Here is a 144,179-nt window from a genome sequence, read left to right as displayed (position 1 = left end):
CCTAGAACCCAGACAAGGATTTGGGTTAATTTCCTTTCTTATCAGAGGTGCTATAGAACTCTTTTCCCAGCCATTTTGGATCAAAGAAAGTACTATTCCCAGATAGTACTTTCCTACGCTCGGCAATCGTCCTCCTAGACATCTCCATTCTGGCTCTGCCATCTTGCTATTTGTACTATTTTGGCCTGTGGACCTCTAGGGGGATGGGGACAAGGGGAAAGATACCTCATTCAGATAACAATCTTGGGCCCACTGTCCCTGGCAGCCCTGTGGAAATAGCCTCACTAGGGCAAAATCCTCGGGAAGCAAACAGCTTTCCTCCAACATCAGCTGCTTTCAGTCTTTTTGCAAGATCTGGTTTTCCAGTCATGGTCTCAGTTCCCTCTAGACATTTTTGTGATCAGTAAATGTTGAGTGAAAAGCTTGGGTCAGAGGGGCAATTTAGAGGTCAACTCTCTATGAGCAGGAAGGGCAAGCCACGACAGTTACGCCAGTTAGCCCAATTCTGATTAAAGGAGCTAGGCTGGTACATTTCAGGGAAACTGTGCAGTCTGCAGGAACTCATGGGACAAGAGAACAAAACAAGGAGAAAACCCAGGCAGTTCAGTGGTGGGTTGGTGAAGAGGACCAACGTGGTGGGCAGAAGGAATGTTGAAGTTGCCCTAGGCAGGCTCCCTCATGGCGGTCCCAGCAACGGGCCCTGCCTCATACTGGGGCTTTGGAAGGGAAGACCACAGGTGAAGGAAACACATGGTCTTCAAAACCATGGCCACCAGTGGTCCCCCTAAGTCCCTTTGGGGAAGGTCGGGGGAGATGATGAAGGGAGGGCTTTGTACCATAGAAATGCATGGTTGTTGCAAAGGGGCAACTTTGCGTGGAGTGGAACCTTAACAGGGTTATTTGGCCCTGGGGTGGCCCTGGGGTGGCCCTGGCAGGGTGGAGAGAGCCCCCATGTGGATGCTGACTTCTCACTCCTACTTTGAATCACATAATAATAAAGCCAGAGATACATCTGCATTATTTCATGTGTTCTCGTTGTCATCGCTGCTGACACAAAACAAGCATCTAAAGAGGGAATGCTCACCTTCCTGGGGCTGCGGGGCAAGCCAGGCAGCCTCCCTCCCCATCGGGGTTGGGCCAGCTCAGCGCGTGGAGCAGTCCTGAGTCGGTGATATGACCTTTTTGCTTTATTATTAGTCACCAAACACTGACTTCCGTAAAGTCACTTTGTTGATTTCAGTTGCTAATAAAAGGCTACTATCAACTCCTGCTAGTTAAATGAGTTAATGTTTGTGAAGAGCTCAGTACTGTACCTGGCACTTAGCTATTACTTAAAAAATAATTATTATTGCAGCTGGGGTGTTTCACCTTCTGAATGCTCATGGCCTGTGTCGACAAACACTTCTCAGGGTTCCTTGAGGGGGATCAGGGCAGTGCCGACTGGTTCGGTTTGCCTGCCGGCTGGGTTTCACCGGCACAGAGGAGAGAAGGTTGAAGCGTGTGCAGATCTGTGCTCTGACCTATGTCATCTGGCACTGGTGTCTTCTGTAAATGCAATGCTCTCCAGCCTCGTATCTCTCTTTAGCAGTGGCTTCCATGCACATGCGTGTGCTCTAGGATGTGTGTGAGCTGCACCTCTTGTCAGTGAAGCCGGAACCTACTGGTTTGCAATGGTGGAGTACACACCAGGGCAGTGTTTATGGGGGTCGGCGCCCGCTTAGGAGAGCCGTCTACCTCCTGGCCCCACCAACAGGGGTCCCATTTAATTCCACTTGGACTTATTTTATTAGTATTATTTTTAAAGATTTTGTCAGAGAAAGAGAGAGAGAGCAAGCAGGGGGAGCGGCAGGCAGAGACAGAGGGAGAAGCAGGCTTCCCGCTGAGCAGGGAGCCAATGCAGGACTCGATCCCAGGACCCTGGGATCATGACCTGAGCTGAAGGAAGTCACTTAACTGCCTGAGCCACCCAGGAGTCCCTTCCATTTGGTTAAAGACTGTACTGATAAGCCTTCACCCCCAGGCCTGCATCCTGGACCGGGAGGGAAGTCCAGGAGTGATTCTCAACCACTGGCTTACTGGCAAGAGGGTTGCAAGCCAAGGTCCCTGGGGCTGAGCTCCTTTAAGCTAGGTTGCCTGCCCCTGAACCAGGTAGACTGTAAGGCTCCATGCACTCACTCACTGCTGGTATCCTTGCTCCTTTGCTGTTTGCCCCTAGTTTGCTCTAAGAGTCCCATCCCAACATGCCCCTTGACCTCCTGCTTCTCTAAATAGTTTCCTTCTCCTGTTTGTACAATCACCTCCACCTGCAGATAATGCAAGGCGGCTCTCCTGACCACGGCCCTTAACCCCTCATCCTGACCACTGCGCACCTCCTCACTGGGGTGCACGGTCTCGGCTGCATGCTGTTCTGGGAAAACGCCCATCCTGATTGAACAGCAGCTTGCACGGGCCCTCTGAGGGGATTCTGGGAAGCAGGGCCCCAGGTGGGGGACTTGACTGGCCCTCCTTAATTTGAGGAATATCAATCAATCAGACTTCTATTGAAAGCAGAGACCCAGATGTGTGCTAAACAGGCTTCTTCTGCAGCCTACCAATGGAAAGGGCAGGTTCTCCCCTGGGATCCTGGGCAAATGCCAGAGTGTCCTTCAGATTAGTTCAACCTTTGATGAAGGCTGTTGGTAGCAATAGACGGACAGTGATGACTGTTAGAAAATGTGCCTTCTCTCTTCCTTCTCCTCTTTTATGTAACTCAGGAGGGCCTCCTCCCACGCCAGTGTGCTTTAGTACAGCATAGTGGCCCCAGTTTTCCATAGTGGTGTTAATATACTGCTTCTGAAATAAACATTCAACCACCTTAACCAACTTCCTCGATAGGAAAAACAGTATCACATCTCTTTACATGAACTAACCACATAAACCCTTTCTGAAAAATGTAGAGTAAATTTCTGGGGCAGGGAGTTTCATGCTAATAAGCCAAGAGGGCTCCCCTTGTCCATTCCCAGCAGAATGCATTGACCCTCAGTGAACATCCTGGGAAGCCCTCGTGAGCCAGAGATAGAAATAGTGTGAAGACAGAGAAGAGCATGTAAAAGAGGGAAGTGTGTGCAGAGCATCTGATGTTGCTTCAGGACAAGAGAGGGAGGTCTTGCTTTTGTTTCCAAAAGCAGGTACTTTGTACTGGTATACCTAAATTATGAACCAGCCTATCCTCTTCCAAAACTAGAGATACTTGGTGTTACTAGAGTTGTTATTTCTTGACTTCAAAATATCTTAATTTTATTGGGGGCATAAATTTATTTTGTTGGGGTGTATATCTAGTACATTTTTCCTTTTTTCTACAACCTGTCATGTCTTCTCCAAATCTGCCATGCTCTTTTTATATCTCAGGGTGCCTTTGCTCATGCTGTTCCCACTGCCTGGAACACCACCTTCTCCTCAGTGCCCCTCTTACTCTAAGTAACCAAATTCCTACTAATTCTTCAAGATTCAAATCTACTTTCTCTGGGGAGCCTTTCCTGTCTCCCTTGCCTCGCCCAACCCCAACCCTAAGACTCCTCTGTACTGATCTCAGATACTCCCACGCATATATTTCCTTCTTCTTACCCATATTTTAATTAAAATTTCAGTTAATGTGTCTCTCTTCCCTTCTAGACAGTAAGCTTTTTGGGAACAATGGATGCGGTTTAGTTATGGTTGCATTCCTACCAGTGGTCACAAGCCCTGATACATACAGGATGCTTAAATTCTGTTGTTTACCCCTGCACTCACCTCTTTACTTTGCCTTACTCTAGATACTTTCCTTTTTTGAGAAGAAACTACATGTCTGGGGGCACACCTGCCATAAAATGTTCTTATTTTTAGAATGGCTAATGCATAGGGTTGCTCAACAGATTGAGTCTGTATCAAAAATCTATAAACTTTCTGGTTTCAGAACCCCTTTATTATCTTAAAATTATTGAGGACACCAAAGAGCTTTTGTTTATGTGGGTTATATCTATTGATAGTTATCATATTATAAATTAAAACTGTAAAATAAAAAAACCCTATTAACTCACTTAAAAATAACAATAATAAACACATTACATGTTAACAAATGTTTGTGAAGCAAAAGACTTAGAACAGTGGTATCAGTTTCTCAACCTTGGCACTATTGAAATCTTGGACCAGGTAATTCTTTATGGTAGGATGCATTATAGGGTGTTTAGGAGCATCTCCGGCCTCCACCCACTGATTGTTAGCTTCACCCCCTCCTCCTAGTTATGATGACGCAAAAATGTCTTGATGTCCCCTTGTCCCCTTGGGGCTGCGGGTGGAGGGGGGTGGGGGGTGGGCGGACAACATCACCCTGGTTGAGAACCACTGTTTTATATTTCTGCAAATCTTTTTAATGCTTTGATTTATAGAAGAGAGCTGGATTCTTATATCTGCTTCTGCATTCAGTCCACTACAATATGTTGTTTTGGTTGAAGTATATGGTTAAATTTCAGCCTTACCCAGATATGTAGCTGGAAAAGGGATAAATATTTTAATAGCTTTTAAAATAAGTGTGCATAGTCTTCTTTGATACTATGCCAAAACTCCACAAGTGGCAATTTCTTGAAGGTTAGTTATAATGTGGAATCTGAAACCATATTAATGAACTTTTCCTACTCTGTTACATTAAAATATATTAGTTTACCTTAAACTTTAAATGCCTCTCTTACACATGTGAGATTTTATAACATTATACATTATTTGGATAATGTTTATGCAGTTCTTTTAAATGTTGACACATCTCATTGCACAGTATAAAAGAAATTACATTTGTAAATATTAATCTCATTAGTAAAGTTTTAAGTACTGGGATGTTATGAAGGTCACAGTGACAGGTGCAAGTTTTCCAAAATTCTAATTTCCTCTTGAAAGCTCAAATTTCGTCACTGGCAAAAAATAGTATTAACTGTTTTCCTTGAAGTGACTGGCTTCCTTATTTTTGAAAAACAAAATGGCTACCAAATACCAAAGTCTACATATTCAGACTATAAGTTGTTCGTTCAAAAACTAAAAATGATGTTTCCAGTAAGAAATGGCTAGTTTAGCTTGCAACTCAATCGCACGTGTGCCTTTCCTCAAGACAACCATTCTCACTCTGATATGCAACCCAACTGTTTTATGTGTACTTACTTCCCTTATTGTCACAGAGAATATTTTAGAGATTGTACTCAGGAGCTGAGGTTTCACTGAATTGTTTACTGCTTCATCAAGGACATTCCTAAGCGAAACTATTGTTTTCTTTAGTTGTGCAGGCCCCTCGCTGTGAAGGACTCGGGGACCAGCTCTGCCTTGACTGTGCTAAGGCACAGTTTACTCCCCCACAGCTTTTGCACCATTAGCACAAGCATCAACACAGTGACAAAGGCAAATAACATCTTAGTTTTATTATGAAAATAATTTTGATCTCACTGACCCTGAGTGTTGGGACCCAGAGGTGAACAGGCCACATTGCTGGTCTACACCAATGTTGTTTTAATTTGATCGTGAAATGAAACTACTCCAAGAGCCAGTCTTGAGAGAAGAGGAGCTCTACTTATATGATTAGCTCATGAATTGCCAAGGAAATAGTCATGGGTTTGAAGTTTCAGGCTGGAAGGGCCCTTGGAGGTGGTCTAATCTAGCCCCTTCAGTTTACAGACCAGCATAATTATTAGGCCCAGAGAGGGGAAGTAACTCACCCAAAAGCCCACAACTTATCCTAGTTGTGACAGAACCAGACCTAGAACCCAGGTCTTCTGATTCCCAGTCCAGTGCTCTTTCAACCACACCCCACTGTTAAGCAGTCTTATGTGGTGTCTAACACAAACCCACCTGCAAAAAGATCCTTGTGATGATAGGCTGAACAATGTTTTATTACTATTGGCATATTTACTGCTGTTTTATAAGTTTGTTTTTACCCAGCCAACATCTAGGAGGCTGCCTGTTTTCTCCAGTTGCTTGACCTACAGTTATTCTAATTGGCTACCAGGTGTACAGAGGTGCTTAGTTATGCCTTTGTGCTCTAACAGTCAGAACCCCTACAGAGTTGGTTAACCAAGAGACCGTGTGTGGATTTTTCCACTCAATAAGGTCACCTCACAATATGATTACTTAAGCACTCCATGTTTCCACTTTCCACCCGCACCATGGCTCACTTAAGGGAAGCCTCTGGAACATTTTCCATGGGAATTGCCTTAACTGGGTTGCTCTGAGGTTGCTAATTTCCTTATCCCAGTCATCACGTTGATCTAGGGTGCCTTGTGGCATTTCACGAGAAAACTGTGGCCATTTTTCTCTGTCTGGCAGCTGGGGAGTGGAGAAAATCTCTTCTCCACATAAAGAAGCTGCAGAACACAAGTCCAAATTGTTAATGATAGTTAAGATGCAAACCTCTTCCCAGTGACCTGCAATTTTCTGTAAGAAGAAAGTGCTGAGTCTGCGTGGCTTTCAGACAGTTGAGCTGAGAAAATGGTAACCCTTTCCTCTTGGTTTCATTCACACACCATGAAGAGTTCACACACTTACTGGCAAATTTTAGAAGAAGAGTTTGAACAACTTGAAAAATAACTTGAAAGTTATTTCTGGCCATTCTGTTTCTCATTTTCCCCACCAGATAGATAAGAGCTAATATCCTGAGTGCTTCCCTGGGCTGGGTTTCCCCTGTCCAGGGCCAGAGGCTGGGCAAGGTGGGCCTTTTGGTCACTCTTATTCTTCCACTGGTACTAAGGGCCTACATCCAAGGATTGTAATGTGAAGGGCAGTGGTGTGGCCTGGTAACTCCTTGTTTCTCAAACAACTCCCTCCAGTGGTCTCCCAGATGCCTCAGGCTTAGGAACTGGGTCTGCTGTCTTCTAGGAGTCTTCCCAGGACTCCTGCCTCCCTGGGCTGGGCTTCCTGAGCCAGGTCTCTCAGGATAGTGAAGCCTCCTGGATTGCAAAACTGGCTGATCTTGGGGACCCCAAAGGGTAGAGGAGAGTTCGTGCCATAGACTTGGTCACTTTGTGGGAGTGCTGGCTCCTCTGGAGGCTGCTGTAGAATTACCTAAAGACCTGAGAAGTAAGCATCTTGGGGGGGTGGGGGGGAGGGAGGCCAGAAATGCCAATCAGAGGATTGTTCAGCAAGTCCCATATATCAATAGGCAGAATGTCAGTTTTGCCAGCATTTCAAAGAAAATGAAACCAAGTAACATCAAATAAATAAATAAACCCATACCTGCCTGTTCAGCATTTACAGCCTGATAGGGGAGAGAAGTATAAACTCCTGGATGGGATCATATATTAATATGGTCAAAGATCATCTCTAGGACTCTGGAGGCCTCATCCCTCAGTGGTTGTTTTATTGAGCTCCCACTGGGTGGTGGGCCGAGTGCCAGGTCCTGAAGGGTGGTGGTTCTCACAAGCCAGTAAGATGTTGGAATAAGCAGGTAAGGGTATGTGTTGGAAATACAGACTCCAGGCAAACCCTTGCAAAACCTGAGTGTTTAGGATGCCACAGCTGCTGGGGCTGTGAAGAGGTAGGACACATGGAAAGACCTTGCTTTCCAGGGGGAGATTCCAGAGGCTACACTCTATGTGCCAACATGACCTTGAAGTAGGGTTGGGGATGCTGTGTCTGGGTAAAGACCTGTGGGGGGCGGGGGCACTGAGGAAAGGGACATCCTTAGAAGATGGACTCCACTCTTCCACAGTCGGGGAGGACTGGGCTGAAACCAGCTCATTCAGAGTGTTCCATGCCTTGTTCTGACTGGTCCAGGAGCTGAGTTGGGTGTTGGTTGGGGTTTGGCCACACTGGCTTGCCTCCCTGTCCATCCCACCCACACGTGTCATATCAGGCCCCCTGTGATTGGAGTCCTGATGTGGCCCAACTATTGGTATCCCGGTCCATGTATTTTCCATTTTTCAGGCCCAAGGCCAAAGCCTGGGCTTTCAGCGCCTGCCCCGTGCCTGCAAAGGGGTCTCATTCTAATCTCTAGTGGAGCATTGTCTGGAGTGCTCAACATGTGTTGTCTCATGTGTTTCTCACAGAAAATTTGCAACAGGCTCTTTCAGGTATCAAGAAGCAGTGATAGACTCAGGACACCTCAGGTAATGGGGGATTATTGTAAGGATACATAAGGAAATAAGCCAACTCAGCCAACAGTCTAGCTCTTAGCCTCATAGAGACCTGGACTGTCCTGGGGCCCCAGGGCAAACACCAACTCTAACCAGGAGTTTGTTTCTAGCCCTGGCTGGCTCTTTAATCTCCTATGGCTGAATGCCTGCCGCCCCCAGGGTGCCTTTTGGCTTCTATTTTGATCTCTTGTCAGTATCTCTAAGTTTCTTTGAACTCCTTTAGGGAGAGGACATGACGAGGCCCTGGGGCCAGGTCCCCAGCAAGGCCACCTCAGGGGCCGCTGTTAGTCTCAAGGTGGCTATTGTCAGCTCAGGCACTAATCCCATATCCAAACATCTGTGGTCAGGGTGGTGGTGTCACAGGGTACAAAGCATGGTGACCCGTGTGGAAGAACAGGCTGCTTTCTTCACATCCAGGTGTGTACATGAGAGGGAACGGAGGCTTTAAGAAAAGCCTGCCCAGGGGCACGTGAGAGAGCTGAGAACTTGGGCCCAAGCCACACCGGGGGTCAAGGGCTGGGTCAGTGTTCAGACGCTGTCAGAAGCTCTTTCTAGCTGTGCTAGCCAAGTCCTGAGACACAGCTGTGCACACGTCTCTGCCGTATGTCGGAAAGCTTTGTGGGTATCTCCCCACATTATCAGAGGTCTTCAGTAGGTGCCACCAAAGGCTCATAACAGACTTCTAAAGGTCGGGGCTGGAAAGGATTGTCGGGGTCTCTGGGTCCAGCAACCTACGCCATGCCTCACAGTCCCCAGTTCAGGATGCTCTCAGCTTCCTGGGCCCACAGGCCAAGCATCAAGTCCCCTCCCCCCGTCTGGTTCCTGCTTCAGCTCTGGGCTCACTTACCAAGGCTTCTCCCCTTGCTTTTCAAGGCCTTATATGGGGAAAGACTGGAGGCCACCGGAACCAGATAGAGGCGGGGCTGTCACCGCATGGCTCCCTTCAAAGTCAGAATTACTCATTTCAGAGGGGAATATTTAAAGTTTGATGGGAAATGAATCACTGCTCTTAATGAAAGACCACATTCTGTGAAAGCACTTTAGAGGAGGGGCGAGGGGGCCTGAAAGGAAGGGAAGCCCACCACAAAAGAAGTCATTCAGGCTGATCTTTGAGGGAGGGGAAGGAGAAGGGGCCAGGGAGGGAAGAGGCTGGGGAGAGCTGCCCATTTTGACATTTTGCAAGTGGGAGATTACGTTCGAGTGGATGAATGGCTCCCAGGCCCTCACAAAAACATTATGATGAACTAACTCACCCTTTGTGGCTGGTAGGTTGGTCGTGGAGGATGGGGGTTGGGGAGGTGCCTCCCAGCCTGCAGGGAGAGGGGCACAGACAGGAGGGGATGAGGGACCCTCAGACAGGACAGAAGGAGGGGTGAGCTGGCTGAGAGGTGGGCACTTGCCTGCCTTCTGCTTCTGCCTCCTCCGCCCCAAATTGGATCGACTCTTCAGGGTCTCCTCTGCCCTTGCCACCCTGAACGAAAACACTGCCATTCACTTAGCCACGAGGAGGCTTTCACACGGCCGTGTGAGGGCTGTTCAGCGGGAGCCTTAGTACAGCAGTCCCCCCTCGCCATTCCGTGCTCCTCATCCGGGTCTGAACTGCCGCTCCACTTCACAGAGAGGTGCTAGTGGCATAACCCGCTCTCTGGGCTCTGGGCTTCCTGAGGCTGGACCTGCCCAGTGGTAGCAGGTGGGGAGGGATGGTGGAGTTGAGCCTGCTAAACTGAATATGGCTGGGTCCTCCCGCCTCCCTTGGTTGCTCCTTGACAAACAGCCAGACAGGTGGAGAGGGAAGAAGGGCAGACTAAATTTCCATTTTTGCAGTTAAGGGAACCTGAATCTCCAAGAGGTTAGGTGACATGGCTGTGCCCTCTCTCCACCCTGTCAGGGACACAAGAGATGAGACTGAGCTGTAACGTGTAGTAAAATAGAGCACAGATCTTTGACCACGCAGCCCTAGTTTTGAATCCAGTTCTGTCTCTTGCTAGCTGTGTGACATAGGGGAAGTTCCTTAACTTCTCTGAGCCTGTTTCCTCATCTGTAAAATGAGGATAATAAGTCCTACCTCGCAAAGCAAGTGTGAAGACAAAGAAAATGTATACAAACGGTTTAGCCTGGCTCCTGGCCATGCTCAATAAATGTTACTTTCCTTCCTTCTTTGAGCCACATTTCCCAATGACCACATCAAAGTATATGCTAGGCTGCCACACCCCACACCACCCCTTTGACTGCCCTTCCTCTGGCTTCACCATCCTCTATGGCCCAAGCTACAGTTTCTGCTGGGATAATTACTTTCTGTATAACCTAGGGGACAGAGTCATTAGATAAATGTTCTCGACATTTTCCTGGAGCAAGGACCTCTTTGAAAATCGAATGGAAGCTATGGATCCCCCTCCCAAGGAAAACGAACACCCACACATCCCACCTATGCCATTTTCTGTAGAATATCAGAGGATTCCCGGAATCTCTGAAGCCCCATGCAGAACCCCAGATGGAAAGTCAGGACATGTAGGCATAAATGCAGCAACGTGCGTAATTTGTTGTATAGCCTAATTGTTCCCCAATTCACAAAGTCTTTCCCTTGCCAAATGGCCAGGATGATCCTTCTTAATCTATCCAATGGGGTAGGAATAGAGAGTCAAGAAATGTGAGTGGACGTTCAGGAAGGCAGCCCCAGAGGGAGAGTTACAGGGTTGAGTGGGCTTGGCATTGAGGAGAGATAGCAGGGAGGATCAGATGATACAGGACTGAACCGCTGATGTTGGCCACCATCTCTCCCTCCTCGACTAAGTACTGAATGAGAGAGAGAGAGAGAGAGAAAAAAAAGGAATGTTATCAGGAAGAAATGAAGCCCTCTAGCAGGGAAAGTAGGTGAACAACAGAACAGAAGCTGTGGGCTCTCTTAAAGCAAAGGCTTTAGAAACCAAGGATGGCCTTGTATTTCCTTGGTGCAGCTCAGCTCCTAGCAGTGTAAGGTCGGGGACTGGCCTCACTGACCATACCTGCCATGGAAACACTAAGGCCAGAGAAATAGAGTCCCGCTGGGATTGTGCCCCCACCACTTTTAGAGAACAAAGGAGTATTCGCTCTCCTTTTTTTTTTTTAATTTGCAGAGGAGGTGTCTCGTAAAGATGAGATGCTATTTGGTGTCTTTGTTCCTCCAGTATCTAAGTGGGCTTTGCAAGGGCCGGCGAGGGCTTCTAAGCCCCGGGCCAGCACTGTCACACTCTTGAGCCCTGAGAGGACAGACAGGCCTATCTGGCTTTGATGGAGCCCTGAGTTGAGACAGCATGGGGGCGCCAGACTCAGCTGCAAGCTCTGAATTCTGAACTCCTGTTGGGGAGAATGTCCTGATTTTGCTAAGCACATACACCTTTACTACATACAGTCACCTTGACCTTGAGCTCACCCTTGCTGCGTCAAAGTTTTTTTTTCAAAAATATGATTTCAAAACCTCACATAGTAGAAACTTTGGAGAATATATAAACACCAATACAGAAAAGAAGAAAATAAAAATCCCCTACAATCCCACCACCGGATTTAAGCACGGTTAACATTTGGTTAGATCTTTCCAGTTAGCCTGTCCCCACTCCCCTCTCCCCCAGATTCAGCAGCATTTTATTCATATGTGCCCCAACTTACTGGGGCTTGGGCCTCTGTGCCTCAGTTTTCCTGTTTAGAAAATACAGCTCCCTGCTCACAAACAACCCAGCTGCTTTCGTATGGTTATCTCATCCACTTGGCCAGGAGAGAGGTGTGTCCGCCCATTAATAGGCAGTGAGAATAAGAGAGCGGGAGTAATAGGCACAAAGCCACACAGCGACCAATGGCACCCCAGGGGCCCTAACTCTTCACCAAAGTGCGTGTCCAAGAAAAATGTCACGGAGGTGAGAGCAGGCACATACGCCAGCCAGCTAGGGCCGTGCACGACAGGGCTGTCCAGGATCTGTGGAGACCTGTGCCCATGCCTCTGTGACACAAAATCAGAACAGCAACCAACCCCAAAACAGAGTTTGCAATCTGCTTTTTGAGCCAATCAGAAGTTCAGACAAAACTTCTTTTCCACGCCGTCTCTGTCCTATTTACCTCCAGTTTGGACAGACTTCCTGACCTTTCTTGATGCAATGGGCTTCTCTCCTTGCATGGCAAATAATGCATTCAGTGTCTGCTTTATTAGACTGCTTTGGTGGTCTTTGTGGTCTTTTTGGTGCTGTGGGTCTCACTCCACTTATCCCTGTGGTCAGTGGATAGCTAATCCCTTTGGAGGTTGTAATCTGAAGCCTTCCTTCATGTCTGGTCATCACAAGAGGTTTCCCCAGACCTTGTGGAAGAAGGTCAAAGGCTGGTTTATTTGCCAACTTGCTCAGAGGGTCTCCACTTGAAAATGATTGGCCCCATTTTGTTGGTACTCACCCACTTGCTTTTATAGTTAAGAACTTTTCTTAAATTACGTGCGCACGCAGTACAAATGGGCACAGTGACGAATTTTTGTGAAGGTGGGCTGAGAGCGGAAGGCAGGGGCAACTGTCCCAACTTCCATCTTTCAGTCACATACCTTCATCCCCTAAGCTGTTCTAGCAACAGTTATGTTGGAAATCAGAGCCTGGTTTGACTGACTAGAACACAAGAATTTCTGGGTCAAGTCACCAAACACTGACCGTTTGGAGTGAACAGCTCTGAACTTGGGCTCTCAGCTGTCTTTCAATGCTCCTCTTTGATGGAATAAATGCCCACCCCCATTCTTCCCCATGGCTGGGCAAAGCTTTTTTCTACCTACTAGGCATGACTTCAAGCCAACATTGAAAAAGCTCTGGTTTCTTGGACCTTGGTGTTGGCTGGGAGGGCAGGTATGGGGGCTTATTGTATGGGCATAACCTAGTTAGCATGACTTTCCCACAGCACTCGACGACAGATCAGGTGTGCTCTCCCCAAAGTCACTTTTCACTGCAAATGCAGTCGTGTGTCCTCCTGTATAATTGGAGTCAGGGCTCTTGAACCCTACCTGCAAATTTATGCAAACGGTATGCAAAAGCTTGTGTCAAAAATTGGCAAGGGAAGACCTTTGGCAGGCGAAGTGTAGCTGACACCTAATACCTAGTGGGAGACTGTTTCGGAGGTGGGGATGCAGGTGAGAGTCAAAGCCAAGGAGAGTGGGGAGGGGCTTGGCTGGTGTCTGCAGCGGTGATGGAAGACCTTGGGGTCTCCCTTTCCCCTGCCTTTCAGCTGGAGAGTGGCCGGTGAAGGGGAAGGGAGAGTTGGGGGCTCCCTTTCTCTTTCTCACTATGGAGGCCTCTTGAGAGAGGAGGTGGGAATAGAATCTCTTGGCCTCCCCTTGGTCTGTTCCAGGTACCACGTCTGATGCTGAGAAAGTGTTTGAGAGGGCCTGGCCTCCTCATGCCATTACATCTCCATTAAACTATATCACTTTATAAGTTAACTTCAAATTGAAACATTTTTATTGTCCTTCTGAGAGGTTAAGTTTGTGTATTTTACCTTTCTATGATCCCTCTCTGATTATCATGGAATTGTTTAAACCAGAAGTCATTTTAAAATGTAAAGGTACTTCAGTGAACATTTAGTCCAACCCCTTATGTTTTGCACGTGAGGGGACTAAGCCATTAACAAGTGGCTTACCTCAGTTCACAGACCTAGACTTAACCTGCCCTTCACCTCTCTGGGTGACATTATTAAATAGCAGGCTCTCGGCACTGGAAGTGCCATTTGAGATACACTGGGAGCAAAAAATACTTGTCTTCTAGAGAGTCAAGAGTTACTTTATGAATGAACACACATCTCTGTCATTCTTAGGAATCTATGTGGGCTTATGGACACCATCAGCTACTAATCACGCTTTTCAAAAGACCAGGCAGTTGGTCAGGCTACAGTGATTGCTCTTAGGCTTGTAGATAACTTCTGGGCTGTCCAAAATTACCTGTTTTTTTCTGGTCATTCTACTCTCTGGCTGTTCATAGACAATAATATCTTTAGAAGCAATAGAGAGGAGGAGAAAGAAGGGGATGGCAGAATGGGGTGCAGGAGTAATAAAAATAAACATTTATTGAGCATTAACTATATTCCTGACATTATGCTTAGTGCTTTACCCAATATTATCCCCATTTTACAGATTGAGGAAATTGAGGTTTAGAGAGGTTAAGTAATTTGCCCAAAGTCTCACATCTAGTTAGTAAGAGGACCCAGGATTCAAGCTCATCACAACCATGGTCATGGGGCAATGGTTTGGAGGAGAGCCAGGTTTCCAGGAAACTTCTAAATGGCCAGAGCAAAGAGTAATAATTCTTTTATATCCTGCTGTTGCTGTTTTATTGACCTGTCTTGATGGGATTTTTAGCACCACAGTGGAAGTGAGGGCAAGAAAAGGGGGAGGGAAATCCCCTTTTGTGTTAGCCTTGTTTAGGATTTGCTTCTTCTTGCCCACTTTCCTGGGGCTGACACTAGCATTCTTCTAGCAGGTGTAGGCCTGAGGCTGCTGGGGCTTTATTTCTATGCTGGGAAAGGCAGTTTTTAGACTCAGGTAAAAATTCATTTAGCTGTGTATTTATCCATCCAACAGGCATTTATTAGACATCTCCTCTGTCAATTTCTGAGCAAGGTCACTGACCCAACAAACGTAACTCACGTTCAGAGATCCATAACCTAATCCAACGAAGCTTTTGTAGATTATTTGTGGTAATTTTTACAACCCTTTATCTTGCCAACATCTCAGCAATTGCTCTGCAAGCAGGACTCTCTTCCATGAAGGAATGGGGGAGAGATGGAAATGTTGGGTGGCTTAGCCCCTGACCTAAAGTTTTAGGGAAGGATATGGAAGCCAAAGACTAACAAGAGGTTTTGGCATTATTTGCGAATATCCCTTCTCCCTGCTATTCCATTTCCCTGGGCACTTAAGCTAGGCTCACGATGTAAGGGCCAACTGTGCACTTAAAAATCCATCCCAGCATCCTCAGCTCAACCTCAGAACTAACTGCCAATAACCACTTGCCTGCCCCAACGGAATTAACGGAAGCTGCCAACAGCCCTGCCCTGACCTCATTGGACAGACTGCCTCCTTAGTGGACACGATTTCCTCTCTCTCCTGAGATAGCCTCTCTCCTATTTTAAAGCAGGAAGTCCCTCATGGGTAGTCCACATTTCAGACAGAGAAACGAGTGGGGCCAGCCATTCCTTTAGTCTCATTAGGAATCTCATTATGTGGTTCAGTGCGAATGTCACTATTGCTCCTATGAAGAGCTGCTGGAAGGGGCAGATGGAAGCCCAGTTGAGGGTGTGCAAAGGAATGTAAGTGCTTGAGGAGGACCGGCAGTCGCCTGGCTGTAACCAATATCAAAAAGCACTGTAACTTTGGGCTGAATGGGGAGAAGCCAGTTTGTTATGTCACAGAAATGTCTTTGTTAGACCTGGCTAGTCCTTTCCTGAGATCTTGTAACAAGCTGCAGGCAGATGGAAAAGACAGGGAAAGCGTTAACTGCCACACACGTTTAGGGATCACCCTTCCTATTGGAGGTGGTGCGTGGTGGGAGTCCCTGCAGTGTGTGCAGAGAGAGGGAAATTAGCAGAAGGCCCTAAGAATCAGGGTTTGATTTTCGTAAAATCAGAGGCACTTGGGAGGAGGGAGACATTAACCCAAATCCTAACTTGCCCTGAAAGTGAGCCTTCATGACTGAAATGTTAACTCTGAGAATTTCTAGTTTCTGGCTTCAGAGTTGAGGTTCTGGTGGATGGGTGAAGGTTTACACATGCAGGTATGCGGCACGTGGACCTGTCTGTCTTGGACATTTAGAAGTTTTGCTCTAGACTGAAGGTTGAGAGCTAGGTTAGAATATCAAGGAAGGTTATAGTTGCTTTTTCTACATTTTGCCAAGAAGTCGGACATTCAGAAAACTCTAGTGGAGGTTTGCTGCAGCATAGAGGCAAAAGCACTGCATTTTTTAATGTTGGCCCTGCCAAGCTGGGTGCTGCAGGAACAGGCCACCTAACATTTTCGGCTGTGCTCCAGAGAGTAACACCTATCTTGCAAGATGCTTTTAATGATCAAGAGGAAGAATAACTAGGAAAAAAGATATGTAAACTGTAAAGAGCTGTCATCACCTTACCGAGGTGATGGTGATGATCTTTATACGCCTAGGATGTTGGTGCCCATTCTTGCCTAGAGCAATTGTATACACAAGATAATCCCTCCAGCTTCAGGATTCTCTTAGTAAGGTTAAAGGATGCTGATGTTACCTGGTGCTTAATAGAACTTGACCCACCACCTGCTGCTTTATCACAGAAGCTATGGGGCTGAGGGAGCCTCCATTAGCAACACTCAAGACCTTGGTTACAAATGAGTGGAATGCGTAAGGGGGAGGAGATTTTTAACAACCTTTGAGAGCAATATGAACGGCAAGTTATTTTTGTTCGGGAACCCAAAGCAAACAACATTAGCAGTGAAAGGAATGCAAACCACATCTTGTCTATTTAAAGCAATAAAGGAAGGGAACAAAATTATACAGGCAAAGAGGTTCTTTTGTTTCTACAGCCATGAATCCTGGTTTAAAAGTGCACACAAGCCACAAAGATAGTTGATACCATCTCAACTCCTAGTGTAATGGGTTTCTTATTCTGTAGTATACTTCTTTAAGGAAAAAAAAAAGATCTTACCAATAAAGCAATGCCACACTGCCTTCAGCTTGCTTTCTCATTTGAGCTTTATGTTTATATTCTGTTGAGAAAACCTAAAGACATTATGTTTCCAGTAGCAGTTAATTCTTCCCAGGCATGGGTTGGGGGGTGGGGAAGGATAAATGTAGTATTTTTCAAGCATACACTCATTCATTTACTCACTATTTGTTAAGATCACATAACAAAAAGATAACAAAAATCAATGGGATACCCTTCCTGTAGGGAAGAAAAGACATCCCTGTATGCTAGTGTGTATTTGATTTGCCGAGAGAGAGAGAGAGCAGTTTGGGATTTAGAAAGAGGAGCAGTTCTTTGTAGTCTATCTGATCTGCTAAAGGGAAACTAAGTGCAGAAGAAATAGTGGGCATGAGCCCTAGAGGTAGAGTGAAACCAGATAGCAGGTGGCCTTGAATAACGGGTTAAGGATTTGTGGCTTTATTTTGAAGACATAGGGAGTAATCAAAGTCTTTTGAGCAGGGGAGTAGCATGATTGTCCGGTTGTGAATAGACCCTGATATTTGGAATCCCACTTTTGAGAATGAACTCAGAAGATTCATTCTCATGGGTAGATTGAAGGATGCCTTGAGAAGGTTCAAAAGGGAACAGCACTTTTAGCTTGCACTCCTGTTAAGGTTATATGCACTGCTGCTCCATTTAGCATGAAGAACTATGCACATGTACACGTGAGAGTTGGGTTCTTTTGAGGTAGCCTCAGTCACTGAAAACACCGAGATGACGTTTCTAACTAAAATGACAAGAGAGAAATTCCACATGGCTGAAAAGGGAGGAAGTAGCCACCCCCGTCTGGAGATGTTTCTTTCTAAGAGGAAGGGCACTGAATCAGAACATGATAACATCCTCCAGCAACCAGGCGGGATGAATGCACCTGACGCTGATGAGGGGCAAGATGTGGCCATGCACCAAGCTCTGGTGATCTCGGATCAAGTCTGGACATTGCCACTAATTTGCTGTGTGACCTTAAGGAAGTCACTTGTCTTCTCTGGGCCTGTGTCTCCTGATCTATAAACTGAGAAGTTAGCCTGAATGGTCTCTAAAGTTCCTTGAGCTCGGAAATTGTGAGTTTATGGGGCTAAGGAAGGCTGTTGTCAGCTCTGGCATGGCGAGTCTGATGATCGCCCAGTTTCTCTTCCCTCTCACTGGTACTGAGGGAGGCAACTCAACAGGATGCACCTTTGCTCAGATCCTTGGCCGGGTCTTACAACCTGAGTTCAAGTTTTGGCCTTGCTGTAAGTTAACAGTGTGAACTTGGGCAAGTCACTTAATCTCTATGAGCCTCCTGTTTCCTTTTCTAAAATAATGTGTCAATGCCCTTCAGCCAGAGAGTCTTCCTTTTGGCCATGGAGATAGAGCCAAGCTATAGGACATTAATCCTTGACATCCAGATCTTGCCTTTGCTGAATTTATGCTGATCAGAATCAAGAGGGTGTCCAGAGAACGTAGTGTGTAGCTGTACTAGGAGTTAGTCTTCTTCTGGTTCTTTTGTTGCAAGGTGAATTGTTGGCTCCTGTGACTTGATAATTCCTGCAAAGTAGCCCCAAGGACCCTGGACAGAATATATCAATCATTAGAAACAGAAGGATGATTAGTTTTTTTGACAGGTCTCAAAGTGAAGGGGCCTAGATTACAAAACTTAGACAATGAAAACAGGTGCCAGAATCCATCTGGGTCTGTTTTAGAGAGTCCAGTGGCTTTGTCTTTTACTTAGTCACATACTGCCCTGCTTGTCCTATAGTATTGACACAGGGATAGCAAGACCTGTTTGCTGTAATATAAATTTCTCTTTGACTACCTGAGATGAACTTTAGGGCCATGTGATTATCCATGGGATGATCCAACTCTGGCTAATGAAGTTTAAACTGAGCTGCTGTCATTTACAGTGTCTGTTAGGGTCAGAGAAAAGTTTGGACTACGTTTCTCAGTTGTATGAATCCCTACTGGGGGAACTGTAGCTCTCAGAGTATGCATGATGTACTCCATGCTTGCCTGTTTTGGAGGTTTCTGAGTATAATTTTCAGAGAAACTCGATCCAGTGGAAGGGTGGTAATTTGAAGCACCTGAAAGTCTCTAAAAGCCATCCTGAACACATAGGGTAATAAGTTAGTGTGTTGGCAGATAGGTGTAAGCCCAATGTCCACATGAGAACTAATCCCCTAGTGGGGCACAGACTGTATTGGGAGAATAAGTATCATTTAGCATAATAGCATTGAGCCAAGTTTTTGCCCCTCAAGGTGGGCAGATCCCTTGAGTGGAGTCAAATAGTTCCTGAAAGTAAGAACAGATTGACTCTTGTAGCGAGAAAAGCCCTCATATTAGTTCCCATTTCCGATGGCCTAGGTTTTGCTGATAGGGTTGCAATAACCCCAGAAGAAGCATCTTGTTGAAGGTGGGGTAAGATTCAGTTTTTATAGACTCAAGTCTGGAATTAATTATGCAGGGAAACTTAAGAACCAGAAGGGACACGTAGAAGGAGATCTACCTTAAGTGTTTAAAGAAGAGCTAATTAAATTTGTAAAAAAAAAATCAGTTAAATTCAGAGCAGTAGCTAAGGTTGGAGAAAACTGCAAGAATTTCATTTTTTTCTCAAGTGGCAGAAGACCACAAGGAGTCAAAAACAACAGGAGGATTGTAAGGGAGCTTACATGGAGAAAGAGGAGTCAAAATACAGTAGTAAGCGGTAGATGACCTGCACATGAACCAGAATCTCAATGTCCTTTGCATGTCTCCCAAATGAGCCATTATCATGAGTCCATTTAGTTGCCATGTGATTTTATATGTATGTATGTATAATTTTTATTTTTAAACAAGTTACAGGAACAGTGGAACTTACCTACATCATAAAACCAATGTGGAAAACTTGGGAAGTATGAACCATGAGAACTTGAACCATGGACTTGTTCAAAGCAAAATATTATGCTGGCATATTTGTACATAGTAAACTTTTTGAGGATTCTGAATCAAACCCAGGACTCTATCTTGGAGCTAAAACCTTATTATCTCACAAATGTGGTGAAAAGAGAGAGACTATTACCTAATATGCTTTTCGGTGTCCACAAAAAAGGAACGCAATTGAATTGAATAACTTCCTTTGTCGACATTTTTGACTGTTTATCTGGACTCTAGATAGTGGTAGAATAGCCATACAAAGGAATGACGCTTTTGATCAGCTATCTTTACACTTTCCAAAGGGAGGGAAAAATAGAGGGATAGAAACAAGAAAATTAGAGGAAGCTAGCTTCCAATATGAGAAGTTATCCCTACAAGGGTAATTAAATTCCTTCTGCAAGAGAGGTAAAAAGGTTGGCTGTAGAAAAAGGGATTTTGACATATACACTTGAAAGAGAGTGACATCATACTGTTTTAGACAATAGCTTGGGCCCTTCACATTTTATCAAGCGGATGACAAAAAGCCAGCACTTAATAATCCCTGAAATATGGAAACAAAGGAGGAAGCCTGCATCTCTTACATTAAACAAAATGATCTCTCTTTTAGGCATGACAAGCTCTTCATGAGGGTTTCTTCACTTTCTGTCCTGTATCTGTACCATCTTGTTCATGTCGAAATTCCCTCAAGTGGCCGCTGCAGTTTCAAAGTGTCTCTTCTACTGTGTTAGAGAAATAAGGAGATGCCTTCACATGTTAGAGAATAGGAAAGCAGCAGGTGTTTGGCCCAGGAGAGTGCTGTTTTACATAAAGAAGACCCCAAGAGAGCCAGAATAGACCAGGAGACTTTCTGTCTCTGGAGCTTGGTCAAAGGCCAAAGGCGATGGTCACCAATCAGGGGCTAGCTGAAAATCCTCTAGAAGGGCCTCAAAGAAACACTGAAATTCAACTCATTCTGAGCTTACCTCCTAGCTAGGAGCCGCATAGTTCCCCAAACAGGCATAGAGTCAAGAGGTTTCAGATGTGTGTTTGGGGATGGGAGTCTCTTGGTTCAAGGAAGTGTTTCTGCTGACTCTCAGCAGAACTTTGATTCCTGCCAATATTCTCCAGTTAAAAACCACCACCAAGAACATACCTGTGGTTGAACAGAGTTGGGTTCATTGACTTGTTGCAAGAAGGAAGAGTATACTAGTAAAGGGAATGTTAGAAAGAACTTAATGGGATTTTGGCTTGTGTCTGGTGATTTTCCAGGAGTGTTTAGGAAGGTGGTGGGGCTCTTCTCTCTGAGTTGACCATTATCAGTAAGCAGGTGTAATGCTGTGATTGTGTACCTTGATGATTCTTATCTAGAAGGTGAGAAGGATGGAGCAACGCTCAAGCGGTGGTTAGTAAAGAAGCAGCAGTCACCTGTGTTCTCCAGGATGGGGAGGTGCTTGATAGTTCTGTGATTGGCACAATGACCTGATTTTCTGCCTGGGCTTCAACAAGATTACGAAGTAGTGTTGTTTTTTGTCTCCCTCACAGTCACAGAGTGACTGTGTCTGATGTTGGAGTCCTGTGAGAGCACATCCAACAGAGAACCATGGCTAACTCCGAACAAACTGAGCCCTAGTTGTGGATTAGGCCCATTCTTAAGTGTCAGGGGCCACTTTTCTCTTTCTTGTATGAACCAGTTCTTCAGTGCTGGTGGGAGACTCAAAATAGAAAAGAGGTATAAAAGGATTTGTAAAAATGGACCGCACAATGGAAATGAAGTGAATGACTTGACCCTTTTCTCACCTGGGAGGCTCTAAACCAGAAACGCTGGCCATTGAGAAAATAGTCAGGAAATTGAGAGGAAGCAGTTAACACTTCTGAGCCCCTGAAATAAAAGTGCCCAAACACCCCACATTTTTACAAGAACTCAGAGTTTTCCACAAGATCTATTTAGCCTGTTTGGCACACATCCTAACAAGTTGTGTTATCATGCTCACAGAAGACTAGAAATGCAAGGGAGAAGGTGAAGGAATGCTCAGAAGCAGGAGCAAGAAGAGTAGCAACAAGTTCTGGCATACCAAAGGTCCTTGAAGACATGCTAAATGAAGGAGCCAGGAACCAAGGACCACAGAGTGTATGACTCCATTTCTAGGGAAGTTTCCAGAATGGCAAATCCAGAGAGAGCGCAGGTAGATTAGTGGCTGCCAGGGGCTGGGCTGGAATGGAGAATGAGGACTGACAGTTGATGGGTGTGGGATTTCCTTTGAGGGTGGAGAAATGTTTGGCATTAGAGGTGATTGCACAACTTTGCGAACTTACTAAAAACCATTTTAAAAGGGTAAATTTTATGATATGTGATCTATGTCTCAAAAAAATGTTAGAAAACAAAGAACATTCAGATCTGGCAACCTGAGAACCTGATAGCAAGGCAGGATTCAGGCACTAAGGAAAAGTTGGTTGCCAAAGCAGAGCCATCGAGAGCCATGAGCTCTGCCTGCCTCCTGGTCCATAACCTCTGGGTTTTCTTCCATGCAACCCCCCATGCGTGCGGCTCACACCCCTGCTTGACTGCATGCCGGCCGAGGTGTTGAGGGATATAAAGACAACTAAGACATGGTCCCTGTACTCTGGACGGAGCACATCTCAGGGCAACAAAGGGCATTCACACTAACAACCCCAAGCAAGTCATTATGAAAAGGTGACATTATTTTCAAAATGCTTAGTTTAAAAAGGCAGAGGAGTGGATCATATGGAATTTGTAAAAAAAAAAAAAAAAAATTCTTTCAAAATTGCCAGACTTTTAAAGGAATCTTAAAACCTCTGGTGTCAAATTTCAGGTAGCTAGAAAGATAACACATGTGAAATGGTCATTTCCCGCTGAAGCCAAAACATCATGAGATGCTACTGTTGTCTGTGGAAAGCACCCCGCCCCACACACCTCAATAACCCCAGAAAGCGGGTGTGTCAGAGTATTTCAAATCCTCCAGTCTCCTGGGCATCTGGGATGTCATGGCGACTGCACCAATTATACTAACTTCTGTGATTTTTCCACAAGATTTGATGTGTCTCTTACTGAGCGGGCCAAGGGCAGCACTAAGCTACAGGGGAGGGAAAGAGGTCGGCGTATAACAGACGGCTGTGGGTTGGGGCTGGGAGCCTCTGAGGGGAGACCTGCTCAAAGCTGTCTCCTTCCAGTAGCTCTCTGTCATTTGTTTTCTCTTCTCAGTGGGTGGGACATACCTGTGAGCCTTACCTCCATCCAGGAAACCACTGCTGGTGTAGACGTATCCACTGGTTTTCTGGGTGGAGGACATAGGGCAGGTGTGAAGTGAGCACCCATCTTAGAATGGTCTCTCTCAGATTGTTGGAACTAGGCATCATCACAAACCAGTGCACCCCCCCCACCCCCCAGTGGACAGCTGTGTCCAGGGCTACCATCCGAGGGAGTCTCAGGGACAGAGGGGAAAGGACAATGGAAGCCCTCCTTCAGCTAAACGTGAGCCTGGTGACTTTGGATGAGCTCCTTAGCTCTAAATTGCCATGTCCATTCTCAGGCTACGTCAAGGGACCCAAGCCTCCAACTTGCCACAGGCCTTGGGACACGGGGCTTGCTCTTGAAAACAAACATTTAGGAGTTTTTTTAAAGACGTAAGTTCAAACCTGCTACTGGAAAAGATACATTTAAAGGGAAGATACACTGCTTTAATGTAGTGGCTTTCTGCTGGGGCCACTCTTGGTGGAGTCCAGGGGTTGGTGACTGGTGTCTTGAGTTCTGCTAGACTGCGTGTGAGGGGATTCAGAAGGAACAATGCTTTCTTCATGGAAAAGCAAGTGCAGTGATGGTAGTACTTGGGGAGTGTTTCAGTGATTGTGCTGTTAGAGACTGGAGAGAGCCAGATCTGGGTTTTGCAGTCGGCTGTGCTTTTTGGCAGGAAAGAGAAGGGCAGAATGGAGTGACAAAAATGCCAAGAGCCTTTGTGTGGTGACTCACCCATGCTCCCAGCACTCCTCCAGCCAGTCCCGTGAATCTGAACGGGTTTAAAGAGCCCGAGTATTAGTCAGCCTCCCTCGGGGGCACAGAGACCCTCTCAGGTGACTTTCAGTAAATGGGGATTTATTGTAAGGATATTTCTGGAAATTGGGAGGCCACCGAAGCCTCAGGGTTCCATAATCACTGAGGGCAGATTGGCTTCTAGGAGCTTGGAACAGGATTCTGGACCTCAAGCAGCTCCAAGTTATCTCATCCTCTCTACAACAAGGTAGAAGTCCTCAAGCCTAATGCTTGGGTTCTCTGCTCCTTTGTCTCTGCCTCTACGGATCCTGCATTTGGTTTCTGTTTATTCATGGCTTCTGCTTCCTTGTGGCTTCTCTCTGTGTCTTTTAGCTTCTAGTCACACTCCCAGCTGCCTTTTCTCTCACATTCAAACTTCTCTAGAGAATTCAATTAGACCATTGTCACCATGGCCCATGTTAGTAGCCACTTTTGTGCTAGGCCACCTCCTGGGCCACTGGCCAATAAATGGGTTGTCCATAAATCAGATGCCTGTCCCTGGTCCAGTAGCAATTGCTGGGATAACACCCTCTTCTCCTGTTTGGAAAGAGACTGTTGGTGGTAGGGAGTCTGTGTGTGGAACAGGGGCCGGGGGGTGGGGAGGGCTCGAATGGGACAGTAGCAGGTCTCTTAAGACTTGGCCTGTCTGAACTTTTGTCCTGGCAGCAAAAAATATGAAGCACTTGGTGATGGGGGAGGTGGGGTTCTTTGAAAAGATTCCAAAGGCCTCTGCAGTGTGTGTGGGAGAGACAACAATGCCCATGGCACTGTTTTCCAAGTCAGATCTCTCCATCAGGTTGCAAAGAGTGGTAGGCTTGGAAGGTATTGCCTCATTCTGACTCTCTCTTGCTTTTTTGGTTGTGTAATCAGAACAAGGAAAGGTGACTGGAAAGGTTTGCAAAGAGCTCTTTCTGGCTACAGGAGGTGATCTGTAGGTGGCCATGAGAAATGGGTTCTACTGTGCCCCCAGCTATGGACACCTCAGCTCATCTGAACCTTTTCCTTTTTATGCTAAACTTGACCTTTCTAAGTCTTGAAGTAGATTTGGAGCTTAGCAAGTGCTCAGATGTTTGATAAATGAACGAATGGATGAGAATGAGAACATGAATTTACCATCAGCCCTTTAGAGGAGGCCGGCTAGGAGAAGGTCGAGGTTCCCGGCTCTGGTAGAAGGAAGGCCTAGCTTTGAATCCTGGCTTTGCTACTTGCAAGTTGGGCAACAATGGCACAAGTTGCTTAACTTCTCTGAGCCTCCCTTTCCTCAGCTGTAAGGTTAGGATAATGCTCGCTTCAAAGTTCTTTGGGAAGTCCAAGGGACCACATATCTTCCTAGCACGGGGTCTGACACAGGGTGCTCCAGTGTTGAGAGCTGGAAGTATTACTTTAGCTCAGGGGGCCTGGAGGATAGGAGGAGGCCATTCCCCACCTATGGACATGGGTACACAGGCCCGTTGGGTAATGAATGCCTGGCCTGCGATTAAGGAGAGGGGGACATGAAGGGAAGCCCACACCCCAGCTGCTTGTCTCATCTTCACCTCCCGGGAAGTTAGCGAGGTGGCTGTGTTGCTGGGACTCAAGTACCAGTTCCAACAGGGTTAGGCTACAAATCCAGCAGGCGTGGGCTTTTTCCAGAAGTCAGCCGATTAGGAAACAGCAAGAGAACATCTGGATCTAATACGAGGGTAATGCCACCAGCAGTGCCAAAGTCTGCATGGGGTAAATGAAGGCTTAGTCAGAGAACAAGTCTGTGGGTCCGTTTGGGGCAAAGGCTAAGAGCCAAGAGGCAGCTATGTCAGAGAACAGGAAGCCCTGGGGCGGGGGGCGGGGAGGATGCTGTCCTGGGAGGGTGACCTCTGAATGGAGGCCAGGAAATCTCTCCTTTGTGTTCCCCCTCATCTATCTTAAATATGCAACTCTGGAGTCCCAGTGTGTGCCAGCTCGTTGCCAGGCAGGTTCTTTTGGTCTGACTGTGATGGGAGGTGGGAAAGGGAGGTTCGAGGCAGGGAAAGGTGCTAGGTTCCCAGAGAAGCTCCAGAGGTGACACCTGTATGAATGTCTGTCACTCCACAATCAAAATCACCCTTTCCAACCCCATTCTCCAGAACTGCTCCACCTCTTAACGCTGAGATGCTGGGGTCTCTTCCATCCCAACTTCTGCTCCTTTCAGTTGTCAGCCTTGTGACCTCGAGGCCTCATTGTATCAAAGACTTAGCCTTTCCATTTCTTCCCAAGACCCCCAAGAAGTCCCCCCATGTCATCACTTGCTTCTCTGTGACACATTGTGCCAACCACTCCCGTACCGCTTCTACTCCTTCACCTCATGGTCTGCCCCGTCAGCCTCTGGGGAGGAGGTGACTCAGTCTAGCTGGATGCCTGCTCTGCTCCTGGCTGGGGTGGTGAACAGCAGCTGAAGGTCACACTACCTCCTGCCTTTAGGCCAGCTCCAGATGTCCAATCTGCACTTGGTCCTCGGTGCTGCTGCCTGCCCAGAGCCCTTCCTTGGACCCCGACCAGCTTTATGTGCGGCCCCTACAAAAGCTGCCACAAATGCACCCCCCACCTGTCAACTTAACTTTCTTTCCTACTAACTCGCCTGTCCCTACCCCAACTCCCAGCAGCCTCACCTTGTACTTCAAGGTCAAAGTGAAGTCCATCATGTGGGAGGATCTTGCTCACTCTCTGGTCCCTCCGGCCCACTCTTCCTGGTAGCTTCTCCTGCCATAATAATGGCAGCCGGCTCTTACTTTTGAGTAAAGCTAATACTTGCCCACAGCATTGAGTCCCAACCCTTCCTCCCTTCCCTGTTCCTCAGGGAGCTCATTCCATGCATGCTCCTCCTCTCACAGAACCAGCCTTTTCCTTACTGCCAGTGGTCTCCCATTAGCACTGAAATGTGCTCCTGGCTCTTTCAAAAATGACAAAACCCTCTCTCAACCCTGGGGGTCCCCCCAGCCCCACAATGAAACTATGGCCCTGTCACTGCTTCTCTTTACAGTGTTCTTGATGGTATTGTCTGCATGTACTGTCTGCATGGCATCCCCTCTCATTCACCTCTCAACCCTCACAATCTGGTTTCATAGACCTAGCTTCCATGAACATTCTGTGCAACCCCTTCAGCTGAAATTACTGCTGACCCCTGGATCGTAAAGCCCAACAGATACTACTTCTCAGGTCTCTCAGACTCGAAGTTTCCTCAGTGGGATGCCATTGACTATTCCACCCCAGAGATGCTCTCCTGCCTTGGCTTCCATGCTAGTGCTATCTCCTGGGTTTCCTTCTGTCTCTCTAGCTGGTCTTTTTCATTCTCCTTCCTGAGATCCTCTCCCTCCCTCTGTTCATCCTACTTAAAGATTAGGGTTTTCCAGAGTTCCATGTCTATTCTCTGTAATTCCCAATCATCACCTTCTCCTTGGGTGAGCAGATTCTCTTCGAGAGTTCAAATGTAATTGTGATGCTGATGACTGCCCATTGGATGGAAGCCCAGTCAGGTGTCCTTCCTGAGGACCAGATGGGATAGCCAACTCCTGTAGGGACATCTCCTCTTGCTACCCCAAAACTGGATTTCTTCTTTCATTCCTCCAACCTGCTCTTTCTCCTTTGTTCCCTATCTTGATAAATATTGTCTCCAATCACCAAGTTAACCTGGCCAAGTTAACTATTATGTGAGATCCAGCTCCTACCAACCCACTGGTCACTTTCTCTGTTCCTCCCACTTAACTTTTGGCAGTTCATTCTCCTTTCTACCCATACCCAGCCCATCACCAAGGTCAACCGATTCTACCTTCTTACTCCCTGTTGAGTTCATCTTCATCTCCACTGCCACAGCCATACTCTAGACCCCCATTGTCTCTTGTTGGGATTTATGAGCAGCCTCCCTGCTTGCACTTTTTGCCTTGTTGTGTGGACCCCTCCCATCCATTCTCCACACAGTTGTCAGAATGAACTTCTAAAAATGCAAATCCATTCATGCCATCCTCCTGCCTAAAATTCTTCCGGGCTTCCCCAATGCCTTCAGGATAAAGTCCAAACTCCTTAGCAGGGTGTCCAAGACCTTTCACATCCTGTGGTAATAGAAACATGACTAGTGTTTGGATTTGGATAGACTCGGGATAACTCAGACTCCTGTTCAAATAGTGGCAGCATTTTGGCTGTGTGACTTTGAGTAAGTTACTTAACCTCTATGAGCCTCCGCATTCTTATGTATATAATGATGGTAATACGCCTACCTCAGGGGGTGCTGTGAGGATAAAATGAAGTAATGTATACGGTGTCTTTGTTTTTGTACTTGTCTAGCAAAGTGCCTTTCTCATTGTAGGCATGCAGCACATGGAACCTGCTATTTATTTCCCATCTCTGCCTCTTGCCTGTCAGCTTTTCACCCGATGCCCTCTGATCCAGTGCCCCTGAGCTGCTGTCCTCGCCAGAAGACAACACGCTTCCTTTTCTCATTTCCGCCCAGTTTATACTGTCTGCAGCTCTGTGCCCACCTTAGCACCTTCCTCTCTTTGCTTCAATAACTCCTCCTAATCAGGTTTCCTCGCTGGAAGTTTCACCTGAACACCCCAAGACTAACTGCTGGGCCTAGATGTTTCTATAGCAGTCATTTCACACTCCTGTCAGGGCCTTCATTGTCTTACAATTACCTTCTCAAGTGCTCTTCCCTGTGCAAGGCATCCCCTCCAGGGTAGGGATCATGTCTTACTTATCTCTATATCCCTGGTACCTACATAGTATCGCAGGCATACCAGACTGTTAGTAAACATTTTCTGAAGAACAAACTTAAACATGGAACTCTATCCAGGTGGTATTCAAATTCTTACTTTCATTATTTATTTGCTTGAAACACTCTCATTCTTGTTTATTTTTCTGTTCCTCTTGGGAGTAGGGCTGTCAGCCCATCAGATTGCAAGCTCCCTGAGGGCAGGGTCCCTGGCAGAATGGTGCCTGTAGAATTAGCATATAGGTGATTCCCCTCAGGTATTGCTGACTGCTTGGCCTCTGAGAGGAGGGAAATCTAATGATGAGGAAACTGGGTCTTCATCTTACTTTGTGCAAATCACAAATCAATCTTAGTCGTCATGGAGGGTCCTGGGCTGGCTCTGAGGTACCTCGGTGGCAGGGGTCACAAAAGGTGGCATTGGGGTCTGAGCGCAAGAAACACTTGAGAGGGGAGGTGTAGAGCAAAGTCCTAGAGGAAATGCATGATTTCTTATTCTGGTTAGCTTGGAGAATTGTGGACATTTGCCCCGGAGACTGTCAAGCAAGGACTGACCTTTACCACTGAACTGGTTTTAGTTTTTGTTTTAAAATCAGTTTTCAGGGGCGCCTGGGTCATTGTGTCTGCCTTCAGCTCAGGTCATGATCCCAGAGTCCTGGTATCGAGCCCCGCGTCGGGCTCTCTGCTCTGTGGGAAGCCTGCTTCTCCCTCTCTCACTCCCCCTGCTTGTGTTCCCTCTCTCTCTCTCTCTCTCTCTCTCTGTCAAATAAATAAATAAAATCTTAAAAAAAAAATCAAAGTTTTCAGACGGGTCAGAGTGTCTCTGAATGTCACTTCCCATCAGTTCATGAATGAACCTGCCCATTTTTAGTTAGAGGGATCCCTGGGGGTTTCTTCTGCCTGATGACCTGCTTGCCAGCCCTCAACATGGTAGAGTCCTTAGGTCTATTGAACCCTACCATCTCCTGAGTTAGAAATTACTGGGGTATTCATTACTTTTCATGTCTAATAGAAGTGGAGATAGATTGCAAGCAATCTGTAGACACCCCTGTCCCCCTACCCCATCTGTTGTCCTGCAAAAGCCAGGGCATTATTCCCTCTAGCCACACTGGTAGGACAAGCTTGCCTCCCTTACCACCCTACCCAGTGCGGTGTCAGACTGCTGATTCCTGGGGAGGGAAAGGTGCCGGCAGCTACTGGGCTCCCCTCCCAGGAGAGCCCAGTGCCCCAGAACACTCTTGTTTGTTATGCTCACTCTCTTCCACATCCTGTAAATGTATGATGTATGTGGAAGATGAGGGGCCAAAGACTGATTAATTTTATACCTTAGATTTTTTTTTCCATGTCAGAGCTTTTAAAGTTGGCTTTCTGATAATTTGCTAAGCAGTAGGGTTGGTCTGGGTGCTCAGCAGAGCTTTAGAAGTCATGTGTTTTGTCTACTAAGAATTTAAGCATTTTTATAGAGGGAAGACTTCATTTGGGTAACTGGTCTTAAGACTGACTTTAATAAAAATTCCTTTATCCTCTCTCCCAACATTGTGAGTTTCTAGAGCAGAGGCTCAAACATTTTCTGGCCCTCCCAAGAGGCAAGCACCTTAAAGGGAGCTTCAGCTGTAAGTGAGAACTGTTTAGGTTAGGCAGATGTCAACACTTGTTGCTAAGAGTCAGGGTGTTTGGGAATGACAGAGGTTGAAGCTGTTTTTCCAGAGGCGTCTAAAAAGGATAAGCTCTCATCTATGTGGAGTGACAGAAATGTGGGCCTGTGGAGCAATGGAGGACTAAGCCAGCCGGTCTACCTGAGGGTAGATGATTTCTTTGAAGTCTGATTCTCTGCTTGAATTAGGTTTTGCTATTGGCAGGTTTATAAACAGTGAACCAGGGAGGTGTCTGTGATTTGGTTAGCATTTATATGGAAAGTCCACAGGTGCTCAGGGCCCCTCATTAGTATACATATGTTCTCTCTCTTCCTCTCCCATCTGTCTGTTAAGGCAGGAGTTTTGCTCAATACTGTGCAGAGGGGTCATGAAATGAGTCAGATTGAATGGGTCTCTGCAAAAACCCCTCTCAGGTAGAGGCTTCCATGGCTGGGTCAATCAGAATAGTCAGCTGACGGACGACTTCCCTGGAGCATTGATGGCAATCTCTTACTTTTTCTACTTTCTGCCTAACAAAACGTCTGCAACTGTTTGCAGGTTCTGGGATGTGAGTATCCTAGCATGCAGCTAAATAGGGACTAGGCTTTGAGTCTGTCCATTTGGCAGATGGTGAAGAGAGGAGGGCTCCTTAGGAGCTGGGCCCACAAGGCTTCAGCCTTGGAGAATTCAGGCAGCATTTTTAAGGGAATCAGCATCCTGTATTGTCTTTTTTTCCTCAGGAATTTATATTTGTAGGGTCAACTTGGAGTGTGTTTGATTATAAGAGAAAAAATTTTCCGTATGGTATTGCTGGAAGTGAAGAGGAAGCTAAATGATGGGTGGTGATGAGCACTGTGAGGCTGCAGTGGTTTGTTTACAAGGCTTCCTAGTTGTTCAAAATTATTTTAAAATATCCACTTCCTAATCTTTCTCCAGAATAACAAAAGGCAGTGAGCCTAATAATAAAAGTTAGAGGAAGGGATCAATTTTTCAGATGCATTCATTCATTCATTCATTCAACTAGCATACATAAGCATCTTCTATGTGTTTGGCACTGGGCCAGGCATTGAGAGGGAAATGAAACAGAAGGTCATGACCCTGCCCTCTTGGAGCTTACAGTTGAGAAATAAATCAAGAGGCACGGCCAGGAAATGGCTAAGCATCTGCAGCACAGAAGGGGAAAGTGGCTTGACTTTTCTTTATTCAACTTGGTTTGGACACGGGGTGTACCATGTACCTGGATTTTCCTGCAGCAGATATTTTTATAGCTTTTGAGTTCTGAAACATTTTATTTGAATAGTTTTGATGGGAGATCTTTAAAAGGATAACCTCTTCTGCCTTATAAAATAGAATTCACAGAACACAATTTCATCTCTTTCTAATGGTTTGGTTCTAACTTGACCTTTTCCTTGAACATCCCCCAAACTTTTCTAGTTGTTTGTTCTTCTTTCTTCCAAACCAATGGTAATCATTTCTTGTCAAGTTCTAGCTGTTCTAGCTGCTACTATACCCTAATTGGCTATAACCATTAGAATTGAGGATTGACTGGAGAAATGAGAGAACTATTTTTGTTTAATGAGCAAGCTTAACTTCACATTCAGCTTAAGGGTAATAAGCATTGGCTTGGTGGTTGGAGTGTTGCATGGACAATGTGATAACTATTCTCTTTTTCTGAGAGTGTTTTCCTTCCCTTAAGCTGTATTCTGCATAATCACAGTTGTTGGATCTAACTTTTGGCTAAAGTAGGACAAAACTCTATAAGATGAGGTGTCAAAGTCAGTGACACTGTCTATTGCTGTGAAAGTTTAAAGAAGAAAAACATTCCCCATGGGCTGGGAGGCCACAGGAAAGTTTTCATGGAAATGAAACTTAGTGAGACCTTGAGGACATGAAAGGGCTTTGGTGAGTTGTAGGGAAGTGGCTACATTATTCAGAAGGGGTAGACTGAACTTTCCAATGGAATCAGAGAGTCTTTATGATATAACACTTCATGAGCTTAACTGCGATGCCACATCATCCACCCTGCCATCCTGTGCAGGGATTTATTTTACAGAATGTTGGCTAGGTCCCTTCCACATTCTGTAGGAAGCCATGGTGCATTTGCTGGCCATGAGTGCGTCCTGCATTGTGAGCATCAATTGTAGGACAGAAACTTGTACCATGGCTTTCACTTAGAGGACATAAAATGAGGCAGTTTCACTGAGCTTCTATGTGTACTTTAAAGGTAGAGGAGGAAGAAGACTGGTTTCATCTTCTCCTTGTGCTGTTAAAGGCCCATCCTCTTCTCTAGAATCCAGATTTTCCTAATACTTCATAAAGATTACAAAATTACACTCAACATCAGGAGCCACCCATGGGTATTAGCTCATGTGGGCATCTTTTATTAATGAAAAATATTAGTCTTTTTTTCAACTTACCAATCCTTGGAAAATCTGGAACAGTAAGGAAAGATAAAAAAAAAAGAAGCCATGCTATTGGGTCCTGACTAAGATCCTACTAACTGATACCAAATTCTGCATCCACTTAAAATGGGGGGAGGGGCATGTTGCAGGCAGATGATTCCTTCAACACCTCTACATTTGACCTCCTCAGGGTGTAGGCAGTGAGCAATAGAGATTGCTTGGATGCTTGGATCAGAGAGTCAGAGTAGGCTCCAGGTGAAATATTTTTCCCTATATTCCTATTTTACTCCCTACTGGCTCACTCTACCAACAGCAGGCACCTTCCCTCACTTAGGTTGGACAAGCTGAAGTAAAACCTGCCCCATAATACATCCTACTCTTTCCCTCTGTTGACCAGGTTGACCTGGGTTTTCTGATACAAAAATGAACATGTGTGTAGGATTCGCCAAAAATATGTGGAAAACCAATAATGTGAAAAAGAGATACTGATTACAGTAAAAAACAAAAAGTTCACACCCAAGGAAATGTTAGTAGTGCAAGCAGAAGAGGACTTTTCTGGAGCTTTTGAAATAAGTACTCTTATTGGGTCTATTAAAAAAAATCAGCCAAAGACCTTGGAACCTAAAATATTCACAACAAAATTTAAAAACCAACAAATGGACAGGACCATGGACATAGCCAAGGAATAAATTAGTGAACTGGAAGATGAAATGGAGGAATTCTCTTATGTCACCTAAAAGGATCATGAGATGAAAATATGGAGAGAAGTTGAGATTTGGAGGACATGAATTCAGATATTTTGGTATCTGTCTACAAAGAATTTCAGAAGGATAGAATATAAATGGAATAAAGAAAAGAAAATAGAAAAGAAACAATACCATAAAATTTACCAGAAGGTATAAAATAATCAGTATAAGACAAAAGTTCCAAGATTCCAAGATGATGAATGAGAGAAGACCTGTAACTGGATACATCACAATAATAAAGTTAAGGGAAAACTACTAAAAAAGAGAGAGAAAAGGAAAGAAAAGAAAAAAAAAACTTGCAAGAGAAAAAAATATGAGAGTGACAACAGACTTCTCATGAGCAATGCTAGATGCAAAAAGTCAGTGGAACTATATGAATAGTACTGTGGGGGAGTGGAAGATATTGCACTGGAATTGTATACCCAGTAAAACTATCATTTAGGTGTGTATATGAAAAAAAGTCATTTTGGACATTACAGATTCAAATGGTTTACCATTCACTGGCTCCCTCTATAAAAATTACTAGAGGTCATAAAAACAAAAGAAGTGGGAAGGAAGTCAAGGCCTACTCTTTACTAACTGCATGTACTTCTGTCTTAAATAGAGCAAGGCAGTTTAAATTAGTTCCCATCTGGTTGAGAAAAAGTGAATGTATCTGTCCTCTCCACAGGACAATTGGTTAGATAGAAGCAACTGCCCAGACAGAAGGTATGAACTGAGCTGCCTGTGTAGGTTCACTGTATCAAAGTGTGGAATGGGCAGGACATGTTGACAATCTCCTCTCAATCCTGATCCAAGCCCTTGCTTTTATCTCTGGAGCCTAAAGAGGCATGGCTAGGGGTTGCATTATATATATTATATATTTTCTTCTCTTAATTCTCAAATCCATCCCATTTGTATTCACAGGGGATGAGGTTGGGGAAACTATCTCTCTCCCTAGACTGATGCTCTGGATTGCAGTAAACACACCTGTGTGACTTTTTCTGATTGGAAGCACTACAATGGCAGACTTAAATTGCTCAGAACATCAGGCATATGTCCAGCTGAGCAGAGAGAAGCATGGCCTGGGCCTCTGGGAACTCTGCCCAGTGGCCTGGCAATTTGAGACACTGCCAGTTCCCTGGGTGGAGAAGAAAGACCAGTAAGGAAGAGGGCCTAATAGCCTTGGAAAGAAGAGGAAAAAAAATATTGTAAGGAGGCTGTATGTACCAGAAGTGCAGGGGAATCCACAAAGTGCTACCTCAGGGAAACTCCTGGTAGGCATGAGAGGGGCATATGCGGCTGCCCCACAGGTCAGCAGAATCTGAGCCAAGACACAACAGATTAAGGCTGGGAAGTGGTCTGGATCTTCTCCACAGAGGAGGGTTTGGAAGCTTTTAAAAAATTCATATGTTATTAAAGTAATTTTCCCCCCTCAAATTTCTATCCTCTGTATAATTGTGTTTGAGAACACCAAGTGGGGCTCATGTTCCCGTCATGAGTTTGTGCTTCCCTGGCAACTTCCCCTATTAGGGGACTAATAGGGGAACTATTAGGGAACTCCCCCTGGCCTAATCCTCCCTCCACCTATGAGGGCCTTTGTCCCATGATTCTCCCTGACTCCCCAGATTGGAGGGAGGCTGGGAACCAACCACGCTCAACCACGTGTCTTCAGAAGAGCCATAGGAACTTGGCTAACATTTTTTAGCCCTTTTATTAAAATCATAGGTTGTATAACTTAGTCGGGGACCCTTGAAGCCACACGTCCTGTCCCCTGACTCCAGGCAGGACTGAATTGAAGCTATTTTCTTCAGATGACTTTCTTCTCTGCTTTAAAAAAAAAATAACCCCCAAAGAAGCAGCTACTGTAACATTTCTTGGGAAGGCTTTCCAGTATTTCACTTGCTGTCGGCCAAGAAAGATTGAGACACTCCCCTGAAGACCCACTGGGGAAATGGCCAGCCTGAGAGTTTTTCCCACCCTCCAAAGAGCTTTGATTGCACATGAGCTCATGCCATATTTGCCTAGGAATAAAAAGACCTCTTGATTCTTGAACCTACTGTGGGAAGTTTTTATATGTTATATGTTCGTGCCAGGTTAGACGCTCAGATGTTTTTATTCATGCTTCAGACACTATACGCCACTTAAAAGCATCTGTACAGAACTACAGGAAATGATGAGAGCAGGGGCAGAGGGTCAGAAGTGTGATGGGGAAGGTGGTGGAGGAACAGGCAGCTGCTTATGGCTACCTTGCAAAGAGATACCCAGGAGTACCAGTCCATAGATGCATTTCACCAGCCTGCCCATTGCATGTGCCTGGATAACCCTAGCTGACATGTTTCACCATAAACTTCCAGCTAGACAGACCTTTTCTGCAAGTCTAGCTTAGACACAATATTTTAAAACAGATGATTTCTATCAGGAGACCATGAGCATTTGAGCTCCTCAAGGTGGCATTTAAAGCTTGTCTTTTTTTTTCTAAAGAAAAAAAACTATAAAGATAGGTAGATTTGGGTGTTCTTAAGGCCCAAGTGCCTGAGCCCTTGGAGCACAAACTTTCCTAATATCTTTTCCTGGGGACAGCATCTCTACTCTGAATGCCAGCCACAAGGTTCACAATAATAGGATGAAAGAGTTGAAAGCGACCCATGAATTCAGCTTGTCCAAACTCCTCACATTACAGAGGAAGAGATAAAAACCAGAACTACAAAGGGCTGTGAGGGCAAGGACAAACCTTAGTCACCCTCTCCTTTTGCTCAGAGGTCTTGTCTTGACACCTCCCCACCCCAGGGTCTTCAGCAACTCGTGAAAAAAGCGGAGCTAGAATTTGAGTCTCCCTATTCAAGTTCAGGGCTTTATCCCCCCAAGGAGCTAGTTCTATGCTTTCTCTGCAGGCCTTAGGCCAGGCCAGAACTTACTGGCAGGCAGAAGAATGAAATAAGTATAATGATTTTAAAGAGGGCAGGGTGACCTTCCACAAATCATGTTCCCACCAGTCTGTCACTGATGCTTGACCTTCCACCATTAGAGATTCATTCTTTTGTAACTTGGAGGCGAGGTAGACTTCCAGAGTCTCCTCTTGAAATGTAAATACCTCTGGGAAGGGCACCAACAGCTGATAGTTAATAAATTGCAAGGGCTGTTTCCCCAAGAGCGTAAATAACCAACGGTGTGGTGGTATGGAGAGGAAGCCGAGGCAGAGAGATTTTGGAATTCATTAAAATAGGAGGACAAAGTTGGGACTGATGTGAGAATGGGTCCACCCTGTTGTAGACATTCCATAAGTGCTACCATTTACCTACCCAACTAAATATATAAGAACATGGCCCAGACATGTTGGTGAGAAATTCCCTTCCCAAGGCATGAACAAATGTTTGAAAGCCCAAAGGGAAAGTGCTGCTCACAGCCATCTGCCATCAGAGGATGCCTAGCCTAGGGCTTTCTGTGTAATGGGCATTGAGGCTTAGTTGGAGCCAGGTCCCCACCTCTACCTCAAGGCTTCATTTGCATGAGTTGACCTGCATGGACACTTCTGTTTATGGCTGAAGAATGGAGGAGTTTGTACTACTATTTTGTGGGTGGAAGACAGGGGAGGAAGAAACTGAACAACAGAAGGGATGGTGTATCATCTGTCTACCCCGACAGTGGCCTCTGTGCCCTTGTAGAGCAATGGAAGAGTTCGGACCAGAAGCAGAGGGGCTGTTTCTCCAAGAGGTTTGATGAGACTCAAAATGCAAGGAGTGGGCTTAGGGGCTTGGCGAATCTGCTCCTGCTTCTTGTGCCATCCAGAAGTTGCTGGGTATGCTGGAAGATAACTGCCCTGGTACAGCTATCAGCATCCTCATGAGGGATGTTGCCAACATGGGCAGTGGCAAGGCTCCTAAAAGCCACATCAGGGTCACTGGACATGGGCTAAGGGCAGCCAGAGATGCAGAAGGAGGAGGAGGGGGAGACTCAATGTGAGTACAAATGATGTGGTCCTACAGGGTCTCCTGGAAACCCTTGGGAGAGTCTTTATAAAAGGAGAGGGTGGTAAGGGATTCTCTGTAACAAAAGGGGCTGAGAAGAGGAAGTTTGGGTGATTGTTACTTAGTGTGACACAGGCCGGAGTGGCCTGGTTATACTGGAGTTCCTATTACATCATTTGAACCCTGCCTGACATGTCAAAAGACAAAAATAAACTCTAATCCCAGGGCCAGGGAAAGGAGCCTTTGGCTCTGGTTAGAGAAAATTCCAGTAGCTCACTGGTCCAATCTCCCCCTTTCTTATCCACCCAAATTTAGGTCATGATTCTATAGGACTGGAAAGTTTATTCCAAACTCAGTCTGGGATAGAACAGTAAGAAGAACAGTGTCAGGGACTCCATTATCCAACCACTGGAAGGAAAGGGAAGCCCAATCTGGTCTTAAAACTTGAGATAAAATAAGGCATAAGGAAGAGGAAAAGATTGGTTCAAAGTCTCCCAGCAGGAAACCATAACCTGAACCTTCCAGGGTCTGGTCTATGGGCCAAGAGGAAAAGATACAGATCTAGATTAAAAAGAAAGAAAGAAAGAAAGAAAGAAAGAAAGAAAGAAAGAAAGAAAGAAAGAAAGAAAGAAAGAAAAGCCTATCTTTGAAGGCTGGAAAAGAGCCAGGGCATACATGCAAAGTTGTTTTGATATCATTCTCTCCCTTCTTCCTCCACCATCCACCTGCTAAAGTACCGGGTCTTTCCTTCCTTCCTGTGATTAATCCCACATTTGCTCAGGATGCATTAACTAGGTCCTGATGTAGTTGTGTGGCAGATTTGGCTACTGCATAGCTGAGATTTCCAGAAGTTAAAAAAAATCAACATCCTCCATACCTGCAAATATGGTATGCAACCCGGAATGACACCACTTAGGGCACTTACTAAGCAGATGTGACAGAAAGAACTGCAGCAAGAATACAGGTTGATAGGTGCCATTTAGATGGAGTTACACTGTCTAGAGCCATCGTTGACAGATACTCTGGCCTCTGGGAGTGGGGTGTACTTTTTATACTTGTGCTGGAGAGTAACATAACAGCAGATGCAGTTTTGCTGAGTTAAGTCGGTCACATCCGGCCACATGCTGTATACCATCACACCCATTTATTGAGGTCTATCATGAGCTTGATTCTGGGTCAGTCACCTTACAACAGCCCTGAAGTAGGTTTTACCAGGCCCACACCTTTTCTTTTTATTTATTTATTTATTTTTTGCCGATGGGAAATTTAGGGCTCCAAGAACTGAAGCAATGTGCCCACCGTTACAGAGTTAAAATGTAACAATGTGGACTGAAAACTAGGTCTGTGCAGCTCTGAGGTCTGTGCTCCTTCCACTGGTGGAGTCAGAAAGACATGGACTCTGAGCAGTCTTCAATCCCTTACCAGGTGTGTGACTTGAGCAAGCCTTTTAACCTTTCCGAGCTGTCCTTTCTTAATCTATAAAACAGGGGCAAAAAGATGCAGCTAACTTTTGGGGATGGTGTGGGGACTCAATGCGGTAGTGTGTGGAATGCATTTTGCACAGTGCCTGGCCTGGAGTGGGCACTTGGCCTGAAGTCACCAGGCCCCTTTTCCTTTCTGTGAGGCCCCAGGAGAAGAAGCACATCCACAGAAGACAGCTCTCAGCTTTACAAGCAGTGTTTCCATCCTAGGAGAGGGAAGCTCTTCCCTCTGGGAAGCCACAGCTGCATTTGAATTAAATGCATACCTGGATGGTCCAAGAAATTGAAGCCATTCTTCTCTTGTCATGTGATTTTAAACACATCACCCAACCTTCGTATAGTTTTTCCTGTGGAATAGCTTGAATAATCCATGACTCAGACAGGTGTGTTAGGATGATAATTGATTTTTGTTCTCCCACAGGTGAATTAACCATAAAGTGAACCCTTCCTGGTAAGATTAGGACTGTGGCAGGCTTCTCTAGCAACTCATCTTGCTGCCTTCTGGACCATCATCTGTGACCATTACTGTGTACTGTGGGACAGAGTGTTAATTTGAGTATGTTTTGGAGCCAAGAATCATTAGACAGGTAGAAATTCTATTTGAGTGTATCTGGATACATAAAATGAGTCAAAGAGAAGTGATTTTTGGGTAATCTGCTGATTTGCCATATTCAGGCATCGATATGGATCATTGAGACTTGATGGGGTTATGCTGACTACAACCCTGGTAGCCTGTGTTGCCAAGAAATTCACTGGTAGGGGCGCCTGGGTGGCTCAGTCGGCTAAGCGTCTGCCTTCAGCTCAGGTCATGATCTCAGGGTCTTGGGATCGCCGGAGTCTGCTCCCTACTCAGTGGGGAGTCTGCTTCTCTGTCTCCCTCTGTCCCTCCCCCCTGCTGGTGCACTCTCTCTCTCTCTCTCAAATGAATAAATAAAAATCTAAAAAAAAAAAAAATCATTGGTTCTCCCACTGAGCTCTATCCCCTGACAAGCGTTGGAGAAATCAAGTGATGACCATTTATAATGACTGCTTGATTACAGTCTTTGAGGCTGCTAGAATCAGGCAGTACTGTTAAAAAAAGGAGGGGGGCCCTCCTTTTGACCTCTGGAAAGCCCTAATGATAGCCCAGGGCTGGAGTGAACATTGTAATGAGCATTACCTACAAGTCTCCTTTGTAAATCTCTGACCTGACAGGAATATTTCTTTCCACTCAATCACTCTTATACGTGGGAGGGAGAGGCTGATCTACTCCTCAGCCTTTGTTTTGGCCATCAGACTTGAATTTTGGTTTGAGATGCATGTGACCAGTCTTTGTTGTGATTTGGGTGTGATTAGAATTATAGTTTATACCATGCATAAAATGACAAAGCAGAAAGGGGATGTAGGGCTTGTCTCCTACAAACCTCCTCTTTTAAAGAAATGGGCTCAAGAGGTAAAGTGACTTTCTCAAAGCCACCCACCTATTTAATGCTGGAGCTGGGACTAGGGCACAGGTCTGTTGACCCCTGCAGTACACTCTTTCTCCACATGGTGCTGTGTCTCTATCTCATGTAGGTAGACACATGGTCTTGTATGATGAGATGCTGGGAAGGAAACTGACTTTTATTAGAACACTATTTCCTAGGAACTATGCTAGGTGTTTCATCTACATTGGCCAGAGCAAGATCACCATTAAGCCATTTTCACACAGATGGAGAGGTTAACCTACTGGGCTGTAAGACCACAAAGCTCATGCTCTCTCCTCTGGGAAGCGAAGAAAGAGATAAGGGTGGTTAAATGGTCCAGAAAGGAAACAGATGGAATCAAGCACAGCTTTGTTTAGCTACGTCCGTTCACTGTGCATTTTCAGGTGGGGCTATCCCTGAGACACCAGAGATCAACCCTGCACTAAGGCAGGTCATAATGTGTCATGCCTCAAGTGACGTCAGTATATAATGTGTCTGGGGCAGGAGCAAGGCTGAAAACTTCTTACCCATAAAAGTTTCAGAGGCACACAGGAACTTTAGAATTTTGATAGAGAATGTGTCCCCAACCTTACTTGAATGGAGGCTACTATGCTTCTGGTCCAGACCCTATAGCCTCCAGGATCTGTCTGTCCATATCTATAGATACTTCGCAGGCCTATGTGACCAATGATATAGCTATATTTAACCTTTTAGAACCAATCCATATGACCCTTGATAGGACTTGAATCCATTACCAATTTTTCCTGGGAGAAGATGTGTCATCAGGGTAGGGATATGTCCTTTCATCTTTTAGTCCAGAATGCCTAGCAGAGTGTTTGGGTCCTAGTACTTAATATAAGGGCTAATGGAAGCAAATCTGTATTGAGTTATTGCACTGGATAAACTGAATTGATTTCTAGTTAGCCGTGGAGGGTTCAGGAGGGATTTTCCAGAAAAAAGTAAGCCTTTATGAAAGATTTGAAAAGGAGGAGAGGAGTGGAGTATACAACTTCCACCAAGAGGAAAAAGCTAATTTCTACTGTAATAGCATTTTAGAAGGACTATTTAAATACCTTTATGTTTCTACTACTATATCCTTCTTTCAGGGCCCTTCTCTGAAGAAGTTCCAGTTCCATCATAGACCACTGAGAAAATCTGGATGTCTTTCTGAGTCCTCCTCACCCTGAGAGAAATGCAGGTAACAATGGTATTCAATTTTTTAGGGGCATAGAACACCAAGGATTTAGCTTTTAATGTAGAACTACTAAGAAAATGCCCTGAAGAATTGTTAAAATAAATAATCGAACCAAACACTTTCATATCTAGTACAAAACAATGCTGAATTGATTTACTCAGACATTATCAGAGCAAGAAAGAATAACATTCTGGTTTTAATGACAAAAGGAAAAAAAAAAAGAAACCCAAACTTTGTAGGTGCTGGTGACATTCTTGCAAGTTGTTCTTTGGGATGTAGTTTAAGAAATAATTTGCCCTTGTGTTAGGGAGAAATAGGACTGCTGAGGCTTTTGAGCAGGAGAACTGCCCAGGTGTGGGGCTGCATGGAGGCTCAGCCAGGTAGCTAGCCGGCTGCTGCCGCCTTGGCGTGACTCCCATCTGTCCCAGAAGACACTAAGAACACTGCTGGGTGACCTGCCATGAGGTGGTGATGGATCACACCTGTGGTCTGATTCTTGAGGAGCCATGGATTCACTGCAGCATGCCATGGCCATATGTGAGCCCAGGCCATAGATGAGGTTCTCCTAGGAGAAGGAGGGAGAAGCCACATGACATATCTTATACATCTTTTATTGCAACAATCATATCTGAATGAGCCAGAGTCTGGGCTTTCCCAGACAGCACAGTCTGCAAGAGACATTGCATCCTGATGGCAGGGGCATTGGATTTTGGGAAGCAATGAAGTGTTGACTGGCTCCTGAAGTTGAACCAACTACACAGTCTTCACCTCCTGGAGGGCTCAGAAATGAGAGGAGACAATTCTGCAGTCGCCCCATAGGGTGAATGGAACCTTAGAATCCTTGTTCAACCTTCTAGGGTTTGCAGTTCCACTGCAACAGCTATGCCAAATAGTCTGACTGAACCCTTCCAGTGGCAGGAAATTCACTTCTCTGTGGCATCTCACAAAGCTAGGTAACTTTTCCAATTAATAGTCCTTCCCAAGAGTCTCATTCCAACCTTTGCATGCTGGTTCAACCATCAGCACATTTTCACTCTCAAGAACTTCATGGCTCTCAAGAACCTCTGTGTTAGAGATGGACCTTTCTATACCATGGGGTTCCTTAGTTTTGGGGGGCCCTTTCTATAACTTAAGGACCTTCTTTCTCTGTGGGTCCTTTCATCTTTTCCACATATACTTATCCAGTTTTCCTCAACCATTACTGCACATTAGAATCAACTAGAGAATTAAAACAAAATCCTGATGCCACACCTCACTAAATCATCCTTTCTGGGGGTTGAACCAAAGCACTGGTATTTTTAAAGCTCCCCAGATGATTCCACTCTGCCAAGTTTGAGAACCACTTGTTCTCTTGTTCACAGAATCTGGTTAACCTCTTAAAGGTCATGCTGTAGAATAAAGCATCCTAGATTTGAATCCTGACTCTGTCACTTGGGCAACTCTCTGTGTTTTTGTGCTCTCATCTGTTTTTTAGGGATAATAACAGTACTCTCTGAAAAGAGTTGTCAAAAGAACTGCATGAGGACATATTAAGTCTAGATGAATCTCTGGCATCTAATAAGTGCTCTATAAAGTTTGACTCAGAGCCTAGGACAGGGCCTAGCAAATGTGAACACGTTTGTGGTCTTAACATGAGCCAAGCATTATCCTACATACTTTACATGTCAATGCATTTTGTTGCACTGAAGACATAAGCAAAATGTGTCTTCAGGACACCTCTACATGGTAGGGTATATTGTCCCAGACTATCTATTTAACTTACATCTTAGTGAACAACCTACATCTCTTGTCATCTCATGTATCTTCTTGCCTCCCACCAAAAATCCCTCCTAAAGCTCTTCTATGAAAATTCTATACACTTCCAAAACATCCAAGGTGACTAAATTCAGAGCTCCTCAATGGTCAATCCAATACCTTTTGTTGCCTATTGTCAAGCCCAGTGTTTATTTTTTTTTTTAAGATTTTATTTATTTATTTGACAGAGACACCGCAAGAGAGGGAATACAAGCAGGGGGAATGGGAGAGGGAGAAGCAGGCTTCCCGCGGAGCAGGGAGCCTGATGCGGGGCTTGATCCCAGGACCCTGGGATCATGACCTGAGCTGAAGGCAGACGCTTAACGACTGAGCCACCCAGGCGCCCCAAGCCCAGTGTTTATTAATGAGCTAGGCATATAACAGATGCCCAGTAAATTCTTTGTGGAATGATGAAATTAATCTTGTGAAACTATGCTAATATATTTATGCAAAAGAGAGGGAGAAAGACTGAATTCCTGTGAACGGTGAGGTAGTGGGGATGCCTACTTATGTGCTAGGCACTTTTCATGCATCATTTTCACAACTGTAGGAGATGAATGTTCAGGTAATCTTTGGCTGTGTAATAAAGTATGCCAGAACTTAGTCTCTTCAGGTAACAATTCTTTTGCTTGTGAATTTGTAATTAGGTGGGACCATAGCAGAAATAACAACTCTGCTCCAAGATGGCTCAACAGAGGACTGGAGTATCTACTTTCACTCCAGCCATTATGGAACCACCTTGGTAGCCTAGGCTCCTCACTTGCAGCCCCAGGTTGGCTCTGGGTTGGATGGGCTGGAATAGAAAATCTTGCCAGAAGAATGCAGCTCTCTATCTCAGCCTCTCTACTCCCCATTCTAAGGGGAACTGTGTCTGTGCTTGGCGAGAAGCCAAGCCAAGCAAAAGATTTCAACAGAGAACGGAGGAAACACACCCACTGAGGTTCTCATAGCAACATAATCACGCACAGGCAGCAGCCTATTTCGGTGGGAGCTTGTCTCAGCTCCCCTCCTCCCTGGTTAGTCACAGAATGGATGCAATGCACAGGCAGAAGCAGTGTGGGGTGAGGTGGAGGGGAGAGTGTTGAACTGAAAGTCAGGAAGCTGGGAAGCTGCTCTCAGATGTTCCCTCAGCTGGCTGAAGGATCATGGACAAATGTCCTCCTTTCTCTGATCTCAGGGTTCTTATTTGTAAGATTAGAGGACCAAAATGCTGTGAGGATCCTTCCCTTTCTGATTTTCATTGATTGTATGAGTATTGAGACTCTCATGGTAGGGGATGAGATGTCTCAATCTTTTGTTTCTGAGAAAGATGCTAAGATAAGATGGGGTTCAAGAGGGTAAAAGTCATTCTTTAGATTCATCTCATTCACCCACCTACAACTTTCTGCATTTTGGCAGGATGTGAAAGGAAGGAGGATGACCAGGTGTTGAGAAAGATTTTGCTCACTCACCCCCAACACTAGTCAAAGTTTGTGGTCTGGGAAAGGAAAAGGTTAAGGAGTTAGGCTCATTCTTTCATTTACATTCACTCCTTCCACGAGACACACACACAGACACACACACACACACAGGAGCCCATTAACTCAAGCTTGTTGCCCATTGTCTTTTCACTCTTTTTACTCTCCACTCCCACTTCTCTCCCTCCTCCACTTATTGCAATGCATCCTCTCTTTCCCCTAGGATCAGGTGATGGAGGCATCTTTAGATTCTGGCCCATTTCTTCAATGGACTCTGAGGTTAGTTGAGGACAACTAGGCTCACATTTCCTGGCTGTCAAAGGTGATGATAAAAACAAATAGGGCATGCATGTAGGACTGATCTCCCTATGTAAGTACAGGGTTGAAGTGAAGAGAGCCAGGGTGCTCAGGAGCATCTTTCAGGTCCCTGTCCTTGACTTCTGGGCTGAAAGCTTGAAAGTGCAACTGTCTTTGAAGAAGTCCAGCCTGACTGGCCTGTTGCAAAGGGAGAGACAGAGTGCCCCCCCTTGTTCTATTTCCCACCCGCCTGACAGATGGCCAGTAAGACAGAGAAAAAAGCTCTCAAAGTGAAGACAGGAATGCATTGTATAAAAATTCACACCCCCTGCTACCGCCCAAACTCCCTTAAAAAAGGATCAAGAGAATCCTAATGGGTACGTGACATCCTCCCTCTCTCCCATAAAAGGGACTTCAGAATCTGGTGATGATGGGGGAGGGGTGAGGAGGGAGAAGAGAAATGTGTGGGCAGGGGGCTGATAGGGAAGACTGAGGTAGGGGGAACAGGACTGCAGGCTCATCCATTTGACTATCTCCTACCGTCTTTCCCAAACCACCTCTGGCTGAACCTCTGGCCCAACCTCTCAGCCTAATAGAGGCTTGGAGCCCCAAGTGCCTGGACAGGGTCAGTGGGAGAAAAGGAGAGATGATAGCACACTTAGTCCAAGAGTTGAAGGAGTTAAGGACCCTCCCTCACCCAGACACCCACCCCTTCGCTCCCGAAACCGTAATTCGTCAAGGAAGGAACCAAGAATTGACGGAGGAGCTGGGGAGTTGGGGGGTGGGGTGGGGTGGGGGCGAGGTAACTATGGCCCAATCTTGCCCAGAGCTTGTCCTCGGTGGGAGGACGAACACTCGGGTCTAAGAACCTGCAAGAGCCCAGCTCCGGCGCCCCGCTTTCTGCGAGCCTCCCGCGTGGCCCTGCAGCGTCCACGCGGCCCTTGCCCTCGTTCAAGTTGTGCACAGCGCCCGGCAGTGGAGGCGGCCAAGAGACCCCTGGAGCCTGGGGGAGGTGGTGGGCCCGGGGGCGCTGGGGGCCCTCCGTCTGCGCCCAGCCACCGCCCGCTCTACCGAACCTCCTACCCCGCCCCCACTCACCCGGCTCAGCCCCTAGGAGAGACGCGCAGGAAGCGTGTTGCTTCGCCCAGCCGATCTGCAGAAGTTGAGAGGAGTTGGTGGCTGCCTCCGGCCGGCCGGACTTTGCGAGCAGCCGCGAGAGGAGACGCCGCCGCTGCCGCGGAGCCTTCGGGGCTGCCTCCCTCCAGCTTAGCCCGCAGCGCGGGTGGAGAGGGGCGGGGAGGGGGTCGGGTGCGCGAGAAGAACTTGAAACTGTGTGAAGGAATCCGAAGCAGATGAGAAGGGAGGAAAATAAAACAAAGTGGAGACTGCAGAAAAGACTCAACCGTAGTTGATTGTATCGGCTGACGCTCCAGCAGAGGGGCTGGGTTGGTTTTTTTTTTTTTTTTTTTTTCTCCCATTCTCTCTCTCTTTTAAAGCTACACCAGCTCTCTCTTTCTCTACTATCTCTGTATCACCAAACCCTTGCTGGCTCTTATGGGCATGAAACACTCCTCCCGCTGCCTGCTCCTAAGGAGGAAAATGGCGGAGAACGCTGCCGAGAACACCGAGGTAAGGAGGCGAGAGGGCTGGGGCTCTCGGCGACCCCGGCAGCCCACCCCGGACCACCGCGCCGCCGTCGCTGTCGCCGCCGCCGCCGCGCCGGCGCTCTGCACCTAGTGCCAAACTTTCCCCTGCTCCATCCCGCTTGCTTCTGCCGGCCGTGTGTGTGTGTGTGTGTGTGCGTGTGTGTGTGTGTGTGTGTATGTGTGATAGGGGAAAGACAGTGCATGTCTCAGGTCCCCTCCCTCTTGAAAATGCAAAAGAGTCGCTCTCACCCCATCTCCCTCTCCTCCACCCGCCGCTCGCTTCTCTTTCCCCAAGTCCCAAACCCTGGGCAGCAGCGCTCCCCTGCCCTCTCCTCTGGGCTGCATTAGGGGTCCAGAGTCCCGGATTTGTGCAAAGCTGGGATGGGTGATCCTGGGGCCACGTTTGCTCCCTGCAGTGCCTTGACCGTCTCCAGCCGCTGCCTCAGCTTTACCCTTCAAGCTCGAGTCAGTTCCCAGCTCTCAGTCCCCGCAGCACCGCGGAGAGCTCCGGGCCTTTTGATGGGGGGGGGGAGGCGGGCGGTTGGGGGCAAACCGAGCCGGTGGTGGGACTTGGGCACCACCAATAGACCCTCCCGCCCAGATCCGGCACGGGAGAGGTCTGCAGTCCTCGAACGTTTGAGCCGCCTCGGGGGCGCTAAACCCGAGTAGGGAGCACTGGCCGCGGCCACCTTCAGAACCAGGGACAGCACCCGCTCCTGCAGCTGCCGAGCCCGCGCCGGGTGGGGGCTGCGCGCCGTGGGCTGCAGCGAGAAATGGGTCTGTAGCCACTCGTCCCGCAGCAGCTTTGGAGGAGGTCGCTCTAGCTCCGCAAATTGAGCTCTTGCCCCCCGCCTTCGACAGCCCAATAGCTGCCCTTTCTCTGCTCTTGAATTGGCCCTGAGCCTCAAAGAGCCCTGCTGAGTTTTGCGTCCCGAGACTGGAGGCTGTAATTCCTTGGCCTCGCACTGACCCTGCTGTAGATACAACTGGACTAGTCCGTTGGCTCTAGGCACCTGTAGTCACGAAGGGGATCAGCGTGGGCAGCCCCCTTACCTTCCTGGAGAAACGGTGCGCCGAGGTGGGGGCGGAGTGGGGTATGTGTGTGAAGATCATCCCTTACTCGGTGGCAGGAAAAAGACAGAGAGCAAACTCCCGGGCTCTATTAATAGCCTGGTGTCTGGTGGGGCTGCCGTACATTTCACATATGGTTACCCATATGCAGCGTGGGGCGGGGATGGAGGTGTGGCGCGGGGATTGTCCCTCTGTCTTGCTGGAATGCAAAAAGGTGCGGAGACCCTTCCGATCTTCTTCAGTAAGGTCTTAACTGCAGCTAACCATTATCCCACAGCATAGGCAGCAAAGCTTTTAAAATCCCCATTCTCTGAGATACTAGAAGCAGCATGCATCTGGCAATTGTCGATTTCGAAAAACAAACACGCTCTGGGGCTTGGGCATTCAGTAGCTAACGTTGTCTCCTTGAGTTAGAGCAAAGCCAGCATGCCTACAGTCCCCTGGACACGTCCTCTTCCCCAGCCAGCAAAGGCGCCTAGCCTCACAGCAGAGAGCTAGCCTTACCAATCCCCTCGCATTCCTCCCTCTGATCGCCCACCCGCAGAAGAGGTTGCTAAAAATAGCTCAGAGTCAAGGCTGCACTTCTGTAAAGTATTGAACCAGTGGGCATGTCACAGTCCCTGCAGCCAGGTGGCTGGAGCGCTGGAAGCAAGAAACAGCTTTCTCCGGCTCTTCCCTCCTCCCTCGCGGTTTCTAAAAAAAAGTTTTCACGGGTCCCTAAGCCCTCCCCCCCGCCCCCCGCCCAACCCCGGCTGTTGCGCGGGGTCTGGGTGCAGACCCCTGCCAGATTCCGCAGTGTGCAGGAGCGGCTGCTGAGCTCCCCACCTTGGCCAGGGTTAAAGGCGTCCAGAGCAGGCAGAGCGACGCGCGCCAGGCTATTTTTACTTGCTTCCCCCGCGGCTCCAAGCTCCCCCTTCTCAGCAGTTGCACATGCCAGCTCTGCTCAAGGCATCAATGAAAACAGCAGTAGAGGCGGCTGAGCTCCTGCGAGGAAAAAAAAAACAACACGTCGCATGCCTGGCACAAAGGTGGGGGTGGGGAGGGACAGACCCAGCTGGAGCTCTTTGGAGAGGAGTGAGTCTGGGGGTTCAGTTCTTAGCAACTTCCCTTGAGAGGGAGAAGATTCAGACTTGGTCAAATGTGCCCAGTGGAGGCATCCAGGCGCGTGACAATCACTTGGTTCTCCTCCAGGAACTGGCTGTTTTTGGAATACACCAGGACTAGAGCAGTACTTCCAAAAGTGGAGGTATTATGGCTTTGCCTGCATTATGGTGAGAGAGAGAGGAAAGGACACCTGTGTGTGTGTGTGTGTGTGTGTGTGTGTGGATGGTGGTAGTGGTCCTTGTTGCTAATATAGCGTCTTTATCAGAGACTGACTCTGTACCAGGAATAATTAGATACTCCTGATTGAAAGATGGAGGCAACCCCAGGCCCCTGCCCATAAGGAGCTCACAGTCTGGTGGACCACAATGCCCAATAATTCAGATAATTCTGTAGCACCTTTTCCTGCCTTTTGTTAGTGTTGTTTGCAAGCACTTTATCTCCTTCCCTCTTACAATAATCCTGTGAAGTAAGCAAAGGTTAGTATTCATTTCATGTCCCCATTTTATAAGTGAGGCCACTGGGGCTGCGAGATCAAGCAGTTTCTGAGAGTCACCTACCTGCTGGGCTAGGACAGCCCTGGGACACAGACTGCCACCACTTCTCACTCGTTGCCCTTTGCCCTACACTTACTTCCAAAAAGATGTCATGTGTGAATAGGAGTGGGTGAGGAGTGGGGAGGACAGAGATACTTTGGAAGGGAGAGAGGCAACGTTGGGGGTAGGCAAGGATGATGGGAGAAAGTGTTTTTCTTTTTTTTTTTCACAAGGTAAAAATAGGGACAGACATTCTAATTGTCAGGCAGGAGGGAGAAAGTGAAGAATAAAGCTACTCATATTGTGAGCAAAGCCTCCCTCATTAAGTGAAGTTCAGAGCTGGGGCAGTGGGAATATCAAGGGCATGGGCTTGGTGGGCACAGTATGTTCTGGGTGGCCCTGAGTGCACTCTTTAACTACTTTGACTTCAGTACCCCTATGTGTTCACTTGAGCTGGTTCCCTTTATGGTACAGAGAAGGCATAGGATATAAGGAAATACTCTGACAGCCCCTGGCACAGGGTACACATGAAGCAATGTTAGTTCCATTTATGCTTTATTGGGTTCCTTGATATGCTTCTCCTCCTCAGCTAAAGGAATTATCACCTCTGCTCCCCACATATCATCAGAAACTTTGTGATATGGCCTTCTGAAAAGTCTGCAAAGCCTCTGGCCTGACTGTTCTGTCTTACTATCCTATTCAGCTCACTATCAGTGCCCAAGGCAGGTCATTTTCACTTTTGCTCTCACTACGGCAATAGGCTCTCAACCGCAGGTCCTCTTCTCTAATCCCGTCTCATTATCACTGCTCAAAGGGTTTTCCGAAGCACAATCTGCTCATGATCACACATCTCTTTAAAAATTTACCATGTTGCCCTATTGCGTACAGGATACAAGATAAAGCCCAGTTTCCCTAGTATAGTGTAAAAGTCCTTTAATACCTGCCCAGTGCAATTCTCTGTATAAACCACTTCCTGCCTGAATGCTTTTGTGCATACTGGTCCCTCTGCCTGGGCTGCTCTTTCCCCTTCTTCTCTGGAAAAAAAAAAATCCTCCTCAACCTGCAACACTCAACTCAAAGGTCATTTCCTCTGGGCACCCTACCCAGATCTCCACTTATCCTCCACGCTCATGAGGAGTGACTACTCATTCTCCTTCTTCTGTGTTCTTAACACACGTCTCATTTTTCCTATTATAAGTTGATTGCCTTTTTATATGTCTATTTCTTCAGTTAGATAATGAACTTTTTTTTTTTTTTTGGTATACCCCGTTCCTAACACTGTGCCTGACACACAGTAAATAATAAATGTTGATAATTGTTGACTGAACTGATTCATGTGATTATGCCCATGTAAGCTCGGTGAGCCTTCTGGGTTTTAGTCACTCGTGACTTTCTGAAAATTGGGCTTCCTATCTCCCACCCCTCTGCTGCACTTCTGCTATTGTGGGCCTTTAAAACTCAAAATGAGTAAAGATTCTGGGAATCAAGTTGCTGCAGCAACTCAAAACATGGGTACATTTTGGTTATTCATGTACCTATTCAATATTCTGTAATTACTGACTCTTATTATGGGGTGTTCATCTGAATAGCAGATAAATGGATTTATCACAATGCCCAGTTATGAACCATGGGGGGATAATGGACTTTTCTGAGCTGCTGCTTGCTTTACTGATTCTTGGTGAAAGCCTGATGTATTATTTATGGTGATGACTCCCTGACTGGGGTTTTAGCACCTCAGAGGAGAGCCCCCAGGGGTGAGGGAAAGAGTTTTAGCAAAGGAGTCATTTTGGAGACTCTTTAAAAAAAAATGTTCTATTGACTTTCTGACCCAGAGAGAGAATAATTATGGGTTGGGGAAAATCCTACAATGGGACAATGGGGTTAGGATACCAGTGATTGCTGCTCTATGAGTTGTGGGGAGCACTGAGCTGACTTCTGACATGGTGTATGTTGGTGGCCGTGGCTAATGGAGTCCTCTCCTCAGGAAGTTCTTTTCAGCTGAAGTGTGTGGTTCTATAGTACAAAGGTCAGGGAATTGAGGAGGAAGAGGACAAAAGAAGGCAGGATACAGGCCCACTTCTTTGAGGATGGTCTGCATCCATGTCTCTTTCCAAAGAGTATGGGAGCTAACAACTATCTCAGCTCTAGAGCCAGACTGCTTGCCTTAAAATCCAGCTCGGAACTCAGTAGATGTGTTGTTAGGTTGAATATAACTTAAACTCTCTGGGCCTCATAAAATTGTTGTGATGATTAAATGAATTAATTCATGCAAAGGGTTTAGAATATGGTGAGTGCTCAATAAGTGTTTATGATTATTATCCTGCTAGCTTTTAGGAGTCTTGTTGAAGAAGTGCAAACCAGATGAACTCTCCCATTTCCTTGTTCCTCCAGCTGAAATGATCCATAAACGATAATCCTCATTGATTTTTTCCTCCCTCAGCAAACACTGATTTCAATCCTTAAGTGAGCTCAGGAGAATTAAGAAGATACCCACATTTTCCCCCCTCAGAAATTTGGCTTTTCAGAGTCCTAAATTGGCTTTTGGCTGTCAAGGAGGGTGAAACACAACATTCTCATCTCCAACTCAGGAGTGGGTTTCGTTTCCTCTTCTTTGCTAACTGCAATGCAAAGTGATTATCACATACCAGTGTTGAACGTGCAAAAATCTATAAAAACAGTACTTACACCTTGGAGTCTACTGTGCCAGCAGGGGAAAAGTGGGCAGCATGACAACATGTGAACTGCCAAGGTAACTGGAAGCCGAATTGTGTTGTGTGACACGCAGGCATTATTGTACCATTGTGAACTGACTTAGTGAAAGCACGGAGAGAACACAGGCAGATAGGGACCTCCAAAAGGTCACTCTGTCCATGCTCCCACTGCTGAACACACTTAACCCAGGACACCAAGTTGGTTGCTTGGTCTCTCACTGAAAAGCTCAGGAGAAGGTGAGTTCCCCAAACTTCTTACATATCTTGTATCCCGGTAGGAAGTTCTTCCAGAAGTGGAGCTCAATCTCTTCTATTGTAAACCCAGTCACCTTTATTTATATTATTCCAAAAGGAGGTAAAAACTCTCTGGTTGCCTTTGTATTTGGGGCTGTATTAGGAGTGTCTCACCCTCATTACTGGCTTTTGTTCCAAGGTATTCCAACCCCTGTGTCTCTGATAGTCTGACATTAGCCTTCTCCTATGAATAACTAGGAGAGGATTGTTTAAGAAGACTTGCCTTTCCTGTGTTATGCAGCCCATTGGTTATTTCACACATCAAGTGGCTTTTCTACTTCACTTGTTATTAGAATTCCCTCAAGCATCACAGCTTTCCCTAGATTTGTAATGGGTGACCCATAAGTAAAGAGCTCTTTTAAAAGTATAATTTTATAAGAGCAAACAGCCTGATGTGTACATTTTCAAAAAGTCATAGAATCTTAGAGCTGGATGGAAACTCAAATCATTTAAATCAAGAGATGGAAAATCTTGCCTCACAGAGATCTTCAGTGCTGGTGTTGAGACCATGTTTACTGCTAGGTCGATGCCATTTATCCATTGGCATTTATACATTGGTTTTGGTCCTTTAAATGTAGCATCTGATTTACTGTTCTTATTTTTGGTGCTAATTCTCTGTGTGTCCTGACACGTAATATTGAAAACCAGAGTTTCTGTACATATAATCTAGGAATTGTGTATAATGAGATTGCGGTCCTTTTCACATGACATTTAAAATGCTTTGGCATATATCATCTTGTTCAATGTATGCCATCATATACTACATACATACACATATGCATTATATAATGTATGTCAGACATACATACATAACACTATGAGTTACATATTATCCCCATTGTACAGATGAAGAAGCCAAAGCATAGACGGTTAGTGTTATTGCCCAAGATCCCACAAGTAGTAAGTGATGGAACTGGGCTTCAAACTCTTCTTGCCACCAAGACCCATACTTTTTCCAGTCTACCAGGCTATGAAGGCATCTGAGGGACCAGAGTAGAAACTTAAAACATGAAGAGAAAAAATGGAGAAATTAAGAGGAGAAATGAGGAATGATGGATTTGGAAGAAATGGAAAACAAGACATCAGTCCTGCCTTCTTTTTTCTGGGCTTTCTTTCCCTGCCTCCCCCACCACCCTGCCATCCTCCTTTTCACAGTCATCAATGCTATGCCCTGTGGGTGGCAGGGACCTGATATGACTTGTGGCTGGGACAATCCTCGTTCCACACCGCCTACTCATGTAAGATATCCTTATGCCTGGAGTCCTCGCTAGTGGGCTAGGGGAGAAACTTGTCTAACACAGTATGCCTCTTTTGGGGGGTGAAAAGAATAACAAAGACTTCAGAATAGGAACTTTGGGTTTTCATTGTATCTTTGTGGTTTTATCACCTATGTTTGTTTTCTATGGCTGCTATAAGGAAGGACCGCAAACTGGCTGGCTTAAAACAAGGGTAATTTACTCTCACAGTTATGAAGGCCAGAAGTCTGAAATCCATGTGTCAGCAAAGTTGGTTGCTTCTGGAGGTTCTTAGGGGGGAATTGGTTTCTCACTTCTTTCCTAGCTTCTAGTTGCTGCCAGCTGTGCTCGATATTCCTTGGCTTGTCAACACATTGTTGCAATCTCTGCCTTCATCTTCACATGGCCCTTTTCTCCATGTGTGTGTCTATATTTCTTCTTTATAAGCACACCAGTCAACTGGATTACAGCCCAACCTAATCTGGTATGACCTCGTCTTAACTTGATTACATCTGCAAATAACTTACTTCCAAATAGGTTCATATTCTTGGTAATGGGTTAGGACTTGACATTTTGGGGGAGAGGGACTTGATTCAACTTGATTCAACCCACAACATCATCCAACACAGTGTCCACATATATTAGGTCTGAGTTGAAAATGGCAGATGAACGACTGAATGAATACATAAATAGGCCTCAGAATAGTTGCAAAGTTGATGAAGGCAGTCTCTCTTCTTCAAGTCTCTTTCCTCCTGCTCACTCAGCTGTCCACCTTGCCCACTGGCTTCTCAGTGTCTTGATAGGGCCTTCCTTTCTTGTGCAATAGAAATAATTATAACAAGAGCTGCCATTTTAATGTTCATATAGTGCATTGGGCACAGTGTTAAGTGCTTTGTAAGCATCAACTTATTTAATTTACACAAAAAGATTACAATGCAGCTCTTTCTATTTCTGTTTTGCAGTTGAAGAAGTGGGAGCTTGCAGTAGTTGATTATAGAGCTAGAAAGTAGCCAAGGTGGGGTATTCTCAGAACTGGAACTGCTTTGCTGTTGACTCGGGCTTCTCTCCTGTTTTTATCCACATCCCCAACTTTGAGCTTATTCTCGTCTTTGCCCCACACCAGCTCCCACTTGCTGAAAACTTGGCGGGATTTAGGAAGGAACTGATCCACTTCTATGCATATTCCAGAAAGGACCTATGGCAAATTGGAGCCCGTTACTCTGTAGCAAACTCCATGTATTAGATCCCCTCATCCTCCTAGGAGGTTTGCTTTGTCATCGCCAAGGTAATTATTTCAGTGGTAGAATTGTGAGCCCATTACTAGCTTATTTGAGGGGCAATTCTGGAAGCAGGAGGGATAAGGGTTTTCTTGGCACCTTCCAAACAGTTAAACCACGTGGGCTGCTGACTTCTCACCTAAGGCGCTTTAGTGTTAGGTTAAGTGTGCAGCCCCTGGGACTGGCACGCCTGGGGCTGGATCTCAGCTTACCAGCCTTGCGTAAGTTACCATCATCATCTGTGTCTTGGCTTCATCATCTATGATATGGTAATAGCACTTGATCCCATTGAGTTATTATGGGGATTAAGCGAGTTATTTCACATAAAGCACACTCCTGGCACATGGTAAATGCTCAAGAAAGACAAGCTGTTATTTGTAATCTGGGCTTATCCAGTGCTGCCCCAAAAGGGAGAGTGGATGAATAAAGGGTCTTTACCACTGATGTTATGGAGCCAGTTTCGGCAGAGCTGGAGCAGAGCAGTCAAGGGAAGGCATCTTTGATTCAAGTATTCATTCACTGAATCACCGATTCAGCCATGAAGGCAGCTGAAGACAAGGCTCTTTAGCACCCTAGGGGCCCAGGGTCCACTAGCCCCCATGTGAAGTGCTTCAGTCACAGGAGGGACGGGGTTTTCTGTGACCCACAGGCTGGCCTATCCCACTCCCAGCTCTTGGAAGCAGGTGTTTGGGAACATTTAAAGAATGAGATGGAAACCTCACTGAGTACCTACAAATGTGAGAGAAGTGGGAGATGGGAGAGTTTCAATCATGATCGGTTGCAGACCTTCTGAAGGAAGGGCCAATACCTTAGACTTGCTTGTGCCCTTTGTAAGCCTTGCTGCTAAAAAGAGAGCAATTCCTTCTTGATTACTGGATTGATCAATAACTTTCCCCCATGTTCCTACTGAGAGAAACTGAGGCACAGGAAAAAGGAAGAGAGAGGACAGAGATATTGTCCAGGCTCATGTGGCAAATCGGATGTTTAATGACTGAGTTAAACTCCCTGTCCTCTTTGCCATAAATCAAGCAGGATATATTCACTGCGTGTGAGGCCTGACCCAGGGGAGGCTCAACTAAAACAGAACTGAACCAGGCTAATGCCACTATAAAGGGAAGGACCATTAGCAAATTCATCAATTAATGCCCTTTTTATAACTCTATTGTGAAAGGTAATCTCTTGTTAGCCAAAGTAAAGTACAGTGGTGGCCTTTGAAGGATGGGCCTGCTGGAAAATGAAAGGCTACAATTCCCACAGACACCTTAAATTCAAGGACTTCATCTGTCCCTGACAGCAGTTACGACAACTTCTCTCTAAGGAGGCTCCATCAGACAGTCCCACAAAAATGATTACAATCCCTCGGAAGTGTAGACAGCATCCTAATTAAGGAATGCTCTCTTCTTACATGCATTTGGTCAACACTTGCCTCCAGGTACATAGTAGGATAAGGACGAATATTTATTGAATGAATAAAGGTAACAAACCTGTATATCACACCTACACCACACCAGCTTCTTTTTTGCTAGAATGTCTTTCTACTCTCCCTTCTCCAGAATTAAAGTTGTTGTCCCAGTGTGGGACAGGGGAGCGTTTTGGAGTCAAGCTTGAGTCTCATCTTCATCCCTTCGGGATTATAAAACCCATCTTAGGGACGCCTGCGTGGCTCAGTCAGTTAAGCGTCTGCCTTCAGCTCAGGTCATGATTCCAGGGTCCTGGGATCAAGTCCTACATCGGGCTCCCTGCTCAGCAGGGAGCCTGCTTCTCCCTCTCTCTCTGCCTGCCGCTCTCCCTGCTTGTGTTCTCTATCTCTCTATGTGTCAAATAAATAAAATCTAAAAAACAAACAAACAAACAAAAACCCATCTTACAGGTTAGCCATGAGGATTAAATTCGATCATGGAATAAGAAGAATAAATAAAGAAGAATCTTGACAAATGTTTTCTTTTTTCCCCCTCCTGTTGTAACTGTTTATTTGACCAGCTTTTGTTTTGTTTTTAGGGGAAAATCTGTAGTTCAAAGTGGGAACAGTCACTTCTAATGTTCAGTTTGAGTGGATATAAATGACCTAATCCAGACTGGAGTGTGTGTGGGTGTCTTTATGTGCAGGGATGTTTGCGAACACCTAAGTCTGTAGGTCCATCATGCAGAAGCACATGCTTGTACACTTACATACTTATCCTATGTGGTTTGCAATTTGTAGTAGGAGATACATAAGGTACACATTTAATTACTAGCCTGGAGCTTCTGAGCTTGACGCAGGGTCTGATGAGTCAACATGGGGGAGTGTGTCATATGTGGGACCCATGCTGGGGTGAGGTCGAGTGTGGGACTCTGAGGGAGAGTCTTATAGAGACAGATCTGAATTGTAGAGTCAGGAAGTTTATGCAGCCCTGACTTCACTGATGGGTAATATATATTATGCAACTCAGGCACTGTGGTTTTCTTTTGGGCTGGGTTCTGAGTCACCTTCTTTTCTTACTACCCACCCAGGCCATCTTATCCCCTCTCTTGGCTTCATTACTAGTTTAGATGCTGATGATTCCCAGACTCCAAGCTGCAGCCCAGATCTTTCCTCTGAGCTTAGAACCACATAACTGACTGCCTATGGGACAGCCCCACTCAGATGTCTCACAGGCTCCCCTGAGGGATAGCATTTCTTCCCACCAGCCTGCCTCTCCTCCTGCTGATCCTCATCCTGCTTAGTATTAATTCACCAATCATAAGCCCTGACTCTCCTATCTCCTTTCTCCACAATGAGTGATGATTCTGCATCCCACAGGTTTGTCTCTCTGTGCTGAACTTGTCCTCCTGTTTCCAGTCCCGCTTTTGTAATCCCAGTTCATGGCCCCCCATTTCTTGCCTGGATCTCCGCAGTGACCTCCTGGACACTGTTCCCACATCCTCCCTTTCCTAGCTTAGATTTATTTTCCTAGCAGCATGAATGTGTGTTCTAACATGGAAATCTGATTATACTTCTCACCTCCATAATCCCCTTCAGTGACTTTTCCCTTATTATTAGGAGAAAGGTCCCCTCCTTAGCATAGCTCATAGAGTTCTACACAGCATTCCCCGGAACACCTTTCCACCTTCCTTTCTTTCATTTCTTGTAAGTCCTTTCCACCCACTCCAGCTATGCTCAACTTGCTTCCTTCTATTTTCTGGATACCTACTACTCTTTCTTCAGGTCTCTGCTTAGATAGCATCACTTCCTGGAAGCTCTCCCTGATACTACCACCTTATCCAAGTCTGACTTAGTTCTCCCACCCATGTGATCCTATAGTACCTGTGCATTCTTTGTCATGGCACATATCACATTGTACTTGCTGATTTCCTTGTCTATAAGTCCACCATAAATGTGAGAGTGGGGACTCTGTGCTGTTCACCATTGAATCCCAGCACCCACTACAGTGCCTAGTACTTATTAGAGGTTCAAAACCATTTGTTCAATGAATGATCATTGCTACATGCACCTTTCCTGTATGGAAAATCTTCTATGGATGCTAGTGTTTAAATGGATATCTATCTATCATTCCCTTCCTAATACACTGGTCTCAACTATGTCACATAGGATCCCACTATAAAAAGAAATATTCCTGACCCAAAGCCATGCTGTACTTAAGCTGTCCAAGTTAGATGTCCCAGTAGCGTAGAAAGAGTTGCTGATGGACAAAACTAGAATTGCAGGAAGAAGGTTTATAGTCAAGGCAAACTGGGTAAGAGATTTTTGAATAAACAAAGGTATAAATTTAATATCCCCCGAACAGGCAAGGTGTCAGTCCTAGAAAGGATGGGGGTCAGGGTTTTGCCTGAGTGATTGGGAATTCCCTGCACTTTATCAGTGGCAAGATGCAGCAGAGAGACCATGGAGGCTCCCCTGAAAACCTTACTTGAGGCAGAAGAGTTTGGGGGTTTGGATCAGACAATATATTTATTCCCAGCATCACTGGCTGATGTGAGCAGGAGACCTAGTGGGGGGTGTCCCCAGATAAGGAAATCTGAACTGCCCTGAGGTTCTGGTTCCTAACTGCAGGCTCCTGCTCTGGGGCCAGCTGCTCTGGAGAGTGGACAAGACTCGTGCCCCCAGCTTTGCCCAGGGTTATATTGGTCCAGCACTGCTATTCATTCCTCTGTTTATAAGGCTAAAAATAAGATGCTCCATATTCCAGGATGTGAAGAAAACCAAATCAATGACTTGGGCTGCCAGTACTGCAGGGTCCTAGGACTTTGTCCACAAGGTTAGATCTGGTGGCTTTTCTTGGAGGCGTCACTGAAACTCTGCCAAGCCTGCACCCACCTCCTTTTCTTTTTCCAGCTCTGCTCCAGCATCAAAGATCCACAGTCTCAGAGCTCTTGAGATCCATCCCCTATACCCCTGGAGGGTACTCCACATGATCTAGTCAGGATAGTCAGGCCATGTCCTAAGACTAAGGAGGAACTGCCTCAACTTGCCTTGATTATTTGCTGCAGTTCCTCAGGCCATCAGTTCATAGTAGGTAGTATAGAAAGAGTTGAGAACCAACTGACAGAACCCACGATCCTGACTCTGTTGTCATCTGCCTTCTATGACTCTCAGCTACCAAATGAAAAATGGATGAGTTGATCCTAATCTATCCTACTTGATAGGGGTGCCTTTGAACTAAATGAGACAAAGGGAATAAGGCCATTTGGGAAAGGGAAGAGGTATTGTGCAAAACTTAAACTTTGTTGTGATTCACTTGCTATCTCAAGTGCCTCCCAGTGCAGCATTATGCCAATTTCCCCTTATTGAATTGTCAGTGGAGTTGGAGACAAGCTCATCGCCATCCTCCACATGGCTTCCCCTTCCAGACATGCCCACGTGTGCTAAATTCGTGCTGTGCAAAATGGGAGATGTTTTCCCCCTTGGTGGCAAATGGCATAGAAAGTGGAGGTTTGGGGAAAAGCAAAAATATGCTGTCAATCTGGGCTTTGGCTTGGTGAGGAGCAGACCTCTTTTAGGGTCCTGATTTGAACAAACAGTGTAAGGGTAGGCAGCTTTCAGGCAACTATTTATCTGGGGAAAGAGTGAGTCTTCCTCCAGAAACCTCTGTCTTCATTTTTGCTTTCCACCTGCTGGCTCAGTCTCCTCTGTTCTCTCTCATTTCTCAGGCATGGGCCTGTAGGCTTCTAAGAGCAATGGCTCTTTCTTTTTCAGGCAGGAGAGACTATGAAGGGCTTACCATTCAGGTGGCAGGGGGAGACAGCTTCAGCTTCTTGGTTCTGGGCTCTGTGGGCCTGGATGTTGGAGAGAATCCAGTCTCTGGCAGCAGCTCCTTTAATACCCACTCAACCAGGCAACGGATGCATAACCTTACTTGGTGTCACAGGTCTAGCCTGTTCTGAATGTGTGCAGGGCTAAAGGAAAAGAAGGGGAAGATTTTAGCTTCAAATTTCTTGAAGCCATACTTCTTTGTCTTCCCCAGTGTGCAGTACAAGACCATCATTTCTAAAGTGCTAGGACCTGGCTTATGTCCCAGATATAGGCCCAAGCCAGGATCTCATACTCCTTTGGGTACCATGGCTGGTGCCAGAAGCTGAGCTTCATCCTGAGGGCCTGGGGAAGGGATGATCCTATGTTAACCCTCCTCTGACATGACCTCACCACCAACCTTGGAGACGCCCACTCCTTCTTACCCACTGTTATGGATTCTCATTGCATGTGACCAATCTATGACATTAGACACTGTTGGTCATTGGGTTTTTCTTGATAGCCTCTCCTCTTTGGTGTCCAAAGCCCTACTTTCTCTTGCCTCTCCCACATCTCTGGCTTCTCTCTCAATCTTTCATGCAAATTCTTCTTCTTTTCACCTCTTAGTGATGCTGTCCCCAGCTTACTGTCCCTGGATAATCTCATCCTCTTCCACATCTTGTGACATCCAGACCCTGGTTGGATTTCTCTTCCTCAGGGTTCTGCAGGCACTTCAATTTCAGCATGACCCAAACTGAGCTCCTTGTGTTTCCTCTGAACTTGCTCATCTGTGCCTCCCCTTGTATGCCTGTCTTCATGAAGGACTTTGCCATTCTCTCCTTCATTCTAGTCAGAAATAGGGAATCATACTAGAGGCTTCTCTCATTCTCACCTCCCCGACCCCAATCCCAGATAATATATAACAAAATCCTTTTAACTCTACTTTTAATTCTACTTTGTTGACATCTCCTTTTCCTTATCCCTACTGCCTCAGATCAGACCCTCATTATCTCGTCTGAGCCACTGTAACTGGCTTCCTTCTTCCCAGCTTCTGCTCCTGCTCCTTGCCAGTCCATTGTCTATACCAAAGCACAATACCTGGGCTATGGAAGGACTCAGTGGATGTTTATTAAATGAATGAATGAATGAGTGAATGAGTTATAGGTAGAGATTGCCTACTCAGAGGAGCAATGCAAGGTGATTGTTCTGCAGCTGGTTGCCTTTGGGGGTTAACATCAGGGATCACCATTCTCTATCTCATTTGGCATTGGTGGTGATGGTTGGGTATTAAATAATTTTAGGATGAGGTCTAAGGGATTTGGGAGACCTGGTGATAGCCCAGGCTCTGCAACTTGCTTGCTATGGGACAGGTATTTTCTGAGGCTGTCCTTGACCCTGAGAGTACTGCAAAATAAAGAATCAGGGACTTTGAGGTTCTCAGTTGCTCTGCATTTACCATGTAGCATTATCCTTTGGGAGGGAGAAGAACAAAGATTATGATAGAGTGAACCTGGAGAAGTGGTTGAATCCATAGGAAGTATCCTGGTAGTTCCTTACATGAAACATTGTTCAACACCCCCAGCATCACCCAATTCTCTCAGAAAGTTCTAATGTGAGCTTCCATGCCCTCTTTCTTCCTCTTTCCCTTGTGACAGAATGGGCTTTATCCTGGGGATTCTGGAAGCCTTTTGGCAGAGCTCTGACTCATAAACAAAATCTAGTTTGTGCCTATTTAACACATAATTCCCATCAAATTTCCCTTGTATTTCGGCTTGAGTAGGGATTTTACATTAAGGTTGAGTAGCTGACTGGGTGATCCCAGTAAGTTCCTTGGCTATTTGGGCTGAGTTAATAACATCTTACCTGAAGCCAGGGGACAGGACTTCATGACTCATTGAGGTCCCTTTCAGGTTTCCATTGTTAATTTGACTTTTCCAACTGCAGGTTTTAGTGAATATAATTGTGTTCTATACTTATACATACTATCTTCTTTTCCATGGTAAATTTCCTATGATATCTTCTATACTTTGTTGTGCCTGGATCTTTTTGGAGAGCTGGCTACTTGCCTCTTCCAGGTCACTTCCCCATCAGTGTCAGGAAAGTGCATCACCTCAGTCCGTCTCAAGGGTTCTGGAGATGAGAACCAGGATATGAGTAAAGAAAGCACCAAAAGTTACCAGTCTTAGGAAAAATATTTAGTAGCAACTATTTTAATTCAGTCCATCGCTTCAGCATATCCATTCCCTACAGTATATTGTTTTGCAGTAATTCATTCTGTCCAATTTCAGATAATGAATAATCACTATTATATCAGGTATTGCTCTAGTGGTTTCCTCCAAGGAGCCTAGGGTGACTTACCACATCTTGGAATTCTTTTCCAGGCCCCACATCTGAAGGATAAGGAGGAGACAGGTGGAAGAAGAGGACAGGAGTAAGAGTGACTCTTTCAGATGGGGAGGCTCTGAGGAGAGGTGCTTTGTCAAGGTCAGAGAGTTAGCTTCAAGGCCAGAGCCAGGCTCTAGGCACTCATGGTCCTATGCATCAGGTTACTGTGTTTATTTTCCAATGTCTGCTAAATTCATCTTGTCTTTTCTGCTTACTACAAGGTGGTCTCTTATCACCTACAGAAAGCCAAAGAGTTCAGTTTTCTCCATGCTTGGTGCCTAGTTAGCTCAGTGTCAGAGCCCTCGCTAGGTCTCAAACCAGGATCCTCTGGCTCACCTTGCCAGGAATGCCAGTGACCAGATTGATGTTGGGGTGTGGCTTGCATTTTAGGCTGCAGGATGTGGACTGAATCCATTAGCTCTTTCACTGGAGATCACCCATATGAGTTGGATTAGGAGTCAACCTGCCTCAAGGTGGGGTTGTAGACCAAAGATATCTGGAGGCCCTTTTCTAAGTGTGCTGGTATCTTACATTTGTTCCTCCAGTTTGCTCTCCATCCTTCTTCACCCTGATTTATGCCTTGGAAGACTGAATTATAATGGACTGTATCAATAGGCTCCCTTTCCCAGCTCCCCCAGGCCTCTGGCTGTTAGAGTTCCACTAGAGGGAAGCATCAGCAGATCAGAGAAGGGAGGGGAGTGAAGTCAGAGTAGTTATTCTTCCAGCTCCTTCCCTATGGGGTCACTATCTACTCTTTCCCAGAACTGAAGCTCTCATGTAGCCCTCTCCATATAGCCATCACCATCTCTGGGTTCCAGTAACTTCTCTCCTCTTGCCTCCTTACAGCTAGAGGTCATCATGGAGCTCCTGTGTTACCAGTCCTGGGGTACTGTCATTGTAGCTTCCACTGAGCTACTTTTACAAACAGAAATGCTTGATGGCATTCATTGAGTACTTATTATGCTCTAAGCACCTTTCAAAGCTCTTTACATGGACTATTGAATTTAATTCTTAAACAATCTTCTGAGTAGATACTAATAATGTCCCCAATTTACAAAGGAAGGAACTGAGACACAGAAAAGTTTAGTAAATTTCCCAGGGTCACATAGCTAGTATGTGGTGGACCCTGGTTCCAAACATGAATAGTCACATACCAGAACCCAAATTCCCACTGGTTACCAATGTGGTCCCTGGACCAACCAAATCAGCATCATCAGGGAACCTGTTAGAAATCAAATTCTCAACCTGACCTCAGACATACTGATTCAGAGACTCTAGGGGTGAGTCCTGCAATCTATTCTTCAGGTGATTCTGATGCTCACTCACGTTTGAGAACCACTGCTCCACACTGAACCTTCACATGTGGTACATGTATCTAAACACTCATCACTTTCTTTGAGAGAAATTCACTCTTTTTTTTTTTTTCTTTCTGAACCCACTGTGACTCACATGGCTGAACTAGCATGGCTAACTTCCATTCTCCAGCCTATCCTAGGCTGCCTTAAATGCCATGCGTTGCCCATGGTTTAGGCAGTTTCTATCTTCTGTATTTTGGTTATTCTGATAAGCCAGAAGCTCAGGTTCCCCTCAAGGTTGGTTTCTCAGGGCTGTGTGCCTATTTGCTCTGGCTTTGTCTTTCACTGATCTCCTTTTTCCAAGCCTCAGCTCTCTAATTGTGAACACAACAGTGATAAGTAATGGGAAGACATGAACCAAACCTGCTCATAGTTAGTTTCATTTGGTCTCAGAGAGGCCAGCATTTAAAAATCAAGACATTTCTGATCAGAAGATAACGTCATGGGACACCGGCCACCTCTTAGAGAAGGTGCCCATCCTCTCTGCCATAGTCCCCTGCTTACCCATGGTGGGTGTCATCACCTATATTCACACACGCCACTGGTTCATGTCACCAGCTGGGTCCCCTTGGACATGCCTTTTTGATCCTTGGGCTAGTCCCTTCTTTTTCTATAGATGGGAATCCAAGGCCAGAGAGGGTAAAGGCTGACTCAAGGATGCACAATGAGTTAGTGGCAAGCTGGGACCAGAAATAAGAGCTGTTGGATCCAAGCATGACCCTAAGTGGGATGACTTGGAATGGAAAATATTTTGGGCAGGGGCTGTCATTGCTGGCCCTACAGCTCAGGATCTTGACCTTGGAGCAACACTGCCTCTCCTAAGTCTGTGTTAAAATTTGGAAGGCAGCTTCCTCTAGGCTTGATTCCATGTTCTTTTAATTTCTAACACAATGACCTTGAAATAAGAGTTATATATTCTTTCCTCAAAAGATTGGTGTAAAGGTCAAGTGAAAAAAGTTAAAGTGCACTTAGCACAGAACCTGGTTAACATGGTAACTGTTGTTTTGTTCGTGGTGGTGAGTATTGATCAGGATTGCTACATGCTCACCTGTTTTGAGTGAATTAAGAAAATCAGACCTGGTTTGTCTGTTAAAGTTAAGCCCAAAAGGATCTGAGGCCACATATGGGCTCCGTTCATCTGGGAAGACACCTAGGGGAAACTGGACTCAGAAATCCTGCCTATCACCAACTCTGACAGCACGGAAGCCCTGACTTCTGTCATTTGCTGACATCAAGGACCTGGGGGGAAGCCACTTAAACTCTGAGCTCTAGTCTTCTCTACTGGGACGTTTGTCCACCCATCCATCCATTTATCCATTTAATTAGTTGCTCCTTCAACAAGTATTTACTGAGAATGAACTATGTGCCTGCCCCATGTCATGCAGTATGATAAACCCTGGAGATGCAACCAAGTAAGAAACAGTCCTTGCTTTTGAGGAGTTTATGCTTTAGTAGGGGAGTCAGACAAGATACCAGTCATTATAAGGGTATTGTGGAGACTGAAGGAGGGGTGCCAAGGGAGCATCTATAGAAGGGTGCTGTTGGGATGCCTGGGTGGCTCAGTCATTAAGCGTCTGCCTTCGGCTCAGGTCATGATCCCAGGGTCCTGGGATCGAGCCCCGCATGGGGCTCCCTGCTCAGCGGAGAGCCTGTGTCTCCCTCTGCCTGCTCTTCCCCCTGCTTGTGCTCTCTCTCTCTGTCTCTCTGGCAAATAAATGAATAAAATCTTTAAAAGCAAAAAAAAAAAAAAAGGAAGAGTGCTGTTGGGGGAAAAAGGACAAGACTTGTAATTTAAAATAAGACTTCACCATTTGCTAAGAACTGCAACGCAGGAAAATGAGAGGCAAAGTCATGCTCCTGAAGGCTGTATGCTTCAGTTCTCTCTGTTCCTTAACATTTCTTCGCACAGCAAAACCATAAGTTTTCTTTTATATAGAGATGAAGGCCAAGCCTTTCCCTCAATTATCTTGCAGTTGCACAGGAGAGGAATTTCATGACATTCACCGAGGGAAGGGACTATAGCACTCATGGAGGGGGAAGTCCCATGATTCTTTCTTTTTTTAAATCTTATTTATTTATGTGAGAGAGTGACAGAGAGACCATGAGTGGGAGGAGGGACAGAGGGAGAGGGAGAAGCAGACTCCCCGCTGAGTGGGGAGCTCACCAGGGGGCTTGATCCCAAGACCCTGAGATCATGACCTGAGCTGAAATCAGATGCTTAACTGACTGAGCCACCCAGGCGCCCCAATCTCATGACTCTTAATAAGAGATCTTGGGACCCTCTGATTAGTAACCTTAAAAAGCTGTCCTTAAAAGGAATCTTATAAAGCATTGAGGACCTATCATTCTGTGGAGATTTATCTTTCTCTGACAGGCAGATTGCATGTTCTGTGACCAATTTCTTTAGGTCTTTAGGACTTGCTATAGGGAATGGTATCTGAGTCTCTTACTGGAGTTGTCCAGGGGTGGGTTGGGCAGGAATGTGTCAGTAGACAGAGAGGAGCTGGTGATTCTAGGCAGAGGAATAACAGGTAACAAGGCCAGGGCACAACGCATCAGGGGACACAGGAAGGGCAGGAGGACTGGAGCAGCATTTGAGGAGGAACCCGAGGAGTATACAGGGCTCATATCATGGCAGAGAGTAGAGAACTGTAACTCTTGGTAACAAACTTGGACTTTAACTGTAAGGACTCTGGTAGCACCAGCTTCTGCTTAGGCCTCATGAACAAAGTGTTTGCTAACAGCTAACCCAGTTTTCCTGGGCTCTGGAGTGCTCGGCCTCCTTTGAGATAAAGCAGGGCAGAACAGGACATTCGTGTGGGGGAACATCTGAGAGCCAGCCTAGAGTGGGGCCAGAGTCAAGCATGGACAGGTGGCAAAATGTGCCCTGGGGGCTCTCTGGGATGGAGCTGCCTGGTGTGGGATGAGAGTGGGCCTCCAGGACTGACTTCCAACTGCTCCATCATGGCTATTCAGCCCTTTTCTTTGCATAGCTCCCCCAGACACCTTGTCAAGGAAATCATTCATTCATTTATTTGCTCATTCATTCATACCTTCAATGACTATTTATTGAACACTCACTCAGTGTCAGGCACAGTTCTATAAACTGGGATTACAGAGCACCTGATGGTGCCTGCATTTATAGAGCTTTCATTGTATGGGGAAGATAGACATAAACAAATATCCAAACTATTAGTAGGCACCAATAAAAGTTCTGAAGAAAAATAAAGCGAGTAAGGGAATAGAATGTGATGGAGGTGGGGTATTTGCAGAAAGGGTAACCTGGAGAGGACACTCTGCAAAAGTGAGATTTGAATAAAAACTTAAATGAGGTGAATGAGGGAATCATCAAATATATGGACAAAACAGCTGGTGCAAAGTTCCTAGGTGGGGCAAGTTTTGGGTGTACAAGCAGTAGAATGAAGTCCAGGCTGACAGAGATAAAATAGCAGGAGGGGGTTGGAAAGGTTGCAGGTCCTTATAGGTATGAAGGGGATGGAAAATTTGGGGATAAAAGTTTAGAACCCAGAACACTGAGGGGATGTCAGTTGGACTCTGGGCTTTCCTACTTCTCCTACAGCACATGGCCTTCCTTTGATTCTAGATACTACCTTTCTCAGGCTTCAGAGACCAAATGGTCTCTCAATTTTGTCCTCTTCCTCTTTCCTATCATTATTGCTTTTTCCTGCTTCAACTTTATTAGTAATGAAGGTGACGTTTTGTTCTGCTCTCTCTCAATTCTTTTCTTGTTCTTTTTTTTATTGAAGTATAGTTGACATACAACATAGTAATTCAGCAAGTCATACATCATACTATGCTCACAAGTGTAGTTAGCAGATGTCATCATGCAATGCTATTACAATATCTTTGATTATATTCCTTTTTCTGTACCTTTCATCCCCATAACTTATTCATTCCATACCTGGAAGCCTCTACTTCCCACTCCCCTTCACCCATTTTGTCTATTCTCCCACTCTCCTCCCCTCTGGCAGCTACCAGTTTGTTCTCTGTGTTTAGGAGTTTGTTTCTGCTTTTTTTTGTTTGTTCGTTCACTTGTTTGTTTGTTTTTATTCCACATATAAGTGAAATCACATAGTATTTGTCTTTCTCTATCTGACTTATTTTATGTAGCATGATGCCCTCTGGTCCATTCACATCTCAGTGGCAAGATCTCATTCCTTTTTATGGATGAGCAATATTCCACTGTGTATACACACACACACACACACACATACACACACACACATATATATACAATGAATATACATATTCATTAATCTAGGGATGGACACTTGGGTTGTTTCCATATCTTGGCTATTGTAAATAATGTTGCAATAAATATAGGAGTACATATATCTTTTCAAATTAGTGTTTTTGTTTTCTTTGGGTAAATACCCAGTAGTAGAATTGCTGGATCATTTCGTATTTCTATTTTTAATTTTTTGAGAAGCTTCCATGCTGTTTTCCACTATACTTGTTACATTCCCACCAGCAGTGCATGAGGGTTCCCTTTTCTCCACATCCTCATCCACACTTGTTATTTCTTATCTTTTTGATACTAACCATTCTGACAGGTGTAAGGTGGTACCTCATTGTGGTTTTGATTTGCATTTCCCTAATGACTACTGATGTTGAACATCTTTTCATGTGTCTATTGGCCATCTGGATGTCTTCTTTAGAGAAATGTCTATTCAAGTCCTCTGCCCATTTTTAAATTGGATTAATTGTTTTTTTGTTTTGCTTTGGTGTTGAGCTGTACAAGTTCTTTATATATTTTGGATATTAACTCCTTATTGTCTATATCATTTGCAAATATATTCTCTTATTTGTTGCCTTTTCATTTTGTTGATGGTTTCCTTTACTATACAAAGGCTTTTTATTTTGGTGTGATCCCAATAATTTATTTTTGCTTTTGTTTCCTTTGCTTGAAAAAACACATCTAGTAAAATGTTGCTAAGGTTGATACCAATGATACTATTTATGTTTTCTTCTAGGACTTTTCTAATTTCAGGTCTCACATCTATGTCTTTAATCCATTTTGAGTTTATTTTTGTGTATGATGCAAGAAAGTGGTCCAGTTTCATTCTTTTGCCTGTAGCTGACCAGCTTTCCCAGCACCATTCCTTGAAGGGACTGTCTTTTCCTTGTATATTCTTACTTCCTCTGTTGTAGATTAATTGACTTTATAAGCATGGGTTTATTTCTGGGCCCTCTGTTCTGTTCCATTGATCTTTGTGTCTATTTTTTGTGCCAGTGCCATACAGTTTTGATTACAATAGTTTTGTCTTTCCTATCATTGTTAAAATGTACTTTCTTCCTCCTTTCAGGAATGAAGAGACATGATGAATGAGTTTACACTAAGGTGTTAATTTAGACAAGTAAATGCTTTATATAACTTATATAGCTTTTACATAACATAAAACATACTATCTTAACATTTTTAAGTGTACAGCTCAGTAGTTTTAAGTACATTCACATTACTGTGCAAACGTCACTACCATTCGTCTCTGGAACTCTTTCATCTTGCAAAACTGACTCTATACCCATTACACAATAACTCACCATGTTCCCCTCCCCCTCCAACCCCTGGCAACCACCATTCTACTTTCTGTCTCTATGATTTTGACTACTCTAAGTATCACCCTATATAGGTGGAATGATACAGTATTTGTCTTTTTGTGACTGGCTTCTTTCATTTAGCATAAAGTCCTCAAGTTCATCCATGTTATAATAATTGTCAGCATTTCCTTTCTTTTTAAGACTGAATATTCCATTTTATGTATAGATCACATTTTGCTTATCCATTCATTCATTGATGGACACTTGGGTTGCTTCTACATTTTAGCTTTATGAATAATGGATGTACAAATATCTGTTCAAGACTCCACTTTCAATTCTTTTGACTATGTATCTAGAAGTAGAGTTGCTGGATCATATGGTAATTCTATTTTTAATTTTTTTGAGGAAATGCCATACTCTTTTCCATAGTGGCAACATCATTTTACATTCCCACTAACAGTGCACAAGGGCTCCAATTTCTCCACATCCTTGCCAACACTTGTTATTTTCTTTTTCTTTCCTTCTTTCTAAAAAATATTAGCCATCCTACTGAATGTGAGGTAGTATCTCATTGTACTTTCAATTTCCATTTCATTAATAATTGGTTCTATTTGGTTTTGCTTCATATATTTTGCATATCTTTTATTAGATGAATATGCATTTGCAATTATGTTCTTTTCATGAATTGATCTTAATCTTTAGGAAAATATCCTCTTTTCCTGATATTGGCTCATATCTATTTTGTCTTATATTAATATAGCTACTTTAGTTTTCCTTTCATTAGAGTTAACATAGTATGCCATATTTCATCCTTTTACTTTTTTATGCTAAAAGTAAGTTTCAAATAGGGTGGAATATGTCTGTGTTTAAATCTAATATGACAACCTTTGCTTTTTAATTGAGGTTTTTAGACCATTTATATTTAATGTAATTATTGATGCTATTGGGTTCAAATCTACCATCTTGCTATTTGTTTCTATATCATTTATCTGTACTTTGTTACCTTCACCCTTTTTTTCAACTTTTTTTGGGGGGGTAATACATGAGTATTTTTTATGATTTCATTTTATATCCTTTCCTGGTTTACTGTCTATAATATATTGTGCTTTTATAAAATGGCTGCTTTAAACTTTGTAGTATATATATTTAATTTAACACAGTCTATCTTCAAGTAAAATTACAGCACTTCACATATATTATAAGAATCTTGTAAGAGTATACTTCCATTTTTCCCCTCCTGGCCTTTGTGCTACTGCTACCATACATTTTATTTCTACATATGTTATAAATACCATAAGACATTGGTTTTTTTTTTATTTAAACAGTGATCTTTTAAAGACATTTAAATAATAATAAAAAAGGGTTTTTTTAATATTTACCCATTTTCAGAGCACTTCATTCTTGACATAGATCCAAATTTCTCTCTGATGTCATTTTCCTTCTGCCCAAAGAATGTCCTTTAACATTTCTTAGAGTGTGGGCCTGAGGATGATGAAATCTTTCAGCTTTTGTAAGACTCAAAAAGTTTTTATGTTGCCTTTATTTATTTATTTTTAAGACTTTATTTATTTGAGAGAGTGAGTGAGTGAGAGAGAGAGAGAGAGGAAGAGAGAGAGAGAGCATGAACTGGGAGAGGGAGAGGGAGAAGCAGACTCCCTGGCTGAGCAGGGAGCCCGATGTGGGACTCGATCCCAGGACCCTGAGACCATGACCTGAGCTGAAGGCAGACCCTTAACTGACTGAGCCACCCAGGCACCCCATATGTTGTCTTTATTTTTAAAGATATTTCACTGGGTATAGAATTATAAGTTGAGAGTTTTTCTTTTTTCTTTCCAGCACTTTAAAGACGTTGCTGTCCTGTCTTCTGGGCTGTGTTGTTACTTATAAGTTGGTTGTCATTATTTTCTTTGTTCTGTATATAGCATCTCTTTTCCTCCTTCTGGCTGTTTTTAAGATTTTCTATTTATCAGTGGTTTTAAGCAGTTTGATTATGATGTAACTTTTTAAAAAATTTATTTTTAAATATTTTATTTATTTATGAGAGAGAGAGAGCACGAGAGAGAGCACGAGTGGGTGAGTGGGGGGGGGGAGGGAAAAGCAGACTCCCCACTGAGCATGGAGCCTGATGCAGGGCTCAATCTCAGCACCCCAGGATCATGAGCTGAAGGCAGATGCTTAACTGACTGAGCCACTCAGGTGCCCTGATTATGATGTAACTTGGTGTAATTTTTTTTGCTTCATATTTCTTTTCCTCAGGGTTTGGTGAGTTTCTTGGATCTGCAAATTTATGGTTTTTATTATTTGGAATTTTTCAGCCATCATTCCAATATTCTTTAACTATTTTTCTGCTTCCTCTTTCTTTGGGTGCTACAATTACATGTGCCCCAGGACACCTGAAATTGTCCCACAGCTCAATGATGCTCTGTTTAACTTTTTTTATTATTCAAATATAATTAACGTGCAGTGTTATATTAATTTCAGGTGTGCCATATAGTGGTTCACCAATTTCATGCATTTCTCAGTGCTCATCAAGATAAGTGTACTCTTTGTTCCCCTCACCTATTTCACCAATCTTCCCATCCACTTCCCCTTTGGTAACTATCAGTTTGTTCTTTATAGTTAAGAGTCTGTTGTTGTTGTTGTTGTTCTCTTTTTTCCCTTTGTTTGTTCATTTGTTCTGTTTCTTAAATTCAACATATGAGTGAAATCATATGGTATTTGTCTTTCTCTGACTGTCTTATTCCATTTACCATTATACTCTCTAGGTCCATACATATTGCTGAAAATGGTAAGATTTCATTCTGTTTAACCACTTTTCAGTCTTTTTTTCTCTTTATGTTTTATTTTAGATAGTTTTTATTGCCTTCTGTCAGATTCACTAATACTTTCTTCTGTAATGTTTAATCTGCTATTAACCTAATCCAGTATATTCTTCATCACATATAATTTTTATGTCTAGAAGTTCAGTTTGGGTCATTTTTCTATCTTTCATGTCTCTACTTATTAGGTTTAATTTTTCATCTAGTTACTTGAACATATGAAATAGTTCCAATAACAATTTTAATGACCTTGTCTACCAATTCTGTCATCTGTCTTCTTTCTGGGTTGATATCATGAGATTGGCTTTTTTCTTCATTATAGGTAGTATTTTCTCAATTCTTTGGTAAGTCTGATAATTTTTGACTGAATGGCAAACACTGTGCAGTCCAGACCTTGGGATATTGTTGGGTACTGGATATTTTTTGATATATTGTATTTCTAGGCTTTGTTCTGGGATGCAGTTAAGTTACTTGAACAGTTTAACCCTTTCAGGTCTTGCTTTTAAGCTTTGTTTGGTGGGATTAAAACAGTCTTTAGAGCTAATTTCCACCACTAAGGGAAAAATAACCTTTTCTGCATATTCATGAATTATGAAGTTTTCTACTCTGGCTTAAGGGGTCAAGAAGTATTCCTGTCCCTCTGTGAGAACAATAAATCGTCCCTCTGTCTTCTCAGTAGTTCTTTTCCTGGCATCAGGTAGTTTCTTTACATGCATGGTTTGATCCACCTCAGCTGAAGGCTTGAGGGGGATTCTCTCCAGGTCTCCAAAGCCCCACCTTCCCCCCAGCCCCATAGTCTTCTACCCTCCAGTATTTTGCCTTGCCAACTCTCACTGCCCTGCTATCTCCAGAGTCCCACCTCCATCTCTTCAACTAAGACAGATTTCTAGCTGGGTTTCCACTCCCTACACTGCAGCCTGGATACTCACACTAGGCAACAAGCTGGGCCATTGTAGGATTCGTCTTTTTTGTTTGCCATCTCAGGGTACAGTTTTTCATTGTCTGATGTTCCATGTCTTGAAAATTATTATTTCTTATGTTTTGCCTGGCTTTTTAACTGATCATGGGGATTGCCTGGGAGTGCTTTTAAAAATCCAGATTCTTGGAACCTGTCATTGACCAATTTGAGGCCACCTTTGGAGTAGTGGCCAAATATATACCAGATGGCTGACATTGTTTTCTTTCGAACTGGAATGCCAGTATTTCCTGTGCAAACTTGCATTAGAATCTCTGATTAAAGGAGTCAGTCACTTCTGCTCAGGATCTGGGTGGAAATACATTTGTTTGGAGTAAATGGGTTTGCTAGAACTAGATAGAAAGTGTCTGGAGGAGTCCATAGAAACCAGATGAGAATTTGGTTGGTGTGGCTATGGTCTTGACAAACAACTTGTGATTTTCTTTCTGATGTGTGACTGTAGCTCACTTTTCTTCAGGGATCAGCTTAATGGCCAGGTGATGGGGCCTGAGGCTCTGTGAGGTTCAACTCTGAGGTTCAGACCAGGTATGCTCTATGGGCTGAATCTGTCAGTCAGCTTCCCTGAGCCACAGTATCATTACCTGCATTTCTGGCCTTGCACTATTTGGTGTGAAGAGATTTGGGAAAATATCTAACAGATACACTTGAATCTGTACTTGAAACCACTTGTAGTCTGTACAGATGGAATTATGGGTGCTTAGTAAATCCATTCTGTATTTGAAAGGTATTTTCTCCTCCTAGAAATCTCAGGAGATCAAGAGATAAGACACTTCTTGATAAAGACATTTGGAGTACCATTCAACCCTCATAGGAGTGTTAAGTATTATTAAGATTCTGATAATTATTTTTCTCAGTTTTGTCTTTCTTCTTGCTGTCTCTCTACCCTTTCAAGGGGAATGAAAGTTCTCTGATTACATGGTGGGGAAAAAAGTCTCCTTCACTCCACTTTCATAATATATTTATGAAGGGCAACATCGACCCAATGAAGTGTAAGGATACTGTAACCAACACATCTTTATTGAGCCCCAGCTCTATGCCAAGTATTAAAGGAGAAACAATAACACATAGGATCTGGTTCCTGGTCTGAAGGAATTTACTTCTTAGTTGTAGAAGCAACACCTACAATTGTGAGACCATTTTTCAACAAAATAACACAGAATGTAACCTACTGCTTTAGACTAGCAGACGTCATATGAGCTCAGAATAGGAGTAGAAGAGACAGCCAGGTGTAAGGAGCTGGAAAAAATGACTGACTTTTCATGATGGCTATGTTCCTGAAGATAGCAATTGCATAATACTCAGAAAGCTCCAAGGAAGGGGGGCAGAATAGAGCCTAGAGAGCGGACAATGTGGAGGGGGAGGACCAGAGTCAGGCAGGCAGAAGAACAGAATGCTAAGAGTAGCCAAAGCTACTGTGTCTTGTGCCAGAGAAGAGCCCAGAGGACATCCAAAAATAGCATAAGGGCATAGATTCAGATTGCCACAGATGGAAGTTTCATACTCCTTTACCACACATTAGAATTTCCTGCAAATATTTACATACTCAGCATCTTTCAGTCATCACAGTAGGCTCATGAAAGAAGCAGGACACATAATTGTTGTCATTTGACAGAAAAAGAAAGAGAGTGTAAGAAAGTTTAAATTGCTTTTGCATAGTGACCTGAATAGGACAAGAAAGAACCAAGACCAAAACTCATAGATGTTCTATCTGTACAACTTCAGCCTGATACCCACTGCCTTCATGGATGACCCAGCCTGGGGTGGGGAGTCATGAACCCAGCTCAGATCCTACAGGGATGATTTGACCCAAATATGAAACTAAAGCTTAGTCCAACTCTGGGTGAGGTGTGGGTGTGAGGACATTGGCTGTGTCTTTCTGCACATATGCCCATACAGGGAAGTGGAGAAGGAAGCCAAGTGCTTGGTGACCACTTTCAAGTCAAAGGAAAGAAAAGGCTCCTGTTGCCTTGGGGAGAGAAAAGGGAGGAAATGTGGGGTGGGAGGGAGGAGTCTGCTTTTTAAACCCATTAAGGAGGAAGAGCCAGGAGTCAAACATCCAATTAACCTGACATCTCTTGCAGCCAAAATATCTGAGGATATAAGAAGAGAATTTAATATGTGGAGGCTTGGGAGAAAAGTGACTAATAGCTGGAAAACAGCCCCAGTTTATTTAAAAAATAGGTCAGGCCCAACAAATCCAATAGATTCCTTCCCAGCAGTTACTGATCCAGGAGACAGAGGGAGTGCCGTGTGGGTGCAATGCCATTTTGATTTAAAGCAGGCACAGCTGTTGTACCACAAAGAGACAGCCAAGGGCTGACGGGAAGCACCCAGACACAGTGCACAGCTGCCGAGGACTGCCCTTCGAGTTGAGGCACATCATGACCCTGGCAATGACAGCAAGTTAGGGACTGGCCCAAGGTCACCTAGCCTAAAGGTGGCACAGCTACACTCAATCCAAGCTCTTTCACTGTGGGAGCTAAGGTGCTTTCTGTGAATTGTGGCTGCCTCTGGTCCAGGTGTCCTTGGCCCAGCCCTGACATTGTCTGGGGTATCAGAGTAGCACCAAGGCTATTCCAGGCTGGCCCTGGGGACTGCATTAGGGGTCAGAGAGTGATGGAGAAGGCAGGTAGCTGTCCTCAGCTCTGTCTGGACCAGGATTTCATAGGCATCACTGCAGGGAGCTTGTTAAATGTGCAGCTTGTTGGGTCTCACCCCACAGGCTCTGACTCCATTGGTCTGGGGTGGGGCCTGAGACCCATCCCAAGGTGACTGATGCAGATTTTAATAGAGAAACACTGTCCTAAATCAGAGTCCCACAGATAGTTTCCTCAGAACATTAATTTCTAGAGATGTTTATAGAGCTCTCAGAAAAAAAGGATGTCGCAGCCATAAATTTGGTAGCAAAAGACACCCTAACTCCCTCTTGGAGATTCACAATTTGTTTTAGCAAATTAAAGGTTTAAAAGTATTGCAATTAAGAAACCTCTTCACATTTTTCAGTATATACATATATCAGATCATTATGTTGTACCTTAAACTTATACATTATATGTCAATTATACTTCAGTAAAGCTGGGGAAAAAAATGAAAAATCTCTTTAGCTTACTTGTCCAAACTTACTTGACCATGGAAACCCCTTTTCTAGGAATCTCTATTCTGTAGAATACAATGTGGAAAAATGTAACACTAGACCAGTGGAGCTCAAACTCTGTGATACATCAGAATCACATGGAGGCTTGTTGGAACAGATTGCTAAACCCTACCACAGAGATTATGATTCAGTGGTTTCTGGTAAAGGCTGAGAATTTGCATTTCTTTCAAGCTCCAAGGAGATGTTGATGCTGGTGGTCTGAGGACTAGACATTGAGAACCACTGTCTTAGATCCCTTGGTAAGCCCTGGCTCAGGCAAGTGTTCTGCCAGGCCTCCTGGCAACATTCCCCAGGGCAAAGCATTCACCAGTAGGAAAGTGGGGGCTGAGAATAGTGGGTGGCAGGATTGGAGGGGAGAAGATTCCAGGGAGGACAGCTTTGGAGGGAACTTGAGTCTAAAGTAATAAAGCATGTGAAGATTGGTTCTGCCAAGATGTCAGTCATAATCAGGGACACTGTAGAACGGGATGATCCCAGTGGGTGACAGCAGTTGACACTCTCTGACATGCATCAGTGCTTGGCCCTGCCCCAGGGGGGGTCTAGAAAGAGTCTATGACTTTAAAGAGCCAACTCTAGTGAGGGACATGAGAGAGACTGTTGACAAATATACAGGCCAAGGTGCCCTGGAGGCCATGTACAGGAAGACATCACAGTCTTGTGGGACCAGCAGCATCTAGATGCTTCCCCCCATCCTCCAGATTCACAGGTTTCTGACTCCCAGGGTGAGAAGCCATGAGCTGGGGCTATTTAGTATAGCACTTTTTGGTGGGGAGGCTGACTTTGATGTTGCTTTGCTGGGACTCATCTTCAGCCCAGATGATAGGAAACATGGCTGCAGAAGAGTAGATGTGAGGGTGGAAACAGGGTTGTCTTTGGCCAAAGGCAGACATGAAAGCTATATATTTTTGTTGTGATCTTGGACAATAGGAGAGGTCCATATGCCCAGCAGAGCCCTGTTGCCTGACATTCTACCATTAGAATTTTCTCCTTTCAGTTAAAGCTCTGGTCCCTATCTAAAGGCAGACAGATGGTGCTAGAAGAGCTCACCCTAGGTGATTACCAATGACATGGACCACAAGATCACAGTCTTGTGCGTAAAAATCAGGATGAAGAAATAGCGTGATGAGTGTCTGAGGGTGACCCTGGGACAGGGGCCAGTGTGAACATGGGCTAGAAGAAGGTGGGAGAGAGACAAAGTCGTCTGGAAAAAAAGATGTGGTGAGACCTGGCGAGGGGGTCACCTCTCCTCCCACACTCTCCTCTACCCACCTTGCAGTGACCCACCCTTTGCAGTCCCCTTTCTGTTCCCTCCATAGGACCTCAGGCCAGGCAGGCTGCTGCTGAGGACAGACGACTTAGGTTAGAAAAAGCTCTCTTGACATTTGGAAAACAGAGCAGGATTTGGCTCCTCCAGTGGAGCCTCTTGTTCTCAGGAAAATCATTTTTACAGCTTGGGCTGGTGCCAGTAAGAGCCATTTATAGCCCAATGGGCTTGGGTTAGCTTCAGCTGCCTGGTGCAGAAAGTGCTGGCTTCTCTCTGCCCCCTGCTGCCCAGCTTTCCCCAACATATCTCCTTTACCTCCACTCTCCTTCCTCAAAACCTCTTTTCCCTCTCCCCCACCACTCCTTCTCTATTTTCTTAGAGGCTCCAGTTCTGGATTTGCCTGTGTGACCCTAGACACGTTCCTTTTCTTATGTGGGCTTCAGTTCCTCTTTCTATAAAATGGAGCTTTCTGTTTGTTCCCCTTTGAACTCAGTTACTTTGGAGAGGTACCTACCTCTGCCTACCTTCACATTTTCTTCTTTTTAGTCATTGCCTGTTGACCCCTTTTTCTGCAGGACTGGACTTCCTGTGTTGGTCAGCTTTGTCACCTATTTCTGAGCACAGGGCTCCTAGCAGTAGCTCAGTTAAGTTTGGTGTGACTGAACTGAGCTAACCACAGCATCCGTGTCAAGAGCATGACTTTGGTGTCCAACAGATAGCACTTTAGGTCCTGGCTCCATTACTTGTGAGCTCTGACTAAATTTTTTGAGCATCAGTTTCTTTGTAAATTTCAGTGCCTCATTGAGTTATTAGGAGGATTTTATGAGATGGTGTTTGTCAAGTGCTTAGCACAGTGCCTAGCGTTAGGGATCAATCAATGTTAGGGATCAATCATCAACAGCATCATCACCTATCATCTACCCTTATTTTCAGATGGAAGTGAGTTAGATTAAAAAAAATGCTCTCCCTGAACCCCCATCCTTGCCCCTCCACCCCTTCAAGGGCCAGCTCAAACACCACTTCTTCAGGAAGCCGTCCTCCTTTTGGTCTCCAGCTTTGGTGCTTCCTCCAGCTTTGGTGTTTCCACAACCCTTCAGCTTATCTCAGCATTTAGTGGGACTTGGGCCCATTCACCCCAGCAGAATGGGGTGGACTAGGAAGATCATAGATGATTTACTGGGGAGAAAAACTGCTGAAGATGCCTTGGGAAAGGCCAGGCCTAGAGGGAGGTTACAGTGTCTAAAGAGTCCCAATCAGCAGTTGGCACTAAGAGTAGAAAACAAAGTCAGAAATCCTGACAGTGACAGGTGAGTCTCAAAAGACCAGGAAAGCAGGCAACATGCTATTCTGCAAATAGTGGTACCCTGAGCCTGAGGCCCTTGGGGGAGGTGGGAGAGCAAGGCAGGGCTTCTGTATGCATTGCAGCACCAAGCATCCCACTGCATCAAGGATGGTACTTGACAGTAATGTGAGCACAAGTCTCATGCTGCAGTGCTAGAGGGGTTAAAACGTCTAGTGAAAGAACTTGGGCACAGGGAGAAGATCAGAGCTGTGATAGCCACAGCTATGGGGAGACTGAGGAGCTGAGGTCGGGAGTCAGTCTGGCCTCCATCTCCCACTGTGATTCCCAACCCTTGTCTGCCCTCTCAGCCAATGTAGACAAGATGAGTTGAAGTTTGAAGGCTGCCTTCACCCAGAGCCTCTGGTTGACCTATGGAGGACTCAGGGCTTCTGACTTCCCAGATGAACCCACCATTGTCCTCCAAGACCCATCCCCTACATTGCTCGAGTCTTTCCAGGGCCATGGAGGGTAGGCAGATGTGGCAAAGGCTGGGTTTTCAGATACCGTTCAAAGGACCTTCCACTGTGGCTTAACCAACTTTGATAGCTTCCACAGAAACATCTGGATTCCTATACTGGTTCCTATATGCCCATATGGGGACCTAGAAGGTTTGTATACATCTCTGTTCTTCCACAGAACCTGCACAGTGCTTTGCCACAGCTGATATTCAGTAGGTATGTATGGAATGAAAAGCAATACTCCAGGTAGTTGAATGCCTGGGGATCATGGGTCACTGCTGTTTCCCATCCCACTCCCAGCCTCCAGGGACAGGACACATTATCAGCTAATGGACAGAGTGCAAGTCCCCTCTGCAAGAGGCTGAGCCAGGCTGACAGCCTTTGGGACCAGGGACTGGGCCACAGATGCCTCTTTGTCCTCATGGTTTGACCTGTGGTTATTGAGGTGAACGCCCCCCCCCAAATCCATTCACCCGCTTGCCTCATGACTGTAATGCATGGTGCATAGTAGACACTTTCCAAGTTGGCAATGGAGGAAAGAATCTTAGGAACCCTGTGGAAAAGGGAACCTCAGAATCAGAGCTAAGGGGTGCAGGAGGCCCTTGTATGTATGCTGCCCAGACCAGCTAGGAATTTTCCTCTCCTTAATACCTTTAAATAGAGTCAAGACTGGGGTCAGCTTCATGCATGGAGAATTCGTTAGCTCTAGAAGTAACTGCACAGCTTCCTAGCATGGCGTCCTTCTGGATAAGTGAGGCTAGCTACAGGTTGTCTTTGCTTTCGTGCTGTTGAGTGGCCACTGGATTGCAGCGCTTGTCTCGCACATCCTCAGAGGAGGGGCAGTCACAGAACTGGAGGGGTGAAGACACATCCTCCGAAGCCTCTCCCCCACATCCCCTGTGCCTCCAAGGTCCTCAGAGAAGGAGAATTCTGGCTTCTCTCCCTGGCGCAGCCTCATTCCCCTCTACCTCCTTCCCTGACGGTGTCTCCCAAGTGAGCCCCTTAGCCCCTCTCTGAGCAGATGGTTTCCCCCCAGAGGGCCAGCCTCGGCTTCTTTTCAGAGGTCTGGGATTGAGTTTCTTTTTTTTTGCCAATATTATTATGCTTTGCTCTTTTCAAAAGTAGTACATGTGAATGGCATACATTTTAGAAAGTATCAACAAGCACAGGAAAGGAAGGAATTAACTGTTTATCATCCAACACCCTGTCATAATTGTCGCCAATTCTGGTGACTTCCTTGAGTCTCCCCTCTTAACACAGGCATGAATAGGTTTTAATTTAAAAAATGTGATCACGCTGTCTATTCTTCTCCCACTTGTTCTCCTCAACCCACAGTTTACCGTGATCATATTTCTTTTATTAAACACTCTGCCACAACATTACAAGCGGATGTATAGCATTCTGTTGTGTGGATGTACCATAGTTTATGTAATCAGTTTTGTTTCGTGGAACCTCTAGGTTGACTCCCATTTTGTGTTGTCTGCCATGACTCTTTCCTCAGGATGAATTCCAAAAGAAGTAATTACTGGCTTTAAGGATTTGTGCTTTCAAAGACTTTTAATGCATTTTTATCAAACTGCCTTCCAGAAAAATCCTCTCTAGAACTATATAAAAGTACTTCTTTCTCTACAGCCTTTACAAGTGCAGTGTTACCATAGTTGTGGGAGGAGTCAAACTTATTTAATAATTAAAAATGATAACTTTTTTTAAATTTGAAGCTACCTGGTTTCTATAGAGGCTAAATATTTTTGCCTCATGTTCATTTGTCATTTGTTTATTTTCATGTGAATTAACGGTAAGATCCTTTGTTCAATGCTAAATGAGGGATGCTTGCTTCCCTCTTACTGGTTTATAAGAGCTCTCTACATATTAAGGATATTCACTTTCACCCATCTATGTTAGAAAGGTACTTCTCATTTTATCATTTGCTTTTCAATTCTATTTATGATGTTTATTGACTGGGACTGTACTACTCTGCTTGCTAGACTCTTTTCTTATATGACTCAATGACATTTTAAACTTCACAAATCCAAGCAGAAATTCACTATTCCCCCCTCTTGCCTCACCTGCTCTTCCTGCTGACTTGCTTTTTTCTATTAATGTCACCACTGTTTTTCTGGTCACCGAGGCTTAAATTGTTGGGGTTATCTTGGGTTCCAACATTTCTCTTTTCCCCTATATCCCGTCAGTTGCCAGCCCACAGGCAAACTCTGTGAAGATTCAATTTCTGTCATTTCCCTGGCGGGCGGGACCTCTAACACAATGGTAGTTCCGGTTCTCATTATTTCTTGACTGGACTTTGAAAATGGCCTCATAAGTTCATACCTTGCTTCCCCAACCCTAGTCCCTTGACTTGTCATTTCTCCTCCTTGCCCCTCCTGCACACCACCACCACATTAATCTTCCTAAAGTAGAGCTTAAGCATGGAACTCTCTGGTAGCAAACCACCAACTCCCCATTGTCTTGTATTTAATTACAACCTCTTAGCCTGGCCTTAATTTCCTTTCAATGGGATCTCCCACTATCTCGGCCAAGTTGCTCCTCAAATAAGCTCACAGCTTTCTGCCCCTTTACCTTTTGCTCCAGCCATTCCCTCCTCCTAGAATTCCCTCCCACCATTTCCACCTACCAAAATCCATTCAGAAAGCTCCCCACCTACATGTGCCACTGCCAGCTATCCCAAGCTTTTCTGATTCTTTAAAGTGAATTCTCTCTCTTTGAACTCCCAGAACAATTTGCTCAAGGTTCTCTTGTAAAACAAATCCTATTCCATCATCTAGTGGAGCCTTCTAAGGTTTTACTTTCCTACCAAAAAAGCAGAGTCCTTTGAGGGCACTCTTACTATTCGTCTCTGTTCTTCCACAGAACCTGCAGTGTTTTGCCACAGCTGATATTCAGTAGGTATTTATGGAATGAAAAGCAGCCCTCCAGGTAGCCGAATGCCTGGGAATCATGGGTCACTGCTGTTTCCCATCCCACTCCCGGTCTCCAGGGACAGGACACAACTATCAGCTAATGGACAGAGTGCAAGTCCCCTCTGCAAGAGGCTGAGCCAGGCTGACAGCCTTTGGGACCAGACACTGGGCCACAGATGCCTCTTTGTCCTCATGGTTTGACCTGTGGTTATCGAGGTGAATGCTTCCCCAAATTCAATCATTACTTTGCCTCATGAGTGCAATGCATGGTGCATGGTAGACACTTTGTAAGTTGGCAGCTGAGAAAAGGATTTCAGGGACCTCGTAGGAGAGAGAACCTTGGAATCAGAGTTGAATGGCAGCTAAGGGGTGCAGGAGGCTCCTGTGACCCTGACCATGCATGCTGCCTGGACCAGGAGGACTTTTTCTCTCTTTAATGTATTTAAATAGAGTCAAGATTGGGGTCAGCTTCATGCACGGAGCCTTCTTCAGCTTTAGAGGTGACTCTGCAGCCAGCATGGGAGTATGCAACTGACACAGTCTATTTTTAGCCTCCCAGAGACCGTGACCAACATCCCAAGATGAGGGTGGGCACACCTGCTGCATTCTAATGAGGCAGCCCCAATTGCCTCTGCCAGCCAGCCGGGATCTCTCCGACCTCAAATCTGATGTTGCTAAACTGGGAAGTCTGCTTATTTCCCAGAGGCTGTAGCCTAGATACACCAGGAAAATGGGACCATCACACTCCCCTGAGCTCACTCCCCTACAGCCCAGGACACAGGGCAGTCTGGGGACTGTACGCACAGCACAATGGAGAGATGGAGTCACTTGGGTTTCTTGATCTTGCTCTGTCCTAGGGCCTCCCTATTTCCCTTGTTGGGAAGGAGATTAATAAGTCTGAGCGGATTCAGCTCACAAATGAGAAAATCAAGGCATGAAACAGACATGTTTATGTAATCTGAATAATATTGATAACAGTAATAGTAATATTAGAGCTTACTATTGCCAGGCACTGTTCTCAACACTTCATATGTATGAACTCACCCAAACTTTTTGACTGCTTGCTCAGATGGGTTTTACCATGATGTCTATTTTATGGAGGAGGAGACTGAGGCACATGATGACAAATGACTTCTGAAGGTCATTTGTCAGCCACTAAGCAGCAGGGCTGTTTTTCAAAGCCAGGCAATGTGGTCTCAGGATTTCTGCTTTATACCGTACCACCTGACTCTCAATATCTGTTTTTAATTTTACTAGAGGCAGGATGGGATCCAGGAGTCCCAGAGGACCAACTACTGGATAATCTTGCTTCTCTATATTTTAAGCTTTTACCCTGCTTTGAGGCCTTTGCTGTGCTGTAAACACCTGGATTCTTACGCTCCGGGGAGAGAAGTTTCTTCTAGGATGACCTCGTGTCTGCAGTCAAGCCAAATGTTTGGGCTCCAAAACTCCCTGAACTTCCTCTCCTTCTCCCTCCTCCCCTTAGCCTGTGAAGGCAGAGGTGCTGGCCAGGGACCGGCAGCAGCAGTGGGGTGTAGAGCGGGGCTGCATGGCAGGGTTGGGAACCCAGAAAGAGCATGCTTGGTTGTGCGCAGGCAGGAGGCCACCATCAGCGTGCGCATTCACAGTTCAGAGTAGACTTCTGCCGAAGTTCAGAGTGAAGTTCACAGAAAGCAGGAGGGAAGACAATAGGTGTGAGGCCCCAGAACCTAAGAGACCTGCATTTTGGGGGGCAAGTGTGGTCTGCTGGAGGGAAGCCCAGGGACTCGATCTTCCTAAGGGTGCAGGTGGGATTCAGTTTAACAAATACCGATTATGTGCTAGGCCCTCTTATAAGCACTTCACAAATAACAACTATCTGATCCTCAGGGTGATTCTAGGACGTGGGGATCATTTTATTCCCATTTGAGGGATGGGGAAACCAAGGCCCTGAGAGGTTAATTTTGCCCGAGGTCGGGTGCATAGCTCCTGAGTGGCAGAGCTGGGGTTCCGGTTTTGGCAGACTGGCTCTGGAATCTATACTCCAGCCACCAGGCTATGTGACACTATGCATCTCTCCCTTCAGTGAGAGTTCACTATTCGCCTATAAAGGAATGTATTTTTGTCCTCACTTAGCAGATCTGGAAACTGAGGCCCAGATTGGCTCAGGTCACCTGACTAGCAAGTGATGAGATTCGATTAATCTGAGGTCTTTCTGGCTCCTCAGTAGCATGGTGCCTCTCTACAAGTCACAGCCCTCAGTGGGCCTGCCAGAAAGCCGGAAGGGTCCATCTGCCCCTTAGGAGTGGCTGCTGTGGCGACTGGAGCCACGGGGCTCAGGGAGGGGAAGGAAGGAAAGGCGGCATCTCAGAGGGCAGGGCCTCAGTGCTGCTGTTGACACCAGGCCCCTTCTCTTCCCCTCAGGTGAGCAGTCCCCCCCCGCAGCCCCCTCAGCCCGTCGTCCCACCCAAGCCTGTGCAATGTGTCCATCATGTGTCCACTCAACCCAGCTGCCCAGGACGGGGCAAGATGTCCAAGCTGCTGAACCCGGAAGAGATGACCTCGAGAGATTATTACTTCGACTCCTACGCCCACTTTGGGATCCACGAGGTAAAGCATGCTGAGCTCGGCCCTGCTGTTCCATCACTGTTTTCTGAGGCAGAGTAATGTATTGTCTACTGTCATAAAGGAGGTTTTCTCAGGGGCCCAAGGCCCCTGGCCTTCCCTCCTGTGAGCCTCTCTGGGAGATGGTCAGGGCCAGGCCAGCAGCAGGTGAGTATCTAGAAGCATATGTCTGTGTGTTTCTTGGCCAGAGAGCAAGGGGGGCTTAAGGTTTCTTTGTTTTATGGTTCGGCCCCTGAGTCTTTGAGACCCTAAGCCCAGGTGATCCAGGTGGACCAGATGTCTTTGCTCTAGGTCCCTGCTCTAGGAGCTCAGATGCTTTGCAGCTTGAGTCCTAAGGCTGAGAACACCTTCCAGAGGCCATGATGTCTGGTCTTCAGGAGGCCTGAACATGAACCCTTAGGTCCTAGACCAATGAGCACCTCCAGGGGAAGAAATACAGCAAGCTTCCTTGGAAACCTGGCCCAGGTCTGCCATCCTGATTGATTCTTAGGAAATTCTTGTGTCTAAATGCTTGACTTGTACCACAGCAGGGGAAGATTTATGTTCCTTGTGGAACAGAACAGAACTCCCCTACAGCCAGGAAGCCTCCACCCCCCTCACCTCCAGCATTTTCTCCAGCCACCCAGACTGGGGAGTGCTTATTCATTAACCAGGTGCTTACGCAGTGCTGGGCACTGTTCTAAGCACATTATACATATCATTTCACTTAATCCCCTAAGAACCCTATGAAGAAAATATTTCTATTATCCCCTTACAGTATGAAGAAATACTGAAAAAGGAACAAAGCCTTGCTTGCTTTGCAAATGCGTTTTTGAAATAAGTCTCCAAGTTCCCCTTTCAATTAGATGCCTCTGTAAACCCTCCCTGTGACAAAATGGTAACACTGTCACTGCCAGAAGAGTATTTAAAAAATAATAGCCAGCATTTCTTTCCTTTTTTTTTTTTTTTTTGAGTGCTTACAGCATGCTGGGTGTTGTTCCAAGATTTTACATGATTGCCTCATTTATTCCTCGGGTCAACCCTATGAAGTTGGGTTTTGTCCCCAATTATAATTATTTGTGTGTTTGTTTTTAGACAAGCCAAATTTGTATTACTTAGTATTTACTCTTCTTGTTTCTGGTTTGATTTCATATATTCCTTTTTTAAAGAGGCACATTATCCCCTATGCCACCCACCAAACCTACTTATAAAATAATATAAATTCATTATAATGAACTTGAGGAATACAGGATTATTTGTCCCCAGTTTATACATGAGGATGTGAGATCTTAAGAATCCAGATCAACTTTCATTCCTTGTGTCTTTTGCGCGCAAGGTCACAAGCTAACAAGTGGCAGAGCTAGGAATGGAAACCTTTACGTTTGGGACCCAGGAGTTTCATCCGTAGCTACCATGCCTTATAGACTTTAAACCAGGTCTTTCTTTCTGGGAACTTTAACTTTGTTTCTGGTGGTTCCTTTGCAATTCCATATGGAGACAGAGAGAGAAGGAGGGGTCCCTCAGTTAATTCTAGACTCACAGGCTTGGCTCATTCACCTTGGGAAGACTCAGGGTTTGACCCCCAAGAACTGCTGTTCACATAAAATTGTTAGGCGTGGGACTTGCAGGGGAGGAAGAGTGGGCCCTGTGCTTGTTCTGGGGGTCCTGGCCTAGGAGGGCCAGGGCAGCTGAGCCTGCTCCTGTTCTTGGTGGCTCACATGTCCCATCTTAGGGCAGATAAGTGAGCTGCTGTACCTTCCCTGATCCTGTTCCCCATGGGAGTGGGGGTAGGGGTGAGGTGGTGCACTGAGCCCTATCCTAGGCCTGTGAGAGGTTCTGGGAGGCAGAAAGGACATCTTTTTTTTTTTTTTTAAGATTTTATTTATTTATTTGAGAGAGACAATGAGATAGAGAGAGCATGAGAGGGGGAAGGGTCAGAGGGAGAAGCAGACTCCCTGCTGAGCAGGGAGCCCGATGCGGGACTCGATCCCGGGACTCCAGGATCATGACCTGAGCTGAAGGCAGTCGCTTAACCAACTGAGCCACCCAGGTGCCCAGAAAGGACATCTTCAAGAGCTCACCCTGTCCCTAGTTAGAGGACATGTCATCCACATGACAAATTTTTTTTTTAAAGATTTTTTATTTATTTGACAGAGAGAGACACAGTGAGAGAAAGAACACAAGCAGGGGGAGTGGGAGAGGGAGACGCAGGCTTCCTGCTGAGCAGGGAGCCCGATGTGGGACTCAATCCCAAGACCCTGGGACCATGAGCAGAGCCGAAGGCAGACGCTTAACAACTGAGCCACCCAGCCCCCCCCACAACATGACAAATTCTAACAGGCATGTGGGTCTGGGCACCTATTTCAATGAGGTAGATTCCTAGGAGAGATGGTAATTCCCCAAAATGCCTCCCCTTGGGCTTGCCTGAAATTCCTCCTCTAGAAACCAATCAATCATGATGTGCACCTCATGCCCTTCCTTCCCTGGTCTTCAAGCTCCACCCCCCCAATGGAGCCTCCTGTGATCGACTTCTGGGACAACTCCCTCTGGATAACTAAGTTCTTGGCTCCTACAATGTGCTCTCCTGTGCTAGGATTAACTTCTATAATTCCCTCAGGACTTGGTTCCCCTGCCTCTAACCCAGGGCTTGACACTGACTGATTTGTAAAGGTTTGTTAACATGGTTGCTAATTTGATCACTCAGGTGATGCCTGGTCAGCACATGGCTGGGCATCCTGGAGGGTGTGATCTCCAGTGGGAGAAGAAACCAAGGGCCATCAAATAAATACTGTACCAGCTTCCCTCCATTTCATGTATTGATAGAAAACCCAAACTTATACATAAACATGTATAAATATAGTGCAGACTGAGCTAATAAACGTGGAACAAATGATCCTCAGGTCATACATAACATTTCTTTCCTTAGTAACCTGCCTCAGAATAGTTTTAGCAATGCTTTGCATCTGGAAGTATTTCTGATCACCTAGCTTAAATCCCTCCTGCTGCTGTAGGCCATCCATCTCTAGATCTGGCTTCTTGGGAAATGCATAGGTCTTCAGTGTAGGGGTGGCTACCTAGGTTTCCTTCACCCTTGAGGTCTCTCTCCACCCTGTTTGGTCCCCAAGATCATCTGGTATAAAAAAAGGTAGGGGACATGTGGATGGACTCTGAACATTGTTCTTTGCAGAGACAGGGCCTGCTCGTTTCTCATTATCAAGCACCAGGGATCTCCTTTCTATGCCAGGCAGTTTGCAGCAATGCCTTTGCCTCCTCAGTCTGGACAAGTCCCATACCTCCATCTGGACAAGACCCATACCTCCCCATCCAGAGCTGAGCTGGCCGTTTGGCAGTCTTCTCCCATCATTAACAAGATGCTCACAGGGGCAGGCAGCAACATCGCCAGCTTGCTGATTAATAGTGATCAGTGAGTGTTTAGGAAACATGGTACTGGATGGATTGGGTTTGATTAGTCTGTAAATACAAACAAGAAGTGTCGAGTTTGGGGGAGGGCACTCCTAGGGGCTGGGAGAGCACAGTAAGAGGTGATTCTGGACACTTCTGTTCTTCCATCCCATGGCCCAGCTGTTACAGGGCATCTCTGAGAGGAATGGAATCTTGAATAGGAGAGGAAATGACAGATGTGTGCTTACTGAGGCTCTCAGAAGGGAGGGGGCCAGATCCACGACCTCCCAAATCCCAGCTCCAAATTCCCAGCATCTTTGACAGTGGGCCCCTGGGCTTGGTTCTTTGGCAGCCAGAAGAATGCCTGCCGGTGGGGCTGTGTTCCCAGCCCCCAGTCCTGGGCACTGATCCCACTCCCGGCCAGCTCTCTTCTTTTGACAATCTTGCTGCAGGTTCTTTTGAAATAGATTCTTCAGGGCCTCATTTCCCAACAATTAGTCAATGTGCTGTCATGTGTTTAATAGGCAGGGAAGCTGGGAGACAAAGGCATCCACAGCTGGGGGCTGGGAATCGTTTTCAACAAAGAGTGGCATGCTCTTGTCTGAAATGTCTGGAGACTTCTTTGGGCTTTTCTCTCCTAGGGATGATTAAAGCAGGGGTGGAGGAACGGGAGAGAGCCTCTCTTTTGGTGGGTTGAGCAAGGGAAGCCTTGCTAAGTCACAACTCTTCTCCCAGAACTTGTACCTTTGGACCAAACTCCTGTGGTCTGAAGCCTTAGAGGAAAGAGGGGGTCAAAGAAGTGACAGAAAGCATTGAATTAAAGGTGGGCATCTGGAAAGCTCCCCTTTAGCAACAACAGAATCTGCAGAGGCACTGGGCCAATCTAATTCCAAGAAGACAGGCAGTAAGGACTTCCAACTCTGGCTATGGCTGATGAATCTCCGAAAACTTTGCCACTATTTTGCCTCCATTCCTCAATTGTTGTTCACCTTCAACTGTTTCTTTGCATGGATGAAAATGGTGACAGTTGTCACAAAGAGCCAGAGCTAACACTTTTGTAACACTTACTGCATTTATTTAATCATCACAACAACCCTACGAAGTAGGTACTATTATCATTCCATTTTCCAGAAGGGGAAATTGACACACAGAAGCTAAATGATGCTCTGGATTAAAGACCTCAAAAGCATGGGAGCTGTGATTTAAAGAAATATAGGTGGATCAACTTCTAAAACTGATAACAACAACAAACCAGCAATCCTCTGTATTGATTTTCTCAAGCACTAAAATGACATCTGGAACAGCTGCTATAATCGAAATCACCACCTGATTATGTTTATGATAATCTATAGTCATTCTCCAAGATCCATTTCCATTTTCTCACAGGCAAACAGGCCACTTGAATGGGGACGTGGGTCTCCTGAAATTAGTCTTCTGGACTAATGGGTCTCCTGGAATTAGTGTCAGTTCAGAGCCAATGTCCAATAATTCTCAAAAATTTGTTTATTTTCCTTTCTCCAGTGTAGTCACACTGTAATGTGGTAATGGCTGCAGGTCCTGTTGGTGAAGACTGGAAGAAAGATTAACAGTATTCATTTTTGGCACTGTAACAGGGTTTTTCTTCATGGAACATAGCCTTTCCTTCATTCAAGGGTTCTGCGTCTGTTAACTGGCTCAAGTCTGGGAATCAGTTGAACAGTGTGACTCTAGATTTAATGATTCAAACCAGACCTTTGTTCACTAGACCTATAATTTTTCTGCTTAAACAGATCGAGTAAGAATTCAGGATGCTTATTAGCTATTTCTTTTCTAAACACTCTATGATCTCTTTTCTGAAGACCTATGGCCAACACCATAGGTCTCTGCAAGTCAGAGTTCTGAATACTGCTTTGGCTCCCAAGTCCTTTGCAGTAACCACACCCACCTAATATATGGTGATTAGGTGCTGTGATTTGACCTGTGCCTCCCCAGAATCCCAGTTTGATATTATTCCCATTGCAATTAGGGATCTCAGTTCGATGGTTCCCACTGTAATTTCTGACCTATAGAGAAGAGCAACCACAGAGCTCTTCAAGGATGCTGGACTCCCCTTGCAAACTTATTTTTCACAGCTGTGGTCAAGGGTCTGTTCTCTGATGTTGGTGAGTAAGTCTCACATGACAAATGCACTTTAACATTCCAATCTTCTAAGCCTTTGGATACCTTTCTCTTCAGCATACCAAGGAAGTTCTAGCATTTCAACTTCATTTAGTGGAGGCTAACCTTGGGTCCATGTTTCAGCTACTCAAACAAACCAACTGTTACAGGCATTCTAAGCCTCTAAGCACAAACAGTGAATCCAGAATCTCTGCTTAGTGAGCCCATATCAATAAACTTGGCCCCATTCAACTTTACATTCCTTCCACATTGATCCCACAGCCTTAATACACATTCCCATACATATTCCCTAGGATTCAATCTATATAAATGAGAAATACCATTTTGTGTGTATCATACCTCCTCATGAGTCACATTATATACCTCACCCTTTGGGGCCTGATTGGAATTGAATCTAGTTATAGGGCTAGCAGAAAAGAAAGCAGGGGTAGATCCTGAGGAGAATCAGCAGTACTTGCAAGCAACTACCTCAAGGGAAGCCAATATGATTCTTTAGGAAAAGGAAAACTAACTCCCTCAGGCAGGGGAAGAAGATGCTTCTACTGGCAAAGAAGATTCTGTAATTTAGGAACTTGAGGTCCCACCTTAATCATATGTTTCCTATATGTTTCCATTCCAATTTTTAGGATCCTGTTCATTCCCAACAGATGCCTCAACTTTAACAAAAGAGGTCTTGCAAGGATGAGAATGCAATTTGTGTTGTAATTCAGGCACTTGTATGATTAGACTTTGGATTTGGTTTTTGGAAATCTTGGCCCTGTACCTACAGGAAATGTTTTTGTTTGTGTGTGTTTTTTTCCCCAGAGAAATCATAGAAGCTTTTGGGTGCTATGTGCAGACCTTGAGCTGAGAATTTAAATTCCTAAGTTCATTTTCTTTCTCCATGTTTTTTAGAACAGTTAGTAGCAACCAACCAACTAACCCACCCATTATACCTCTTATGTTGACTAAAATGTTCTAAGGTAGAAAATACTTGGTCATCCAGAATCTGGTCTTCCATAGATACTTTATTACAGGTATCTAAAGTTTTGAGTGACTACTTTGCCATTTCATGCTATTGGCCACCTGTGTCCTCCTTATCATTGGCAATAGAGGCATTAGTGCCTTTAATTCTAATCAGATTCCAGAAAACTCAAAACCAATTCAGAGAATACATCCTTATATTCAAGAGATATTCTTGGTATCAAATTCTGTATCAGACAGAGTTCAACCATGAAAGTTGATCCAGGTATATATATATATGTATCTCCACACATACACACAGAGAATTAGCTAATGTAATTGTGTAAGGCTGTGTCTCCATGTCTATGCTGGAGCTTGAAGTTCACAGAGCAGGTAGCCAGAAAAGAATATGAATGTAAAATATGGGGAGATCAGGAGAAGCTAGAACCAATAAGCACAAGCTTGAACCCTGTGACGACAGACTGAAAGACATGCCCATTCTATTGCCTTTGACCTTGGTGGTGATCGTATCCTATAGAGGCTGGGAGTTTCACCATGGAGCTATACACACACACCCGGCTCAGGAGACAGAGAAACGGAAGAAGGCCCAGCTGCTGCTTCATGCCAACAAAGTGAGTCAACACTTCGTCAATGACGTGTGCACTACAAAATGCTTCCTGCCTCCTTTTTACCTTCCAAATCTCCTCTGTGGCCCACTTTAACTGGTAACATAGTAGAAAGAGAATTCTGGGAAATGCAGAGTAGCAAGCCAAGGTGACACATTACAAAGCTGTCACACATGTGTGCACAAAACTTCAAAAACATCAAGCAAAATCTATAGAACTAGAAGGATAAAAATACAAATCCCCAACTATGGTTAAAGATTTTTTTTTAACACTTCCCTCTTGATAATTGATAGAACAAATACACACACACAAATCAGTAAGATGTAGAAATTTGAATGATACAATCAAATAACCTGACCTAATAGGCTTTTGTAGAACATTGCATCTCCAAACTAAAAGAATACACATTCCTTTTAAGGACACATTGAAACATTCACTAAGATAGATCATATGTCAGGCCATAAACAAATCTTAATACATTTTAAAACACTGAAGTCATGCAGAATACATTATTTTGATTATAATGGAATTAAATTAGAAACCAAAACCAATAAATTATTGAGAAAATCTCTAAATACTTGGAAATTAAGCAACACTGAAAACAAGGTCAGAGAAGAAATAACAAGAGAAATTAGAAAATATTGGAAACTGAATGATAGTGAAAACACAATGCTATGGACCGAATTTTGTGTCCCCCTCAATATTCATATATTGAAATCTTAATGTCCAGTATATTGGTATCAGGAGGTAGGACCTTGGGGAGGTAAGTAGGTCATGAAAGTGGAGCCCTCATGAATGGGATTAGTATACTAAGAGGAGACATGACACAAGAGTCCCAATAAGTGAAAGAAGAAAGCAGGAGAGTGAGGTCAGAGTCAGAGAGGGAGAGGTGAGGACAATGGGGACAGAGGTTACAGTGATGCAGTTGCTGGTTTTGAAGGAGCAAGGAGCCATGAGCCAAGGAATGCAGGTATCTTCTAGAAGCTGTAAAAGGCAAGGGGATGGATTTTGTCCTAGATCTTCCGGAAGGAACACAGCCTTGCTGACACCTGATTTTGGGCCAATGAGACCTGGATGAGACTTCTGACTTCCAGACTGTGTGATAACAAATCTGTGTTGTTTTAAATCACTAAGTCTTTGGTAATTTGTAACAGCAGGAATAGAAAACTAATACAGTCTCCTAAAAATTCTGCTGAAGTTATTTTTTGGGTTTTTTTCCATACTTAAGTGTTTATTTAATCTTTCTTTTTTTAAGTACTTAATCTTTAAGTAATGTTCTATATCCTGTGAGGTTATGGTCCAGCCATATTTCTATACAGGTTGTTCGGTACTACAGCATCATTTATTAGATAATCTATCTTTCTCTCAGCAAAATAAATTTTTAATGTATTCTGGAATCTTGAAAAAATAAAAAGAGACATGAGGGCTTGTTTTTTCACTCTACTCTCCACCACGTGAGGATACAAGGAAAAGATGACCATATGCAAACCATGAAGCAGGCCCTCACCAGATAATGGATCTGCTGGTACCTTGATCTTGGATTTCTAGTCTCCAGAACTGTGAGAAACGTTTTTCTAAGCCACCCAGTCTATAGTATTTTGTTACAGCTGTTTCTGAACTAAGAAACAGACACATGGAAATTTGTGGGTTGTAATTAGAGCAAAATGTAGAGGGAAATTTATAACTTTATTTATTTATTTATTTATTTATAGTGGGGAGGGGCAGAGGGAGAAGGAGAGAGAGAATCTTAAGTAGGCTCCATACTCAGTATGGAGCCTGATGCAGGGCTCAATCTCATGATCCTGAAATCATGACCTGAGCTGACATCAAGAGTTGGATGCTTAACCAACTGAGCCACCCAGGTACCCCATAAATTTATAACTTTAAATGCTTATATTAGACAAAAAGCAAGGTACAAAATCAATGATCAAAACTTCTACTTTATGAAGCAGAAAAGAAAACCCAAGTAAGTTTGGAAAAGCAAATAATAAAGATGAGAGCACAAATCAATGAAGTAGACGTAAAGCAATATAGAAAATCAACTAAGCTACAAGTTAGTTTTTGAAAAGACTAATTAAATTGATAACCCCTAGTTAGACTGAGCAAGAAAAAGTCAGATGAAATACAAATTATAGTATCATAAATGAAGACAAGGACATTAGTACAGATCATATAAACATTTGAGAGGTAATTTGAGAATATTATGACAATGTTATGCCCATAAATTTGATCTCTTAGCTGAAATGGATAAATTCCTTGGAAAAACACTTTGTCAGAACTGATGTAAGAATGCACGGAAAACTAAAACAGCCCTCTATCTATTGAAAAATTGAATCTTCCCACAAAAAGGACTCCAGGCCCAGATAGTTTTACTGGTGAATTATATGTCAAATATTTAAAGAAGAAAAATACCTATCTCACACAAACTTTTTCAGAAAATATATGAGAGAACACTTTCTAACTTGTGTGATGAGCTCAGTCAGCATAACTTATTACCAGAGAAAGGTAAGAGAAAATTACAGATTAATGTCTCACAAATATAGATAGAAATATCTGCAACAAAATATTAGTAAATAAAACCCAGCAATATTTAAAAAGGATAATACATCATGACAAAATGTTGGTTTAGCATTTGAAACCAATCTCTGGAGTTCAACATATTATCAGAATAAAGGAGAAAAGTCACATACCATTTCAATAAATGTAGAAAAAGCATGTGACAGAATTCAATGCTAATCATGATAAAAGCTCTCAGCAAATTATAAATAGAAAAGAACGTCTTCATCTGATAAAAGACATTTATAGAAAGCCCACAGCTAACATTATGCTCAATGGTGACATTTACATTATTGGAACAAAGAAAGAATGCCTGTCTTCTCCTATTTTATTCAATGTTTTATTGTATGGTAGTCCTTGCCAGTGCAGTAAAACAAAAGGAAAGAACAAAAAATATAAGGCATACAGATTGGAAAAAAGAAGTAAAATTGTCTTAATTCACAAGTGACAAGATTTTTTACATAGAAAAACAAAGGAATCTACAAAAAATCATACTACAATTAGTATGTGAAGTGAGCAAACCTGCAAAACACAGTATGTTCAATATATACACTGACATAAAACAATTGGAAAATAACATTTAAAAATATCATATACAATACCATAAAGTAAAATAGTTGAGAATAAATTTAATGAAAGAAATGCAAGCCTTTTAAAATCTATAAAACATTGCAGAGAGAAATTAAAGGAGACCTAAATAGATGGAAAGCTATGTCAGTGTTCTTGGATTGTAGGACTCAATATTTGTAAGATATCAATTCTCTCCAAATTGATTTATAGATTCAATGCAATTCCAATCAACTCCAGGGAGCTGTTCTGTGTGAATTAATAAGCAGACTCTAAAATGTATATGGAAATGCATAGGATCTAAAATAAAACTTGTAAAAAAAGAACTAGGACTCACATTACTTGATTTCAAAGTTAATATAAAGCTACAGTAATCAAGTTAGTGTTGAATTGGTATATTAATGGAACAGGTCAGAGAAGCTACAAATATATAGTTAATTGATCTTTGCCAAGGATGGCAAGGTAATTCAATGGAGGAAATGAGTCTATTCTATAAATGGTGTTTACATCACCTGTTTTATATAAAAAAAATGAACTCATTTCCCTAATTTACAGCATATGAAAAAAATTAATTTGACATGAATCATAGACCTAAAGTAAAAGCCATAACTATAAAACTTCTGGATGAAAACATAGATGATTATCTTTGTGACCTTGGGGTAGATAAAAATTAGGCAGGACACAAAAAATTCTAATCATTAAAAAAAAACCACCTACAAACTTGGTCTTTATCAAAACTAAAAACTGCTTTTCAAAAGACAACATCAAGAAAATGAAAAGGCAAATCTCAGATTGGAAGAAGATTTTCACAGTACATATGTCTGACAAAGGATTTGTTTCCAGAATATATAAATTCCTACAATTCAATAAAGAAAAGACAGATAGGTCAAGAAAAAAGTGGACAAAAGACTCAACCAGACTCATCATAGAAGATTTATATGAATAGCTAATAAGCACATGAAAAATTTATCTACATCAATAGATATCAGGGAAATGCAATTAAAACTGCCATGAGATACCAGCTCATATCTACAAGAATGAATAAAATTTTAAAAAGTGATAATACTAAGTTGCTGGCATGTGAAGCAGCTTGAGATCTCATGCATTGATGGTGGGATCATGAACTAGAGCAACTATTTTGGAAAACTGGCAATTTCTTATGATATTAAACACCTACCAGCAAACCCATTTCTAGGTATTTACCCAAGGAAAATGAGAACATATCCTCAAATATACTCATACAAGAATGTTTGTACCTGCCTTATTTATACCAATCCAAATACCCATCGACAAGTGAATGGATAAATGTCCATACAATGGAATACTAGTCAATACAACAAGAACAAGAAAAAAGGAACAAACCTTGGATATATGCAATAAAGTAGATGAACATCAAAAACCTTATGTTGAGCAAAGGAAGCCAGACACAAAAGTGTACATACCATATGATTCAATTTATATGAAGACAGAAGGAAACTTCAGTGATAGAAGTTAGATGATTAATCATTTGGGTGGTGGTGGGGATTGACTGCCCAAGGGACATTAAGGACTTTCTAGGGGGGTGGAGATGTTCTATATCTTGGTTATAGTGGTGGTTACACAGGTATACATTTGTTAAAACTCTTACCCCTAGGAGGGCACGTGATGTACTATATGTTGGCTAACTGAATTTAAATTAAAAAAAAAAACTCTTATACCTAACCATGCATTTAAAATTTGTGCTTTTTATTGTATGCAAGTTATACTAAACATTATACTAAAATTATACTATAACCCCAGTACTATTGGTGATGAATTAGTCAGAAGTGTTTGGGGTGCCTGAGCGGCTCAGTCAGTTAAATGTCCAATTCTTGATTTTGGCTCAGGTCATGACCTCAGGGTAGTGAGATTGAGCCCCATGTCAGATGTGGACCCTGCTTAAGATTTTCTCTCTCCCTCTCCCTCTGCCTCCCCACCCTGCTTGCATGCTCTCTTTCTCTCAAAAAAAAAAAAAAAGTGTTTCCCGATAGCTTGAATGGACAAAGGTCTCTGCCTCACCACCATACACAGATTAATCATGTTCTTGTTAGATTGGAGACAGTTGTAAGGGGTAACCTGCTTTCTTTTAGGCCACAAAGCACTTGAATAATGGTGAGCAAAGAAATATGTTTTCCATTCTTTAAAAAAAGCAAATGAAAAAGGTATGCACACACACACACACACGAAACAAAGCCTCCTCTAATAATCTGTTTGAAGACAATTCTTTCATGGTGGCAGAAGATTCTGCTTTAGGTTTAACTTAAATCCCTCAGGTTGCATTGCACTGATCTTTCCTTTTTTCTTTGGTAGATGGAAGTTTTCCCAGGGCTGGACATAGGTTTCTCCTTCTATAGTACAAAATTATCTTTCTTGGGTAGAGTTTTAAGGCTGGAGTTGTTTGTAAGTATACAGGTAGCCCCTAGTCCAGCTGCCCTACAATACTCTCCTGCAGCTTGGCCTAATGACATCACTGAGATTTTTTTAAAGATTTTATTTTTAAGCAATCTCTACACCCTACACAGGGCTCAAACTCACAACACCAAGATCAAGAGTTGCACGCTCCAGTGACTGAGCCAGCCAGGCACCCCCATCACTGAGATTCTTTTTTTTTTTAATTTTATTTTATTATGTTATGTTAGTCACTATACAATACATCATTAGTTTTTCATGTGGTGATCCGCCATCCATTGTTTTCGTATAATACCTGGTGCTCCATGAAGTACGTGCCCTCCTTAATACCCATCACTAGGCTAACCAACCCCTCCTCCCCGCTCCCCTCTAAAACCCTGTTTGTTTCTCAGAGTCCATAGTCTCTCATGGTTCATCTCTCCCTCTGATCTCCACCCCCCTTCATTTTTCCCTTCCTTCTCCTAATGTCCTCCATGCTATTCCTTATGTTCCACAAATAAGTGAAACCATATAATTGACTTTCTCTGCTTGACTTATTTCACTTAGCATAATCTCCTCCAGTCCCATCCATGTGGATGCAAAAGTTGGGTATTCATCCTTTCTGATGGCTGAGTAATATTCCATTGTATATATGGACCACATCTTCTTTATCCATTCATCTGTTGAAGGGCATCTTGGCTCTTTCTACAGTTTGGCTATTGCGGACATTGCTGCTATGAACATTGGGGTGCATATGGCCCTTCTTTTCACTACATCTGTGTCTTTGGGGTAAATACCCAGTAGTGCCATTGCTGGATCATAGGGTAGCTCTATATTTAATTTTTTGAGGCATCTCCACACTGTTTTCCAAAGTGGCTGTATTCTTGAAAAATTTAACAGGACAGTCCTGGGGTCCATGACCTTGGTGTACTCCTAGGTGGCTTGAATACATTGACATTGCCTTGCCTTTCCTTCCACAGGAAATGCTGAAGGATGAGGTGCGGACACTCACCTACCGGAACTCCATGTACCACAATAAGCATGTGTTCAAGGACAAAGTGGTGCTGGACGTTGGGAGTGGTACTGGGATCCTTTCCATGTTTGCTGCCAAAGCAGGGGCCAAGAAAGTATTTGGGGTGAGCATGCGACTCCCTCCCTCCTGTTGGCTCCTATAGAACCAGCTGCCTCCTACCTTCTCCTGCCCCTCCTACAAGTACAAATCTAGGTCCATTCCTTGCTGGGGCCACACCCTCGAGGAGAGGTAGAGAAAATCAAGTGTGACTCTCAGGAGGTGGGGCAAGTTCGCAGGGCTCCCTGTCACTTGGGCATTGCTCCTGGCTCCTTGCCCTGACAAATGCTGACATTTATGGAGGATTTTTGACTTTCTGGAAATCATTCTGGTGTCATCATTACCTTAGAGCACTTAGTCCTACCATCAGCTTGAGAAGCAGTGCTGTGTGGTTATATGTGTGGGCTTTGGCTTGAATCTCTGCTCTGTGTGACTGTGGATAATTCACTTCTGTACCTCTGTTTCTCCATCTATAAATGGCCCTAGGAACAATACCTCACCCATGCGGTGACTGTGAAGAATAAATGAGTTTAATACATATGTAAAGTGTTTAGAACAGGGCCTGGCATATGACCAATGCTCAGTGTCTAATATTAATATAGTTGGGATGAGGCCCTAGGGGATAATAACAAGACAATCTCCTTCCTTTGTTCGTTAAAGGGCAAGTTGGTAAGTTTAAATTCTGCTGCTCTGGCTGCTGCAGCCCCTCCAGATAGAAATGGAGGCTGACACTTTGGGAGGGCTCCCAGCCTTCCTCTGGCTACACTACAGAGCTGGGCACTGCTTGATGACAGGGAGGCTGTGGGCTCTGGAGCTGGGAAGAAACTGTGAAAAAGAAAATCTCTTGAGTGGCTGGCTGATGTTTGAAAAACGCAGAGGGCCCAAGGCTAGAATATGGGAATTGGTCTTGAGCAAAATTTAAGACACACTACAATTAAGCTCCCAGTGTGCACACAAGACAGCTGCTTGCAGAAGCCAATGGGAGCTGAGCAACTTTCAGTGGGGCTTTGTTCTCTGTGCATTTAGCTGCGTGGTCCTGTAGCCTGTGCTGACAATCCCAGAGCCCTCCACATCCCCTTGGCCAACCCCACTTGGCCTCAGAGGCCTGTCCCTGAGTCCCCAGCAGCGACAACGTTCCTTCTCCATGCCTCACTTGTAAAGTGCCTAGGCGTTGGCTGTAGAGGTCTTCTAGAAACCTGGGCCATCCTTGAGGCATCTCCACCACAGACTTGACTGAAAAAGCTGAAATGTACTCAGCTGAGGAGACGGGCCAATCCGGATGCCCCAGGTCAAGTCCTGCCCCTCCCCACCTTCCAGCTCTCCTTCACTGGGCCCTCCTCACCCAAAGGGAGGCTTTCCAGCAAGGGACAGACTCCACTTCCAATGAGGTCACAAAACCTCAGGGTGGGACTTGGTTTGTCTGGCCATCCCCCTGCCCGCCCTCCCAGTACTGTCTCAGAGGCCTCATCTCAGCCCCTGTCCAGCTGGGGAATGGGTAGCCGAGGGCTGAGCAATGAAAGGGCTGGGCTGTCCCTCACTGGCTTCTAAGTGGCCAGCGGCCCCAGCTAAGGAGCTGTTAGGAGGCGCCCCCTTGGCGCCTTCCAGCTGTGGCGACTATCCCAACTGTCCCAATCTGTCTACCTCCCAGGCTTTTGCTGTCACTGCTCTTTTCTAAACAGCTCCCACATTTAGCTGGGCCTCTTTCCTGATGGCCCATTTCACAGGTTCTTCTGTTCCAGGCTCCCCTTTCTACCCACTGCTCTTCTACAGAGAGAGAGAGAAGTAGAGGGAGAGAGAGGGAGAGGGAGAGAAGAGAGAAGGGGAAAAGGAAAGCAGGGGGGCAAAGACAGGAGAAGAGAAAAGAGGGCCGTAAGGCCGTCCCCCCGGGGGCTGGGGCTTGGGGGCCGTCATGCTCTGAGTGGATCACATGCTTTGGCTTATTTAATCCACACAATGACCAAGTAAAACAGGGACTGTTTCCTCACTTAGGAGGAAACTGAGGGGCAGGTGGAGAGTGGCTGAGGCTGAATGTGAATCCAGGCTGCCTGGCTCCAGGTCACTCTCCTCTCTCCAGGAGGAGGCCTGCCACTTCCTTCTGAATCCCCCAACTTGGATACCAGGCCCTCCATTGTGAAGCACTGGGAATCAGCCTCTGGCAAAGGCAGACAGACTCAATGCAAGAGCCACAGTCCTGCCAATTCGGAGGGCTGCACTATAGTCTTCAGTCTACTAGAAAATAACTGTATGGCTGTGGGCAGGTCACCATACCCCTCCAGGCTCAGCTTCTCCATCGGCTAAATTGGTGCCAGACATGCTGTGATCTTTTTTATGCCTCACTCCTCTGTTCTGTGCCCTTTCTAGATTGAATGTTCCAGTATTTCTGACTACTCAGAGAAGATCATTAAGGCCAACCACTTGGACAACAGTAAGACACACCTCCACGTATTTTCCCACGGAGGGAGGGAGTGAGGGGGCTTGCACTTTCTTGTTTGGGTGGTATAGACTGACATAAGAGGGAAGAGTACAGAGCACTTGGCCTTGGAATGGTGGAGCCTGGCTGAGGCCCTATTTGCAGGATGGTGCCCAGGAGGTTCTGAGGTTCCCCATCCCAGCCATCTCAGCCAAGGGCACGTTATTCCCAGCTCAGCTTCCATGGCTTAGCCACCATTCCTTCTGCTTGGTCCCAGCTGTAGGCATTCTATTGCTCTTCCTCCTCTTCTTTCCTCTGCACAGCCCCCAGCCCCCACCTCTGCCTGTAAGCTAACCAGGGGCATCCTAGCAGACTCCAGGCTCTGCTTTGGAGAAATGCGGTCCTCTACTGCCCACCGGCCCTGATGCTGATGAAGCTGTCTTGGCAATTAGGCTGCCCTTGGGAGTGGGACCTTCTCCAGGCTGGAGTCTGATTATAAAGAGAGGTGTCCTCTCTACCCTTCCTCCCCTCACTCCTTTCCCATGCATTGCAACAGTTCCCAGGCCCTTTGTCCTAGAACCTATCTTGAACACACTCACACCCACAAGTGTCCCAGATCCAAAGAACTCCTTGCATCTTTTATCAGTCAACCTGATGTGATTTAGCCCCCAAGTCCTGTGCTGAGCTGGGCCAGATCATGTAGGTTATATAAACTAGGAAAGCCAAGTTGAATTTTTTTTTCTAAGGATGATGGAGGCATTTTGGAGAAGTGGTTCCTATGGAGTATGGATCAGAATGGGTTGTAGGTATCAAGAGTGTAAGCAGAGACTCATTAGGCTATTTCAGTGCTCGGGGGATGTACTGTGGCATGGCTGGTGGCAAGGATGGTGGCAGTGGAGGTGATTTGAGCACTATGGGCCAAAATGCAAGGGGACCTACAGATGCAATGCATATTGGAATGATAAAAAGACAGGAACAAGGGCTGTTTTGTTGCCTTGAGTAATGGGGGGGCGGTGGTGGAAGACTGAAAGTAGAGAATTCCTAGGGGTGATGGGAGGGAGAAAGGAGTCAAAAGTTCTCTTCAGCCCATGTCAGGTTTGAGATGGACATCCAATAGACATGTTGAGTAAGATGGGATATATAAGTCTAGAGTTCCAGGGAGAGCCATATAGAGTTGGGAGTCTTTGGCATATGGATTTTATTTGAAGCTAGAGCATGATGTCACTTAAGGATAAAGTAGAGCTGGAAGAAAAGAAATGGGCCAAAGATAGGGCTCTAGAGCATTTTAATATCTGGAGGGCAAGCAGAGGAGAAGGGGCCAGCAAGAGGCAGAGAAGATACCCCCAGTGAGGCTGGTGGACCTTCAGGAGAGAGATGTACCATGAAGTCAAGGGAAGGAGATAGGGACGAGTGTAGGGAATGCTAAGAGATCAAGTAAGGTAAGAATAGAGAAGTGACCATTGAGTTTGGCCACATGGAAGGTACTGGTGTTCTAAACAAGAGTGGACTCAATGTGGGGGGGTTTCTGAAGTCCAGTTAGAGTAGGTTAAGGGAGGGCTCTAAGTAAGTCTTTTTGCTGTGCTGGGGCACAGAAAAATGGAACTGTATCTACAGGGGAATGTGGGGCCAAGGGAAGGAGTTGTTTTTTAAGGCTAGAGATATGGAAACATGTGTGTTTGATTCAATTGTCCAGGAGAAAGATACAGGAGCGAGGCCCTTGAGTTCAGAGCACAGGTTCAGGGGTTGGCCTTTTTCTTGGAGTAGGGAACCAGAGGGAAAGTGGAGGGTGTGGGTCCAGACAGAGGTGGGCTGGCAGTGGAAAGCCCCTGGTTTATTGCCTCCATTTCCTTTTCAAAGAATAAGACAGTCATTGGCAGAGAAGAAGGTGATGAGAAGAGACATGAGAAGGGATGGAATGGTCTTTTAGGAGGGAGAAAGGCAGATATAGTAGTAGGACTAGTGGGGATTGCTGGGGAGTGGTCAGTGCCTGCTGGAGATGAGTCAACACAGACAGGCAGTAAGCTTGGTCCACGCATGAATTTCCCCCTACCACGCTCACCAGCTTGGGTGTGAGGAGGACTGCCTGGGTGGGGCATTTGATGGCAGAGCCCGGGAGTTGAATGCAATAATGGATCATGGAATCTAAGCTGGGGAAGGCAGGAAGTGAGGAAGGGAAGGGGGCGATGGTGGGTGAGCCACAGCACAAAGGTTAGGGGTGGGCCACAAAAGGGGTCCAGAGGCCTCTTTCCAACCTGAGTAGGGGAAGTGTTGCTCAGACACCCCTGACCTCTGGCCTTGGTGTCCAGCCTCTCTCGGTGTGCTCAGGGGAGCTGGCTGTTTCCTACGCTCCTCGGAATAGTACCTGACGTGGGCAGAAGGGAAAGAGGTGAGCGCTCTACTTGCCTACTACGATGGAAAAGAAGACTGGCCAGTTCTTTCTCTACAAGGGTGAATCGGCCTGCCATCCCCATGTTTTCATCGGATATCCCTTTCTCCAGCTCTGTGCCACAGCCGTGGAAGCTGAGGTTAGGAGAGCTAGGGCAGAACCTTCGGTCTTGGCTTTGCTCATGTCCTCTCCCCTGAAGTGTGTTTACGTTGATGTGGTAGCCCCAGCAGTGGCTGCCAATCCTGAAAATGAACATCAAAACCTCTTAGGAGAGGAGGGTGTGTGCAACTAGATGTCTGACCTGACGTCCTCTCAGTCCCATCCCTGGGCCCTAAGAGGCCTTCAAAGGACACTTGGACCATCCTTGCCTCTGTACAGGTTCTCTTGCACAAGGACGCCTGCCCTTGGAGGGAAGTTCTGCCCAGCCCCCACTTACTTGTCATCTGTCTCTTGCTGCTGTCGGGATCTAGAACCGTAGCCCCCCTGGCTTGCCGAGGTCGGCTGCCCATAGCCATTGGTAGCAGTGTGTGGGGCAGGCCTGAGCGGGAGAGGGGAGAACATTAGCTGAGGAGTGCCTGACCTCAGGAGAAGAGCAGTTTGGCTCTGGAGGCTTGCCAGGAAAAAGAAAGCCCACAACTCCTCACCATGAACTCTGGTCACACCTCGAGGGCCCCCCTCCCCCTCCCTGCTTCAGACTCCTGTAAATTATTTTATTCCCCTTCCTTTCCTTTTTCCCTTCTTTCCTTTAACCCTCAGAACATTCCAGTTTATAGAAAAGGTGCAAGTTTCTCTTTTTCCCTGAATGCTTTGAAAGCAAGTTGTTGACATGAGGCCCCATCAGCCCTGAAGACACAAATGTGTGTGTCCTACAAACCGGGACATTTCTCTGCATAGCCACACTGCACCCATCAAAATCAGGAGACTAGCATTCTTACATTATTGTTATTGAGTGCTCAGATCCTACTGTTGGCCACTTGTCGAAAATAACACCCTTTACAGCAAAAGGATTCTGTTTCAAACCACGTGTCGCATTTAGTTGACATATCTCTGGTTGCCTTCAGGCTGGAGCAGCCAGACTTTCCTTGACTCTTGTCATCTTGATGCTTGAGGATCGCAGGCCAGAGTTCTGTAGAATGTCCCTCTGTCTGGGGATGTAGGATGCCTCTGCACTAATGGGTTCAGCTGAGATGCTGTGTCCTTCTCCCTGCACGCTCTTGGGGACATGCAGTTTGGATTTGTCCTGTCACTGACAGCATTGACTTTGATCCCTGCTTAAGGTGATGTCTACCAGGCTTCTCCACGGTCACGTTGCTCCTTCTCCTTTTGTAATGAGTAGGATTTTCTGGGGGAGGCGGTTTGAAACCATGTAAATACTTCATTCATTATCATTAATTCCTTATTTTATTCAATAGGTTATGTCTGTTATTATCAATACTCATTTTGAAACACAAATTGTTCCTAATTTGGTCACAGGACCCCCTTCAAGCTGGCTTCTGCATCCTTTTGTCATTCCTTCTTCATTCTTTTTGTGAGCTTTCTTATTTTCTGGCACAAATGGTCCAGGTTCACCTTGTACTTTACATGGCTTTGTTTTAGAATCAGTCATTTCTCCAAGGAGTCTTGAAGTCCATTTAGTGGACGATGGCATTTAGAAACTAGGATCTGGGGCTAAGTGTCCTCATTGATTTTAGGGTGTTGATGTCCCCAGGGCTGCTTCAGTGGAAAGAACTAGAGAAGTGTGTGTGTGTGTACATAGGCATTTACATAACGTGTGTTTCTGAATCTATCTACACATACTGTCAAGTGTGAGTTCACGTGATGCCCTGGCTGCAACCAGCCCCACCGGGTGCTCTAACTTCCTCCCTTCCCACGTTGGAGATTCCTTTCTCTGACGGTGAAAAATCTGGCTCTCACTATTCTTAACATGTTTACTTATTGAATCAATCCCACCGTATGTGCACCATCTCCCACTGTCACCACCTCGTGCCCAGTGCAGATGTGTTTGTCACCCCGTGCTGGGCTCTGACACATGCATGGGCACTCTCCTCTCCCTGCTCGACTCCAGTCCGCTGAGCCAGGCTTGCTTCCTGTGCAGGGACCCACTCGCCCCCTTGGACCCTCCCCTCACATCCAGTGTACCAAGGGGGAGGGAACTCCAGGGCCAGGGGCCCTTCCAAGGCAACGTTGTTCCCACTTCTTCCTTCCCCGAGCACAGCAATAGGTGGCCGCCCAGGGCCCCGACTGTGGCACCTGCTCACTCAGCCTTGGCGTGTGTACTGGAAAGAGGACAGCTTGACTGTATGAATGCTTCCATGGAAATGCTTTTGAAATGTTGCAACAGCCAGTTGTGTGGGGCTCAGGAGTGTAGGTGTAGAGACATAAATAACAACACAGGACATAAAATACCTGCCACCCAGAATCAATCAAGCCCTTTCCCCATCTACCTCCACACGGTTCCTGGGGAGGGGTTTATCCCCATGGAGACACACACCTCCACGAAGCCACCTGCAGCGGTCTCACAGCGTCACATGGCTTCTACCACACAGGTGGCCCACTCTTTGACTTAAGCACTATTATTTCCTCTGTTTCCCTGCTGAGGAAGCCAGGGTGCTATTGCCGGGATGCCTCAAAAGGCAGATTTGTTTGTGAAAGTTGACATAGGTGCTCAGAGATTGATGAAATGTTTATAGTTTTAGGAACAAAAGAATTAGAACCCATGTACTTCTCAGAAAACTAAAGGGAGAAAGTGTACCCCTCCTTTCCTCTCTCTTTTTCTACCTGCGCACGTCCTAAAGCAGGAGAGTCGCAGACGGAGAGGCCTGAGCGTAACGTACCCCGGCAGAGTGGCAGTGGACAGCAAGCTCTGCAACGTCCCAGGAGGGGTGGCTCTGTCCTGTCACCTCACCTCCTGCCCAGAGAGGAGCTAGGTCCCTGCGCAGCCTGCAGGGGTCCTGGGGGGATGCGAGAGAGCGTTCACCGAGTGCCCAGTGTTAGGCTTCCTGCGTAGTAGGTGCTCAAAAAGCATTAAGTGTGGGTCCGTTTGGGCACTTTGCTCTTTCTTAGCCCCACACTCAGTGACTTCCATAGACGATGCTTGAATTATCTGCTGTAGCAGGCTTCCTCCCATGCCCTGGAGCCATGCAGTCCTGGAGGTGGCCCTGACAGGGACCCCGCCACTGGCCACCTGCGAGCCACCGTTGGGAGAAGCTTTGGCTCCTCGGGGGCGTCCGCCTCCCTGCAACCTTGCCCACGCTCCCTTTCTTTCCTCTGGGGCCACAGGGCGTAGAAGCCTCCTCCTCAGGCGGCAGTCCTTCTCCCACATCCCCCGACGGTCCTTCACCCCTGGCTTTGGTTTGAATCACCCTCTCACCCTCAGAGTCATGCTAAGAAATAAACCCAACTGGCGCCTGGAGGGACCCAGATGCTGTGCTGCTGGCCCCGTGGCTCCAGTGTCCATTAGGAATCATAGAAACCGCATGTCATCTGGTGCTGAGCTGGAATCAGCTACAATCTGTTCTGTCCATACCCGTATCTGTCGTCTATCGGAGTTACTGCCAAGCTGTAGTTCCTAACCTATGTCTTGAATCCAAACGGAGAGTTGCCCTTTTTATTCATAGTAGACTTCATGCTGGTAGATTTGGTCCTTCCTTACATCTGCTAGGAATCCCGAGAGCATGGCTCTCCCAGGGTCACCATTCTGTGCTTGGCGTTCCTGCATCTCTGATGGGTGCCCTGGGGTGAGTGTGAAGTGCCTGTAGCCTGGTCTGCGTTCAGCTCTTGATCAGCACCTTTGAATACAGCCAAGTAGCCAGTGGTGAAGCCATACAGTAATATGGCATATCCATGAGGATCCCATGGAGGCAAGGATGTGCCCACATCACTCACCACGGGCATGGGGAGGGGGGTGCGGGTGAAGAGCACTGACTCTGGACCCAGGCTTCCTGGTTCACACTCAGTTCTGCCCACTTAGCTTGTGATCTTGGACCCCTCATTTTCTGTGCCTCAGTTTCCCCATCTGTGAAATAGGAACAATAGCAGGGCATATCTCATAGGGTCATTGTGATAATCCCATGTTACTAGGGAAAACAGGGCCGAAACAGACTCCTACAGGCTCCTCAGGACGGACTGTGAAATTTTCAGTACATTTGTTATATGGATGAAGCCACTCTGGTGGCTTGAAATCGGCCACCATGGGAATATTTATACCGCAGAAATCAGCAAATGCTACAAATCAGGGCTACTTCCCCCGAAACCCCAATTGGTCATACTAGCACACCTCTGTGTAAAACACAACGATACCTCGTGGGCAGTAAGCGGCCAATAAATGTTCGCTATTGTTATTATTATTTCATTTACTAACTTGACTAATAACCCTGTCAAGAGAAGAAGTGAGATCAATCAGATATAATTGTTTTTAATGAACCTGCACTGGTGACTGCTGGTGGTTGCTACTTCCGTTCCTAACTGCTCGTGAAGCAGCCTATTAATAACCTTAGGGCTGGTTTTCACACACTCGTTCCTTCAGGCATCGTTGTGCCACGCTCCACACCCTGTGCCAGGTGCTGGGTGCCAATCGCAGACCCAACAGCAGGCTCTTGCTCTGGTGAAGCTCACCGTCTCACGGAGAGAACCGACATGAACGCAAGTGAACAGACATCATGGTAGAATTACAAATCACGACAGGTTTTAGAACAAGACACGATGGGGCCATTGAGCAAAGTGGGGTGCCCACTTCCAACTGGGGGGTCGTAATGGCATTCTGGAGCCGGCTCACATGGCTCACACTGCCTTGTACTTTTCTTCCCAACTGCGCACGGGTGACGTCCCAGGGTGAGCAGAAATCAGCCATGGTGGAGATATTTGCACCACAGACACCAGCAAGCACCTTGGCCCCACTCCCGGAGCCGGTTGTTAGACACTGACCAGCACAGTACTGGAAGTGAGGAAGCTTCTGGAGGGAGGCCCCTGAGGCACAGACCTGACGGACGAAGAGGCCAGCTGCTGAGTGGACAGAAGTGTGTCACGCAGAGGGACCGTCCATGCCAGCTCCCCGAGATGAGAGACACTTTGTGCCTGTCCCACATAAGCTCTAGGTAGTGAGCGACAGTGACACCTGGGATGATTTCCTGAGTCCTGCGGCCTCGGGGAGGCTTTGCTGTCTTCTACACTTGCACTGATTCAACCACCCTGTCCCATTCCACTGCCTTCCTCATCCCTGCCCCCACTTGGCCAAGCCCGCACAATCCTCTGCCTGTGGCCAATGTGTGAGGTATCTTCCCAGGCTGTGCCGTGCCAGGGGTCCTAAGTGGTGGGCAATAGCTTGGGGTGGGGGTGAGTCCCGGTATGGTTTTGATTGCCTGAGTGTTAGTCCAGCTGTGCAGGGTCTCTGGCCAGAGAAGTTCTCCGGCCAAAACTAGCAGAACTTCAGAGCTTTAGCTAAGCAGACAAGGTCCTCGGTCCTCAAGGGAACCAGAGCAAGCTAAGACACAAAGCCAGGCAGATGATGTACTAGGGACAAGACAGAAGTTCAAGCCCTATGTTCTCGGGCAAAGGGGGGCTGGGGAAGAAAGGGGTTACCATATTGAAGTTTCTACTATATTGCGGCTATGAAGCACCCAGGGCTCATCTCTGCCACTCCAGTTATGGGGTCTGTTGGCTGTAGAGTATATTCCAAGTCCCACCAGATATTGGGGGTAAAGTTGTTGTTGTCCTCTTTGTCCCATCACTACTGGCTCAAGAATGGGGCTAGGTCTGACCTTGTAAGAGAGATTTATCCATGTATCTGGACCATGGGAACCTGAGACAGAGCTGATACCAGGGGGTTGGATGGGTTCTTCCTCCACCATCCTGATAGGCTCATGATGGCTCTACCTCTCCTTACCCTACTAACCAATCTGACAGCCTTCAGGAGGAGGATGGGTTAGTCCTTGGCCTTCTCTGATTTCTTTTCCTCCATCATTCCCAAGCAGTTGCTTCGTGTCCACAGCAATCCCACGAGGTATTTAAGGCAGATACTATATCGGCTGCAGGTGAAGGAAGGGAACCTCAGGGAGGCTGGTGACTTGTACCAGGTTATAAAACAGGCCTCGCTTTTGGCTCTACCTTTTGATTTCTCTAAACTCCAGTTTTCTCATTAGGCAGATGGAATAATAAAAACCAACCGCACAGGGTCCTGTGAGGGTTACAGAGATAATATAAGCGAAATCAACTCTGCAAAGCTGCTATTCAAATGCTAGTAATTTTTTACTATCCTAATTAGGACTGGTTTGAGGATCTTTTGTCTTTGAACCCAAATACCCTTTTTTCAAAATTGCTTATTCATCCATTCATTCATTCAGCAATGATTCCTGATGTTTGTGAGGAGTCAAGTGCTCTGTGAGGTCCTGGAAATAGGACGCTAGGTTAGGCAATTAAGAAGAAGAGATCGTAGCCTGGAGGTGAGTCAGGCCCTTGGAAGGTGTGTGGCAGCCGGCGTGGGTGTCGCCAAAATAGGCAGGTGAACAACATGGCAAGGTAGTTGGGGGGCAGCTAGTGGCCATGCTGCGGTGGGGGTGGCATCAGAGAGGCTCTACTGCCTCAGAATGTGCCCCCACCTTGCACTCATGACCCTCATGCCCACTCCTCTCTGGCACAGGATCTGCTCTGGGAAACAGAAGAGTCTAAACTGAGGAGACCTCTAACTTCGGACCTGTGGGGTCAGTTGACTCTGATGGACATGCTGGAGGCCCAGATGATATCAGGCTGTCCCAATTTGTTTTTTTTAAGTCAAACGAATAACTGTGAGTCAGTTTGGCTAGCTTTCTGTAATAAACACTCAAGATAAAAAGAAAACAAATCCAAAAAAAGAAAAAAAAATCTGGATGTCTAATTTGCAAACTTGAAATTACAGGGGAAGAATCTCCCAATTTAGAGTTCAGAGTGCATTGCTCCTTGTTGTGCACTTAGTTATGATTAATCATTCCAAAATTTATGAGCCCTGGGCCTGTTGTTGGAACAAACTTTCCATCATCTCTAGGGAGTAAAAACATAGCTCCAAAGAGGGACCTCAGTGCAACCTTGAGCTGACACAGGGTTAGTGATGTGGGGTCCAGATTGGGAGTGGGGTTCTGCAGCTCATAGCTGCTCAGAACCTGAGTATCAGTGGCTAAGATGCCCCTTGAAAAAGCTTGATGTGGAGAAGGTTCAGACGCCCACACAGTCCTTGGAACCAGCCCACTGCATTGCACTGGCCAATAGCCCTCCCCACCCCATTGGTTGCCGTAAAGCCCACCGCAAGAGGTAGCATTTTGCAGACTGGGAAATTGAATCTGGGAATTTAAATGGTTGCTGGTGTGACTGTAGAAAACAGGAAGAATATCCTTGATGATTCAGCTGGGCAATTATATTTGGGTCCATAGAAACAACATAGCCTCTTTTTTTTTTCTTTTAAATTAGCCTCAAGGAATTGGTGCAAATTAGTCAAACTGGAAATTGTAGGCACTGTTTCTTTATTGGTGTCAGCTACTACCAGTAAACTTTGCAGAATGCCTTTTACATGCTCAATATATATCTGAAGAATCGAAGCATTTTGGCACTGCAGAGCATCTTAGGGATTCTTAGGTTCAATCCCCCTTCTTTTTTCCCCCACAATAAAGAAATTGAGTCCCCAAAGGGGATGAAATGTTTGATCAAGGTTTGTTGTCAGCTGGAAGAAGAACAGAAGTTGTCTTCCCCTAGGACACCGGCAGAAGGTTGTGGAAATCGAGCACTGTATAGAAACACCTGAGCAAGGGGATGAAGGGGGTCTGAAATCCAGTCCACCACTGGACTGAGAGGAGGCCTGCCTTTTTCCTTTCACAGAGGGCCCATCTACTCACCAAGCCAAGCAGGGGCTACATCTGCTCCAAAAAATGTTTGGATGCAGAATGGTGATGTTAAGTAAACAGAGGCACAGACTGTTGATTTTTTAAAACAGGGTTAATTGATACCTTCTACCTTTCTATGACCTACCGTGTGTATCTCTCTCTCTCTGTCTGTCTCTCATCTATCTATCTACCTACCTATCATCTGTTGTAGCCATAGTGATCAGGATTTAGCAACGAATGGATAGAGTGCTACTGCCGAGAACAGGGACAGCATTCACTCACGCTGGGGACACCCCAGGAATGTTCTGTACATACCCATCTGTCAGACTAGACTATAAGTTCTTGTCCATCTCTGCTTCTTGTAGTCCTATTGGAGTCCTGTTCATGTAACCATCCCCAGTGAGCCGTGTACTAGGCACCTAGAGTGGAGGCCGTGGGGCACCATGGGCAGGAGAAGGCATCTTCCCGAGCCACATGGAGGGCATGATCTAATGTAGGAGATGGAGCAGACTTATAGCCCCATAGACACATGCAAACATTAGGGAAGAGCCTTCAAGAAATGTGCAAAGAGAGAAGAAAGGGAGGCCACCTTGAGGGCATCACAATAAGTGAAAGAAGTCAGACAGAGAAAGATAAATATTGCATGGTTTCACCAAGAAGTGGAGTCTACAAAACAAAACCAAACCAAACCCAAACTCATAGACACAGAGGACAGATTGCTGGCAGCCAGAGGTGGGGTAGGGGATGGTGGGGAATGGGTGAAGGGGATTAAGAGGTACAAACTTCCAGTTCTAAAATAAATAAGTCATGGGGATGTAATGTGCCACATGAGGAATATAGTCAATAATTTGTATCAACTTTGTCTGGTGACGGACGGTAACTAGATTTATCGTGGTGATCAGTTCACAATGTACATATACAATGTCAAATCACTGTGTTGTGCACATGAAATGAATATACGTCAATTACTCTTCAACAACAAAGATTTGTAAAAGTAAGACAAACCAAGCTTTGCACTCAAATAATGAGACAGGTGGGTCGGGCCTGTATCTGTCAACTCTTTTTCAGAATGAGAAATAAGTTAGGCACTCTCTTTGCATTTTCAAAAATCCCTTACTTTGTTCCCTGTGAATTCTCTTGGTTCATCCTGGGCTCTCCTCTTGTTTGCGTTCCTGCTCTCGGGTTGTGGAGCCCCCCAGAGAAGCAGAACTTTGACACCTACTCCTCCCACCCCTTCCAAACCTTTTGGAGATGACTAGGCCTTCCTTGTTCTTACCACTTAGGGGCAGGGCTCATGCGTAGTAGCCAGGAAGGCCACACAAGCCTGGGCCTCCCTCTAGAGCGATCAGGACCAACGTGCGTCTGCAAAGTGTCTGACTGATCATGGAGGAGGCCTTATCTGGTTAAGACTTGATTAAACACCAGGTACTAGAGAGCAAATCATTAGAGGCTGCTAATGGGCACTTCATCAGCTGCATTATCCAATGTGAGGACATGAAACAAAACCGGTGACCTGTGTGCCCTTTGTCATCCAGGAGCCTCTAATCCAAATTCATTTTCATGAAGCTCAGATTCAGGACAGATGTGTTCTCTTTGTGTACAGGTTTTTGTTTTTTTGTTTTTTTTCACTCCTGAATACAAGCTCTTGTTCAATTTTCCCAGCAAAGCTCAGGCATGGTGTGATTTTTCAGAAGATGGTGCAGAAAGAGAATTTCAGAGCATGAATCTGTGTATCCTTTCAGAGGAAATGTTCAGATGGAATCAGCCAACCAATACATCACCCTGTCAATTTCATAGCAGCATCTAAGATAGTGTTTGCTATGATCTTTAGAGCAACCAATGCAAAAAAGAGACTCCAAGATTATGTGTATGACTATGTCAAATGATCAAAAACTCAACTAAGAAGTTTCTCCTGCCACGGAGGGATAGGAAGGTCTAGGAAGTGACTCATGAGCAGAGGTCACTAAGAGCAGGAGAGTGGTTCCATCCTTATCCCCCTCACCTTTCCATCAGCAAGGGGGGAAATTTCAGATGATGTGTACCTTCTCTTGAGCCCTGGCTATAAGCCTGGCACTTAACATTTGTTATTTCATCGTATCAGTTCAACTGCCCGCTAAGTAGATATTACTTTCCTTGGTTGTTTTCTGGGGAATCGGAGTTCAGTCAAATAACTTGTGCAAAATCATATAGTTAATAATGAGAAGATCAGGACTTAAACCCCTGATTATAGAGCCCATGCTCTTGTCAAGACACCAAGTTGCCTTCCTCACGAACCCACTGGGGGATGAGCCCTGGATGTGAACGTCTTTGCCCTTTGGATCTGAACCATCATGGTGGCTTAAAATGGGATGGGGACTGTGATCAGAGTGTTAGAGTCATAGCATATTAGACTGGCCTGTACTTCCACACCCACAATTCAACCTCTCTAAGCCTCACTTCAAAAATGAGAATAATAGTAACGTGCTTACTTCATGGAGTTGCTGGGAAGATCACATGATATGGTGCGTATCACAGGCTCGGCACAGGGGCCAGGACATAGTCACTGCCATGTACATTTTGGGGAGAAAACATGCAAGTCGTTCGCAGTTCTCTTTGCATAACTAGCTTGGTGAAGGATGAGGTACGTCACATCCTAAAAGCAGAATCAGAACAGGGCTAAAACCTGCAGGTCTGGCCCTGATGTGGGGTGCTCATGGTTCCAGGCTAGGGTCCCTGCAAAGTGTGGCCGTGGGGTTCCTATTTTCCAGTCATCACCATATTTAAGGGTAAAGTAGAAGAGGTGGAGCTGCCTGTGGAGAAGGTAGACATCATCATCAGCGAGTGGATGGGCTACTGTCTGTTCTATGAGTCAATGCTCAACACGGTGATCTTTGCCAGGGACAAGTGGCTGGTAAGTGTCCTGCATGCCGTCCCCTTGTTGGTCTGCTGGCTGTCCTGCTGCTCTACCCCTGGTCGACAGTCTAGGAAGAATATGAGGACTCCAGAGAGGGCTTGGGCTAGAAGGTCACCTCCTCCAGACCCCTCTCCTTAAACCAGATCTGCTTCAGGGGACAGAACGATGGTACCCAGGTCCAACATGTCTGCCTCATTGTTCTGTAGGGCTCACCTTGTCCTCTTTGGTTGTAATCAACACCCATTCTCTGTTGTCAAGACAAAAATCTCTTCTGGTCAACAGGTACTTAGGACTTGTTTGGCTGCCAGAGAGCTGAGCATGCTTCTGACTCTGGCTTGTCCAGGCTGTTCCCCATTGAACTTACCTTTGCCCCAGTTCATTTGTTCTATGGTCTCCACTTAGGTCCCTCAAGTTCTCCCCATTCCCAAATAAAAATTGGGCATTGTCATCCTAACCCTAACCCTGGCCAAGGTGACAGTCTGCTGAATGAGAAATGCTGGCAAGGGGGTGCCTGTCTGGTGACTCTATGTGCAGTTCAAAATGTGATGTCTTTGTCAGGTGAATAGATTACGAGACCCATTTCCCCACAATTCATCAACAGAAACCTGGAGGGCTTATGTTTCCAGACCGGGCAGCTTTGTACGTGGTAGCAATTGAAGACAGACAGTACAAGGACTTCAAAATCCACTGTAAGTCGCCTTTTAAGTTTTTGTCTTTCTCACAGTTGGGGTGGGAGGTACTACAGTGGCTCTGAGATAAGCAACCAGCCTCATGAATACAGCTGATATGCCTATGGAGGAGTTTACCTGTGACTTATTCTGGATTCTTCTCTCTAGGCGTTTTCCCTTGGTCCCAAGGGTAGGAGGTCTGCAGAGAGAAAATAAGCAAAGCAGTTGATTTAAGAGACATATCCTGGGGTGAGAGAATGAAAGCAATGTGAATGAAAAATGAGCTGAAGCAACAGAAACTGATTTTTGTAGAGAACATCAGGCCAGGGGGCTGGGAGCCTGAGGAGTTTCGGTTATCCCAAAAGTCCACTACAGGGGTCAAAAATGGCAGATCGCTAGCCAGCTCGACCATTCTGAAGCCTGCCTTCATGCTACTTGAATTTATGAAAATGATAGTGACTCTTCTTCACATTAAGTAAAATATATATTCTTCTTTGCGGTTCTTTTGGGGGAATGGATGGCAGTGGGGGTGGGGAGAGATGGAGACTTTGCATGCCATATATGTGCAGTTGTGTACATGCGTGTGTCAGGGACTCATATCCAAACCTACATTCATACTGCTTTATCAGTTGAAAATTTGTTCTTTTAGGGAAAAAAAGCCAAACAAACAAAAACCCTCTCCAATGTCATATCTGGTCCGAAAAGGATGCTTTGTTCTTTTTAATTTAGAGGGTAGCATTCCTCAGTGACACAAGCTAGTCCTCAAGCTTATTTCAAATGTGTTCCCATCACTTAGAAACAGCCATGTCTCCTCAGCCAGAAGAAAACACGACAAAGGAGCAAAGAGCCCCTCACACAGGCAAGCACACACACAATCCAACCCAAAGCATGACACAGGAACTCTACGCAGTGCGATGGAGTCAGCAGACTTGGGGTTCCTGCCCCTGCAGTGGTCAAGCCCTCCTTGGCAAGATTACTATGGAGGCATGCACAGACTGAGCAAAGGATCAGCACCCTGAGAGGCTGAGACTTGATAGTTCGACAAATTGTTGCTCCGTGGATTCACATGATTGCCATCTAATTTTTCTAGTGCCATTAATGACACTGGACTGCACTATGGAATGTGTACATTTGTGTGTGTGTTCACACCCTCCTGGAAATAAAACATCAAAGCACAAAGTTCAGAGTCAGATTCAGGAGATGGCAGAAGCCGGACAGTTATTCGAAGCTCTGTGCCCTCTGCCTCCAGCCAATCTGGTGACATTTCTAACATTTGATGAGCAATGAGAGGGAGAGTAGCCTACGTTGGATGATCATGTTTCAAAGTCTGCCAGCTCTGGGTTCAAATCCTACCTGGATGACTGGGAGCAATTTACCCAACCCCTTTGGCCTCACAGATAATATCACCAATCCCACACACTAGCCATGAGGATTAAGTGAGATGATGTATAGGAAAGGATGTGACAGTTCTTGGAGGCACATGGCACCAGACTGGACCTAGGCACTGAACACGTCACTAAGCCCTTTTCTGTTTGCAGCTCTGGTAAGCGAGCCTGACTGCCAAGCTTGTTGGCCTCCAGTGGCTCAGAATCTAGGACAGATGTGCTCTCACGGTAGATTGCAGAAACAACCCAACAGTGAACATTGATCAAATGCATGTATAAATAGGACATATTTTGCCCTGGAGCTGCATTATAATACTGCTTTTGGAGTTCTTGCGGTGTAACTATACCGAATCGTGTTTTGAGGAGAACCTTCAGGTGCATTCTTCATTCTTATGCATAAATATTTACCGAGCCCTGACCCTGGGCACCGCTCTTTAAGGGACTTCCTCATGGTTTAAAAGCCAACATTCCTTACCTTCCTCCTTTCCCTGGATTGTGTTTGGGAACCTGTGGCAGATGCACATTGTAGTGAGCCAGCTGGAGCTGGACTGGACTGCATGGACCCTGGAAGGCGCAAGAGGGCAGTTGCTGTTCCTCAGGTGCTGGTGCAGGATTGGAGATGGTGTGACTTAATCTTATGCTGACCACTGCAATTTTCATAGGTTCTGGGGAAGAAAAAAAATTTAAATCAGCTTCTAAAAAATTTAAATCCTCTTTTCTTGTGAAATGTTTGCTCTGGAGTCTTCTATCCAACAAACACCAAAAACCCCAGACCCAAAAAATAAAAATCAAACATACATTTAAAATTTATTTAAAAAACTGTGAAGTTTTCCATTTAAAAATTTTTTAATGATCTGTTTTTGTTTTTAGTAAAGGAAGCAAGCCCATTTAGAAATCTGTTTCAGATAAACAGAGATTTTGGATACTCTTGAGTTCTAAATCAAAAGTAAAGCATAAAGGTTGCTGGTTGCTAAGGGAACAATTGTAAGCAAATTTCAGTTGGTTCAAGAACCGGTTAAAAAAGAAAAATCTTAAAGTGGGGCAGGAGAATGAGACAAGCCCAGACCCTTTCACAAAGTAAATTGTTACAAAACCGCTTCCTCCCTGCCCCTCTCCTCCTTTCCACCACCTTCCCCTTCCCTCCCCGCCCTTTCCCCCTCCCTCTCTCTCCCCTTCCCTCCTCCTCTCCCCTCTCCTTTCCTTTCTCAGTCACATGCAACATAGAAACACAAGAATAAGTGAAACACAGAAATTGCCTTTATTTTGCTCACCAGCTACTAGAGAACACAGAAGAAGAGAGGCAAATGATTGGCATGAACCAGTCTCACGATACATATTGTGTTGAGTGAATGCATGAAGAAACAAATGAAGGAGTAAAAATAAGCAGTAGAGGAATGTGCAAAGTGTAGTGTGTAACCACGAGAGAGAGGAGCGATCATTTTTTAAAATTTCTACTATGGAGGAGATTTATAGAATCTTAAAACTGGAAGGAAACGTGGTAGGTGTTCTATTTGATTTCTTATCCAATACACGAATATGACCCAATACATTAATCTCCAGCCTGCTGGGAGTCAGAGATATGGGCACCAGCTTCCCAGCTCATGAGAAGATAAGAAGGAAGGCCTTCCGTAGCGTCAGTGGTGCCTGCAGCCCGAGGGAGGTTGTAAAGGCAGGACCTCTTGGAGTGCTCAGTTGCTCTCCATGTGGTTCTTTCCCACCTTCACCCCCACCCTCAACATCCAGAGCTCTGTTCTCCGGCTCTTTCCTATTTTATTTTATTTTTTAAAAAAGATTGTATTTATTTATTTGAGAGAGAGAGAGAGAGTGAACGAGAGAGAGAGCATAAGCTGGGGGGAGAGGCAGTGGGAGAGGGAGAAGCAGGCTTCCCTCGGAGCAGGGAGCCCGATGCAGGGCTCGATGCCAGGACACTGGGATCATGACCTGAGCCAAAGGCAGACGCTTAACCGACTGAGCCACCCAGGTGCCCCTCTGTCCTATTTTATACAAGAAGTTGCCTCTGTGCCTGAGAGACTAGAATGTATGAAACTATTGTGAACACCTTCCCTTCTGTCTAGAGGTGAAACTGTAAGTAGCGCCTGGTGGCACTTGCTCTGTTTCTCTCTAACACATTCGGAGGCAGTCCCATCCGCCCTAGCGGAGAAACTGAAACTGTGGGGCCAGGGTGGGGAAGGAGGATGTAGCTTCAGCTCTCTTCAATGAAACATAAAGTTGGTTCTCCAGTACTTCACATTTCTTTTTCTGCAACTGCTTTTGAGATTTTCTCTTTATTTTGATACTCATCAGGTTGACTCGGATGTGTCTACAAGTGTTTTCCTTTCTATTTATCCTGCTTGGGGTTCTACAGCATTCTTGGATCTATGGGTTGATGATTTCATTGATTCAGGAAAATTTTGAGCCATTATCTCTGCAAATATTTTTTCCTGCCTGATTCTCTTTCTCTTCTCCTTCAGGGACTCCAATTACACATGTTAGATACTGTTTTATATTGTCCTATGGATCTTGGGTGCTATATTTTTTCTCTCTCTGTATTTAAGTTTGGATAATTTTTATTGACCTATCTTGAAGTTATTCATTACTTCCTCTGATGTATGCATTCTTTTAATAAGCACATTGAAAGAATTCTTCACCCCTAATATTGTGATTTTCATTTCTAACATTTCCATTGGCTCATTTTTATAGTTTCCATCTCACCAGTGAAATTCCTGATCTGTTCATGCATGTTTTTCCAATTGGATTCTTTAACTTCTTATTATAGGTACTTTAAAGTCTCTATTGGATAATTCCAACATCTGGGCTGTCTCTAAGTCTGTTTCTATTGACTATATTTTCTTCTGATGATGGTCATTTTTTTTTCCTTTTTCATTCATCTTGTAATTTTTCTTAATGCTGGGCAATATCAGTAAGAGAACAATAGGGACAGATGCACAATATTTATGCCCAGAAAAGAGTATGCCTTTTCCTCTGCCAGGCTTTTAAAGTGGGGATTTGAGTCAATCTAGTCTGTCATAATGATAGGTTGGGGTTTGGCTGTTGCTTTAGTTACATTCATCGTGCCTCAGTGCTGTCCTTTCTGAGAATTTGTTTTTTAATCCATAAACAAAAGTTCACAGGTCCATCTGATGTTATTGTTTAAATTTAAATAAGAAAATTAATAACAATATTTCCTGGTAGCAATAGCCCTCACCCCACATTCACTTAGTCAATAAACAAGACAGAGTTGCAACGAAAAATTAATCTGTTTGATTAGTGTTGTCTCCCATCCCTGCTCCACTTCTGCTAAAGGAGCTAGTGGGAGATAAATGGTTAGCAGAAAGAAGAGAAAACAAATTTATTGTCCTGGGTGAACTTTCTCCTGAATAACTGAAGGTAAGGTAGTCTAGCTGGGGAGAAAAACATGAATTAACCTCTGAAAAGGTAACTAAAATACTGGGCATTGCAAGGCAGTGTAGAACATTAAATATTTGGGAATGAGTTCCAATTAAAAAAGCATTATCTGTGCGCTTGTATTGCACTAGATACTGGGCTATAGGTGTTGAGGATATAGAAGTAGTCTCATAGTTGGGAATGGTTAGAAAAGGTTTCACAAAAGCAAGAGACATTCAACTCACCATTTCTTGACTGTAAAGGAATTTTTTTTTTTTGAGAGAGAGAGAGAGTGAGAAAGAGCATGTGCATGTGGTGGGGGGAGGGGCAGAGGGAGAAGGAGAGAGAGAATCTCAAGCAGACTCCCTGCTCAGACGACCCTGAGATCATGACTTGAGCCAAAATCAAGAGTCAGACTCTTAACTGACTGAGTCACCCAGGCGCCCCTACCTACATAGATTTGTAAAATTCCAGTTTCCCAGATCCCAAATCTGGAGATTCCGATTCAGCAGATCTGGTTTGGGCCCAGGAATTTGTATTTTTAAAAGCATCTCAGATGATTCTGGAGCACAGAACCACTGAACCAAACTCCTCACTTTACAAACAAGCCCAGAGAAGAGGATTGATATGTCCAAGATCACGCAGCTCAGATGGTGACGAAGCCAGAGCTCAAACCACATCATGATAACAATCACTATGTACCAGCAGCTCTGTGTGCCAGGCATCCCCTTACACACTCTACATTTAATCCTCATGACAACCCAACAGAGTAGCTGTGGTTATCACCATCATCTCTATTTTAAAGAAGAAACCAACTCTTCGAGAGCTAAATTTTTGCTAATATTACACAGCAAATAAATGGCAGAACCCAGAGTTGAACTCCAAAGCCCAGGCCTTTAACCATCATGCACATGGACTCTTGGGTTTTTGCCCGACACTTGCCCTTAACCTCAACTTAAGGCAGGGTGGGGAATGGGAGAGCAGGAACATGGCAGCAGGTGTCTTTAGGAAAGATTTAAAATGAAGGCACTTTGTTTAGTGTATATGTTTTATCTGGGGGCTTCCAGACTCTAGAAGGGCAACTCCTCTGAAGCACGTCCCATTGCCAACCAAGCAGCTTACTTCTCCAAACGTAGGCTTCAACTAGGAACTTGGCACCAACCTCATGTGATTTAATGGATATGACTGGCATCTTATCCTCAAGCCAGAATTTCACAAGTGCTCACCCTCTGGGAGATGATTATTTTCTCTGCCTCTTCTCCCTGAGGAAGGTCTTTGTGTGCCTTAGAAAGGAGTCAAAGAAACACGCGGCTTTCACTGACTGTTCCCACCTCCCTCTTCACACACCCCCTCTACTAAACATACGGAAACATAGTTCCCGAAACTACCATTTGTTTGATGCACAGTTTAAAAGGAAATTTAATCCCATAAGATTCTAGAGAAAAGCATCTCTCCTTCGATGCATTTCTAGACCCATCTGCATAAACAGACAAATGAGATTCAGCTGCTCAGTGACTAAAGCTTCTGCTTAGGCCACACCCTCTACAGTATGGGGGAGGAAATTGCATTCCTGGTTGCTGTCACAGCTGGGTCAGTGCAGCTGAAGAGTCAGGGGACAAGCTGGAGTGAGCCCTAGTTCCACCATCTCCTTGATGTGTGATCTTGGCCCATATATTGTGTGTGGGCCACATGCCAACTTCTCCCAGCCTGTTTCCTTGACTGTCAATAGACATATCCCCTGGAGGTTGCTGGATAGATTAAATGAAGAGTCTGGCTTCAGCTAGGTGGTCAGTCAATGGTAGCAATGATTGCCACCATATAAGGATGGTCTTGGGCCATCAGATGTACATTCATTTACTCACCAGCCTTGCACCCTACATCTTTCTCCCTCTCAAAGCATCTTATGAGCAGCCACAAGGAGCCAATGAGCACCACTGGGATGGTTGTGCACCACCTGGGGGTATTTCTTATGGGATGGATTCTTAGTGAGTGCATCATGGCATGTGAGAAAGGCCAAGACTCTCACAGACCCACCCTCCCCCCTCGTTTTGCAGTTGAAAAAACAGAGGTTCAGAGATGTTAGGGAATTAGCACAAGGGCCTGGCCAGTAAGTGGTGGTGCTGGGATTCAAACTAGTCTATATAATTTTAAGAGCCCATGTTTCTCCCTGCTTTGTTAAAGATTCAGTGGGTGGGGACAGGAGAGAGGTGGGTCTTCTAAGTGTGCAGGACAGCTTGAGCAAAGGCATCAAGATAGAAATGTGGGTGCCAGATAAGAGTTTGTAGGAGACTCTGCTGGCTCAGATAGAGGGACAGGAAAGTGGATACAGGAAGAGTCAGGCAATCTGGATTCTAGTCTTGACCCTGTGGCATTCTGGCGTGTGACCTTAGAGAAGTTTTTCAGCCTCTCTGAGCTTTAGTTTTCCTACCATCAAGTGCAATCTGTATGTTCTGCAAAGCTCTTCACCCAGATGAGTGATTCTTCTATTCTGATTGCAGGGGAACATGGGATGCCCCTCCCCCTCTTGGGCATGCTGTGCTCTAGTCCTCAGGAGGGCTGGGAAGACTTCCGCGGGTCCTGCTGCTGGCCCTCATGTCTCGCTCTGTTTTCACAGGGTGGGAGAATGTCTATGGCTTTGATATGACCTGTATCCGGGATGTTGCCATGAAGGAGCCCCTGGTGGACATCGTGGACCCAAAGCAAGTGGTGACCAATGCCTGTTTAATAAAGGTCTGCAGACTCATTCTGCTGGGGCCCAAGCATGCTGGCAACCCAGCTGTGCCACCCTGGAAACCTGTGGGCCTGGAGTAAAAGCAATATTCAGCTCCTGCACAGCCCTGGCCTGGCAAAGCAGGCCACCTTGGCCAGAGCCTTTGGCAACCTAAGGTGACCGCCAGTCAAAAGAAGATGCTCATACTAAGCAGAGTCACAGAGAGAGCCCCTGGACTCCACAGTGGCACAGCTGAGGGGAGGGAGTCAGTTCACATCCCTCGGTGGTGCAAAGGGAAGGGTATGGGGGAGGGGGCATCAGCAGAGAGGCAGGAGGGTATGCTCAGGTTTGAGGAAGCTCCTCCATTCCGAGGTGGATGGCCCTCTTAGGGAAGCAATCCAATACCTCAATCTGCTGTGTAATCGGCATTTATACTCCCACCTCCAAGCACACATCTGACCTGGCCAGACAGAGCTACTCAACCCCCTTCCTGAGTGGTCTTGTTTGTACATATGCTCTAACAGCTTTCCTGACAAGACTTTCTTCAGTGCAAATGAAGAACAGCTGGTCAGCATCCTCGGCACACCGATCCTTAGTGTATTCTTATTATTAAATATTCAAACGTAGCAAATTTGAGAGAGTGAAAACAAAAGCTCCCCTTGACCTCCCCTCCCTTTCAACCCCACACTTTTCCTGGAGGTAATACTGTTCACATGTTGGATTGATCTTTCCAGCCCTTTCCTGAGAATTTGCATTTACAGACACTAATATATTATGTTGAACCATATAAACTACTGATATTTGGTTTTTTTAAATCTAGAAAGACATCACTTTCATATGGTTGAAGCTAACTTTTTAATTTAAAAATCTGGGTTCATTCTGTAAGTATTCATTGGCCCACGTAGCCCTCATCTTACTAAAACATACTTGCCGGCTCTGGTCCTATATGTGTCACTTCTTTGCCAGGAGTATTGGGCTGGAGACGGGCAGCATTTTCAGGGGATAAAGGGGAAGAGTCCAGGGCCACTGGGGATGAGGAGAGGTTTCTGAAGTTCTGATATATACCACGGCTTTGCTAGGTTAACAACTGTCCCTTGTCCCTGGGCACAGTCTTCCTAAGAAGAAACACAACTCTTGGTCCATAGTGTCATTGTAGCATTTAGAAGGGACCTCCGAGGGCAAATACACAGATGAGTCTCATCAGCTGCTGCTTCCTTGTAACATCCCGCCTAAGAGATGTGGCTGGAAATCTAAGTCTTGGGCTCTCTGTTGATGGGGTTCTCACTACTTCTTAACTCGGCCCATCCCAAGTCCAGGCAGGCTCAACTGCAAACAAACGTGTCCTTTTAGTTTTTTCCTATCGGCCCCTCGGTCCCTGAAGCCTCTCCCTGCCCCAAACAAAAGCAGGAAAGTATACTCCCAAACTGGTGCAACTGAATTTGCCTAAATGACATGTGGCAGCTATATGGAACCGTTAGGCACCTGTGTGTCATGGCCTTGGCTTGAAGGTACAACTCCTTCAATGTGCTGGGGCCCCAGGTCAATTTCCACCTTTTCCACCTTTGACGGTAGGTGTGGCCACTGTGCTTCCATAGGTCTACTGCAGGTCACGTGGTGGACTGGCCTGCTTCTCCTCCCCGCATCCCACCCCCGCCCCCAGGCCACCCTGGCCTCCCGCCTTCTTCCCCCCACTCCCAGCAAGGGTCTTCCCCTTGGTTATACCTGAGTGCAGCCAGGGGCAAAGCAACCGAACTCAGGGAATGGGGTGCAGAAGGGCACGCGTCACACACTCCTGTAAACTCCTTGGGGCTGAAGTCCTGCCCCCTCCCTGTGCCCGCAACCCTTCTTCCTCTCTTCCCCGAGAAGGGTAAGGGCTGTCTGTGCATGCTTCTGCAACCAGGAGAGCCCCTCCATCAGCTTGCTCGCCAGTGTGCTAAGCAACATTTTGCCAAGCCTGCTGGGAAAACACCTGCCCTTCTTCACACACTTAATTGCTACTTTCATCGCTATTAACGTTGCAGAGTGTGACATTTTATTATAATTAAGACTCTGTTTTGACCAGTCTTCTGCTCTGAGACATCCATTTGTAACGTTATTTGGTGCTGGGGATAACAGAGACTGGGGGTTCTTCTGAGTATTGAGGCCTCCAGAGCCCTCTGCTTAATGGGGGTTCCCTGAGGCCTAGTCAGGGGGACCCCCTGTGGTGTCAGAGATGCTGCTGCAGAAGGAATACAGAAACCTTCCACCACAGGGCTCAGGGCTCTAGGGAGCCAGGTAACGGGTTTGGCTCTGTAGCCTTTGGGTCTGACAGGAGGGTGGACCTGAGCCCTGAGGGCCTCTGAGTCTCCAAAGCCTAGTCATAGCTGGCCACCTTCACAGATGGCCCAGCCCTCATTCCAAAAGACAAACTGCCTCTATTGTCAGCATTTTGTTTTATTTTATTTTATTTTATTTTGCTTTATTTTATTTTATTTTAGTGAGCTCTATGCCCAACTCACAACCCCAAGATCAAGAGTCACATGCTCTACGGACTGAGCCAGCCGGGAGCCCCTCCATTGTCACCATTTTAATGTATAGCTTCATCACTTCTGTCTCGAAAACTTTTGTTCCTTCAGAGGCCCCTGTTAAGATGCAAATATCTGTAGGACTTAGTGAACACTATCAGCTAACAGGGGAGTCGATAGCTGAGAGTGGTTGATGTACATCTGAGAGCAGGACCCTATGGAGGAGGGATGGAGTGTGTGTGTGCGTGCACATGCGCGCCCTGAATGTCGTGAAGAAGTGAGGCGGGTGACTGGAGAAAGCAGCCATGTCCAGATGTGTCCCGGAGCCTACCTTTGGAGCTCCTGTCTGTGTTCAGGCCAAGAGGGCCACTCTCTTTAGGTAAGCGATACAGAGTCATGGAAGGTTTCGGATTCAGAGAGCAGTACAGTCTGAATGGATCTGAGGGATTAGTGGCTTGGTTTGGAGAAGAGGCCTGGGGCTGGGGGCAGGAACATTGTCGAGTGTGGAGGCCAGTAAGGAGAAGACTGAGGGCTGGCAGGTGCTAGGTTACACAGCGAGGGTACACAGATCCATAATGGGCAGCCTCTGTGCTGAGATCCTGTCCAACGAGGGGGCCAGGCTGCTGAGATAGCCAGAAGTAGGTGGAAAGACCAGGTGAGGCTGGAGGCAGAGGGACCGAGAGAAAAAGATAACAAGGACCTTGGAAAGAGTCTGGAGCCTGGCCGTCTGGCCCTGGCTAAGAAGCAAATGGTAGTCAGTAAGTGTAGGCACCGTGAGCCTGGTGGACTGTGCTGATGCCATTAACAAAAATACAGTTAACCACATCTTGCTCTGAGTTGTGGAGCTGGAAGGAACCTTGGGCAGCATGTGGCCGGAGGGCTAACGAATGTCATGTAGGCTGACAGGCGCTGGCTTTAAAAAGGAGCCATGGATCAAACTTAGCAGGATGACATATAATGGAGGATCCTACACTCAGTTTCCAGGACAAAAGGAAAAAGGAGCACGAGCAGGATGCGGTGGAGGGAGAGGGCTTGGCCAGCCGAGTGCGTCTGAGCCAGCAGTGTGCTCTTTGAGACCAGAGGCTGCTAGAAGTAGGTCCCAAACAAGGAGGGTGACAGAGTAAGAAATCATGACTCATGAGAAGTGAATGAAAAACCAGACACAGTTTATGTTGGAGAAGAAAAGGTTTAGGGGGCCCATGTGAGCGGGAATAGGCATTTGGCTTATACCATGGGTGGAAGTTACAGAGACGGGTGTGTACTCTCCTCACTCGTTTTGAAGAGGGACCCGTCCATTGGAGATGTCAGGAAATGGAATCAGCTGCCTGACAGGTACTGAATACATCACCCACGAAGGTGTCCTAGCAAGCACCCGATGACGACTTCCTAGGGATGCTACCAAAAGGGCTCTTGCATTGATGGCTTTCTAATCCCGTCAAATTCTGCATGCCTGACCCATGGCTTCCCATTCTACTGATTCTTGTTCCTCATCCTTGGTTCTAGAAGCACAACAAAACTTGCATTGAGGTGACATCACCAAGGGGCTCCCCATTCCCCTAAATCTGCAATCCCACCCTCTTCCCAACTAATAGGTCAGAGCTTCAGCTTCCCCCAGGGGATACAAGGGCTATACACCACAGACCACAATAGGGCTCTGATCTGACTTGCCTCCTTGACCAAACCTCTTCCTCTGTCCACCCCCTGGAAACAGGACTTCTCTTTCAAGGCCCCGGGATGCTTTGCGTCTGCTTTTCCTTTATTTATTCTAGAAATATGTAGAGATAAAAGCCATTTCTGTTACATTATTCTGTGTCTTCCCTGCTCTTGTTTCCCCACCCTCAGACCCCTCTCCTAATTTTCTCCAATATCTTCCATCATCCGGGTCTCAGGAGAGCCCCTTGGAACCAGTCTAGGCACACGGGTATCTGTCTGGCTCTTACAGAGTCTTCAGACAGAGGTCCTTGCTACACAACCCCAACAATGGGAAGCTTCCTTAAACCTCACTGAAAACTGTCTTGATGCCTCTAGGGCTCTTGGAAGGTTTGCCCTGTCTCATTGGGGCCAGCAAACAGTAGGTCAGCATCCTCCACACAGAAAAGAACATGTTGCACATTGCAAACTGTCTTTCATTATACTTGCTCCCCACGCAACATTGATTTTCAGCCACTTCCCAACTGAAATTGTTAGAATTATTAGTTCTTTGTGTTCTCCGTTCCCCAGCCAGAACTGAAAAATTCTTACCTCTTATTTCTCCCCTTTTTTCTTTCTTCCTTTCTCTTTTTTTTCCTTCCTCTCCCTCCCCTTTCCCTCTCCCTTTCTTCCTTCTTTCCTTCCTTCCTTCGTTCCTTCCTTTCTTTCTTTCCCTCCCTCCCTCCCGCCTTCCCCCGCCTGCCTGCCTGCCTGCCTTCTTTCCTTCCTTCCTTCCTTCCTTCCTTCCTTCCTTCCTTCCTTCCTTCCTCTGTCTCTCTCCCCCGCCTTTTCTTTCTTTCATCCAGGCTTGGTGTAGATGGTCAGCAGAACTTCCCTTGGTCCAGTCTGTGACTGTGGGTGGGCTCAGGTCCTCACTCCTGAGATAATACTTAGTGCCTCCTATTGCTGGAAACTTGAATATCAAAAAATTGGGAAATGACTAATCTGGTTCGCCCAAATCAAGGGGAGGGCTTGATAAAGCACAGATTGCTGTTTTGATTCCATAGGTCTGAGATGCCGTCCCTACCCCACCCACTCAGAATTTGCACCCAGGTGATGCTAATGCCCATCATTTGGGACTACACTTTGAGAACCACTAGATGAAGGAAGCAATGCTGAGGGGGACTGCTTTGAGGCTGCTCCGTTAGATTCAGGAAAGCTCTGTCTCATTAATCCTCCTCTCCCCTCTCCTCCCCCTCCCCCATAAGCCCCCATCCCCAGATGATTGACCTTCCTAATTCTGTTCCCCACACATTCTGATTCACATGTGTTTGCACCATTGCCTGAGCTTACCCCACCCTAGAAAGGATGGAGGAGGTCCCTGGGAGGGCGGTGGGCGGGCTGGGGAGCCACCCCGAGAGTAATGACACCCCCAGAGAGTCTACTGTTGGTGGTCTTCCACGGGAAGGAAGCTGCTGACCAGGATCCAGACCTGGTGGAGGCGCTAAGTGTTGGCATTCTCTTTCTTCTGGGCCACAGGAAGTGGACATTTATACGGTGAAGACGGAAGAGCTGTCGTTCACATCTGCCTTCTGCCTGCAGATACAGAGAAATGACTACATCCACGCCCTGGTCACCTATTTTAATATTGAATTTACCAAGTGCCACAAGAAAATGGGGTTTTCCACAGGTGAGCCTTTGGTGGGCACTCACTCCAGACCCTCCCTCCATGTTGAGACCCTCCATGTTGAGGCTTTGCAGAAGTGACCGGGGTTGGCCTCTTCTTGGGGGCAGGACCTGGGGCATGAGCCAGGCAGGGGCCCTTGCTTGGCATCTTATAAGCCTTCTCCAGCACGCTTTTGGCTGCCAAAGGAGAAGGTAGATGAAAATGGGTATGGTAAGACCAGAGCTGAGAGTGTGTGTTGGGCAGGGAGAGGCAGAGGGGGGCAGCCCCATTTGAAAGGCACATTTGTTCTTTGAACATTTACTGAGCATATTCCATGCGAGCGGTAAGGATATAGAGTAAGGTTTCCCTGTCTTTACTGCCTTGCCCTACCACAGGATTCAACGGGTCTCTCAGTAGGCTGCAGCCTATGTCTCTCTGTCTCCTTCCTTTCTTTGTTGCTTCCACCCCAATCCTTCCTTCATTAAGTTCCTGACACTGTTCCCCAAAGCCCACCTGTTCTAGAAGCACAACAAAACTCCCTCCCTGCCCGGCTTCAGAGGTGTCTCATTTCCTGCAGCAGATGACCCCAAATTTCTTAGCCTGGTAAATGGGGGTTCCATGACCCGGCCCTAGCCCACTTCTGTCACCTCGCTTCTCACTGCCCCTCCTTTGCTTTGCCCTCTTCCCTTGTCCCTTCACTGCACACACAGCCTAGTCACACTGAACACCTTGCAGTCCCCGAACTTAGCAAGGCTTCTTAAGTCTCTAGGCCTTTGTCTCTGCACACGCCAACCCCTTGTTCATCCAGGTGCACCATGGGGACAGGAGGGTCTTTTGTCAGAGACTCTTGTCATCTCCTTCCTCCCATATTTGTCTGCTAGGGCTGCTATAACAAAGTACTACAGGCCGGTGGCTTAAACTACAGAAATTTATTTTTCATAGTTCTGGAAGATCAAGGTGTCGGCAGGTTTGGTTTCTCCTGAGGCTCTCTCCTTGGTTTGCAGGTGGCCTCCTGTGCTCTGGGTCCTCACATGGACTTTCCTCTGTGTGTGTGTGCTCCTGGTATCTCTGTGTGTGCCCTAATCTCCTCTTTCTAGAAGGACACCAGCCACACTGGATTAGGGCCTACCCAAAGGCGTTATTTTAAAGGCCTCTTTAAAGGTCCTATCTCCAAATACAGTCATATGCCGAGGGACAGGGGCTTAGGGCCTCAGCTCCAGACCCTCCCTCCATGAATTGCGGGGGACACAATTCAGCCCCAAACACCTCCCCCATCCCCGCCCCTCACCTGGCCAACTCCAGCACAGGCCTCATCTCTCACCTCAGTTATTAGTTGATGCCCTCCTTCACTCCTGGTCAAGGTTAGGCATCCTCCCTAATATCCTGTGCTTATGTTAGTCAGTCAGCCATGGTGATGTAAAAAAAAAAGGGGTATAAAAAGTCAAGGAAGAAGTCCTCTTTCTATTGCATCCCAGCCTTGTGCCTCAGAGACATATGTTAATGATTTCTTTTGTATCCTTCCCAAACATTTCAATGGTACAGAAGCACATCGCTTTTTATTTGAAATACTTCTCATATAAAGTTGCAAAAATAGAACATAGAGCTCTGTGAACCCTTTACCTAGCTCGCCCATTGGTGGCATCTTATGTAACCACAGTACCACATCCAAACTACACCTTTTTTAAAACACCGGATAGCTCATACTAAACACGCTGCCCTCTGACACCTTGTCTTTATTTAACAATATACCTTGGAGAGCCTTCCACAGACTCACAGATGTAGCTAGTGTATTTTTTTTTTTTTTTTGAAACAACTACACAGGATTCCAGTGCCAAATGTACCATTGTTTATTCAGTATTTTCACTCTTTTTATGCAATTCCCAGTCTCCCCATGGGCTGGGGTCACATCTCATGAATCTCTGCCCTGCTGGTGTCTACAGTAGGCTTGGCTCGCAGTAGGTTCTAAACAAATCTCCGTCCAGGGAGTATATCAAGATCCAAGTCCTGCCCTTGGGAACATGTTCATATTGATCATGCCTGTGAAGTCCTCCTGGGAAGTGGGAGCACGTCATCGGGGGCGAGTGAGCGTGCATGTGGCAGGGGTCAATGTGTTCTACCAGAATCTGAGGATATGATCATTCACTTCCTGAGCCTTGGTGACAATGATCCTCTTTTACCTGTGGACAGAGGGGGCAAGAGATTTATCCAACCCCTCCCAGAGGGCTTTTTCCAGAACTGGTGTCTCCTGACCACCAAGACCACAATCTTCTGGTCTCCATCATCCAGGCCAGTGCTGGTGCCCCTTGTCTTGGGGAAAACCAGAGACCCCCCCCCCCAACTGGGGTCATTTCCAGCTACTACCTTCCTTAGTGGGGCAGCAGGTGAGATTGTCTTCCTGATGGTCAGGAATAGCCTGGAGGGGGAAGGGAGGTTTTACCTGGACCTTGAAGGATGGGTGAGACTCAGCCTCACAGTAGGGGGTAAGGCAGCTGTGGGAGGGCTGAGCAGGAGCCTGCTTGAGGGATGGTGAGGGTTTGCTCTCAGCATTCAAGTCTCCAACCCACTGGTGCAGTTTCTTCCTATTCTGTGGTCACAGCCCCACTGTAGTTCCTCACAAGTCCCTATGAGAGAAATGACAAGGACTGTGTTTCATAGGCTCAAACACCGTGGGTCTAGATCAAGGTCCGAGCTCACTCGTCTGTCTTTTTGCAACTATGGTGTTATGTTGCCTCCTCTTTGCACAGAACCCCGGAAACTCAGGTCTCAAAGGTCACCCAGAGGTCTTGCAGTCTTTCGTTTCCCTTCTCAAAGTGTGGTCTGTGGCCAGCAGCTTCAGCATCACGTGGGAACTTGCTAGAAATGCAAATCCTCAAGACTTACCCCCGACCTTCTGAATCAGAAACTCGGGGGTGTGGCCCTCCAGGTGATTGTGATACACAAATCAGTCTGAGAACCACTGCCCCTGTGCAGGACGGCTTGAACAAGATGCTTGTGAATTTGGCTCCCGTTGATGCCTTTCTGGAAAGATAATTCCATCTCCCTACTACGATATGCCCTCTTTTCTCATCAAAGCCTATGTCTTCTGTCTGACGTAGGTCCCTCTTGATGCAGCATCGCCATATGTTTAGAGATCAGGGGAAATAATTTGTTTAGCTGATTCTTCAGCCACCTGTGCAATGCCCACTGGGGGTTTTGCTACCAGGTAGCGTGGGTTTGGCAGTGGTCTTTTCAGACCCTCTGTACTCTGACCGCCTAGAAAAGAGTATTTACTTTTTGTTTTTAAGGACTTCAGATGCACAGAATTAGATTAATCCTAATTCCTGGTTCATGACATCATTGGGTCAGGCACGGTTCACTTTCTGCTTGTTTATTTATTAATATAATGAACACCTGTGAACTCACCACTAACTCAGTAATGTAAATAAAGTATTATTAACTAGAACGCAATAGTAACTGGAAAGAAATGTATTATTGTTATTAGAATGTAAATGCATTATTTAATATCAAGAAATAAACTATTACTAATTAGAATATGAGTGTTAACCAGAAATACATTAGTGGCTATAATGATACTATTTATAATTAATAAGTAAATTAATTCACAGTCACATAATTAATCCCTGTGAGCTCATCACATAATTAAACAGATGCTCCACCCCATCTCATCACACACCCCCATATTGCCTCTAGATGAACATTATTCCAAATGATTTTGTGTTCTTTATCCCCTTGCTATTTTAAAAAAGTTTGATCACATCTATGTGTATGTCAGAACACTGTATTGTTTGGTCTCAGCTATTTTCGAACTTCATGCAGAGTGTAGCCTGCTGTATGTGGCCCCTTCCCATCGATTGTCTGCCAAGCTTTCTGTCTCAGCCCAGCCACAGCTAGCTCTGGGGGGCCCACTCGAAAGCACATCACATAGCATGCAGCTTGAAGACAGTCCCTGTTAATGGCTCTCGAGTCTCCTCTCTGCAGCTCCAGGCAGAAGCTGTTGAAAATGAGCACAGGAGCCCAGGGTTCCAGGCTGTGCCAGCCAGCGGGCATGGCTGCCCCACACCTTGGCCACATCCTCAGTGGGTGGGGGCAGGAAATAGGAACTGAGACCCTTGGGGCAAACTGGAGTGCGTGGAGGGGCAGTTGCTTGAGTAGAAGCAGGCCTGGGTTGGAGTCTTCGTTTTTCCAGGAGTCAGCCAGGTAGGGTGGCCATACATAGGAGATGGGCTTTGAGTAGTTTACTTTCTGGGACTCTGGCTTGTTATTTGTGAGATGATGTGGTTGAACCGAGATGCCTAGCAGCCCCTTCCCGCTTTGCCATCCCGTGACAATGAGTCATTGTAGCAGGTCAAAGAAACTTCTTGGTGCATAATCTTTCATTCTCTAAAAAGCTTCTGATCCCCCGGGGGAATATAATTGCAAATTGATAGCCAGAAAAAGTACTAAATTTCAGGAAAAGCCACCAGCCACTTAGACACTGGGAAGTGAAACAGGGAGCAGGATTCCACTCCCTTTCTGAAAGCACCAGGGAAAATCTTCTTGTGAGGGGCCCTTGCCATTCGTTCCCACAGCCCCCTGAGCTCTGCACCCCTGTCCTTGGTCAGGAGGATGACCCAGCGATCTGAGTGTCTTCTTGCTGAGGCTGCAGGATGTGAAGGGAGGCAAGGCTGTACAGGTAGCTGTTTCCCAAATTTAGAACCGTAACTGGCACATGATAGGCATCCTGAATTGATGTCTGTTGAATGGAGGAATGCATGCTGGGGGCAGTACTGGTCACACTCACTTAAAATATAGAACAAAAGCTGTCCATAATCCAGAGCCCAGAGAGACTGGGAAAGGGAGGGAGAAAAGGAGAGGTTGGCGTATGGGGTCAGGATATTAAGAGCATAAAGATATCTTCATAACAGGGAAAGCTGAAAGTCACATACATGATCTTGAAGGTTATAGTTGGGGCAGGGAAGGGAGGGAAAGACTTATTCCCTGATGAGAACTCTAGATGTCATCCACAGCCCTGTGTTGTGTACTCACCCTTGCAACCTAGCACCTTTCTAGATGCTTCCCCAGGACATTCTACACTGTTAGAGTGAGGCAGCACATCTTTGCAGGTCAGAACCATAGATTATGGATAAATAAAATTATATATACCACTTCCCATAGTGATTATATGGGAATTATATTATAATGGCTTAGTGATACCCTCACATTGGCCTAATGTGTCTGTCATAGGGTGACTATATAATTTATCTTTCAATTAAGGACACTTCTGATAGTGAAAGGGAGAGCTATTCATAGTTATGCCACAAAGACAAGTAACCTGGAGTTGTCTTGGGCACAGCAGGAGATTTGGTCACCCTTAGTATACCCTTTCCCCCTTGTCATCCCATCTAATCCTCCAAGTACCCGGGAAGATCAATATCACACCCCACATTCTGCAGATATAGCAAATGAGCCCCAGGGTCATAGTGCAAACACATGGCAATGTGGAAGCAGGAAACTGGGCCTGTTGTTGCCTATTTAATGTCCTTTCCACTCTTGACCATCTGGAGATGTTATTAGATGCAAAAGAGTGGGTTTGCACAGTGATTTCAGCCATGCTGTATGTCTACAACATCTGGGGGGAGATTTTAAGTCTTGGCAAGTATGCCCCCTTCACGTCCCCCAGAATGACTGAATTCAAGTCTCCAGGAGTAGAGTCGAGACATCTGAATTTTAATCAGTTTCTCCTGGACACCCCGACAGAGTATTAGTATTGTGAAAGCTGGTTTAGATAATTAGTCCACAGCTAATGGACCCATCACAGAAATGAAATGTTTGGGGAGGTTCTCAAACTTTTGATGTTGATGGCAAGGGGAAAAAAATCACTTTCCTCCAACACAAGGCTGGCATATATTTTGGACAACCATCAGACACACCTAGGCTTGATGGCTGCCAACCCTGAGCCAGCAAAATCTCTGGGACTCTCTTAAGGCATCTGATTAGGTGACAGAAGGAAGCTGCTTGAATCTCCTTGCCTGAAGGTCTTTAAGAACAGGAGAGAGAGACACCTGTCTGACTGGTGTAGGAGGAAGTGGGGGCGAGAGTGCTTTCAGTCATACGCTGCCATTCTCTGCACACACCAGAGACTATCTTTTGACAATTTATTTAGATATAGTTGGCGGGGAAGGTGCTGGGACAGGTGGACTTTGTCCGTAGACAGCAGTATGCCTTAGAGGCCATGAAGGCTGGATGTGTTTGGGAATCTAGGATCTGAGAGGCACAGACTGCACATTCATGACCCTCCTTTGATCTTTTCCAAGTGCTCAGGCTGCTTTTCCCCCACCATAACTTTGAGTTTGTGTTGATCTCCTAAATGCACACATTGAAGGCTACACGAGTCTTTAACCAAACCACTGACCTTTGATCAAGCCAGTTCATTGCAAAGGGCGAAGAAAGACAGACCCTTCACTACCATTTAAATAGGTCTTGGGGTTTGTAAGATCTTAGGGGTTACCTGGTCTGGCTCAGCGCATGATAAATCCCGTTAGTGGTTGTTGTAGGAACACCTCAAAGCTGGATCTCAGGTAGCTCAGACGATTGCAGAACAGCCCTGATTTTTCCTGATGAATTAAAAATCTGCCTTCTAGTAATTCCCAGTGACTAGCCTTTGTTCTGTTTCCAACGCCATATATAACGCCACATGTAAGTCTTTCCATATGACAGCTTTTGAAGTATTTGAAAGGCACTTCTTATATTCTCCCAAGTCTTCTCATCTTTAGCTCTGGTCCTAAGCAAAGAGAAAATCAGTATTAAGGAGTCCTACATCCAGGTGGTGGAAGGTAAGATCCTAAAGGGCCAAGAGGAACTTACTATAATGGCTTCTTCTACTACCTACAGTTTTCAAAGCCTCCACTGTAATTGAACATCTGTGGGTACCCTGAAGCATAACGAAGTGTCTGCTCTTTGGGTTTTTGCCATAGCTCATTTATTCAGCTCTTACAGATCTAGCAAGTGTGGTGGTAGGCACCAAGGACGTCACAGTCAATAAGTCTGGCAGGGCACCTGTCCTCATGGAAGTTGCAATCCTATGGAGGAACAAACAGCTGAAAAAAGATGAAGGCCTTTATGCCATAGTGTGATAGACATTGTGGTAACATAAGCCCAGGGTGGGCCGTCAGGCAAGGCTTCCCAGAGGAAGTGACCTTGACGGATGAGGAAGGGAGAGCTTGCTGGACAGGGAGGGAAGAGTATGCCAAAGATAGCTGGTGCTGAGGAAGATGGCCCATAAGCAGGACCCCTCCTTTGGCTTTTGAGCGTGCAGTGTGTCGAGAGAGGCTGGTTGGGATTTAATGGCAAATACAGGGGAGACGCCAGCATCAGTGCAGCTCTGGATCCTGCAGGAGGGCGCTGTAGACCAGTGGTGGGTCTGCGGGATGAGAATTATGCCCCATTTCTTTTTTTAAAGATTTATTTATTTATTTGAGGGGGGAGGGGCAGAGGGAGAAGGAGGGAGAGAATCTCACGCAGACTCCCTGCAGAGCACGGAGCCTGATGTGGGGCTCAATCTCAGGACCCCGAGATCATAATCTGAGCCAAAATCAATAGCTGGACACTTAACCGACTGAGCCACCCAGGCACCCCATCCCTCATTTCTTTTTGATCCAGTTAGGAGGACACCGCTGAAACCCCACAGCAGGCTTGGGCCAAGGGTACTAGGTTTGGTTCTAGGGCAGAGAAGTGGCAAGGAAAGCTATGTGTAGGATGGGGGTGTCAGTGGGACACTAGTTTAGCTCTGGAATTTGCATACATAATGTCATTTAAGGAGAGCCAGGATGGCCTACTCTACAAATCTCCCCCTTACACTTTCTGAATGTCTTCCCTCTGTTGAACTGATTAAAAACAGTAGCATTTTGAGTTTCATTTGCGTTAATGAGTTTAGTTGGTGAGAGGGTATTCATCCCACCCCTTGGAATGAACTTGTAATACCAGCATCTTTCTCTTCTGATTCCCTGGAAGATCAGCAGCCCCGAGGAGATGGGAATTTGATGGAAGGAGGAGCACTGGGGCCGAGTGAGGATTTCTGGGGCTTGGCGGCAGGCTATAGGGGCTGGGCACTGACCCTGCAAGAGTGCTGGGTATTGGTTCAGTGAATCCCAGAAGAAGCCCAGCAACTTCTAGGCAGGGTCTCAGCCTCAGACCTTCTGGAGATATCTTCTCTGACCCTTCCTTCCTACCTCCCCTATTCTTCTCCCCTCAGCCCCCGATGCCCCCTACACCCACTGGAAGCAGACTGTCTTCTACTTGGAAGATTACCTCACTGTCCGGAGGGGGGAAGAAATCTATGGGACCATATCCATGAAGCCAAATGCCAAAAACGTGGTGAGTGCTGAGGAAGTCTCTGTCTGGGCCAGGGTCAGAGAGAGGAAGGGACCCATTGAGCTGGCTCCCTGCAGCTGCCAGGACCCCCTTGCCCAGGTGCCCGAGTGTCTTGTGCACAACCAGACAAGGTATTGGGGGAGGGGCAGTAGAAAGCCTGGTTTGGATCTGACAGGTGTCATTGAAGGCCTCCAGCCGTGGCCCCTTAACACTCAAAGATGATAGATTTTTCTCAAGGCCCCGCTCTGGACTTTCAGCCTTGAGGACAGCTTCCAGTTCTTCACCCAGGGGGCTTTGAGCACAGAGGCTGTTGCCATGGGTTTCAGATCATTTAGAACAAGCCAAGCCAGGAAATAACAGTTTCTGGTGGCCTGGAAGATGTTTGGTTCACATTTCTTCAGTGGCCCTGGTGGGTTGGGGATCATGTGATTCTTTTTGAGTAACCCCAGGTGCAAGCATGTGTGTTGAAAGAGTCTAGAGAATGCTTTGAGGGTTGTGCCACACAAGACTCAACCACCCCACTCTGTTTTCTCTCAGGATGAAATCAGAGGGAACATTTCTATATTATAACAGGAAGGGTTTAGGTTCAAAATCAAAGCACTTCCTGTGAGGATAATGAGACACCAGAATAGATTCCCGAGGGCTGTTCGTGGGAACCCCTTAGCTAGAAAACCTTAGAAACACGGTAGTTGCCCATCCCCCTGCCCGCAGGAGTGGGAGGCGCTCGACTCGCTCACTCCCACACTAATGCTGGGACCCTTCGTTCCTCCTTTGCAGCGAGACCTCGATTTCACAGTAGATTTGGATTTTAAGGGACAGCTGTGTGAAACATCTGTATCTAATGACTACAAAATGCGTTAGCACACGTGGGAAGCTGCAGCGAGCGAGCAAGAAGAGAAACTCTTCCCTCGATCTGCGGCTCTGTAACAAGGAATACCGTTTGCAGGACTACACACTTGAAAACCAGAGTTTTAAATTCTGCCTTGAAGATTGGTGAACTCACCAGGGCTCCTGTGGGCCCTGCCACTAGGACAGAGAGCCTCCAGCTCCCCAGCTCGGCTCTGGGAGCCCTTCACCGAGGCTTTGTTGTCGCAGACAACGAGCAATCTCCAGTGTGGTGGCTGGGGCCCCGAGGATGGAAAAGTACACACGTATACCCATTGTCCTCCTTAACTGTGAATCTCCGGAACTTTCAAGTTTTGCATGCTGCAGGCATCTAGGACAGATTGCTTCACTAGAACCTGGAGACATAGTGTCTTTGATAGCATAAGCCAGATTACCCGTCTGCGTGGTGCCGTGTGCGTGCGTGCGTGCGCGCCTCCAGCGGATCCATTAGTTTCTTTACCCACAACACCTGTATATGAATGCATATACAACCACGTGGGTGTATTTCTGTGTTCATTCAGGGTGTGTGTGTGTGCGTGTGCGTGCGTGCGCGCGTGTGTGTAGAATATATATTACTCTCAGAGGAGATTCTGTTGCTTTCGAATAGGAATTTGTTTTGTGATTAGTTCTCCCCGTTCCCCGTCCCTTACAGATGTTAAGCAGCTATGAAACGTTCTCTGTACTAGCTCTGGTCTCCTTTTGACTAGACTGTGGCTCTGAACCCTGAGCATAGTACCATGCACTCTGTTGGCACTCAATAAATGCACATGAGAGCGAATCGATGGCCTGGCTGTGTTCCTGGTGCTCTGGGCTGGGAGGGCTCGGAAGGACATCAGAGGCCCCATAGGAACGGGAGATCCAAGGAGCAATGGATGCTGCTCCCAGATCCCAGAAGGCAGCTCATGGTCGAAGCAGCCGTGAAAGTCACGACGGGTTCAAGGGCATGTTCGCTGCAAACTCTCAGGGGGTGGGAAGAGGGACTTAGCAGTGAGGTGGGGGGATGTGAGCTAACCAAGAACGCTCTAGAATAGGAGGCTACATGTTGCCTGGAGGGAGGCCAAGCTCAGGAACAGGAGAATCCGGGATATGCGTCCTGCTGGGAGGGCCCGGAGAAAGCAGGAGATGGTGGTCCTGGGTCCCTGGGGAGAGACTGGGGCAGGGTCTGAGTGGAAGGCTAGTGGGGAGATTATTCTTGTCCGAGGTGCTGAAAGTTTGCAGCACTGCACAGAGTCTCATCCCTGCTCCCTCACCCCTGGCCAGTGGTTGGCCTGGCCTGCCACCCTCCGCACCAACAGGAGCTCACCCACCTTGACGGGGGCCTTCCCACTGAGCCCCAGTGAGACTGGGTCCTAGGATGGTACCCCAGGTTCTCACTGCAGCTCCCCCATCCTCAGCATGGTTGGAAAATCTCCAGTGCCCTCAACTTCTTCAACCCTGCAGGGTTGAATCTTCAACCAGATTCTAGACTCTGGTTCCATCGTGGAGAAGGCAGAACCAGATGAGGGATTTCTGTGGTTGGGAACAATCACCCGAGGGAAAGACATGGGCCTTACCTGTGGGCAGGAACCCAGGCCTAGCTGCCTTGAAGATTCCATTGCCAAGGAGCCTGAGGGTCTGCCTCTTTGCTGTGTGGGAAGGAACAGATCCTGGGCCATGGAGGTGTAGGCTTGCCTCAGTGGACCTTGGGCAAGTCACATCATTTTCCTTATTACCACTGAGGAAAGGGAGCTGGACTAGGTGAATGTTTTCCACATTGTGTCCTGGGGAGCCCTAGGGCTTGGGGGAGGTGCCAGGTCAAGGTGGGCAGAGCTATGGATTTCCCTCTCCCCAGATTAAAAAAAGAAACAACCCAATGCTTCCCTTATCTGTTTTAATTTTCTTTGGGAAAAGGATTTTACTACTCAAAATAAAAATGAAATAAAGAAATGAAAAGGAACCAAGACCAAAACCAAACACCTCCAAAAATGATGTATCTAGGTGACCCTGGAGTCCCCCTGGCCCTAATACTCTGAGGTCAGTGGAATCTTGGACCCTCTCTCTCTTTCTCTTTCCTTCTCTCCCACTGTGAGTTCTGTGCAATTTCACCGGAAGCTGCCCCCAAGCAGCATTTGGGTCTCAGCTGGGTGCCTACCACTTGGCTCAGAACCACATTTTCACCCACCTGCATCTTTATGTGATCTCTTGCCCCCATCAGCTCTGAAATATTCTCTTTAGAACCACTGTCACTCAGAAAGGGGGACAGGCTCTGTGGGCAGATATGGGTTCTTTGCCTGGATTTTAAAAGGGGCCTCATGAAGGCACACATAGCTCTGTGGATGCTCTACTTGGCAGGCAAAGTGAATTTCAGTCCCCCCTGTCCCTTGGTCTGGCACAAAAACTGCACAACAGTACTCAGGTGCCCCAAGAAAAGCTATGCTGGGCCCATTGGAGCCCGTGTTTGTTTCCTTCTAGCTAGTAGAAGGCTGCCCTGCATTCCAATTCTAGCCAATCATACTTTCCATTAGAAACCTGTCAGCAAAACTTGCAGCCTCCGTCCAAGTGTGGTAACTGAATCTCCGTAGGATGGGAGTCAGTGTACTTTGCCAGGTATGGTGAAGCATTTTGATCTGGTTTAGGTTTGGGTTATTCTTTAGCTTCTGAGATAGGAGATCTCATCTGCATCATTTCCCCTGGGAGAGACACCCAGGTGCTGGGAAGAAAGAAGGGCCCTTTGGAGGTGGTGGGTGGAGCCAAGTGGGCCCCAGACGGAGGGAGGTAGAGTAGCACTTGGCTTGGCTGCAGGTGGGGCGTCCTGGGGCTGGCAGTGCCTTTGAGAATGATGAGCAACTCCAGCAGCAGTGGCCCCTACCCTTCCATAATGTACTTGTTGGCTTCCCCAGAGTCCTGGAGTTAGGGGCAGAGGTGCCCCCATCCGTTCTGTAGCAGGGACCCACTGAGGCCCCAGGAGGAGGAGTGGGGTTGTAGCAGAGCTGGGCCGGGACCTCAGTCTTGCTCAGTGGTCCCTCCACCACCCGTGCGGGTCCCTCTGAACCCAGGCCTGGAGGCCTCTTCTTGTACCTGGACAAGTACAGCTAACATCATGTAGTCCATATGTTAGACAAGAAGGACAGAAAAGCTTGAGGGGACAGCAGTGAATGTGTTAGGAGAGGGAAGGGGGCTTGAAGAAGGACATGGGGGTGGGGGCTCCCCCAGAGGGCATTTGAGGGAAACGCAGTAGTGGCTTTTCACTGTGGTGGCACTTGGGGAACTCCTACCTTCTGCCTTTCCTTGGGCAGGGAGCCCAGCCAAGTTCATGGAGGATTCCATCCATGGTCAGTGGGGTAAAATTGTACACTAGCAGGAGCCAATCAGGATGATGACACCCCCCACGCCAGATGCTGCAGGCATTTGGGGCCTGCAGGCATCCCTGACATCGCTGGGGGACAGGAGAGGATTGGGCTGAGCCGAGGCCCAGAGGTCCTTCAGGCCTCTCCAGCCACCAGAAGAGAAGAAGGTCACCCCTGCAGCTTGCCCTGGCCCTGGGTCCCCAGCCCCTGTCGCGCCATTCCCATCTCTGCTCCTGGGTTGCAGGGGTGAGGCCTGGGGAGGCAGGAAGGAGCACCTCCACAGCAGCCCCTTCCTCCTGCCCACGGGAATGCTCTAATGGGAACTGTAATTTCCTTCTGATTCAGTGGAAAATAAGCAATATCTGCTTGGAGCATGTTCTGCATCCAAGTTGGTGTGTGAGATGGGGTCTCGGCATGACAACAGAGGCGTGGCAAATATGACTTCACTTATGAAAGCTCTTCTGTCCCTGACCCTACCTTTTTTTTTTTTTATATCCTTAAAGACTGTACAAACCTACTAGTGGCACTCCTGTCCTCTTCTTCCTCTTTGGGGGAACTTCTCCCTTCCATTCCCAGCCGACTTCTCCCCACACCCACAGCCAGGGGGCCTCTTTTGGGGTCTTATCTGAGCTTGTCTCCCTGAGTCACTCTGAGGGTCGTTGCAAGCATGGTCCCTCTTCGCCTTTAGAACGCAGGCTCCAGGGGCGGGAACTGGCCTCTCTCTGCCCATCCCCTTGAACAGCATGGGGTGCGGGTGGGAGACGGTGACAGCTGGCCAGCTTGACATCATGGAATGTGTCCGGGAGCCATTCTAGGATTACCGGCTTCCTGTCCCTCTATCCTGCCCCTGGGGAGAGGCTGACATTGTCCTTACTCTTGTACAAACCACCCCATGGAGGCCGTCTCCCCTGTGCGAGGCCCTCCCTGCTCCCCTGTCTCTACAGCCTTCCTCCCCCGGGCACAACAGCTGGAGCCCCACCTCGAGGCCCTGCCTGAATCAGGACCTCTGCAACACAGTGCAGTTAAGCCAGACATCTCAGCCCATTCTCATGCCTGGGATCAGCCACCCGGCTAAGACCTTGTCCTCAGCCTAGGGGCCAGCTGTGATCATGGGGTGATCGCCTATCTTTCATCTTTGAGTCTCTCTTGTTCTTGCACCGCTCTCCACCCCACCCTGCCACTGCACAGAGGGCCTCCACCTTGGGTTCTGGAGCCCTGTTCCTGAAGACAGATTTTTCTGGTTCCCTGCCTAGAGTCTTGAAGAGCTCCTCCTTGCATACTGGGCTTCTGAGCACAACCCCACCCATGTGGCCCTCCAGCTTGCCTTAGACCCTCGGGCCTCCACAGGCTTCCCCCAAACCCTTGGCTTGTGGTCTTGGGATTGCCAGGATAAGCCTGCTTGAGGATGTGTGATCTCCTCACACCTGTCTAACCACATCTAGAGCCTCCCAGGCTGCCCGGAGCCCAACCCATGGGAAGCAACGAGCTCATATTCAGCTCAGGCTCAGACACAACACGTTCAACAATCAGAATTTTGGCCAACAAGCATTTATCAGCTACTTAACAGGCTCCTGGCCCTGAGCTAGGCAATGGCAGGCAGCAGAGTCAGCAGGCACTGTCCCTACCCTCACGGCCACACTGGCTGGTTGTCAGTCTCTGGGCACGCTGGGCTCACTCCTGCCCCCAAACTGAAAAATGAGGTCCCCCAGCCACCTCCCTCAGCAGCCCACTCTACCCCATCCCACCACATCTGTAGTCTGAGCCCAGCTCAGTGTCACAAGCCCTGCCAGGCTGGGCGGTGAGGTTTTAGCCTTCTTAGCATCTCTCAGTCATTAAGCCTATGAAACAGAAGGAAAATATGCTATCTGTGAATCCCATAGAAGGACCCAGTCTATCATTTTCAGAGAATGACAGCACTCAAGGAGGCCCGGGACCCTTTTTGATCCTAACCATAGGTCATTTATCATAGCAGAAGTGAAAAGGGTCTTTCCCAAATACTAGGCTCCAGCTAGCATCTCAGCCTCAGGGGCAGCCAGAGCAAACTGGCCAGAAGAAACTCCCTGGATGCTACGTCACTTGACCCAGGCCCTGCTGTCCTCCCTTCAAAGGGAAGCATCTGTCACTGGACAATTCTGCCACACGCCATGAGGATTGGAGCCGAAGACTGAGGCAAACCCCAGTGGGGCCGCTTACTAACTGTGGGGCAAGTCACTCTACATCTATGAGACGCAGAAAGAGATGACCTGGAGGAAATGAGATTAATATAAAGCATGTTTGGAATGTGTAAAGCGCAATCGCAATTCCAGTTACAATTGCTATTTTAATAATATTTCTGCCCTGCATGCCAACTCCGTTATTGAGAAGCATGCCTGGGTGCCAGTGCCTGTGGGCCTCTGAAGGTCCTGGGGGCGGCAGGCTCTGCTGTCAGAGCCAAGGTCAGCAGCAGGTGCGGCCCCAGGACTGCAGGCTGGTCACTGTAGGTGACACACATGTAGGGTTTCTGCCAAAAGCCCTGGGCAGAGCGGCATTAGCTCTTAAAGGCCTCACAAGTGGTTTGTGGAGATCTCCCAGACCTCCAGCAGGAAGTGACTGACTGACACCAACAGCACGTGTCCTTCCATTAGAATGAAAAGATCCTCAATCAGCGAGATGCCATAGCCCCACCTGGGGCACTCTGGTCAGGACTCCCACTTCTGGCTCTCTCCACCTGCATTTCCAGACACAAGGACTTCCCGGTGACCCTGAGACCGATCCTAGAGTCTATGTCTAGTGCATGATTCATATCCCACGGAGAAGAGCAGTAGCAATCCAAAATGTTCGCTTTACTCTGGAATCCGACACATGTTGCTATTCCCAGGAGACTTTTCCTCTAGTGGTATTTGGTTGTGATTAATAATGTATTGAGTTTGTGTATTCAGAGCACCTATTCTCTTTGAGGGCCCGGGTTAGTGGCTCGGGAGCATGCTCTGGGCCTGGCAAGAGGGATGAGCGGGGACCAGGCTGGGAGCCTCATCTGGATTGCAGTAACCACGGAAATGCTTAGATGAGAGCTGTCTGGCTCCACTTAATAGGAAATAACCAGCCACCTCCCCAGTGTCACAAATTGTCATTAATGTGGCCGAGGCACATGCCACTGTGGCATTGTGAGTCAGAAGGCATTAGAAGAACAGAAAAATAGGGATCCTTCTCTGTGCCCAGGGCAAGGATTGAGCCTCCCAAGAGAACATCAGTGCAGGGAGGAAGGAGCAAAACCCAGAGATGCTGAAATGCTTTGCTGCACACACCGCCACATGTCACCACGAAACATGAAATCTATTTGAGGACAAGAGAGGGTACCCTTGCCACTTGTTGTCTGGAGACTGGGCATGGCTTTCGGATCAAGCACGGGATGCTACTTCATCTTCAGCACAAGGACTGTGGTTCCATCCCAGTTGGAACCAGGAGAGCTAAGCAAGTAGTTTTTCCTAACTTCCCCCCTTCTGTAGAGATTTCTTGAGTCCCTCCCGTGTAGCAGACATGATGCTAGGCACTGGGAACACAGGAGTGAGCAAAACAGATGCATCTGCCCTCCTGGAATGTACAGGAAACGGGAAGAGCAGAGCCTAGACAAGAATGATAATATGATGGAAGAGGAAAGGCAGAGGCTGAGGGAGTAAGAGCCTCTCTGGGGGCACCTGGGTGGT

The 144,179-nt window shown here is 45.9% G+C and overlaps 1 protein-coding gene across 1 annotated transcript; it reads left to right on the top strand.

Moving 5' to 3' along the window:
- Nucleotides 1-46,399: 46,399 nt before the first annotated feature.
- PRMT8 (protein arginine methyltransferase 8) lies at nt 46,400-137,221 on the top strand. Its single transcript, XM_035028442.1, has 10 exons — nt 46,400-46,474; nt 84,553-84,738; nt 98,369-98,524; nt 100,819-100,882; nt 113,845-113,987; nt 114,592-114,679; nt 122,042-122,157; nt 127,810-127,960; nt 136,167-136,288; nt 137,063-137,221. The coding sequence occupies exons 1-10, from the start codon at nt 46,400-46,402 to the stop codon at nt 137,144-137,146; spliced, it is 1,185 nt and encodes a 394-aa protein (XP_034884333.1). The 3' UTR covers nt 137,147-137,221.
- The last annotated feature ends 6,958 nt before the right edge of the window (nt 137,222-144,179 follow it).

The sequence above is a fragment of the Mirounga leonina genome, unplaced genomic scaffold (genome assembly GCF_011800145.1).
Source record: "Mirounga leonina isolate KUSES-001 unplaced genomic scaffold, KU_Mleo_1.0 Mir_201, whole genome shotgun sequence".
Taxonomy (NCBI): Eukaryota; Metazoa; Chordata; class Mammalia; order Carnivora; family Phocidae; genus Mirounga; species Mirounga leonina.
The sequence above is the reverse complement of the archived record's forward strand: the minus strand, read 5'-3'. Positions and strand labels throughout refer to the sequence as shown.

Excerpts from the sequence above, each read along its gene's own strand:
- PRMT8 (XM_035028442.1), top strand. The coding sequence starts at position 46,400 with ATGGGCATGAAACACTCCTCCCGCTGCCTGCTCCTAAGGAGGAAAATG. Across the intron at positions 100,883-113,844 it reads GGCCAACCACTTGGACAACA|TCATCACCATATTTAAGGGT; the intron begins GTAAGACACACC and ends CCTATTTTCCAG. Across the intron at positions 122,158-127,809 it reads CCAATGCCTGTTTAATAAAG|GAAGTGGACATTTATACGGT; the intron begins GTCTGCAGACTC and ends TCTGGGCCACAG.